Source organism: Lotus japonicus, chromosome 6, assembly GCF_012489685.1.
Source record: "Lotus japonicus ecotype B-129 chromosome 6, LjGifu_v1.2".
In the NCBI taxonomy this organism is placed as follows: domain Eukaryota; kingdom Viridiplantae; phylum Streptophyta; class Magnoliopsida; order Fabales; family Fabaceae; genus Lotus; species Lotus japonicus.
Window position 1 is genome coordinate 8625417 of NC_080046.1, and position 142080 is coordinate 8767496.

At 35.8% G+C, this 142080-nt stretch overlaps 15 protein-coding genes and 3 long non-coding RNA genes across 29 annotated transcripts in view; 10 read left to right on the forward strand and 8 right to left on the reverse strand.

Moving 5' to 3' along the window:
- Positions 1-442, forward strand: part of LOC130722373 (uncharacterized) — a 1791-nt gene extending 1349 nt beyond the window's left edge. The window contains exon 3 of the long non-coding RNA XR_009013900.1: positions 172-442. This is a non-coding gene — a long non-coding RNA (uncharacterized LOC130722373). The remainder of the gene's footprint in view (positions 1-171) is intronic.
- A 14361-nt stretch (positions 443-14803) lies between these two features.
- LOC130726198 (uncharacterized) lies at positions 14804-26231 on the forward strand. The gene is made up of 19 exons (XM_057577427.1): positions 14804-14982; positions 15322-15434; positions 15546-15621; positions 15729-15871; positions 16705-16875; positions 17578-17785; positions 18846-18931; positions 19138-19369; positions 19516-19639; positions 19960-20096; positions 21326-21434; positions 22432-22474; positions 22638-22797; positions 23023-23093; positions 23199-23292; positions 24256-24471; positions 24560-24769; positions 25353-25745; positions 25858-26231. The coding sequence occupies exons 1-19, from the start codon at positions 14956-14958 to the stop codon at positions 25981-25983; spliced, it is 2739 nt and encodes a 912-aa protein (XP_057433410.1). The 5' UTR covers positions 14804-14955; the 3' UTR covers positions 25984-26231.
- Positions 26232-27669: 1438 nt separating this feature from the next.
- LOC130723794 (calcium uniporter protein 6, mitochondrial-like) lies at positions 27670-31269 on the reverse strand. The gene is made up of 2 exons (XM_057574925.1): positions 30422-31269; positions 27670-29013 (listed from the first exon to the last, which is right to left on the reverse strand). Exons 1-2 carry the CDS (start codon positions 30932-30934, stop codon positions 28528-28530), a joined length of 999 nt encoding a protein of 332 aa, XP_057430908.1. The 5' UTR covers positions 30935-31269; the 3' UTR covers positions 27670-28527.
- On the reverse strand, positions 27721-28290 carry LOC130724839 (uncharacterized). Its single transcript, XM_057576110.1, has one exon. The coding sequence runs from the start codon at positions 28288-28290 to the stop codon at positions 27721-27723; it is 570 nt and encodes a 189-aa protein (XP_057432093.1).
- Positions 31270-36489: 5220 nt separating the features above from the next.
- LOC130723913 (uncharacterized) lies at positions 36490-42130 on the reverse strand. Of its 4 annotated transcripts, none has more exons than XM_057575059.1 (10): positions 41985-42069; positions 41825-41856; positions 41245-41405; positions 39673-39761; positions 39435-39573; positions 38184-38258; positions 37929-38050; positions 37777-37852; positions 37011-37070; positions 36490-36909 (listed from the first exon to the last, which is right to left on the reverse strand). In XM_057575059.1, the coding sequence occupies exons 3-10, from the start codon at positions 41365-41367 to the stop codon at positions 36772-36774; spliced, it is 822 nt and encodes a 273-aa protein (XP_057431042.1). In that variant the 5' UTR covers positions 41368-41405; positions 41825-41856; positions 41985-42069; the 3' UTR covers positions 36490-36771. The 4 variants fall into 4 exon arrangements, with proteins under 4 accessions (XP_057431042.1, XP_057431044.1, XP_057431043.1 ...); XM_057575061.1 differs by having other exon boundaries at positions 41825-41853; positions 41985-42003; XM_057575060.1 differs by lacking the exon at positions 41825-41856 and having other exon boundaries at positions 41985-42130.
- A 1056-nt stretch (positions 42131-43186) lies between these two features.
- On the forward strand, positions 43187-43944 carry LOC130723464 (deoxyuridine 5'-triphosphate nucleotidohydrolase-like). Its single transcript, XM_057574536.1, has 2 exons — positions 43187-43427; positions 43499-43944. The coding sequence occupies exons 1-2, from the start codon at positions 43220-43222 to the stop codon at positions 43741-43743; spliced, it is 453 nt and encodes a 150-aa protein (XP_057430519.1). The 5' UTR covers positions 43187-43219; the 3' UTR covers positions 43744-43944.
- Positions 43945-45038: 1094 nt separating this feature from the next.
- On the reverse strand, positions 45039-46690 carry LOC130724575 (putative F-box/LRR-repeat protein 23). The gene is made up of 2 exons (XM_057575843.1): positions 46285-46690; positions 45039-45779 (listed from the first exon to the last, which is right to left on the reverse strand). The coding sequence occupies exons 1-2, from the start codon at positions 46662-46664 to the stop codon at positions 45266-45268; spliced, it is 894 nt and encodes a 297-aa protein (XP_057431826.1). The 5' UTR covers positions 46665-46690; the 3' UTR covers positions 45039-45265.
- A 7441-nt stretch (positions 46691-54131) lies between these two features.
- Positions 54132-57711, forward strand: LOC130726160 (uncharacterized). 2 transcript variants are annotated; one of them, XR_009014723.1, is made up of 3 exons: positions 54132-55986; positions 56074-56124; positions 57338-57711. It is a non-coding gene; the product is annotated as an uncharacterized LOC130726160 (long non-coding RNA). The 2 variants fall into 2 exon arrangements; XR_009014724.1 differs by having other exon boundaries at positions 54132-56124.
- Positions 57712-60695: 2984 nt separating this feature from the next.
- Positions 60696-63116, forward strand: LOC130724840 (uncharacterized). The gene is made up of 4 exons (XM_057576111.1): positions 60696-60938; positions 61200-61861; positions 61942-62364; positions 62455-63116. Exons 1-4 carry the CDS (start codon positions 60832-60834, stop codon positions 63114-63116), a joined length of 1854 nt encoding a protein of 617 aa, XP_057432094.1. The 5' UTR covers positions 60696-60831.
- Positions 63117-67231: 4115 nt separating this feature from the next.
- On the reverse strand, positions 67232-70656 carry LOC130726890 (uncharacterized). The gene is made up of 5 exons (XM_057578216.1): positions 70414-70656; positions 69491-70152; positions 68988-69410; positions 68220-68897; positions 67232-68142 (listed from the first exon to the last, which is right to left on the reverse strand). Exons 1-5 carry the CDS (start codon positions 70518-70520, stop codon positions 67358-67360), a joined length of 2655 nt encoding a protein of 884 aa, XP_057434199.1. The 5' UTR covers positions 70521-70656; the 3' UTR covers positions 67232-67357.
- Positions 70657-73640: 2984 nt separating this feature from the next.
- On the reverse strand, positions 73641-81120 carry LOC130722621 (jasmonate-induced oxygenase 4). 7 transcript variants are annotated; one of them, XR_009014032.1, is made up of 7 exons: positions 80157-81120; positions 79702-79950; positions 78345-78375; positions 77782-77994; positions 77337-77520; positions 75228-75278; positions 73641-74014 (listed from the first exon to the last, which is right to left on the reverse strand). XR_009014032.1 is itself a non-coding variant. In XM_057573418.1 (3 exons), exons 1-2 carry the CDS (start codon positions 80991-80993, stop codon positions 79702-79704), a joined length of 1086 nt encoding a protein of 361 aa, XP_057429401.1. In that variant the 5' UTR covers positions 80994-81120; the 3' UTR covers positions 73641-74014. The 7 variants fall into 7 exon arrangements, 4 of the variants coding, with proteins under 4 accessions (XP_057429401.1, XP_057429400.1, XP_057429403.1 ...); XR_009014031.1 differs by lacking the exon at positions 78345-78375; XR_009014033.1 differs by lacking the exons at positions 77782-77994; positions 78345-78375.
- A 1962-nt stretch (positions 81121-83082) lies between these two features.
- LOC130723064 (protein TIC 40, chloroplastic) lies at positions 83083-91009 on the forward strand. Its single transcript, XM_057573986.1, has 14 exons — positions 83083-83514; positions 84148-84259; positions 84438-84495; positions 84586-84603; positions 84932-85223; positions 85487-85593; positions 85684-85747; positions 86818-86890; positions 87734-87774; positions 88139-88184; positions 88791-88885; positions 89762-89865; positions 89936-89983; positions 90581-91009. Exons 1-14 carry the CDS (start codon positions 83322-83324, stop codon positions 90632-90634), a joined length of 1305 nt encoding a protein of 434 aa, XP_057429969.1. The 5' UTR covers positions 83083-83321; the 3' UTR covers positions 90635-91009.
- A 1202-nt stretch (positions 91010-92211) lies between these two features.
- Positions 92212-94913, forward strand: LOC130722648 (uncharacterized protein At1g65710-like). Its single transcript, XM_057573455.1, has 2 exons — positions 92212-93700; positions 93912-94913. The coding sequence occupies exons 1-2, from the start codon at positions 92516-92518 to the stop codon at positions 94836-94838; spliced, it is 2112 nt and encodes a 703-aa protein (XP_057429438.1). The 5' UTR covers positions 92212-92515; the 3' UTR covers positions 94839-94913.
- A 224-nt stretch (positions 94914-95137) lies between these two features.
- LOC130722650 (WAT1-related protein At3g02690, chloroplastic) lies at positions 95138-98422 on the reverse strand. Its single transcript, XM_057573456.1, has 7 exons — positions 97756-98422; positions 97609-97656; positions 97246-97368; positions 96816-96965; positions 96320-96488; positions 95992-96052; positions 95138-95621 (listed from the first exon to the last, which is right to left on the reverse strand). The coding sequence occupies exons 1-7, from the start codon at positions 98323-98325 to the stop codon at positions 95519-95521; spliced, it is 1224 nt and encodes a 407-aa protein (XP_057429439.1). The 5' UTR covers positions 98326-98422; the 3' UTR covers positions 95138-95518.
- A 7206-nt stretch (positions 98423-105628) lies between these two features.
- Positions 105629-106803, forward strand: LOC130724114 (uncharacterized). The gene is made up of 2 exons (XR_009014435.1): positions 105629-105999; positions 106507-106803. It is a non-coding gene; the product is annotated as an uncharacterized LOC130724114 (long non-coding RNA).
- Positions 106804-132316: 25513 nt separating this feature from the next.
- LOC130726150 (NDR1/HIN1-like protein 6) lies at positions 132317-133620 on the forward strand. The gene has a single exon (XM_057577380.1). It carries the CDS (start codon positions 132461-132463, stop codon positions 133211-133213), a length of 753 nt encoding a protein of 250 aa, XP_057433363.1. The 5' UTR covers positions 132317-132460; the 3' UTR covers positions 133214-133620.
- Positions 133621-135433: 1813 nt separating this feature from the next.
- On the forward strand, positions 135434-138096 carry LOC130723357 (protein ROOT PRIMORDIUM DEFECTIVE 1). 2 transcript variants are annotated; one of them, XM_057574363.1, is made up of 3 exons: positions 135434-136226; positions 136414-136552; positions 136625-138096. In XM_057574363.1, exons 1-3 carry the CDS (start codon positions 135847-135849, stop codon positions 137282-137284), a joined length of 1179 nt encoding a protein of 392 aa, XP_057430346.1. In that variant the 5' UTR covers positions 135434-135846; the 3' UTR covers positions 137285-138096. The 2 variants fall into 2 exon arrangements, with proteins under 2 accessions (XP_057430346.1, XP_057430345.1); XM_057574362.1 differs by having other exon boundaries at positions 136414-138096.
- Positions 138097-140037: 1941 nt separating this feature from the next.
- LOC130723358 (uncharacterized) lies at positions 140038-141225 on the reverse strand. Its single transcript, XM_057574364.1, has 2 exons — positions 140446-141225; positions 140038-140358 (listed from the first exon to the last, which is right to left on the reverse strand). Exons 1-2 carry the CDS (start codon positions 140678-140680, stop codon positions 140105-140107), a joined length of 489 nt encoding a protein of 162 aa, XP_057430347.1. The 5' UTR covers positions 140681-141225; the 3' UTR covers positions 140038-140104.
- Between the last annotated feature and the right edge of the window lie 855 nt (positions 141226-142080).

The window sequence follows — 142080 nt, forward strand, 5'->3', positions numbered from 1 at the left end:
ATCTCTTATTTGAAATGATGCTTACTAATTTTATTAATAATATATATTTGATCCACTCTGAACTGATAGTGAAAAACTCGTGCTTCATATGTTTCCCCTTTCCTGTTCATGGTGGTTGTTAAATCCTCACTAAGTCTTTGTGACTTACCCCCTTTATTATTTTATCCACAGATTCTTCAGCAGCTGAGTAGCAAGCTGTTCCTGGATTCAGATTGTCAGTTGTCTTGCTGGTAGGCCTCCATTGGCTGGTGGCCTCATTGCTATTTTATTTTCTTTTGACTCTAGTTATCTGCAGCTATAGGGAGTCATAGGTGATTTTAGTTTGGGGTTGACGACATTGTTTTATTTTAAAAGTTGACGTTGAGCGTTGAATTTTGGTTTTGTACCTTTCCTTGAAATTATGGATTTGAAGGATATTATTTAGCAGGTTATGTTATTTTGAGATTACAGAAATACAGAGGAGACTCTGTCATTTTTTTTTTATAAATTTATGCGGACGTATTTATCATGGTGAATTGGTTATAAATGGGTTATGTGTAAAAGGGTTGTCGGACTTGGGGTGATAGTCCGTGCGCCGGTCACGGCTTCGGATTTTTGGGTCGTGACAAAGTTGGTATCAGAGCCTTGGCTTTAGGTCCTATTAGCTGCAGACATGAGGTGGTAATAGAATCTTGCTAGTAAATTGTGAACCGCGGCACAACTTACTTCCAAGATGCTATTAACTCCTCATGATAGTCTTTGTGTCTCTTTCAATTGTTTGCTTCGAGTCTATTCCTTCATTTGAATCAATGTCTTGTCTTACATTCTATGTCTACTCATTCTTAGGTGAGGATGCCACCAAAGACTAGGGGTGCTACTAGAGCGACGACTTCTCGCAATGCTATTCCCCAACCTGATGACCCTCCTCTGAGGGATCTTGTTGGAAGTCGTGGTGGGGGCAGGCGAGGGGGAACCAGGGCTGGTGAGCGCAGGTTTGTTGCTAATGTATTCAATGTTCAAGTTCCTAGACGAAGAAGAGGAACTCTAGGAGCGATAGATCTTTCAGACAATGAGCCAATAACAAATGAGGCTGAGCAAACACTTGGTGATGGATAACAACTTCAGATGGTTACTGGGCAACAGACAGAGGTTGGAGTGAGAGGGCAGCAATTGGTGGGGGCTACTCAGGGGATTGCAGTCACACTGATTGATTTTATGAAGCTGAAACCCCCTACTTTTAGTGGATCTGGAACAAGCGATGAGCCACAACGATTCATTGATGCTTTGGAGAGGCTATGGAGGGCATTGGGATGCTCAGATACACGGGCAGTGGAGTTGGCATCATTTCAGCTAGAGGGTGTAGCACGTGATTGGTACAATGTCTTGACTCGTGCGAAACCAGTGGGATCACCTCCATGGACATGGGCTGATTTTTCGGCGGAATTCATGAACCGCTTCCTTCCACAGAGTGTTAGAGATGGCTTTGTTCGTGATTTTGAGAGGCTAGAACAAGCTGAGGGCATGACAGTTTCTGAGTACAGTGCTCATTTTACCCATCTTTCTAGATATGTTCCCTATCCTCTTCTAGAGGAGGAGCGTGTCAAGAGGTTCGTCAGAGGACTCAAAGAGTATTTGTTTAAATCTGTAGTTGGGTCTAAATCTTCCACTTTATCTGAGGTATTGAGTTTGGCACTTCTGGTTGAGCAGCGACAGAAGGAGAAGGGGAGTGCTACACAGAATTCACAGAAGAGGCCGCGCTTTGAGGGATCTCATGGTACTCATTCGAGTCAAGGCAGTGGTTTTACACCTCGTCACCAGGGGCATTCAAGGACAGTGGTATCTGGGAGTGCTTCTAGTGGCCATTCTTCAGGCTTCGTGCAGAATCGCAGATCTGATTTTGGTGGGTCTTCACGGTCTGTTACCCCTCAGAGACATTCTGGTGCTAGAGCTACATCATGCCCTACTTGTGGCAAGTTCCACTCTGGAACTTGCTTTGGAGATAATAGGGTGTGCTATCAGTGCGGTCGTTCAGGTCATGTTAGGAGGGATTGTCCTGCTTTGGCTCCAGCAGGAGCGAATGTAGCATCTTCTCAGGCTCTCACAGCACCTGTGAGGCAGGCTGACTCTTCTTTTGGTCGTGGTCATGGGGGGTCTCAGCAGAGTGGAAGAGGACCCGGTGGCAGAGGTCAGGGACAGGCAGGGAGAGGTCAAGCTCGAGTCTTTGCTTTGACTCATCAGGATGCTCAGGCATTCAATGCAGTGGTTACAGGTACAATTTCTATATGTTCACGAGCTGCTCATGTTTTGTTTGATCCTGGAGCAACACACTCTTTTGTGTCATTGTTGTTTTCTTCTCAACTTAACAAATGTTCTTCTTTTTTGGAGGAGAAGTTGATTGTCTCTACCCCTCTTGGAGAGTCTATGTTAGCTAATTTTGTGTACCGTTCTTGCGAGATAATTATTGGGGGTAGGAAGCTATCGGTAGACCTGATAGCATTAGACATGGTTGATTTTGATGTAATTTTGGGTATGGATTGGTTAGCCTCACATCATGCTACTGTAGACTGTCATAACAAAATAGTGAGATTTGAGATACCCGGAGAGTCACCTTTCTCGTTTCAAGGAGAGCAAAGTTGGGCACCATATAATCTCATTTCAGCACTTAGAGCTAGCAAGTTACTTAGGAAGGGTTGTCATGGATACCTGGCTTTGGTGAAGGATACTCAAGCAACTAAGTTAAATCTAGAAGCTGTTCCCGTAGTGTGTGAATTTCCAGATGTTTTCCCTGAAGATCTTCCTGGAGTACCACCTGATAGAGAGATAGAGTTCTCCATAGACTTACCTCCTGACACTCAGCCAATATCCATACCTCCTTATCGTATGGCTCCAGCTGAGCTTAAGGAATTAAAAGAACAACTGCAGGATCTCATTGACAAAGACTTTATTCGCCCTAGTACTTCTCCATGGGGAGCACCTGTTCTGTTTGTGAAAAAGAAGGATGGGACAATGCGGTTGTGTGTTGACTACAGGCAATTAAATAAGGTGACAATAAAGAATAAATATCCTTTACCTCGCATTGATGAACTATTTGATCAGCTGCAAGGAGCTCAATGCTTCTCAAAGATTGACTTGCGTTCCGGATATCACCAGTTGAAGATAAGGAATGAAGATATTCCGAAGACAGCTTTCCGAACGCGTTATGGCCATTATGAGTTTTTGGTCATGTCGTTTGGACTCACAAATGCTCCTGCTGCTTTTATGGACTTGATGAATCGAGTCTTTAAACCGTTTTTGGATCACTTTGTGATTGTATTTATTGATGACATTCTTATTTATTCGAAGAATAAAGAGGAGCATGAACAACACCTCAGGTTGGTTTTGCAGACACTAAAAGAGAAGCAGTTGTATGCCAAATACTCCAAATGTGAATTTTGGCTTGATAGTGTGGCTTTCTTGGGGCATGTGGTGTCAAAATATGGGATCAGTGTTGATCCGAGCAAGATAGAAGCAGTACAGAAGTGGCCGAGACCTACTACAGTGAAGGAGATTCGGAGTTTTCTTGGTTTGGCCGGATATTATCGTCGCTTTGTAAAAGATTTCTCTAAACTTGCATCCCCGTTGACTAGGCTGACCCAGAAGAAAGTTGAGTTTAAATGGTCTGATGCATGTGAGGAGAGCTTTCAGAAGTTGAAAGAACGTCTGACTTCAGCGCCTATCTTAGTTCTACCCTCAGGCGATGGAGGTTATACAGTTTATTGTGATGCTTCTAGAGTGGGACTTGGGTGCGTACTTATGCAACATGGCAAGGTCATTGCATACGCTTCTAGGCAACTCAAAAGGCATGAACAGAACTACCCTACACATGATTTGAAAATGGCAGCAGTGGTGTTTGCTCTTAAAATATGGAGGCATTATCTTTATGGTGAGACTTGTGAGATTTTTACAGATCATAAAAGTCTTAAGTACATTTTTGAGCAGCGAGACTTGAATTTAAGGCAGAGGAGGTGGATGGAGCTTCTGAAGGACTATGATTGCACAATCTTGTATCATCCAGGCAAGGCAAATGTGGTTGCTGATGCCTTAAGCAGAAAATCCATGGGTAGTCTTAGTCACTTAGCTGTAGTGAAAAGACCCATAGTTAAAGAGTTCCAAGAACTTGTTGATAGTGGCGTACAATTTGAGGTTGAGAATTCTAATTCATTGTTGGCTCACGTGCAACTTCACTCCACTTTGATTGATGATGTTAAACAAGCTCAAGGCCAAGATCCGGAGGTGGTGAAGATTGTGGGAGATGTTGCAGGTGGCAAAGTTTCACAATTTTCAGTTGGCTCTAATGGTGTTTTGCGATTTGGAACTCGCTTGTGTGTGCCTAATGTAGATAGTTTGAGAATGAGAATCTTGGAGGAGGCTCATCATTCGTCTTACACTATACACCCAGGTTCTAATAAAATGTATCAAGACTTAAAAGAGTTTTATTGGTGGGAAGAGATGAAGAAAGACGTAGCAGAATTTGTTTCTAAATGCTTGGTGTGTCAGCAAGTGAAGGCGGAGCACCAAAAGCCAGCTGGGTTACTTCAGTCTATTCAGATACCAGAATGGAAGTGGGAGGGTATTGCTATGGACTTTGTAACAGGTTTGCCTAGAACCTCTAAGGGTCATGATTCTGTTTGGGTGATTATAGATCGGTTGACTAAATCTGCCCATTTCTTGCCGGTGGAGACTATTTATACTGCGTCTCAATATGCTAAGATTTACCTGGATGAGATTGTTTCCTTGCATGGTGTACCTGTGTCTATAATTTCAGATCGAGGAGCTCAATTCACATCACAATTTTGGAGGTCTTTTCAAACTGCTTTGGGAACTCGATTAAAAATGAGTACCGCTTTCCATCCTCAAACTGATGGTCAATCCGAGAGGACTATTCATATCTTAGAGGATATGCTTCGTGCTTGTGTATTAGACCTCAAAGGGAACTGGGATCAATATTTGTCTTTGATGGAATTCGCTTATAATAATAACTATCAGTCTAGCATTCAGATGGCTCCATTTGAAGCCTTATATGGTAGGAGATGCAGATCACCTATAGGTTGGTTCGAGGTTGGAGAAGCCAAACTAGTAGGTCCAGAACTTATTCATGATGCAATAGAGAAGATTAAGTTGATTCGAGATCGCTTGGTTACAGCTCAAAGTATGCAGAAGTCTTATGCGGATAAGAGGCGACGCCCTTTAGAGTTTGCGGTTGGCGACCATGTCTTTTTACGTGTTTCTCCAATGAAAGGAGTTCTACGGTTTGGTAAAAAGGGAAAACTAAGTCCAAGGTTCATTGGACCGTTTGAGGTGTTAGAGAGGGTTGGCTCTGTATCTTATCGTTTGGCACTTCCGCCAGATCTATCTGCAGTTCATCCAGTTTTTCATGTTTCTATGCTGCGGAAATACCTATATGATCCTTCTCACGTTATTCGTCATGAGGATGTACAGCTAGATGAACACTTATCCTACACAGAGCATCCGGTAGCTATAGTCGATAGACAAGTGAAGCGTCTACGTTCTAAAGATGTTGGTTCAGTTAAAGTTCTTTGGCGAGGACCATCGGGTGAAGAGGCGACTTGGGAGGCCGAGGATATCATGCGTGAAAAGTATCCTCACTTGTTCGAATCTCAAGGTTAGTATGACTTTAAAATTCGAGGACGAATTTTGTATAAGGGGGGAAGATTGAAACGCACCGTTTAATATTAATTTGGTTTGTTTTAATAAAAAGGAGATTAGAAAAAAAAAGAGAAAAAAAAAACAATTGTTTAATTAAAATTAGATTGCAACGTGCAGCCCCACACACCCCTTTTAGCAAACAGTGAAACCCAATTTCTTTCTCTCTGAATTCGCCGCCATCCTTCTCCTCATGTGCGCTACCTTGTGACAATCTCTTTCCCTTCAACTCCCATTCTTCTTCAAATAAAAGAACCCTACAGTACCCACGTGAGATAGGTGACAGTGAAGGAAGTGTTATTCCACCATATTAGATACACATTCATATTGGAAAGAATTCAAATTGGAAAGCTTTGGCATTCACGTGGGAGACCTTGGGAATAATATTTGGAAACCAGAGTTGCAGAGAGGAGTACTTGGTATATTTCAAGTTGCATAGTTTAATTTTCTTTAAGGTATATTTCTCAACCCACAAATTTGGAGATTAGCATTGTACTGTATGTTAGATAAAGGTATAAGTAATTAGGGCCTTGGGTATACTGTTGGGGTTTCCATAGTTGCTCTCGGTAATATGACATAAGATTTTGGTTGCTGAAGGTGAAATTTAATTGTGGTGTTCAGATTTACCGGGTGAAGATATGTTGGGTTGTCGCGCATTTGCTGAGGACAGTCCAATTGTTTCGTCATAGCTGTGAGTGATTTTTCAATCACTGTGGCTTATTTTTATAATTATATAATTGTTGATTTGATTATTTTATCATATCACTATTTATTTAAATTGGGGGAAACATGTTTTACAGTTCTTTAATTATCTGAAAGTTGGTTTTAGGAAGTTGATTTGGAATCTGATTATGAACTGATATGAAAACAATTTATATTGCTTTGATTTTTTGGAAATTATGTGAAACTGAGATTATGAACTTGGAAAGTTGATTTTAAGACTTTTGATGAGACTTGAACTGATTTGAGAAAACGGTTTTGGGGATCCTTGATAGAACCCCGTAGCCGTTAACGGAGGTAACGGCCTAGGTGCACCTAGTTAGATTGATTCCGGGAGGAGAGGGCTATCCGTTAGATGGAGCCGCCAGTGCACGGAGAGGGCTATCAACGTGATGTAGCTTCCCCCGGTAATACGTTTCGACATGTGATACGAGAGAGGAAAGGGCTATCCGTTAGATGGAGCCGCCCCTATCGGATAGGCCATCCCTTAGGAGGAGAGGGCTATCAACGAGATGGAGCCGTCTCACGGTTCTACATGTGTGACCTTATTAAATTATATTTCTGATTTTTAAATGCTTTCATATGACTGACATGATTTTTATTCAGTTTCATTGAAACAGTTATTTATAAACTTGACAGTTTGATCATCTCTTATTTGAAATGATGCTTACTAATTTTATTAATAATATATATTTGATCCACTCTGAACTGATAGTGAAAAACTCGTGCTTCATATGTTTCCCCTTTCCTGTTCATGGTGGTTGTTAAATCCTCACTAAGTCTTTGTGACTTACCCCCTTTATTATTTTATCCACAGATTCTTCAGCAGCTGAGTAGCAAGCTGTTCCTGGATTCAGATTGTCAGTTGTCTTGCTGGTAGGCCTCCATTGGCTGGTGGCCTCATTGCTATTTTATTTTCTTTTGACTCTAGTTATCTGCAGCTATAGGGAGTCATAGGTGATTTTAGTTTGGGGTTGACGACATTGTTTTATTTTAAAAGTTGACGTTGAGCGTTGAATTTTGGTTTTGTACCTTTCCTTGAAATTATGGATTTGAAGGATATTATTTAGCAGGTTATGTTATTTTGAGATTACAGAAATACAGAGGAGACTCTGTCGTTTTTTTTTTATAAATTTATGCGGACGTATTTATCATGGTGAATTGGTTATAAATGGGTTATGTGTAAAAGGGTTGTCGGACTTGGGGTGATAGTTCGTGCGCCGGTCACGGCTTCGGATTATTGGGTCGTGACAGTGAGCTCCGCCGGAAAAGACATATCTGGTGTTTATGGTTTTGGAGCTTCTTGACTTTTAAAAATAAATGGTTAGATGTTACCATTTTCATTAATATTTGACAAATCACTGATTTTGTCTTTGATTGTTCTCTCCAAAGAGATTTTCTTCTCATGTGTTCTTGCTTAAGAATAAGAGAACCCTTAGAGAAAATTCTAGCAGAGATAAGTAAGAAAATAGTAGTCGTCATGTAAAAAATGAAAAGATTTATTTTACAATGAATGACCTCCCCTTTTATAGTGGGGGTGCTCCAAAACCCTAATTCTAGCATAATTGGACTCTTGGATCTCATAAGTCCTCAACCAAAGAGACCTTAAAAGAGAACGTTCTAAGTCTAATACCTTTGGGGTGTGTCCTAACCTCAAGAATGAGAGTCGGGTCGCTCGACCCTGGCTATGCCTTCAGATGAAAGGGCTCAGACTCCCCGAAGATATGATAGCCACCCTCTTGAATCCTGGGGTGAAGGGCCTCGCCCAATTTTCGCGTGATCGTGCCAAGCTATGAATCTTGGCAGTCCCAGATCCTGCCCAGTCCACAATGTTGTGTTCTCTTCTCCCTAGGCTTACCTCTATCACTTTTTTTAACCAATATTCTCATTGAGACTAAGTACAATACAAGCAAGAAGGCTTACATGTATCTCTTTCTCAACACATTTTTCTACTGAGGCTCGATACAAATAAGACAAGAAGTACAAAGAAAATTGGATATTGTTATGAATATTTGGATGTCCATCAGAGTTAGGAGTCCATGGGCCAGACCCACATGTATACTTGTTCAACACTCTAAACCTAATAGTATAAATACAAGGGAGTCTGCACCTAGCAGAGCATCTCCATCACACTATTTCTCTATCTCTTGTTCCTCTCTTCTCCTATCTTGTTTACTCTTTATTCATAACACGTTATCAGCACGATAGTCTCTCAATAATCCCTAAGTTCTTCCACTTCTCTTTGAAGCGAGTAAGCTCTCCACAATTCCTAAGTTCCTCCACTTCTTTTTCAAGCGAGTAAGTTCAAGTTCATGTAAGAACAGCAACCTTCTCATCTCCAGAAACTGCCAATATCTATCAAGTGAGTAAGTATCAGATCTACATGAAAGACATGTAAGTATATCAACCTTGATAGTTCTCATCTCAAGAAACTATCAATACCCATCAAGTGAGTAAGTATCAGATCTACATGAAAAGTTACAATTTTATATAAAAAAAAAAAATTTCTTCTTCTTCCTTCTCCTTCTTCTTTGAATCATTTTTCTATGAGTCCATAAGTACCATAGTAATAAGCATGAATCCTGAAGATTCATAGTCTTACAGTCTAGAAGCAAGCACTGTAATTGAATTATTTTGCATGAATCAAGAAGATTCATAACCTTACAATCCAGAAGTATTGTAATTGAATTATTTTGAATGAATCCTGAAGATTCATAGCCTTACAGTCCAGAAGCAAGCACTGTAATTGAATTATTTTGCATGAATCAAGAAGATTCATAGCCTTACAATCCAGAAGTATTGTAATTGAATTATTTTGAATGAATCAAGAAGATTCATCTCCTTACAGTCCAGAAGCACTGTAATTGAATTATTTTGCATGAATCAAAAAGATTCATAACCTTACAATCCAGAAGTATTGTAATTGAATTATTTTGAATGAATCAAGAAGATTCATCTCCTTACAGTCCAGAAGCACTGTAGTTGAATTATTTTGAGAAAGAAAAAAATTTATGAATCCTGAAAATTCATAACCTACGAGTCAAACAGTACCGTAGTGAGATTTTAAGATGAATCATGAAGATTCATGGCCTACGAGTCCAAAAGTACCGTAGTGCAAGATTTGTGAAAAATGAATCCTGAAGATTCATAAGATATATTCATTTTGAGCTATGAGTCCAGGAGTACCATAGCATGAATACACAACGAACAGTTCATGAAGAACTAGAAACTTATATAGATTCTTGAATGTATGGTGTATTATTGAATCTTACCACTAGAAGTGGAAGATATAAAGAAATATCATGGGATATATCAGGAAGAGATCAACAAGAGAATCATAAAATATACTATATTTAAATTGAATTGATCTCTTTATTTTAGTAAAAGATCTCTTTATTGAATTGACTATTTTTTATATGATTTGTTACATGAATTCATTATCTTAAATATATTATTTTGGATACGGAAAAGAAATAAATTTTTAAATTAATTTGTATATCTCACGGTTGTTATTTTGATGATATGTCATGGTTGTTATTATTCTGATGAATCCTTTAAATGGCACAATGATTTCAAATTGATTATTCTGTTTGTTATTGCTCGTATAAAATAAAAAAAATAAAAACATAATGAGTTTTAAATATAGATATATGTACTAATGCAAATATGATAATAACTTATTACTTATTTATTCGTGATGATAAATATAATTTATTTTTTTCGGTTCTAAAATATATGATAGATAAATGTCCAACTTTTATGCATAATATCATGGGTGGCTAATAATTATTCAATTACTAATAGTTTATTTTTTCCCACATTTAATTTATAATATCTTCAAATATTTTTAGTTTATTCATGATAGTAAATATAATATAATTTTCATTTATAATTAGTGCTTGACTTTGTGGCTAATACTACGGGGTAAGAATTAATATGTTATCAATTGATTTTTGTAGCTTTTAATAAAAAATTATAATTGAAAGATAATAATTGATTTTGAATACATGTAACAATATTTTTACTATGTGTATATATTTATGAGATCATGAAGAGATTGTATTTAGGAATAATTCTATGAGTTTGTTATAAAATTATTTTCGTTATTTATGACAAACAATTTTATGTACATGTATTTGAACTTCCTTCTTGTATGATAAAAGAATATTTAAACAAACTTAGTTATTTGAAATAAACAAAAGAATAAGACCTTATGGTCTTTTGTCAATACATTATAGTTCCTGAAGAACTATATCGTTATCATTACAAATGATCAAGTTGATTGAAAGATATGTATCTATCATGTAAGCTACAGAAGTAGCTATATTAATGAAGGATTGAGATATTTCCTGAAGTGATTATCTCAACAAACATGACAAAATTTGTGATCATTTAAATCAACGCATGGTTAATTGTCCTTGAAGGACATCGAATGACATATTTGATACTGTTTCATGAAATGAAACTTTGTGTGGCTCTCTATAAGAAGCCTATGAAATTTCAAAGCAATATCTTCAAAGGGATCATTGACACTTTTGAAAAATCCATTGATCAATAATCTTATATTTTTTTGAAGAAACAACCCCAGATGCGGTTGCTATCCTAAATATGGTATTTTGAATCAATGGTTGATGTGACCATGATAATGACTTCTTATATCAAAAGTCTTATTGACACAATGTAGTGGTCAAGCACGTGTCCTATTGACACGGTGATGAAGCAAATTGTAAGGCAATTGCTAATAGCTTGTTGAGAAGGAGCATAATAATATGGTTGTGACTCACACTTAGGGGGGGAATGTTGTGAATTGAAGTGTGAGTTATAGTCTCACATTGGCGCATGATTTCATGCTTGCTGCTCCCTTTATCTTCCCTTAAATTGGTATCAAAGTATAGAAAGATAAGGAGCAATATAAAAACTGTTGTTAGATATTGCTTGGATCGGTAGTAATCCAGACATGTAAATATGTCAAACCTATTGCGTTTTTCATGCGATGAATATGAGTTAAAGGAAATTATGAGATGTGATACTCATCTTGTGACACAATTGTCATGTACACATATTCCTTATTAATTTGAAAGTCTTGAAGGACTTTATTTACATCTAATTGATGTAACGATAAACTATGTGTTGAAAATATCAAAATCCTTGAAGGATTTAAAATGCCAGAAAATTTTACTTCAAACATTGAAGTATTATTTTGAATGATAAAGTTCTATATATGGAACAAATTGAATGTGATTGGCATGCATGACCGGTTAGACCATCCCGAGTCTTATGATGCGAAAGTATATGAATTCATATGAGTACCCATCGAAGAACCTAAAGATTCTTCAATATAATTAATTCTTATATCTTGTTCTCATTACCAATTAATAATTGGTAAAATATATGGGTTTGAATCCCGCATACTCTTGAGTATATTTGATGCGATACATGTGAACGTATTCACTCTTTTTATGGGTCATTTAAGTATTTCATAAATTTATCGATGCATCGACTAAATGACCAAATATATGTCATCAACTCTCAATATTGATAGAGTGAAAATTCCAACCTTGATCAAGTTGGTAAATGACATGATTTTGAATATCTAGTTGCACATGTTCGTATTCAAATTATCTAACTGATTTGTTTAATTAAATGCCTCATATTTATAGCTAGACAATTACATATGAGAACAAATATCCTTATTTATGGACATGTGATATTGCAATTAGCAGCATTGACACGCATCAAGCCAACAATTCATTAGAATTCTCCCCATTGCAATCGGTTCATGGTCAGGAACCTAATATCTCTCATCTAAGAATTTTCAATGTGCGTTATATATTTTGAATCGCTCCACCACAACGCACTAAGGTGAGACCATATGGAAAGCTGAGATTATGTAATCAATTTGAGCCAGTACCGATATATATTTTATATCTTACTTGTTGTTTCTCAGCATTGGGGGAGAGGAAATTAAGCAGCTCTGAAAATTTGTAAAGAATGCATATGTATACTCGCACTATGAACCAGAAGTTCAAAAGATGCATTCTCTGACCTAAAAGGAATTATTAAATTCCTTATATGCTGCAAATACCCTTCTCTAACTTGATATCCCAGTTGGAAAATTTGTCATTATTATTAGGTTAAGGCATGCCTAAAACTTGGTTCAAAAATATATATCCTAGAGAAGGATGATGGTCTTGTTGAGGAGGCAAACTATCTTGAAAAGTGTAGAGACTACAAAAATGTTTATTCCTCCTGAAGAGGTTCAGGTACCTGTAATTATTTATTTAAGAGATCTCATATGATTATGTCTCTACAAGTTAACACAAGGAACCAAGAACATGAAGAATTGTCGACATGATGAAGTAGCGCTCAATATTAGAAATATGTGCGAGAATCTTGAACCCGAAAATGAATGGGTGTGATTGGCCATAAATAGAAAGAAGCAATTCATTTGCTGAATTTAAGGGTATTTGGACCTCATATCTATACCCTAAAGGTATAAAGACGATAAGGCTTAAAGAGTCTTTGTAGTAAAGTGAAATAATATTGTCATATTTAAGACAAACAAGTGACAATCATGGTGGATACTTGGAGTTACAACTTATTGGTATGGCTCACTTGAGATTGATATCTCTATAAAGCTCCTTGAAGATTGTAAGATGCCTAAAGCACACAATTCATGTTCTCAACAATGAACAAATTACTAGATTGAGGCAATCTAGATGATTATTTTCTTAAGGACGGTCACAAAATGACCCAACAAACTCATGCATATTTATGATGAGATATGAGATTGTTTATGTCATAATTAATGTTTATGACAATGATTTATTGAGACTCTAGAAGAGCTCACAAAACCTGTAGATTTGCTAAAGAAAGAATTTGAGATAAAAGAGTTGAGAATGAAACTTTTGTCTAGCCTTATCAATTGAGTATCTAAAGGATGAGGTATTTATGTACCAAAGGACTTATATTGCAAAGGTACTAAAAGGATTCTATATGGGCAAATCATGTCCACTGTGTACTCTATTGATTTTAAGGTCATTAAATGTAAATAAAGATCATTTTAGACCTTGAGAAAAGAATGAAGAATTACTTGATCCTGAAGTACCATATCTTAGTGCTATCAAAGCATTATTGTATCTTGCTAGTCATACTCGACTTGATATATCATTTGCTATTAACTTATTAGCAAGATATAGTTCTTCACCTACACAAAGACATTGGAATGGAAAACAAGTGTTTCGTTATCTTAAAGGCACATTAGATATGAGTTTATTTTTTCCCTTTATGTCCAAGCTTAATCTAATTGGTTATGCAGATGCTGGATATTTGTCTAAATATCTCAAACAGGTTACTTGTTTACATGTGGAGGAACAACCATTTCATGGAGATCTGTGAAAGAAACTATGATAGCCACCTCAGCTAACCTTGCAAGAATATTAGCATTACATGAGGCAAGACGAGAATACGTTTGGCTGAGATTCGTGATTCAATGCGTACTTGATATTGGTGATTTGTCCTCTTGAAAGATGCCGCCAACAACTATATATGAAGATAATACTACATGCACTACTCAATCAAAAGAAGGATACATCATGGGAGATGGACAAAGCAAATATCACCGGAGCTTTTCTTCACTCATGATCTACAAAATAATGGTGACATAGACATCCAACAAATTCGTTCAAGTGATAATTTGACAGACTTATTTACGAAGACTCTTCCAACTACAACATTTGAAAAGCTTGTGCAGAATGTGGGAGTTCGTCGGCTTAAAGATTTCAATTAAAATGCATTGTACTCTTTTTTCCTTAACCATGTTTTTTCCCATTGGGTTTTTCATGGTAGGGTTTTTAATGAGGCAATGTACAAAGACGAACTATAGAATGATGTACTCTTTTTCCTTCACTAGGTTTTTATCCCACACTGGGTTTTTCCTAGTAAGGTTTTAATAAGGCACATTCTTAAGGGATGGTCATCCAAGGGGGAGTGTTATGAATATTTGGATGCCCATCAGAGTTAGGAGTTCGTGGGCCAGGCCCACATGTATACTTGTTCAACACTCTAAACCTAATAGTATAAATACAAGGGAGTCTGCACCTAGCAGAGCATCTCTATCACACTATTTCTCTATCTCTTGTTCCTCTCTTCTCCTATCTTGCTTACTCTTTATTCATAACAGATATGAAGATGTTAATTTTGTTCTTTTGGTCTTCAAAAGTAACTGATGTACAAATTAATCTTTGAAAAAATTCATTATTTCCTAAAACCTTACTGAGTCATTACAAAAAGAAAATAGTTATTAAAAATTATTATCATAATAAAACAAACACATTCTCTCTTTTTTCCCCAGAAAAATATATTGTTCATTTGGTAAAGTAAAAAAAAAGTGGGGCCAGCCCAGGTGAAATTTGTGGTGTGGGCTCAGGCCCATGACTGTATGTGTTCCTGGTTGAAATGGCGGGAATGTCAGTGAACTCCGACAACCATATCATCACTTGCAGCTTCCAACGTTGATGCCCTTGCACTTCTCTTCCTCCTCTACCCACCACCATGGACGCCATGTCCTCTGTTCTCAAGGTAAGCATAATCAATCTCCTCTAACCTCTCAACTTCATTCTTGATTTTTTTGTTCCCTTCACAAATGATGAAGATGGTTGATTATTGTGTTAACTTCAGTTCCACCATTTCCTCTTATTTGTTGTAAGAAAACTCGGATACCCATTTTTCAGTTTTTGATTTAGTCAGTGGGGATGGAAAAAAGTTTTGTTTTTGTTAATTTTTTTTAGAAAAAAAAAGATGGGGTATGGAAATGAGGGTTTGCCTGCTTCATCAGTAGTTGCCAATGATGTGTTATCAATTTGGACTATTTGTGTGTTAATGATTTTTGAGTACTGATATTCTTGCATTTGGATTCAGAACTACTTTGGCTTTTCGGATTTTCGGCCTTACCAGAAAGACATTATTGAGAAAATTATTGAGAAAAGGGATTGTGTGGTGGTCATGGCCACTGGCAGTGGGAAGTCCTTGTGGTAAGGAGCATTATCACTCTCTTTGTTTTTGCCTCCCTTTGAAACTAATTGCCTAAATTGGAGAGTTGAGACTGTAAAGTTAAACTATATGTCTTTTAATTTTATGAACAGCTATCAGGTACCTCCATTGGTTGTTAAAAAGACTGGGATTGTTGTAAGCCCTCTCATATCATTGATGCAAGACCAGGTGAATGAATCCATCCTTTCGGATGAATGCATATTTTTTTTCCTAAATTAAATGTGGTTTCAATGCCTTTATATACCTTACATAATGTGGTAGAAATGGGGAAACAGGTAATGGCTTTGAAGGAGCGGGGTATCAAAGCTGAGTATCTTGGAAGTGCTCAGAAGGATTTCACTGTTCAGACTAAAGCTGAGCATGGTCAATTTGACATTCTTTTCATGACTCCTGAGAAGGCATGCACAATTTCAACCAGGTATGAGAATAAACCTATGCATAATCGTCATTTGTGAAGTTTCCAACCTTATTTTGAGTGCATAAGTATCCATTGAATAACACATTAATAGATCAAAGTGTTATTGGATGACTTTAGAACTGATATGAGTATCACACTTTGTTAGTAAATTAATTATCTCTTCAATATATTATATAAGAGGAAGAGCTTCAAGCATTTTTCCTTTCATATACCCCTTACCTCAGGATAAACATTTTAGCCATATGACTTCGTAGAAAATAGACCAGATTTGTATGACGAGTCTCATATGTCATAGTTAAAAATATTTAATGCACAACCTCTCAAACTAGTTTTTGTACTTTTAGTGGCCAGGGAACTTGTATTCTGTTCTAAAACAGGATATAGGTTACTTGACTTACTTCATAATCCTAGTCAGATAAAACTGAAGTATTTATCATTACTTTATCAAGAAATGTTTTGTAGGGGCTGGAGAGTTCATAATTCTTGTAGTTTATTAGTTGTTCGACCTGAAATTGTTTGAGCAGGAGGTTTATCTTGCATGAGCATCCCTTCAATATTTCCTGTTTCTATTTTTGGCTATCCCCTTGTTGCCATGCATGTACATGTGTGTATTCTATAATGACACAATGACAATTGAATTCAATCATGAATCCAATGCTTCTGGTGTGGCATTGTTCTCTTAAGGTTGAGATGGTAATGCTCGTATATGTTCATGATTAACAACTAAATACTAATTTCCAGTTGGGTGTAGCTTTTCATAATTAGATCATTAATACTAGTCCAAACTATGCCTTGTCTAATTGTGATCTACTGTTTTCATCTTATTTATGCAGTTTTTGGTCCAATTTGCTAAAGGCAGGCATTAGTCTTTTTGCTGTTGATGAAGCACATTGCATATCAGAATGGGGGCATGATTTTAGGGTGGAGTACAAGAACTTAGACAAATTACGCAGTGTTTTGGTAGAAGTTCCTTTTGTTGGTCTAACTGCCACTGCTACTGAAAAGTAAGCATCTTTTCCCGTGGCTCTTAGTGAAGCATATCATTGCTGTTTTTTATAGTGATTCTAATACGTATTTTGCGCCTCCTTTCTCTTGAATATTGTTGGAAATATAACTTTAAGATGATTCTATTATGTAGGTAAACTCAATGTAGTCATCATACCATCTACATATTTGTCACATAACCAATTTTATAATCAGCTTGTTACACGTGACATTTGATGGCATTGATACACCTCCTTATGTAGAGAGTAATAGTGGACTCAGATTGGAGAACCATGTACACCATTGCCGCTCTGAGAAATGCTTGTGGCATCAATATACCTCTAAAAACTTCATTGTTTTTATTTAAATAAATAAGACAATCATTCAAATAACTCATGATACAATGTATACTAATAAGACCAGTGAACAATTTGCCTCTAGAGCATACAGTAGTAGCTTTATTTTTCTTCATCTCTTACAACATCTTCTCATTAGAGGAAAGGATTTTAGTTATTTGCGTTAAACACTATTCTGAGAATGGCTACGAGAATGGATCAGAATTTATTCATTGTTCTACTTTCCAAAATATTTTCAATGAACTTATGTTTTTCTTCATGTTAATTGTTGCATTTCGTGATTTTTCATTAATATTGTATTTTAACTTTATTTAGTAAAGTTAGATAAACATTGTATTTGTGTTCCTTTCTGTGCTGTGCTGGCAGGGTTCGATTTGACATCATCAAATCTCTGAAGATGAATAATCCTTATGTTTTAGTTGGTTCATTTGATCGCGCAAATCTTTTCTATGGTGTAAAGCCATTTAGCCGTGGACAATCTTTTATTGATGAGCTTGTGCGAGAAATTTCAAAAGAAGTTGATAGTGGTACTTCAACTATAATTTACTGCACAACAATCAAGGATGTAGAGCAGGTAATGTGTTAGACATGATGTCGTATACTACTGTCCACTTGAGCACTAATTTCTTGTTCTTGTATGGAGTTCTACTTTCAGTAAAAGGACCATGGAAGATTGTCATGAGACTCAATGCACATTTAATGAATGATAGAACTCAGCCAAATCTGATATTATTCAATGGTAAAACCCTAATTCCCAAATAGGAACTGGGGGAAAGATACAAGGAAAGGGATCCCAAACACCCTCCCTAGAACCAGAGAGACCCAACGCTCTCTAAACCCTAATTCTAAAGTGAATACAGAGATACCCAATAGTCTCTCTAACTCACTTATTTATAGACTCTCTCTCTCTAATTAACTCCCACCCCCAATTAACTATCTATTAACCCTAACTAGCCACTAACCGTGATTACCTATCAATGAACTATGATGAAGCTCAAGAGGTCTTGGTTTTAGGCACATTAAAACTATACCACATTAATATGGTATATTTTTTATCATCCAAGACAAATATGAGAAGATTCAATACATTTTGATAACAAAAAATGTGCAAAATCCTACTAATATTGAATGCTTTGTTAAATATGAAAAGGGGAACCTAGTGCTAGGGTTAAGAGAAGGATCGAGTCCATTGAGGGTCTTTTGCTGGCAGCTTTACTTAGCATCTTTTAAGAGCTTAATTCTTTGACTCAAACTTATGACCTCATAGTAACACAGCAGAATCTCCATCCATTGCACTCTGGCTCCCTTTCGTCCTTGTTAGATACAATATAAATAAAATAAAGGAAAAAGACCAAGGAACTTTGTTCCGTGTTTACTTTAGATATGGAAAAGAAAAAGTCATTGTTGAACTGAAACATCCGCCGAGTAAATTTGTTCCTGAACTTTCACAATATATTAATATCAATACACACTTTGTTTTGTTCAATTGCTCCTGTCTATATTTTCTGCAATTTATCCCTGTTCTGTCTGACCTCTGGAACTATTGTTTGTATTTTTCATTGTCTGAGTTCTGTGACAATGAGTTGACTTCATCCTTTTCTTTTCTTTTAATTTCTTATTGATATTTTTTATAGATATCCAAGTCACTTACGGAAGCAGGTATTAAGGCTGGAATGTACCATGGACAAATGAATGGAAAATCTCGAGAGGAATCTCACAGGTAACTAACTCTCATATTTTTTTAGAATATGAAATGAATTTTTGCCTCTGATCGTGGAGTGTGTATTGTAAATGTGTAGCATATTACTTCCTCTCATCTCATCTCATCTTCTCTCTCTCTCTCTCTCTCTCCCTGGGTGTGTGTGTAATGCTGAAGATGCTTAATGATTTTTAAGCCTAACTGAACTGTATTGCAAATTTCATCAGATTATTTGTTAGAGATGAAGTGCAAATCATGGTGGCTACAATTGCTTTTGGCATGGGCATAGATAAACCTAACATAAGAAAAGTGATTCACTATGGCTGCCCTAAGAGTATAGAATCCTACTACCAGGAAAGTGGACGATGTGGTAGAGATGGTATACCTTCTGTTTGTTGGCTTTACTACACAAGAGGTGACTTTGCAAAAGGCGAATTCTATTGTGGAGATATAAAATCAGTATGTATATTTGTATTTACCAGTAAAGGCTTGGTTTGTGATTTATGGTTTAGTGAGCATTGAAGTTGCTAACTACATGAATGTTTCCCCGTACAAGTTTTCCCTATTCTGTTACTAATAATATATGTGGGCCTCCAATGTACCAGGAAATCCAAAGAAGAGCTATTATGGAGTCATTGCGGGCTGCGGAACACTATTGTGTGCTGCCAACTTGCAGAAGAAAGTTCCTTCTTGAATACTTTGGGGAAAATTTTCCGGCTGATAGATGTGGTTTGCCTTTCACTTAGATCCTTTAATACAATTCTACTTTTGTAAAATAAGAACTCAAGTTTTTTTAATAACCTGCCATTGTTATTTCATTGACTTAATAGAATTAGGGAAATGTTTGTATTTGCTTCCATCAATCTCCCTAAATATAGAGCATTTATGTCACCAATTAAAGTCAACCAAGAACCCTCTAAGGGACTAATTAAATATATATCAGGTAACTTGTTGGATTGTCAAAACCTGTAATAACTCACCTGGGGAAAATGCTTTCCTAATATATTTCATTTTAGAAGTTTCAGTTTCTTTCATATCTTTCCCTGTAGGAAACTGTGATAACTGCTTAGTCGCAAAGAAGGAGCGTGACCTGTCGAGAGAAGTATTTCTTCTAATGGCTTGCATTCATTCATGCAAGGGCAATTGGGGCCTTAATATCCCCATTGACATTCTGCGTGGTTCTCGAGTAAGCTGTTCAAAATTAGAATTAGGAAATGTTTTAGTATCATTTAAAAGTAATTAGTTCAATTTCTGATTTCTTATCCGGTTGCATTGTTTCTTGTTCTTTTCATCATTCACTGTCCATTTTATTTATTAGTGTGACTATCATCTGGTTTTTTTTCGCAAATATAATTGTATTTGCTTATTGTCTCTTTCTCATCTTTGCAACAAGAACATTCTTAATTTCTTATTGTTCTATCTTCTTTGGGTTACTTTATTCCTATTAGCTCTTTACTTTTTTCAACTTACATGATAGTTGTGGTTTATTTTATTCAGGGAATATGCTTATATTTATCCATTTTCATCTAGTTCTGCATCATTTAGTGTTAATGAAAATGGATTGAGCTTCTAGATAGAAGTCAAAGCTGGGTGTGATATTTAAATAATGAAGCTGCAGAAGTCATTTTGATGCCTGTTAGAGTATCACTTTGTAACTGTTTATATGCTCATGCACGGTATGTACACAATGATTGACAATCGTAAACTTCACACTCAGAAGAAAGAAAGGAGAGATAAAGGACCGTGGAAATGTGCCTTCCACCCACTGATGGAAGTTTTATTTCAGTTTGTACAGGAAGATGATTTTCCAAAACTATGAACTATCAACTATCACGAAGTGAATTAAATTCATATGGTAACATGTCAATATAAAGTGCTTAAAAGTAATGGCATGACTTAATTTTGAAAAGGATCTGGAAAATATTAGAATATAATGAAAATTACAATTATTCCAGTTAACAAAAAGATGCTCTTAGCTTAAAATCACATGAAAACAAGGTAAAATTATGAAGGTTACAATTATTCCTATAGAGAAAAAGACACTCTTAGCTTGATATGACATGAATTTGTGTGTAAAAAACTATAGATCCATATATTTCCTGTTATCTGTATTATGTAGCAAGGATTATTGAAGCCATAGTGCTTACTGATTCATATGTAGCATGGTAGATGAGCATATTCAAATCCTTAAACACCAAAACAAATAGAACTTTTTTATAGCAATTCGGCCACTTTTTTCTGCCTCAGGTTACTGCATTGTTTTAAGGATTCCTTCTACTTAAAGTACTGCAAAATTACAAGTATTATTTGGGTCTTTTTTTTTAGGTATTTGTTCACACTTCATACTTGATTGTTGCCTTTAAATTTTATCATGACCTTCTAACTCTGATAGTTGTATTTGGTTGTGGCTTGTAGGCCAAGAAAATTATTGATGCTCAGTATGACAAGCTTCCACTTCATGGACTTGGGAAAACTTACCCAGCAAATTGGTGGAAAGCACTTGGACATCAATTGATTTGCCAAGGTATTTTAGGGGGAAATAATTTGTATTTTACCCTCTTACAATCATAACTTATGGTCGAACAGTTCTGTCAATTAATGTTCTTGCTTCGAGGTTAGTTTGAACTATGCTGAGCATTTTCATTTACTATTGCTCTGTCTAATTAACCTGTCTTTGCTTGAAAGTTTGAATTAGATGGTAGTTTTGAATTTGTTGACAATAGCATTATGCATGCTAGAAATGACTTTGTTAGGTTCAAACTTCAAATAATGAAATCATGTTTCCCACTTCCAATTTGATTCTATAGTTATAGCTTTCTTTCCTTGTTCACTATTCTTTATAGTTTCTTTTCAAATGCTGGAGCATGATTCATATGAGTTTAGACTCTAATGACTAGATTAAAACTTTGCACTCACGAGGTTCAAATTTGAAAAGGTACTTTATGGGTTTAATTTTTAAATGCCTCTTTAGTATGTTAGCAATGTCCAAGCCTTTTCTAAGGAGTATGTTAGACATTTTTTATTAATTTCGACTTTGCAAAAAGGTGTCTGATGTCGGACCATTTCCAAACCCCAGACACTTCAATGTGGAGAGCTGTCGGTGCTTCTCTTAGTTATAACCTCAGTGAACTTTTTACATAGAGGAAAGGCGAAAGGCCTCTTCATTTTCTTCTTTCCCCCCTTCATTTTCATTGAACCCATTGACGGAATTGGTTCCCTTGCTATTGCCAAGCAGAGTTTTGACTTAGTAGCAGTAACAAGTATCAACATGTAATCTATACTAAGAAACAGAAGTTTGAAAAGAAAAATTGGCATTTTCTTTTGGTTCCAAATGCAATCAATTCTTCATGAATTTCTTGTTCTTTATTTGGTACATTAACTCTATTCTTGCTGCAGTAGATTTTATGTATGACATACTTCACGATTTACGCAAAATATAATCATTTTTTTATTCTATACAATAAATTCAATTACAAGAAAACTGCTAGATGCAAATATGATTGTCTCGTAATGTTCTACAGGTTATTTGAAGGAGACTTTCATTGACATATACAGGGCTATAAGGTAGATTCATCTAGTGATTGGATAGGTTACAGCAATTATTTGAAGTATATGTACTATATTATTATTTTTCAAATGTCATAACCCATCGATTATCTGCCTTCATTTTCTTAGTATTTTATTATGTTTCAAAACCGAACATAAAATTTGTTCTCTCATGAACCAGTGTCAGTTCAAAAGGAGAGGAATTTTTGGCCTCGTGTAGACCAGACTATCAACCTCCTTTAATTTTGTCATTGACTACTGAAATGCTTGGAGAGGAGGAAAATGGAAGCACAGAAGATTTCAAAATTTTAGCTACTTCAGAATCAGGTGGTTTTTCAGAGGTTGGTAATGAGGTGGTGCAGTGTTTATTCAATTCCTTTTCTTTCTCATTTTCTCCTCAATGGAGCTTCTTGGATAAGTGATAGACAATTACGTATAGATGTAAGGTAGACAACAGTCTTCTTGTTTTCAATTTATTTTGTTTTTAAGAAACAACTTTATGTCTTTGTTTCACAAATACATTGGTATCTGTCAATTCTAAATCTGTGTTGTACTTCTCTGTTCAGGCTGAGGGTCAGCTCCTCCAAATGCTTTTAGAAGAAAGATTAAAGCTTGCAAGAAGTGTTGGAACTGCTCCGTAGGTTTTGTTATTTTAGAACAACACGTTCAAGACTATCAGTTCTTACTTACAGTTTATTTGATCTTTATTTTCTTCATAAAAACTATTATACCTTCTTTGTAGTTATGCTCTATGTGGTGATCAAACGATCAAGAAAATTGCTTTGACAAGACCATCTACAAAAGCAAGGCTAGCAAACATTGATGGTGTGAATCAGGTATCTCTTCAGTTTTCTGAAGATTTCTGCAAATTGAACCAGCCCTACTGGTTCATGACGGTTAATCAGAAAACAATGTTGTTGAGCTTAACTCCAGAAATCAGGAAACTCATCAAAATGACTTTAAGTAAACATATAAATCTGTTATTAGTTTCATAATTTGATTAGCATTATGTTATTTGAGTTCTTAGTTGATTTACTTTTGTTTTTTTAGCTTAAAGTTCTTGATTTATTCCATTTTCAATGCTGATGTATGTTTTAACTTATTTTCTTTTTAATTTTCATTTAACAAAATCTAATATTTTATAGACTCCCTTTCCCTGGTGCATTTTACTATCTTTAAAAAAAAAATTAGTAGTCTGATCAATTCAAATTAAAGACCTTATTTGAAGGTTATTTGGTTCTGGGTTCTGTTTCAAAATTGAAATATGGTTAGACTTCATTTGTGAACTATCAATATGACTTATTTTCTAATTCACTTCACATATTGGATGAATAGAATTTGTTGAAGGTCAATCATAATTAAGTAATGTCATATATTAGAGTTCCATGAATGTCTAAAACCATTGCTGGTTAAGTCTTAGTATAAATTTTATTTTGCTTTTCTCCCGTGAAAGTCATGTCCCTGCATCGAAGTCCTATTGTTTCTAACTGTATTTCTTACCAGCAATTACAGAATGGGGAAATTTTCAAATTGCAAGGGTTCATTGCAATATTATGATTTGGTATCTAGATTTCACAAAAAGGGAACAAGTTATATTAGAGTGCAGTATGAATATGAGTTAGACCTCAGATAAGCAATCTCTTGACAAGAGTTGACATTCTAATGATCACTAAGAACATCTCAGCACTCTGCACTGTGAAACAGATTTGACTTGGAAATATATCTTAAAGATAACTGAAGCCAAAAAAACTCTTGTTTTCTGTCATTTGAAATGCTAAACTCTGAATTATTTTTTACAGCACCTGCTAACCAGATATGGAGATCATTTTCTTGGAGTTATTCAGAAACTGTCACAAGGATTAAACCTATCATTGGATGGCGAAGCAAGTATGCAAACAAATGAAGTACGTAAAGTATCTCCAGTAAATATCAACAGATCAAGAAAATTGACACCGGCAAAGTTTGAAGCATGGAAAATGTGGCATGAGGATGGTCTTTCTATTGAGAAGATTGCTGTATGTCATGCTTGCTCCTGATAAAGATTTTTGCTTCAGATGTTTCACTATAACTTCATCCTTTCCCCTCCCCTCTTTGTTATCTCAGAACTTTCCAGGTAGATCAGCTCCTATAAAAGAACAAACCGTTGCTGAATATCTGCTGGAAGCTGCCCAAGAAGGATTGCCTTTTGATTGGACTAGATTCTGTGAGATGATAGGATTGACACAAGAGATCATGTCAGAAATTCAGGGCGCTATTTTAAAGGTTGGATCTGAAGATAAGCTGAAGCCTATAAAGAATGAATTGCCAGAAGATGTGAGTTTAAATCTCTGTCCTATTTGATTCGAGTACATCTCTTGATCATTGATGCATATACATGGTCCAATGTTTGAGTTTTGCTTCATGAAACAGGAGATAGTGAACAAGGAAAAATATTATCTAGAAGCATATGAGTAGATTGATCTTAAAACAACAATGATTTGTACATATCTAGTCCTTTTGTTCTTCAGATCATTGTCTCATACTTAATATATTATATATTATCCATTGACCCTTCAGAGGGGATAATCAATAGAGATGGTTAGCAACAGCTTAGGAGCTTTAGAAAGAATTTGTAATTAGTGGCTACATTAGGGTCCCCATTTTTCAGAATATTTTTGAATTAAAATGCTATTTTTACCTTTTTACATAGCTCTTATTACTCATTAACAGCTGAAATGTTAGTGTCCAAAAATGCTGATAACATTGGAAGGTAATTTTCCAGGAAAAAAATGGAGCTTAAGTAGTTAACTGAAAAAAGGAGTTTAAGCATCATATGATTATGTAGCTTCTGGCTGATAAACTGCTCAGTGCTAATCACTTCGATGACCTTGGCATTGAATACATATCTGTGATGCAGATAACTTATCAGCACATTAAGGCTTATTTGACAATGCGAAGCTGTGGAGGTCCCCAGTCTGGGAAAGATGGTGAAGCTGCAAATAATGCATCAAATGGTGAAGCTGTAAATAATGCAGCAAATTTGTCAGAGCCTCATTTAGAAACATGCTACAAGGAAAGGCCTCTTGAAGCTGACATCACTGGCAAAAGTTTGAAGGAAAATTTTGACCTTGAAATTGATGAAGTTGTACTTTCTGGACCTGTCAATGGTTCCACAGTACAGAAGCTTCCATTAGCCTGTGAGGGGGAATTCACAGCCAAACGACAAAAAGTAGCAGAGGAAGTGAAGTCAGTTAAATTGAAGGCTACAGAGAGTTCTGTTGTAGAGTGGCTGAAGAACCTTGATGAAGGGGTTAGTGAGAACTTAATTATGTTTCTATAGAAAGCATTCTGATATATGTTGTATATATGCTTTGTTTTATGATTATCATTGTAACAAGTTGTGGTTTTTCATTGGTTTTCAGGCTACTTTGATTGATGTTTTGGAGCACTTCAATGGATCCGATGAAGATTCTGTGGTTGAAGTGCTAAATTGCCTTGAGTGTGACTTTGCAATATATAAGAAAGGTAACATGTATAGGGCTATGTAAAAAAGTTGGTGTATCAGGATTTTATAGACTTAACCCTTGTAGAAAATAGTTTTTCAATGGCATGTTGCATTGTTACTGAAATGTTAACTGCCATTGCTGAATTAGGCTATTGCATGATCAGGGTCTAGAAGGAAAACCATTTTGATCCTCTATTTCTTGAGTGATATTTTCATGTAGTCCCACGCGAGTCATTTGTAGACGGAGGATCTCAATATGTGAAAGAATGACAAGTTGCTTTGTTTCTCTTCCGTGCACAAGTGTTCCATATTTATAAACTATCCATTTTCAAGTAAAACGTTATTTTCATTCTTAAAATAAAAGAGGTCAACCACTTTATAGAAATTACAAAATGAATCCATGATAGACGAGTATTTTGTTCAATTTAATTCTTACAAATATTTAGGTATTCTTTTTATCAACTGAATACAAATCAGTGACTAATTTAATAGATTCTTTTCAATTAGCTATATCATAGTTTTCATTGTTTGAATTTTACCTTTTTAAGGAATAAATTGACTATTCCCTCGTGCATTTACATGTTTTGTCCTAGAACTTAACTTCAAAGTGAGGGGTGTACCATAGATTTAACAAGCAAGAGTCATATGTATATGTAATAAATTATAGAGTTGTTTATACCAACGAATTTTCCAAATTTCAAAATTTTCAAAAAAGAAAAAAAACCAACGAATTTTCCAATCAATGGTTCCTTTCAAACAAACAAAAAATCCAATCAATGACTATATCTCCTTGATCTCTTAAAATGACTCCCCTTAGATTCTATAATATTCATTACATTATTTTTTTCTCCTTATCTTTTTAATTAATCTATCACAGTAATCATTGATCATTGCATATGTTCTTAACTAACCGCTTTTAAACTTTCAATACAGTGTAATATGTATCAGCAATAAGATTTGACATTATCAAAATTCACTCTAATGTACAAATTGGTTGGTAATAGCACGCTATAGCGCCATAGTAGTGAATAGTGGCATGTGGGCACTCTAGGCTATCATGTTAGCCTCACAATTCAAAGTAGCGATCATTGCGACCACTATAGCGGCATGAAGGACAATCATCGAAACTATTTGGTTGCTATTGAAAATGATGGGAGAAAAAACCCCAAAAATGCTCGCGGATTGATAGTGAGGCATTTTTTGAGAGATATTTTAGGGTTTGGGTTCAAAAACATAATGACAAGGTTTTGATTGTAGTAAAAAGCTCGCCCCACGCCTTTTATTCCTTCTTTGTCCTAGATTGAAAGACCGCGGGTAAGCCACCTCATAACCTTGTAGAGGGCTCCCTTGCCATAACCATCTCTGTTTTCTCAATTTTGAAATCTAGAAGCTTTGGGAATGCTGTCTCTTCTGTTTTTTTCCACCTATACTTTTTTGTTTTGCTAGTTCTTTTGTGATTTATTTTGTTTATCTGGTTAGACACAAAAAATACTATCTTCTAGTTCTTCATTTCCTCTTTTTCTTGGTTTGTTGGATCAATTTTTTGTATGCTTTGTTCAATTGTTCTAGACACTTCAACCTTTAATTGTTAATTATGGATGTCATGAATCTTAAATATTTTTTACCATTCATATATGCATATAGTATAAATTGTATAAAAAACATCATAGCAGCCATACCGCTATGACTGGCCAAAAAACCTTCATGCACGACTGATGGAAGAACAATGTACAAATGGAAGGGAACTTTTTTTTTTGAAGTTCAATACGGCTGACTTTCATTAGTGAGTTGAATAAGCGTCTACAAGCATAGCCTCTGCTACAATCTGAGGTGGACTATCCCACCAGGTAGCGGAAGGAAAATCATTTGCTAAAGATGCTAGCACATGAGCTGCATTATTTGCTGTCCTATTAACATGACTGAAAGATATAAAACTAAAAGACTTAGCCAGCTCCTTGCAATCATGGATAAGGGGATCAATATCAGGTCTGCATCTGAGTGAGTGCATAGCTCGAATTACCAATGCAGAGTCGGATTCCACGATGACAGCCTCCATGCCCATGTCTCTGATCGTAGCTAGGCACCACCGCATAGCCTTAGCTTCTGCCACAGTAGCCTCTGATCTAAACTCATCCATAAGGGTGGCTGCAACTAACAAACATGAGTTGTGGTCTCGCGCTACTAGGCCAAAGCCAGTTGAAGAGCTTCCTGTCCACCCCGCATCGAGGTTAACTTTGATTCTATCCTCAGGTGGCGGTTTCCAAATCCTCTCCGACTGATTCTCTGGGGTTGCTTCCCTTGTACCTTGAGCTTCCTGCCATTCATGCAAGCAACCCGTGCCTCTGGACATAGCAGTTGCCGGATCTATATTGGTGTTGTTAAACAGCTTATCATTTCTTGCCTTCCAAACTACCCAAATGGAAGGGAACTTAATGTTGTCATTAATATGAAGGAAACGTGTGTAAACCAAGAAGCTAAAACTATAGTTAGCTTAAACTTCTCCCCATCAACGTTAAAATAGGGGGAACAAGGTTAACTCTAATATGTTCATTATGCTGAGAGAAAATTGTAAACCCTTATGAAAATGTTAATCTCTATGTAAAGCATCTTCAAGATCCAGATCCTCCCCAATGCGGTTCTTCAAAACAGTTCTAGAATGTAAAGGTGTTTTGCACTTGCACTGGAGCTCGTTGAACCTCCCAACATCAAACTTCTGCCTCTTGCAAAGCTTCCTCTGCCTTGAAAGAAAGAGCCTCTTCATGAAATCTTGGTAAGTAGGGTCTCTTCTAGTGAACAAAAAGTAGGCATAGCCTATGACTATCCCAGAGGTTGTCGTGAAAAATGCAATAGGTTCCATTACATCCCATGAAAATTCCCAGAATGTTAGCCGGAAGAAGAGTCCAACAGTAATTATGCTACATCCTAGACCGAACCAGAGGATGCGCCGCATCTGCTTATGTGCTAACACATCAATTTCCTCTTTCTTCTCTTGCAGTTTCTTTAACTCCTCCCTTATAGGGTCATTCTCAGAAGTCAATGCCAGAGGAACAGCTTTTCGAATCAGATCCACCACCTAAACATAGAGAATTGCCATTTAGAAAGGTACCCCGATCAAAACAGACAATTGAATTTCATAGTACTTTCTTTAACTAATAAAAATGCATATCTTTTTTTAGACTGTTACATAAAGATGTTTATATCAGCAGCAAAATGCTGATCAGGCAGATAATATTCTATCCTAACAAACATACTGCAATGACTCGACAGACAGTTTGTGCTAGACCTTGCAAACAGATGTTAGGCTATGAAACAAAACATAGAGAATTGAATGTAGTTCTGAAACTTGAAGCAGTCTAAAAGTGCAAGTTGAGGCATGTATGTCATGTGCAATGGTGCACCTTTACTTAATGACATACATTACTTCCGGATTCCAATTATGTCCCATAAGTGCATGCTTCATTCTCAAACCAGTAAAGTTGTAATCTAGACAGACTTGGGTAAATAGCCTTTGAAATTTTTAACAAAGTGCAAGAGAAGCGCAGACTAATATATATAACCAAGTCTTGAAGCCTTTTTGCATAACTAGCACATTAAAGATTGAGAATTGAGATAGTGAAGAAAAGCTGAGGTTAATGAGTGAAAAAAGCATGGAGAAATGAGTGAATGGCAAGAAAGTTTTTACATGTATAATAGTTCCATTCTCATCAATGACAATCAAATATATTTTTAGTGGGAAGCGTATAGATGAAAAGAGAGATTGCGACTAAAACTTTGATGTTAGACATTGGGAAAATACAACGAAATACTTTGGAGCTACAGAGGCCTTGAAACCTAAAGTTTATAAATTGACTTTGTTCTCCTTTCTAGTAAAGAAAAAAATCTGCACCTGCATCAAAACTTGATCAGCTCTACTACAGTACTACTTATAATTACCATGAAAGAGATATAAGCATGCAAAGTGTGAAACTACAACTGCAATTGAAATTCCATATGAAAATTCAAATCTACAATATTAATTGATGGATAAAAAAGGAAAGTGAGAATAGAATGAATCCTATATCCTCTCTCATAAGTTAAGCCAAAAAATGATTTATGGAATTATCACAGGTTGTTTTTGCAGGATAAACTAAAGACTCACGAATCACAAGTCACAGCCTATGAGTCACCTAAGGGACCATTATTCAAAAGGGTTATGCTATACAAACAACAAGTGAACTTTTTTTGTGCACAAATTCAGACATAATCCAACCATATAATATGTCCCTCTTCGAAAAGGAATGTGTAAAAGAGACATAAGGGCCAGAGAGGACCCTCACACTAAAAAGAAGTAAAGGAGGCAACAAGTGACATCTCTTGCAGCTATTGGGACAATCTGTTCATGCTTTTCATTAGCCCCACAAGAACAACTTCTCATCTTATGCTAGGCACAAACAAAAAGAAGCAATAAGCAAAAAATAGCCATTAAAACACCAAAACCTCACCTTATCAGGATGCAGATACACCTTGTCTCGGAAGAGGAGAACAACCCCAGCCTCATCAAGAACCTTGGCGAATGATGCAGCCTCCTCTTGGTTCCTGGCAATACCAGCACTCTCACAGGCTTGAAGAAGCTCAGAATAGGAAACAACCTCCTTCCCTTCCACACCAAGCTTCATCCTAAGGGATTCCACATTCACCAATCTCATAAGCCTCTTAGCTTCAGAAAATGATATAGAATCTTCTTCTGTTCCCTTACCACTGCTAACACCACCATCCCCAGAGGAAGATGAAATACCCCTCTTGATCTGGTTTAACACAACAGATAAAGATGTCACCCCTCTTCCTCTTCCTCTTCCACCACACATCTCTGTACCAAAACCCCTCAAACCAAGCAAAGGAGGCTCCAAAGGATGAAACTTTTCCCCATAACCAAGACTAACATCAACAACTGCAGATACCCTTTTGCTCAAAGATCCAAAACCGCCACCAGCACCACACCGCCACCTACCCCACATGTTTCCTCTCCCAAAAAAGCAACCACACAGTGAAAAAATTGAAACTTTTTTTTCTTTTGAAAAAATTGAAACTTTATGTTGAAAAGCTCAATATGACGAAAAATGAAGACTACCCATTATTGTTATCGCCATGAAAATCCTATATATCGAGAACCAGAACGTTTTCTCTCATCTAAGACATTGGTAACTGAAATTAATTAACGCTTAAAGGTAGAAAGTGCGAAAAGAGAAAAGGAAGAAGAAGAAGCATTGTGTGCATTTATGAGAGTGAGAGAGGAGAGAGAGAATGAGGAAAGAGTGAGGAAGCGGTGAAGAAGAAGAGTTGAAACGAGAAAGACCATTCGATACGCGGCGAAAGCACTAGTAGGATAGGAGGTGGAGGTTGACGGCGTTACCGCACACCAGTGGGCCGTTACTTTGTTAACAACGTCGGTTAACGGTTTGTAACGGTGGTACGTGTGATGGACGTGGGTGGGTCCTACTGGGATTTCATGACACGGTTTGTGATTGGACGGATTGGAATGAAATGAAAGGCATGGTGATACTAATTAGTCTAATTACGACATCAACTTTTTTTTGGGTTAAATATTCTTTCCATCCTTAAACTATAGCAAATTTTTTGTTTCCGTCCCTGAAGTAAAATTGCGATGGTTTCCATCCCTGTACTTAGTAAACCGTTTGTTTTTTACCCTTTGACCATGTTGACTGCGCATATGTGATTCTAGCGTGTAGGTCATGGCTGATGTGGCGGTAATTATGCCGGTTTTCAATTTTTTAAAATAAAAATTAAGAAGTCAATTTTTATTTTTTTAATCAATTTTATCTTTTTAATTTGGCTTAATACATCAGAAGGCCCCTGTAATTGTAAAGGGAATCAGTTCCAGGGCCTGAAAATTTTTCGCATCAAATTGGGTCCCTAAGAATTTTTTTTTAATTCAATTAAGGCAAAATCTCAATTTTATCCCAGTCATCAATTCCATGTGGCTTTTATAATTATTTTTAATTAAAAAAATTATTTTTAATTCCAACTCAATAATTTAATCAGAATAAAAATTTAAAAACTTAATAAATTAGGGTTACTTATCTAATCCATAAATTAAACCCTTCACCCAAAAACAACAAACTCAACCCAGAAATTATCAACAACAAACCCAACCAGTATCAAACTGAGGATGAATTCAGAATTTTAGGAGAGGAAGAAGAATTCAAATTATCAAACTCTAAACAAGCAACAACAACACTTATCAAACACAAGATGACAAAGTTCGATCTTGTCCAGATCCACCAAGTTCGATCTCAGATTCAACCCTAAAATTGATAAACTTGATCCACTTGGTAAATTGCTTCCAAACCCCATAACCACCATGTGCCACAACTCTGTTTCTTCCAATTTCAACTCCACCGGCATCTATCATCAAAATTTCCATTACCCCCAAACAGAACCTATATCTAAACCACCACAGCACATTCAAACCCAGTAGAATCAAATCAAAACAAAAAAAGAATTGAACCCACAACCAGAACTTGCAGAGAGGAAGAAGGGAGAGCAGAGTAGAGCATGAGAGGAAGAAGGAAGAACCACCACATAAGGGATAAGGGGTTCGCAGAGAGAGATATGGAGGTGTGGGTTTTGATGGGGTAACCCAGAACCGAAAATCCCAAAATCCCAAAATCCCCACCCCACCCCCAAAACCAAATATCCCAAAATCCAACAAAGGGGAAGAAGAAATGGAGAACGAAAAATCAGATCTGTACAGGAAAAGTGAAAAGATTCAAGCTTTAAGGAGAATGGTGAGTGGGGGTGAAGAGAAAACCCAGCAAACCGGAAATGAAGATGCACCCAAGTCAAGATCTGGAGTCGGCCTCCCTCTCTCATTCCCATTCTGGATCCCTCCGTAACCAATTTGGCCACTGAAACCATCGGAAAGAAGAGAGCGAGTTACAACAGGAGGAAAGAGTAGTGGGTTGTTGAAGATGAGAGTGGGAATGAAGAAGGTGTTGAGGAAGGTGGTTGGGAGGTTGGGGATGAATTCATAATTTTAGGGTTTTTAATTTTGTGTTGTGTTTAATTAGATCAGATTAGTAAATTAGTAAATTTTTAAAAAATAAGTTTTCTGGTTAAATAATAGAGTTGGAATTAAAAATATTTTTTAATTATTTTTTAAATTAAAAAATAATAATAAAAGCCACGTGGAAATGATGACTGGGATAAAATTGAGAGCTGGCACACTTTGGCCTTAATTGAATTAAAAAAAAATTTATAGGGACCCAATTTGATGCAAAAATTTTCTAGGCCCTAGATTTGATTCCCTTTACAATTACAGGGGCCTTCTGATGTATTAAGCCTTTTAATTTTTATTTAAAAAATTGAAAAACCGGCATAATTACCGCCACATCAGCCATGACCTACACGTTGGAATCACACATGAGCAGTCAACATGGTCAAAGGGTAAAAAACAAATGGTTTACTAAGTACAGGGATGGAAACCATCGCAATTTTAGTTCAGGGATGAAAACCAAAAATTCGCTATAGTTTAGGGACGGAAATAATATTTAACCCTTTTTTTTTTTAAATCATACGACATCGTCTTGGACCCTCTTTGATTTAATATGAATTGTCTCATAGAAAGATTTTGCTCAAAAAGTTCATTGAGTGTTTCTTATTTTGATTTCTTAAATATTATTCATGTAGACTTCTTCCATTGTCACATAAGCATCTATAAAAAACAAAGTAAAGTAAAGTTGATTGATTATTGAGCTAAAAATGTAAAGTAATTTTTGTTCATATATATTTATGAAAAGTGATTTTTGTTTAATATTGGTGTGGGATTGAGTGTAAAATCTCACATTCAACTCATAAGTTATTACACTATTTATTTTTGTCTAAGAATAAAGAGAAAATTTCAGCACACAAGTAGGTAAGAGAAATAGAAGTTCACTCTCTTTATGTCGGGACCAGTGTTATAAAACTCGGACCGGACCGGCCGGTTCGACCGGTTGAACCGGGAACCGAACCCCTGACCGGTCCGAGCCATTAAATGGATCGGCCATGCAATTCAACCGGCATGAACCGGTTTGGACCGGCCGGTTCAGGAAATAAACCGGTGACTCGACCGGTATTTTATGGACCGGTCATTTTTTTTTTTTTTTTTTTTTTTTTTTTTCTGATTTTGTCTTTTTTTTGTCAAAACTGTTTTTAATGGTCAAACTGTAATTAATTTACATTTAATGTTAATTATTTGGTCAAATGATATTCAATTGAGAGTTATTTAAAAAAATTGTCATAGCTAGGACTTGAACACAGGACCTTGAGGGAAGAAAGCTAATCCAAATTTCCACTACACCACTTTGCTTCTTGTTAGGAAGAATGCATATTATTTTATATATATGATATACTAAATATTTTAAATTATTATATTTTTTTAATATAAACCGAGTCAAGCAATCGAACCAATGACCCAGTGGTTGAATCATTGACTCATTGACCCAGTGTCTCGATCGAGTCAATCACCGGTCCGAGTCTGATAACACTGGTCAGGACGCCTTAACCTAACTAAAGATATGACCATCGCCATAAGGAGATCTTGCCTAGCCTTCTTGTAGTCATGTAAAGCTCTGAAGCTGGGTGGATCCTATCATGGAAGGTCCCGCCCAGCCCACTCTCTTTAGTTTCTATCCAAATTGAGTGTATATTTGGTTTAGCATTAGTGCAAACGCGTACGTGGTTTTATATATCATAAAGTATCAACGGTTAACTCAAAATTTGCCACATTGAGTTTTACGGTGTCCTGAAATTTTGCCACACTGAGTTCAACGCGAATTTACTTTGAGTTTAACAGAATTCTAAACATATAGATTTGCATTCGAAATTATTTCACTAAAATGACTCTCAAACAATAATTTTTTCGTCTAAATTGATTTTGTTCTACAATAATTATTTTGGGTTTCCCAAGGCAAATCAAACACACTCTAAATAGTGTTTCATTGCAATCTTCTTTATATATTAGTTAGAATTTTCAAACTTGCGGGTTAGAGATATAAGTAGGACGAGTCAAACCGACTCATTTTTGGCAAATAGAAAAAGCACAACCGTACTCAACTCACCGGGTTGGTGGGCTTGTTTTCCTAATTTTAAGAAAACAAAAATATTAATAAAATAAAAAAATGACTAATTCGTTCTTTGAAAATAAATAAGAAAATTATGAAATTCACTACTAAAATAAACTGTTAATCACAAAAAGTTGTAAAAATTATTAACTAAGGGGGCGTTTGTTTCACGGCTTGGAAAAAGATTCCCGGGAATGTTTCGGACGGAATGCACATTCCAGCGTTTGGTAGCAGATTTGAAAAAAATATACCTGGGTATCTTTTATTCCTGGATAAGTTATATACCCATCCAGAGGCATTTGTGATTCCCACTATAGAGAGGTGGGGAAGCTGAATCCTAATGAGAAGGGAATGATATTTTTTATGTGAAATTCCTCAATTGCCACTATCCACTACCCACGTTTTTTGCTACCTGTTTTACCACTACACAGGAGGAATCCCACCAAGTTTCTAACTGAATCCTCAGTCCCATTGTATATGTTAGTACTTGTTTCATTCCCATCATAACATTCCTAAGAACAAGATTCCCAGGTATCCTTTTTCAATCCGTGAAACAAACACGTCCTAAGTAGTGGTAGATTATAAATCCAAATCGAGTCATGCAACTTGTTTCAAGTATATCAAAATCAAATTTTAATTTAGACCGAAGCCCCTTGCAATTGTTGTCGTTCAGTTTAGTTTCAGGTACTTGCTTATAAAAAAAAAGTTTCAGGTACTTTTCTTTAAAAAATCATTGTAATATCTTATTTTAGTACCTAATAAATACATAAATTGTTAATTGTTTTATCCAACATATATATCTTCCATGGGAGCAATTTTGTTCAAACTTTGCACGTCCAAATTCTAGTGGGGTTAGATCTTGCGGTGGATTTGACAACATTGATCAATCTTTACCAATTTACCAAAATTCAATGCACCTTAATGACCACCAAAACATTCATCTTAGAAGTTACTTTTCAATGAAGAAAAATGGAATATTGCCCCGACAGGTTAATAAACGTTACTCAGAACATATTCCTAAACTGATTTGACAAATTGTACGTTATTTAATCTTTTAATACTTAGAACTCACCAGTTAAAATTAACACCATCAGTTATAAATAAATGGAAGGAGAAAATATTTGAGAAACACATGAGCAGGATATGTACCCAGAATATTTCAAAAAGTGGAGTGGCTGGTTGAACCAGGCCAACTTTGAATTAAGTATTCAATTCCATCAGTGTATAGAAAAATTATTCGGTTACCTATAAATTCTCGCTTATTTAAATTAGCCACAGCTTATTCTTTCATGACAACAGCAGACAAAGAAATGTGGACAAAATAATAGAATCTAGTCAACCTGTATTCATTAGACATCCCAAATTGATGGTTGAAGCTATCCAAGATATACTTGTCTTATTTATTTACTTATTTGCACGAGGAAATTGAACCTTCGATATAAATAGAATATGTGAAAGTGGGATCCAACTTCTATTTTCTATCTTATCCAGACACTTGCAATATACACTCTTCCAAACACAGCCTTAGTCACTGTAAAGAAAAATATTCGATTTGGTAATACCAAATGTACAAGATTCAACTGTACGTCTGTACCGAATCTTACAAGTATTGTTGTAAGTGAATGAAAAGATGTAGATTACAACTGTCCCTAAATCAATTCAATGACCATTTTGTGCACCAAAAAAAGATGGACTCGCACATAAGAGGAGCAGAAGGAAATGTAATGGGTTCACTTGCTGTGTTTTGCTTTTGAAAGAGTTTTAATCATACCCTTGGCAATCTTCCAGAACCATAACACATTCATAATTGCTATCACAGGAGGTACCATAAGAACGCTGTAGAAACCCAATGGGTAGATCTCTTCCACCTGAAATGGGGGAGAAAAAAGTGTGGATATATTCGTTAGATGATGAAGAAAGGGGAGCTGTGAAGATATGTTTGATGGGGAATCACAGTGAAAAGGTTCACCTCATCAAAATGGATCCACATGTGGATGAAAAAGAAAATGAACAGGAAAATCCTTGCAACCTGCAGCACAAAAAAATATAAAAGGGTCAAGCACTCTATACTTTGGTTACAACCATTGGGACCAAGACATTCAATTGTTATGACTCATGACAAAGTTTAAACTTTAAAGTCCTATCTTACATCAACAGACTAAATTTCTCTATTTGTCATTTAGAAACATTAACATTTAGCATTTAAAGCATGTTAGAGGGCAGCAATGATAGAACTCCAAATTATTTGACCGAAACTTTGATACCACTCGAGAATAAACTATCCAAAAGCTTAAGATATTAGGCGAAGGCATCTTAGTGGTTTTATATGAACCCTATGTTTACTAGTGGATGATATAGGAGCATATGTCAACCATGATCATCATCAATTTTACGCTTTCATATTTAGACAGCATAATGAACCTACCAAATTTAGTGAAGTTAGTTCTTTCAAACCCCTCTTCTAAAGCTCATGTGAGCCAACCAAATTATTTGTGAATGTAATTTAAAAAAAAAAAAAAGAATAGAGTAAAAATATCTACATAATGCTTCCTATTCAAGCATTCAATATGCACTATGCAGTATTCAATTTGTCAGAATTTATTTTAATTATCCTTTCATCCAAAACTCATAAATGAGGAGAAAGGCACCAAAATAAAACCATACTCGTCCATAGTCAATTCCTTCAGGTACTAAAATGAATTTTGAATTGAGACCAAGAGAATATTAAACATTACCAACCACCCGAAGAACAACGCAACGCCATTCCAGATGTATAGTTTAGAGTTCTTAAGACCAGCAGCGTCCAAGTACCTGTATGTGTAATTAAAATAATCAGTCAATGTTGACAAAAGTACAAGAAAGCAAATGGATGCATGAACAGAATTACCATCTTAGATTTACAAAAGGTGTTGTACTCTCGGTGAAGAGGACCATTAGTATGTAAATCTGTGCTTGACCACTTAGCAAAGATTGGATCATTGCAAACATGGACAGTCCATGGTGTAGAACCTTAAATGAAAATGAACAAGTTAGTTTGCCACTTCCGAATCACATAACTTGGATATTGAATTCAACGCATCATGAAAGTGTAAAGATATGTGCAACAGCCAAGACTGAAAAAAAAAAGTATTTTTCAACTTACATATTCCAAACCCCCTAAAGCTGGAAAACGCCAAAGAATCATCGCAAGATCTGTTATAAAATAACCTATAGAAATCTGTATAAAGAGGAGGGGGAAGATAAGTAAAAAATAACAAATAAGCCAAGTGAACAATCATTGTTTTAATAATGCTGGTTGAGATCACACAACGACTAGAGATGCGACCAAAGTAGTTCTCATAAGGCTTGGGACCGTTTGGACTAGCTTCTGGGATTGACCTGGGCCTATCCCAAAATCTAATACGGTATTAGATAAGAGATTTAAAAAAAACAAGAATATAAGTAAAACATGACTTCATGAATGCACCTCCACAGCATGCAGATCGGACCAATGGGGAAACTAACAGTTGGCTTGAAATTTTTCAGCCTGGGTCCCAACATGCAATATTTGTTAAAATAACTCCTATTTCCTATCACTCATTGTGGACATCATCAGTATGCATGAATCTTTCCTCTGTCCAACAGCATAAGATGCTATTGCTATTGTGCCTCTTGCATTTTTCATAATAGCTATACAGATCTAAAAATTGATGACCCCATAGAGGAAGGTTCATTTTAAAAAGAAGTACAGCCTAAACAAATCCACGCTTCTTCAAGATTTAAACTGTCCTGGGTACTTAAAGAAGCTTAAGATAAAAGTCCGTAAAAATTGAATCATAAACAGCTAAGCCACAAACTTATCCCTAATACTACAACTAATCAGTAGTACTAGTAACATATTTCACCTTCCACTGAACTGTAATAATTTTTCAGTATTCAACATTGTGTATCCCCAACTTTTATCAACTTGAACTGCCCCTCAAATTCTCACATGCAAAGCGAGTCTTAATTCCATCTCTACTGTCGGTTTCATCTATTCTACTCAGCTTTCCAACTTTCTGATTGTACAAGTTCCAAACTGCCTCATAAGAATTTCCATTCCAAATAATGTGCCATGTTTATTTTTAAAGTCAGAGGGTGTTGTAAATCTCTTCTTCCATTAATGGAAAACATATCACAAGGACTGATTTAAAATTCTCACCCCAAACTCTTTCTTTTCTGATTTCTGAGAAAAAGATATAGCAAATGATGTCAATGTCAATTGTAAAATACAAACACCTTTTAAGTTTACATGTTTTATCAATCCCCTCACATGCATCATTTTTGTGTAAATCCAGTTAAATTGGTAAATAATATAAAATCAGCTCCTGTCAAGTCAAACAAATCAAATTGTGCTTATATCTTCATAACATACCCCCAATACTGCATTTGAGAAAGTAGATGATCTACTAACAACCAATGTTTCTTGTGAATCGTCATTGAAGAAATCTGATAACATCAAGAGGTAAAATGACATAAATGCTCCAAAAAGAGCATGAAACGTTGAGATTCCCCTGCATTACAAAATTTGTAACCATTAAATTCAATGTAAAAAAGTCAATTCTGGATAAATCAATACAAACAAAAGTAGTGATACAAAGAAGACATTTTACCGGTTATTCCATTCAATTTTCTGTGCACTGTTCAATTTGCTGTATCCCGTGAACAATAGAGAACTAAAGATAGCAGTCAATCTGTAAGCCTTCAAGAAAAAAATTAAAAAGGATCAAATTTTCAAATTATTAAATAAAGTAATCTTGATAAGACTAAATTTTAAGCATTTCCCCATTCAAATAAAAGGGAAAAGGGAATGAAAGAACACTATGTGCCTCTATTTAAACCTGACAGTTCAAACTAAGACTCTGTTCCTAATTTACTGTCTCAAATAAACAAAAGAGTAAAGATTTTGGGATTTGAAGCTACAAAACAAAGGTAGGAGCTCATTTCTACCTAGACCACATATTTGTAAAGAACTACTTTCAGATATACTTTCCTGGCTGCTATTAAGTTCCAATTCAATTGGATAAGAGAGCAAAAGGAATATAAACTCACTCATCAGGAAGTTCAAAATGTGAAGTGCTTAGAAAAAATTACATGAGGCGGTAGAAGGCATTAAACACTAATTCCAAATATCACTTTTAATTGTTAGGTTGACAAGACAACATATTTATGGATAAGATCGTTTGCCTACAAGTAAAGCAGTCAAGTTCTCTTTGGACTTATTGTTAAAGGATGGTGTCATCATCCATGAAAAACTATTCTGTGAGTAATATAAACTAAATAATAAGCCACCATGTTTCTCTAACTGAAGAGGTCAGCAGAGAACTTAAAAGAGAAATATTTCTTTCCTCGACGTAAGTAAGCACAATTGCAATTTAAGTCCAAGGATATCCTGTGAAACAACCCATTTAAACATCCATCCCCTTAAAAGTCTGCACCAATATTTCATCATAATAATGCACAGGAATACAAGCTCTTCTCCATGGCATTTTTTCTTTTCTTTTTTACCATAAACCCCGTGAAACCAAGTTATACTTATCTAAATTCTTAAGTCATTATGAAGAATCCCTACTCTCTAAGTTTCATTCAAACCTGAATAGACCTTCTTAAAACTCAGGCTTGAGCCTAACTCTACCTCAGAGACTAGCTTAGGGAGTGAGAATTACCCTACCCTTTATAAGGATTACTCCGAGTCTCCAACTGAACTTCTAGTCAATCTAGGACCTTAATACACCCTCCTCATGCAACATTTGGAATGTGGACTTTGCAAGATTGAACATTTGTTGGTGGTCCAATAACGGATCTATATTAGGCACTGAACTAATACAACAACTAATGTCAAAAGACAGATAATGATTCCTACAGAATGAATTTCCCATTGCGTAACTGATCACGCTTATATGCATGATTGACAAATTCTAATTCCCTTACATAGTTACATGTTTTATGCTCAATCCTTCATCTGGATTATCACTCTTTTCAGTTCAATTCATAGAAAGGCATATCAAATATCTCCCTGATTACCCCCCATTTCTCCTATTCCTTGTGATGTTTATAGAATCATATTCTGCATTTCAGCAACCATAAATACTTATTTGGCTTACTTAGACATAGCTTCCCGATCCTTAAGAACGATTAGCAACAAAGAAGTCACTGATAAACAGATGAAAGCTCATTTCACTTACAATAACGCAGAAGACGATACCGGTGAATACAGACACCAGCCATTGAATTTCTTTGCTTGGAGAAACAAAGCCATCAGAGGAAAGCAAACCAGCCAAGACACCAAAAGGAAGAGTAATTCCCATTCACTCTCCCAGTTGAAAAATCACAAAGTCAAACCAAACTGCATCAAATACACCAAAAAAAAAAAAAGCATTAGAGCCAAGGCATAAAGACACAGTATTTTGAATTTGAAGCATACAGTAAAGGAAAGTGGTGGAAAGTGGAAACCCACATAAACAAAGAACTGGGATAGAGACTTTTTATTTAATAGGGAAAAAAAAACTTCCATGGATGTGAAACGTGTCTGGAAAAAATAGCATTTATTTATTTGGGCCGTTTCAGTTTGAGTCAGCACAAGATGACATAGGCCAACCATACATTAGCATACACGTGAAGACTAGAAAGACCCAGATGAGCAAAAATATTGGAAAACAAAGACACCCCATGAGCAGAAAAAGGTAAATTAATAGGACAAAAGGACATGTCGACATGAACAAACAATAATAATAAGTTGAAAGTTGCACAAGCATACATACATACCAAGAAGAAAAGAAGGGAAGAAGTAAGAGCTGCTGAACAAGAAGAAGAAGGAAAAAATCAGGTAGCTGGGGTGACCCATAATAATTGAATTGAAGCTATTATTTTCAGTAGAAAAATCAGAGTGAGAGAGAGAGAGAGAGAGAGAGAGAGAGAAGCTGACCTGAAGTGAAAGAAAATGAGAGAGAGGCCAAAGAGACAATGAAGAATGGGAGCGTGTGATTGATTGTTTGTTAAGGAGTTTCAATATTGGACGCCATAAAGTATCGCGATATTCGCTATTAATATTAATTCACTGATATTCGCTATTAATATTAATTCACTGACCCTGTACTGTGTATGCACTATCAGTGTATGTACTCAACTACATTATTTATATTATTATTAGTCATCATATTAATATTATTATTAGTATTATTTATACTAACAAATCAATAAAAAAAAAGTTTGATAAATGGTGTGATGACTTATTTTACTATGAGTTGTTGGATCCTATGAATGTTTGTAATTTTTAGAAAAAATGAATATAGATAGGATTTAATTTACATGTACTTGTACTACACCTAACGCACTTAATGTTCTACGTAGGGTGTAATCGGACTGGATTAATTCGAATTTAGGGTGATAAAATGTTCGAACCTATTAAACATGTTCGGCTTGGGTTGGTTCGGATTTCATGATTTTTATTTCTAAATCCGAATCAAACCAATCCGATGATCGGATTGGTTCGGTTCAGATGGTCGAATTTAAAATAAAAAAAAAATATTATTTGAAAATATGCACTAAAATTATTTTAAAAATGTGAAAAATTATAAATAATATAGAAGAATTTAATATTTTTAAAGAAAGAAACATTTGATAATAACATAATCCATACAATATAAATAAAACTAACATCTCTAATACAAATATAAATACGTAATGTAATAGGCTGAAATTGTTTGAGCTTAGTGTAAACAAATTCCCAATTCATTGAGTTGGTTCGGATTGATCGGTTTTTCTATCCCTAAATCTGATACCCGAACCGATAGTGATCAGATTCAGTAAAAAAAATCCGAACCGAACCAATAATCCACTAACCCACCATAATGTGTTCGGTTGGGATTGGATTCGCAGATCGGATCATACCCGTTTACACCCCTAGTTCTACGGCAGCATTAGCTTGCCACTCAACACGAGCTCTACCGTTCAACAAGGACCAAAACCAAAACGTGTATAATCATAGGGATGAAACCACACTTTGTTTTCCGATAAAGGACTAAAAATCCAATTTACTTGCAAACACGATAGCGGGAAAACTTGGCGCCATGAAAGCTTGCAATTTCGTCTTCCATTTCCTATATAAACCCAACCCAACCCTAACTCCCTTCATTTCCTCTCTTCTCCGACCTTCCCACAATGGCAACCACAAACGGCGTCGTCTCAGCCCATCTTCTCCGAGTCAAGAAGCTCTCCGAAAACGCCGTTTTACCTTCCAGAGCTTCACCTCTCTCCGCCGGCTACGACCTCTCCAGCGCCGCCGAGACCAAGGTCCCGGCGCGAGGAAAAGCCCTCGTCCCCACCGATCTCTCAATCGCCATTCCCGAAGGAACCTACGCCCGTATAGGTAATTTCCCCCTGTTAGGGTTTTTACTGGGATTTCATTTTTGAATTTTTGTTGGGTTTTGATTTTTGCAGCGCCGAGATCGGGGTTGGCTTGGAAGCATTCGATTGATGTTGGTGCGGGAGTGATCGATGCTGATTACAGGGGTCCGGTGGGGGTGATATTGTTCAATTTCTCGGATGTTGATTTTGAAGTGAAAAAGGGGGATAGGGTTGCTCAGATGATTCTGGAGAAGATTGTGACACCTGAGGTTGCTGAAGTTGAGGATTTGGATTCCACTGTCAGAGGTGAAGGTGGTTTTGGATCTACTGGGGTTTAATTCTCTAACTATGATTTGTTGCTTTTTAGGATTAGATTACTGGCATGTACCAGAAGAATGAATGGCTTTTGGTGATTTTGTATGATAGTTTGTGGGCTTGTCTCTCCTTTTTTCTTTGTAGTAATCTTGGGTTTTCTACGATTTCTATGTATAATAGTTTGGTAGTAAAAGACAGATGGAAACTGAGGATTGCTTTTTACACATCTTACATTTTTATTAATCTCACATTGGAGTAGGGTTAAGGTAGAAATCAATACCCTAAAATTTTCAATTCCTTTGGAAACCAATAATCATACTTCCAAAAGATTCAGCTTCCAAAATGCTTCAGCATTTATGCTATGATGATCCACTTAAAAATGAACGGGATAGGATACAGAAAGCAATAGAGCAAACTTCGTAGGAAGTACAATAATAAACTTCAAGGGATCGAAGTTCAATTTCAGCAAACACACAAGGCTCTGGATACCACATCTCCAGCCTTATAGATCCTCAGCATTTGGGCCAGCCGCTGCCTCAACTCTCCCCATCTTGCAGTAACATTCCTGCAGCAACTCATCATCCATCTTCTCATCGCGTGTGAATGCCATCAGTTAATCAGATGTGGCTTCAATGAACAAATCACGATTACGCACCAGTAGCAGCGTGCGCTAAGCGCCATAGATTACCGTATAAGAGACTCCATAGATTACCGTTTAAGAGACTTTGCCATGGCTTATCACCTCAAGAAGGCCATGTGAAGTGAAATGTCTTTGTTCTGTGTTGATTTAGGGCATGCTTTAATACCACCACGAATGTTCTCTGTGCATATTTGTCCTAACACCATGCTATTGTTGACTTTGTTATTTATCTTATCTTTAGTTTACAGTTTAGCTAATTCAGATTACATTCTGATAAGTTCCTGTTATCTTTAGTTAGCTTTAGTTATCTTCTAGTTTGTCTTATCTTTCTGTTATCATTACTGATAAATACCTATATGAAAGACTTATAGTGTAGTGGTGAAGTGTCTTGGCGTGTCAAACAAATTAATGAGGTGTGTCCATTAGCCACGTCAACCTTTTTTAATGCCTGCAGGGATTAAGACATGACCTTACTTCAAAAATGAGTGTTTAAATGAGAAGTTTTGAAATGCAGTTGCTAAAAACCAAAACTCACTATGTTTGTTTATTATAGATACTAAAAAGCAAAAACATTTAAACCTTAGAACACACGCTATCATAATTTAGTCCATATAATATAGACAAGATGAAGTAATTTGTAAGTGAGAGGAATTCAATTGATTCAATTAGTTAAATTTCCTTCCTTACAAAAAAAATTAATAATTAAACTTCCTTACATTTCAAAATCTCTAAAATTCAGAAGTTCTTCATCGAATCAATCAGACACATCCAATCATCAACCAATGTCTTAACCAAAAACAGCAAACCTAACAGTTGAGTCTCTTGAAAAGAGTTATGCCGTTCAAAAAGTACTCCAAATAGAAGAACATGTGAGATCTGAAAACCATAATAATCATTTGATTAATCTAGAAAAGGGTGACCAGAGAGCTGCGTGTGTCAGTCAGAGGATAATCGTCCGAAATTGTATCTTCAATGTCAGTTGGAAGCCGTAAATATTTGATCTGCTCATGACACCTCTTTTCCAAACTACCACTCAAATCAACAAAAGGACAACCTCGTAGGTCAAGATATTCAAGAAGAGGGCAACCATCAAGAATAGCAAGCAAGCCATCATTACTGAGACTGTTTCCCATAATCTGTAGGTGACGCAGCTCAGGCATTGTTTCTGCTATAACAAACGCTTTATCATCGCTGCAATTTACATGCACGTACCTCGGAATAACGACTAAAGACGTGTTCATTTTTAATGATTTCAAAAGAGGACAACACCTGCCAATAGCTTCAAGGAAATACTTAGGTTGTATGGTAAATGAAATGTCGAGCTCCTCTAAGAGTGGAAGCCTCTTCACAACTTCAATCAATGCTTTCTCTGAAATACTCCAGCAATATGAAAGCCGCAAGCGACGTAGATGGCTTGTGCTGTAAAATTTAAAGAAAACCTCATAGAAAGATAGATAATACTTGTTAAGAAAAATCAAAGCCACCACCAGAAAATATAAACATTAAACTAATTTTCCATTGCTATAGTTGCACCAAAAGCAGAAGAAAAAACTAGGTAATAAGCACAAAATAAAGACATTTCAAAACACGCCAAATGTCTTAAAAAAAAAACTAACACATCGCATCAGCATGTGGAACAATAGATTGGTGGGTTTACACTATATATATGCATCATTGTTAAAAGACAAGTTTCAGCTTGGTGGGTTTACACCTATAATCATAGTATATACGTGAGTTAGTACAAGTTTAAGGATCCAACCACACTCACTTAGCCCATCACTCACGCCCACCTATAGGTACATTTTTTTCCAAGTTCATCTGGGCATCAAGCAAAAGGACAGAACATCGATCTTAAGAACCTTAATAACTAATCGTGCATATATAACACAATACAGATGCAGACAAATAGAAAATAAAACTATACCTAGAAACAATGTCTTTGAGGAGATTATCAGTGGCAACATAAGACTCAATACCAATGTCTTCCAAATGACCCCCACTTCGTTTAATAGCCCAGCGACAAATCTTCTCCAATTTATAGGTTGAATAGTCAGGGTGGTGGGTCATGTCAAAAGGTGAAGTACGGCGACCAGCAGTGAGCGGCAGGAGGTTGGTCATGTCAATGATGTGCCACATGAGAGGGTCCTTGCATATGTTCCACCACAAAGAACACACTTGACTTGCACTCATCACAATTTCTACAACACCAAGCCTTAGAAGTATGTTTGTTGTTACGTCTCTTGGAAGTTCAAGCCAGTTTGGCCCATTTGTGTTCACGCCTTCCACCTCCTTTGATGCCATCATCCAATGCAAACAATACCATAAGCACTTGGTTTGTACATTTATAAGTGGCGCCTACTGGCTTTTCCAAGGAGAATATCAAACGGTTTCTTATGGATTTTTGCTGCCCCATGATATATGGTGATGTAAAACCATTGGGCTACCCAAATGGCGGCTTTAAAAATATGCAAGTTTCTCGAGGTAGTTTTAGCCTTTGGATTGATAGGTAAACTAGAGCTTTTACCCGTGCGCTGCACGGCGAAAAAGATTATGAACTTTGTACATGAACAAATTAAAAAGACAACAATCCATTGAAATCCAAATATGAATACGAATTTCATTAAACTTACGAATAATTTGAACTCAAATTGAATATCTTTTGAATAGAATCTCTTCTAAATTCAATAAAGGCACAAAAAATACATAGATATCACTATTAGTTAATTCATCTTGGACTGCCATCTCTTACTTTCTATAATTGAACTTGAAGGGACCTGCAAAAGTAGGAGAATGAGTTATTAATGATTTTCTATTTTTCTTATTCAACGTCTTTTAAAGACTTTATTTATAACCTTCAAGCATAATGAAAACATTTGAAAATAATTCATAATGTTCAAGGGTAAATAGTTTATAACTAACCAATCATATGTTTTGGAATACTTCTTCATATATCACATTTTGAGTGCTATTTGAAACTACTCCTTTGTCATCAACAATGAGAATCTTCAACCCTTTTCTGGATTTAACTCTTGATACTGCTACATATAATTGACCATGCGTGAACACCGGCCGTGGAAGATATAATCCAACATGCGACAAAGATTGTCCTTGACTCTTATTGATAGTCATGGCAAAACAAACAGTTATTGGGAATTGCCGTCGTTGGAATTTAAAAGGGAGGCCAGTGTCGGAAGGAGTCAAGCTCATTCTAGGAATATAAACAGGTTTTCCTGATTATAGTCCTGATAGTGCGGTAGCTACAATAATATAAGGTTTTCCTGATTTTACCCGTGCCCTGCACGGTGAAAAACGATTATGAATTTCTTACATTGATGTTGAGAATGAAAATGAAATCTTAAGACTTGAAATTGAACAGATTTGTTGTGATGAACATAAAATACAATTGAACCAAAATTGAAAACATATCCACAACAATAAAATCTCAATTGAATCCAACAAAAGCACAATATTACAGCAATACAATTCAGCAACAATAAGAGCTTCCTTATGCATTAGAGTTGTTGCTTGTTCTCCCACGTTGAGTTCAAATCTGTTGTATATGCAACAATTTGGAAAATGATTAAAATAAGACAGAAAAAAATACAACATGTTAATTACAATGCGCATGATACAAAGAATTATAAAATATAACATAACAATTCTAACCATTCATATGTTCTGGACTACTTCGTACACGACATTCCGAGGGCAATTAGATACTACCCATTTGTCATCCACAATAAGTATCTTCAACCCTTTTCTAGATTTAACTCTCGATAAGGCTACATATAGCTGGTCGTACGTGAACATATTTTTCATTCAAAATGTTCCTCCTCATGGGAGCTATTAACCTTATAATTTAAATATAAATAATAAATATTAATATATGCATTAATTTATTCTAATCTCAGTTTAAAAAAAATGTCTTCTAATTCGCGCTGCACGGCGAAGTTTGATATTATAATTTAGACATAATCAATATTTTGATTATGAAAAAGTTGAGATATTAAAAATGAAAACAATCATAAGAATGATGATATTTTATAAATATAAATTGTGAAACTCAATTACAGTGTTTTGTATAAATACACTCATTTAACAAATATAAAGATTTAAAAATAAATAAATGAATCAATTGGTAAAAATCTTCATTTACGCACATGAGAGGTATAAAAAAAATTTACTTACAAAGATGAAAATCACCATTGTTTCTTGACGAAGTTTACTACTGTGTTGATTATATCAGTCAATTCATTACTTATAAATAAAACAAAAAAATTGAACAAAATTTCAATCATAATAACGATGAAGTCCTTAAAAAACTTAGATTTACACAATTAAAGAAAAATACTTCTACTCATCATTGCACGGTGAGTTCTCCTATTGTATTTAAGACATCAATCATATACCTTAGTTCCATTGCCGTTTTGATGTCTCATTTTACCCATGCAGTGTAAGAAGATTTATTCTTAAAATTGATAAAGAAAACAATCTACTTAAAAAGTTAATAAATACTTTTTTTCCTTAGTTATTCTATTAGGATTGCAGATATTTCAAAAATATAAGTTGAGACACTCAAGTATAGAATTGTGTACTTTGTTATTCTCTATAAGTTGATTCTATTCGCTAATTTCATTAAAAGAGATTCATGTATAGACAACACTGATTACATTGGTATTTTTTTACACATCGGAAAATGATTACATTGGTTCTTATAACAATGGGTGATCTACCTCCTACCATCTAATAACTACTCTAAACCAAATATTAATTTCAAATACTTCAAGTCTTTCCAACATTTGTCATGAAAGTCCATAGTCTTGAAGTCATTCTCTGGTTCATCAAGCCACATAATTGCTTATATGTTTAAGCATTCATCATTGCAGCAAACCTAAAAAAACAATGAAAAGCAGCATGGACATAAATTAGGAAAAATCCATCTTTGCAAGCCATATTAAACCTCAAAATAGGGGAAGTGAAAAACACTCTATATACAAAGCATAAAGGAATTAAACAAAAGGTATGGGGAAGTGAAAAAAGTGTAGTTAATGGGAAGGGGAAAACGTTTAAGAATAAATGTGGTTCGAAAAACTGTAGAGTTAATGGGTGTTCTGGGAATGAACATTGAAGAGAGGTATAGTACCTAGAGGTAGAGGGATTGTGCTAAGAGAGAATGAGAGTGAGAGAGAGTGCTGAATTTCGAGTGTTATTTCATCCAATGAGCCAAAAGTCCCTTACAATTGGTATCTGCTGCCTATTTATAGAGGTAGTGTTGGGCCCCCATATGCTAGGGTCCTTAATGGGCCGTGTGGGCCTGGCTGAACGAGGCCCAACCCTACTGGCTTGGGGCGCCACCGGGCGGTGTGAACCCTGGGCGTTGCCCCTCTAGGGGCTCGCCCAGTCCACAAGTCCACAAGACACCGAGCTCGAAGCATGAGAGCTAAGTGTGTCTTTAAGAAAACTATAACATAACTGCCTAATGCTTATCCATCGTGTATGCAAAAATCCAAGTCGCCAACATGGCGTGAAAAGATGAAGGGCGAGCGCCCTTGGTCCGCAAGTCCACAAGCTCGAAGCAGGAGAGCGAAGTGTGTCTCCAAAATGTGACCGTCAATCTCTGTCCCCTTGTGATCCCCCTAGCAGGTCGCCCGTTGCCACTTTCCACTTGGTACGACGTTCCTCGGCTGGCGGTTTCGACCAACGCGCAGGAACTATTCCCAAGCTTCTAGTTGCAATAGCTTCCCCGCCTAGAAGATCACCTAGCCACGCTACTTGGCGGGATCAACAAAGAATGTATAAAGCGTGTAGGTCGCCGACATGGCGCAAATGAAACACAAACCGCCAATAGCGCAAGGAAATACGCAAATACATGAATCTCCGATTGACGCGGGACCTAGAAAGATGGTGTACAAACGCCTACAAGATTAAGGAGTCGTGGTGGCCCGCCTCATATGACGTGACTCGCTGAATAGAAGCTGGCTCGCCTGGTGACATGGTCTCCCGCCAATCTCTCCCGCATCCGCCCCTCGTAGCATCTTCATGGATCAAGTTGCTTCCTGGGCGAGTCCCCTAATATGGTGAAGGGACTCAACCAGTCCACAAGACACCGAGCTCGAAGCATGAGAGCACAATGTGTCTTCAAGCTGAAGTCGCCGCCGCATCGTCCCTAGGAGAAGATCCGCCCAGCACGCATGCTCCTTCACTCGCCATAGTCTACAAGTCCACCAGACTCTGTGTCCAAGTCATGAGGAGTAGGAGTGTCCTCACTTGCCGCATCGCCATCACCATTTTGCTTTAGCCTTATAAGAAATTAGTTTGACTTGCTCGCCACTCTCAGCGTAAGGCCGCCACCATTTTGCGGTAGGTCGCTACCCTCATTTTTGGCGGTAGGTCGCGACCCTCTTGCGGTAGGTCGCGACCCTCTTGCGGTAGGTCGCCACCATTTTGCGGTAGGTCGCTACCCTCATTTTTGGCGGTAGGTCGCGACCCTTTAGCGGTAGGTCGCCATCCTCTTGCGGTAGGTCGCGACCCTCTTGCGGTAGGTCGCCACCCCTAGCGTGAGGTCGCCACCCTTTTGGCGACTTTTGTGTGTCTAAAAACTGAGTCTTACAGGTCGCCACCCATAGCGTTTGGTCGCCACCCTTTGGCATGAGGTCACCACCCTAGCGGTAGGTCGCCACCCTTGGTGTGATCGTCCCATTTAGGGACTCAAAGTGCTTTGGGTTCCAATGGCCAATTGGATTACCAAAGCGGTGCTCAGTAGAATGGGCAATTTGTACCCCACACATCGCCAATGAATCCGGTTGTTACGTGGGCTTTTCCGGGGCTAATTTAGTTCATCGTGAAACTTGTTTCACTTTGTAACTAAATCGCGCCATCAGGAGCTTGTCCCACCCAATAACAAACCGCTTATGGAAGAGTCTTCCAAGTTTCACAAAACTTTAATGGTGTGCCTCAATTCACCCACTCTTTCTCTTTGATCCGATTTGCTCCTCTCTGTCTGAATCAAAACCAGTGAAGACAATATAACTTCTAATACCAACTTCAAAATAAGAAAATTAGGAAATACAACAACTGAGAAGGGAATCAAATGAAAGATGGAGGAAAAGTTTGAAGGAATTGGAAAATTTGTTGGCCAGCGATCTTAACCATAGCAACGCTTTACTCGCCAAACTTCCATGGCCAAAACAAAACGTGCCCACCAGAATTCCGCCGCCGGAGTAAAACGTGCTTGCTAGATTCCCACGCCAACGACATTCTCTCGCCGTCGAACTCCATCGCCAACAACACTAGCTCGCCGCCTACCTTCAAAACGTGCTCGCCAAAGCCAACACGTGCTCGCCAAAGCAAACGTGCCCGCCAGAATTCCAACGTCTCGGGATTGGCTCTGCTCCTCATGTATTGTGCTCTGGACAGATTCCTCGCCTTTGTTCTTTTCTTCGTCATTACCGATCTGCTCTCCCTTGCCTACATGCTTCCTCGATCTGAAGCTTCACCTCTGTTGACGTTCTTCATTGTCGGTCTGAACCGTGTTGCTCCGATCTGCCATCGCTGGATGCGCCTTCACGCTGAATCTCGATCTGTCATTCTCTCGTGAACGCACCTTGTTCTTTCCCCTCCGCCTTGCCACCGATCTGAAACTCCTCCTTTTATCGCTGCTTGGGCGACGTGTCGCCCTTTTCCAACTTCGCGCGCTTTCTTTTGAAAGCGTCGTCCTCCTCATCAAGAATATAAGTGCTGGCGCGAGCACGCATCTCCTCCATCGAACGCGCCGGCTTACGTGTCAATTTGCTGTTCAACCCTCCCGGTAGCAAACCGTTTTTAAATGCTAAAGCACAAGCTCGAGGCTCCTCGTCCTCAACCTTGACCGACGCTGCGCTGTACCTTGCCATGTACTCTTTCAGTGATTCTCCTTCTTGCTGGCGAATATTATATAGGTCGTTGATCGTCACCGGCTGATTCTTATTCGCCGAGAATTGCACTAGAAACTTGGATGAGAAGTCTCTGAAATTTGAAATCGATCCGCGCGGCAAAGTTGTGAACCACGCCATCGCCGTCGATTTGAACGTCGATGGAAACATCCTGCACTTCACCGCATCTGACGCCGCAATTATCACCATCTTCGTATTAAAATACAGAAGATGATCCTTCGGATCGGAATCTCTGCTGTAAGAATCCAGAACTAACGTTTTCATGTTATCCGGAATCGCCACACTCTCGACATCTTCCGAGAACGGACGGAACTCAGCCACGGAATCTGCTTCTCTGCTTCCATCATCTCGCTGCTCGCGACGGTAGAAATCTAACTGAGCCTGTAGATGCTCATTCCGCTGCTGGATGTTGCCAATGCTGCACATCAAATGGCGCCATTGCTCCTGTGTCACCGCCGGTTGTTGTTCCGGAGCAGGTGAATTCTCTGGTGAGCGCTCCAGAGATCCCACCTGTGAAGGCGATGGAGGAGGTGGTGGTACAGGAGGTGATGGAGGAGGAGAAGGCGATTGTACTCCTGTCGTTCGTACCGGAGAATCCAGGACCACACGATGAGGCCGCCGAGGCGGCGAAATCCGCTGTCGCATTGGTGAATGATGTTGCCTCCTGCGTCGAGTCTCCATCCAAACCAGAAACGATGCAAACTCGATCGGAAAACCAATCACTAGTTCCAGAGAATTCACCTGTGAAGGCGATGGAGGAGGTGGTGGTACAGGAGGTGATGGAGGAGGAGAAGGCGATTGTACTCCTGTCGTTCGTACCGGAGAATCCAGGACCACACGATAAGGCCGCCGAGGCGGCGAAATCCGCTGTCGCATTGGTGAATGATGTTGCCTCCTGCGTCGAGTCTCCATCCAAACCAGAAACGATGCAAACTCGATCGGAAAACCAATCACTAGTCACAGAATCAAAATCAGAAAACCAGAGAACTGCCTAATCACAATCAGAGGTAACTTCATGCACAATCAATCCACGTGAATGGGAGTAGAAAGTTTACAGTCCCCACAGACGGCGCCAAATGTTCTGGGAATGAACATTGAAGAGAGGTATAGTACCTAGAGGTAGAGGGATTGTGCTAAGAGAGAATGAGAGTGAGAGAGAGTGCTGAATTTCGAGTGTTATTTCATCCAATGAGCCAAAAGTCCCTTACAATTGGTATCTGCTACCTATTTATAGAGGTAGTGTTGGGCCCCCATATGCTAGGGTCCTTAATGGGCCGTGTGGGCCTGGCTGAACGAGGCCCAACCCTACTGGCTTGGGGCGCCACCGGGCGGTGTGAACCCTGGGCGTTGCCCCTCTAGGGGCTCGCCCAGTCCAATGGGGAAACGAACAGGCTTTTAATCACAACCGTTGGTGAACACACAATCAATGCTATATAAAACAAACAATTTATAAGCAAAACAAAAAAAATCTGGGTAAATAAAACAGGTTTGATAATGTTAAGTTAATAAAATAGGAATACATAGCATAATAAAGAAAGAAAAATTAAAGGAAGAGATAGAAACAAAGTTAAAACCATTTATTGTTAATGCATACATTCAACAACAGAGAAAAGGAAGAGATAGAAACATTCAATTAATAATATCGGGGCCCCAAACGGGGCAGTCCCCACGGGGATCCCCATATGCAGGTAGAAATTGTCATCCCTAATCAAAATACACTAAAGGTCTTCTTCTCTTAATCTTATCCAATGATATGGGAGAACTACTAATTATATGTACATAGCAGTAATCACATCATAAGAAGGACTTCAAAGACCAATACATCAAAGCTTTAGCAAATACCTGCAAGTATAACGAATTCAATTAATAATATTTCAGCGAAAACATTTCTAATCTGGTCAATCAATCAAAGCAATCTACAATGAAAAACAATGTCCAAATTCAATCTTTATATGATAGATATAAGATTTATACCATAATGAGAAGGATTAAAAGAAAAATACGCACATATCAATGATCATATCAGAAAAATCTCAATGATATCTATTATTGATTTCATAAGTTGACATCTGGATCTAAAAAATCAAACCACTAAAGGGACAATGAGTTGATATCTATATTTCTGTTGGAAGACTCCTTGTTCATATTATTGTGGAAACAATTTGCATAACAATATTAGCAATGACAAAGGAAGAACATGGAGATTAGTATTAGATCTAGATGCACATATATCCCAAATTCCAGCAAAATTTAATCATTTTGCTGCCATGTGTAGTGAGTGCCCTTTACCCTTTCTAAAGGGTGCTAAATCCAGTTCTCTTGTGACAATCTTACCATTTTTCTTATGTTGAATTGTGGATTGGAAAAACGTCTACAAATAACAGCCAATGAAAGCATGAAATAATTATAGATAAAACAAAACAATCAATAAAAGAAGATGAGATCGAATATTAAGAATTAGGACCCAAAATCCAAAATAATCAACAACTGAAATAGTCAATGTTTCAAAGGATAGTATTTCACAATTTACATTCTACTAAAAAATGAAACATGAAGAAGCAGAGAACTGAGGTCAATTACATCAGCCAGACAAAAGTGACAAATCTAGAGTATTACCAAATTTAAGAGTTCAACCAGAATCCCTCTCACTCGTGACCAATGCCTGAATAAAACTTTGTGCAGCATGAGTTTGCTCTGGTTCCAGAAATTACAATTTTAGTTTCCACTTTCCACAGCTACAGGCTTTGGATCAGTAATCAAAATCTTCACATTGGAGATATGGAGTATTACAACCTAATCAGATCAGAATACACAAAAAAATCAAAACCCAAAAAAATAAAGATGATAACTCTGGAAAACTTCAATGTCAAACTCCCATCGAGCCACTACGCAAAGATTTCCATGTAAATAGTTCCACAGCAAAACCCTGTCAACCGAAATTCGATATCAATTATGAGAATATTGGAATCAAAGAAACACAACTGCTTCCCCCACTCATTATTTTATTATATTTTATTCAATCCATCCTCACTAATCTCTCCCTCCCACTATCTCATTAATGCTTTTTCTTTCTCCCACTACTTCCCTCATTAATTTCGAATATGAATGACTTCACTCACTATCCATTATCAATGTGACTAATCAATGACTTTCTCCTCAACAAACTCTCATCACTACATAACTCAACCCAATATGTTTTATCATTTTTCCTCATTCCAATTAATCTCTTCCATCTATTCCCTTAATCAATAACCCTTTTGAAAATTTAAATTTAAACTTGCTCTTCCCAATCAAGCTGTAATCCAACCGTACACCATCCACTGCTTTGGAAACACGCACCACATTCAATCTTCTTCCAAGCTCCCACACAAGCTTTTAAATCTTCTTCCATCCCAAATCACCACACAAGCTTTTTCTCTAGCATTTTTTGGATTCAATTTCTCTGATTCAATTTCACGCCAACAAGAAAGAGAGTGCATCATAGAAATTGAACCAAAACACCCTAATCCCAAATCACCATGCCATAGAAGCAGAATTTCCCTTCTCCTCTCGAAGATCCACCCACCGCGTCTTCCTCCTCCGGTTCAAATGAAGAACATCAACCTCTGTCTCAAGAAAAACACGTAGAAGAAGAAGGAAAAAAAAAAAAGCTTCGTCTTCTCTGCAACCCGATTCCAAAACCCCTCGCGATTTCAGTTGCGCGTTACTATAATTTTACTCATCATTGTCTGCTTCTTTTTCTTTTTCTTTGTGTTTTGGTTACATATTTCCCCTGTTTGCAGGGATTGTTAGAAATGATTCCCAGGGTTTGTTAGACCAGCTTCCATTTTAAGGTATATTTATCCCAAATTGTGAGCAAGTGATTTTTTCCATGAGCCCATTGGTGATGCATCTCATAAATATGAAATTTCAGTTCTTTTCCAGAAGTTTAAAACATTATATGACCAAGTGTTTTGTTCATCATTTGCAGACCATGGATAACAGTTTTGAGAAATTTCTTTTCAATTGGCTCTAACAATTATGAAGGCATTTTTTTCATGGAATTTGATTAGCAATTTTTGGCAGAAGAACTTAATTTTTTAAGCTTTTCCATATTAACTTGAGTTTATAACATAACGGTTTAATGTTTCTAACATCTCTCATGTTATGCAAATTTCAATTTGTTTGAATTAAATGGTCTGAAAATATATGTATATTTGTTCAAGAGGCAATTTTGGTTTGCAAGTACTCAAAAGCTAGAGAGGTTTCAAAGAAGATTCTACTTATTCTTTTTACCATCTTTAATTTATGTTACCCCTATATTGAACTCATACTGAATAGTAGAACTGTTTACTAATGCTTGCTGCTTAGTTAATATTCTATCTGTCGATTAAACTGGCTTCAAAGGTAGTATTTTTGATGAATACAGGATGTTATCTTTGATGTATACCGGATATTTGAATCCACAACCTCTACTAAGTAAAAATTTCATCAAGGGCTCCTAAATAGGAAGCAAAGTCAAGGGGGAACAATGTAATATCTTAAATTAATTGTATTCAGAGTAAAAATCTTGCATAATTGGCTTCATTCACTTCCTCTTTAATGTACTGTAGAGGGTAAGTTATTAATTCAGTTTGGCTTGCCGGAATAAAAAAAATCACGTCGGCAATGGCATGATATTACCTATGATGGCTATGGGAGATTTATATGACTTTAGTAGAGATTATAGTGTTTGAGTCTAAAAGACTATTTCCCCATATTGGTTAATCTTTGGAACTTGGATTCATGCTTCAATTAGGAAGTGAAAACTGAACTCCATTCAAGGTAGTATCTTTCATGGCTTTTCTTTGTAGCAACCTTTACCTGTCACGGCTCTTATCTGATTGATGTCTACGACACACTTAGCAAGCCTTTGTCAATAGGGATTTATTAAGTATTAATATTTCAATGTGAATATTCAACATTAATGAAGCTTCATTTCAGTAGTGATACACAGGCTTCATCTTTCCCTATTTTCTTTTACTTTTTGGATTTGAAATCTAGCATTTTTTCGTTTTTTGGCTTCAGCCCTTGCAGACATAGTTAGATGGAGAAAGGAAGACGAATAGAGGAATGACAAGAGTTTGCTGCCATGATGAATGCTTTAACATAGAAGCACTTACGTGGCTTGATGAATGAACCAGAGAATGACTTCAAGACTATGGACTTTCATGGCAAATGTTGGAAAGACTTGAAGTATTTGAAATATTAGATTTTGAGTAGTTATTAAATTGCAGGAGGTCGATCTTCCATTGTTGTATTTTGGTTTTCTTTTTTCTTTTTTTTTGACAATGAAAAGCTAGGATCATTTAAACTCAATTATTTCTTTAAGAACCAATGTATAGTTTGGGCTATACATGAACCCTTTTCAATGAAATTAGCCGTGCAGGGTCTTTGCTCCATGTGTTATGCCTCAGCTTCATTAATTTCACAGTGACGAGTTCTAGCTAAGAATCATAAATGCTTATTAACATAGGATACTATATCACGAAGTAATTAACTTTTGTTTCAAAAATGTAATTAACTTTCATCATTTGAGATTCTACTCTGTTGTAGCACATTAAAGCAAATTGAATGGTTAAAGGATACTATAAATTTTCTTTAATTAAATTATTATTTAACAAAAAAAATTTAATTATAAATATATAAACACTATAATCTACTTTCATTTTTTGTTTCAAATTACACGGTAAATATCGTATGGAGATTATAAAATATTTGTTTAAATTATAGGATTTCAAGCTCCTACAAGGAGGAACGATCATGAAAATACTTTCATGTAATAATTAATAGAAAAATTTGTTTTGATAAAATTTATGTACTTTACAATTTGATGTCATGTTAAAAGACTATATATAAAAGTTTAGTCTACTTTCAATTTTTTTAGAATTTTCAAGGTAGTAAACTTCCACGGGAAATAACATTTTACATGAAAATACTTTTAAGTTAAAATAAATAGAAAAATACTTTCATATGAGTTTTTTGCTTTCTTTAAGTACATTATTAAGTTATATTTATTAAGTCCCAGTCCCTCTTCTCTTCTCTCACCCACTATCTCACCCTCTTCGTTTTCTTTCTCCCACTATCTTCCTCATTAAATTCACATCAATCTATTCTTTTGTCTTCTCCCGTTAGAAATTTTGAAATATTTTATGTTTACCATATCCAGACCATTAATGCTTCCTCTATACATAACATTCATTGGGAAACTACACCACCTTGAAGTTTCAATCTTTTCAATAAGCTTTTATCGGATTCAAATTCTAAGTTGAAACTCCTCACGGTGCAAAACCCTCCCTTCTCCGCATCACTTTCCCTTGAACCCTCTCTCACTCTCTAAATTCATCAGTAAAGCGATTTAAAAAAGTTATAAGAGTGAAAACATATTCTATAGATATTAAAATTTTTAAAATGATTATATCTTACTTGGACTGCAAAATTACGTAATAAAAATACAAAGCACGAGAATGAACATTTTACAATTAAATATATTAAGATTTTTATTACTAGAAGAAATCGGCACTTCAAAGTTATTATTTTTTAATAATAACTAATTATCTAAAAATTAAAAACAATTTTATGATAAATTCCAGTAACAGTGTATTATTATTTTTATTGATAGTTTAAAATATATTATTGGCATTAATGCATATATAATATATATTATTTATATTTAAATTACAAGAGTAATGACTCCCACGGGTAGCAACATTTTGAATGAAAATACTTTCACATAAAATTTAATATACAAATAAATTTTAATAAGTTATCACTGGTTTACAATATACTTTTAATGCTAAATTTGTACAACATAATAATACAGTCCACTTTCATTTTCACTACAAATTGGAAGGGTAAAATTCTCCTACGAGGATGAACATTTGAACAATAAAATACTATCATGTTAAATCTTCCTATAAAAAAACTATTATGTTAAACCTAAAAACCAAATTTTCATAATTTTTAAAATTATTTTAGGAGTACATATATATAAAAGTTGTGTAAAATTTTTCAGTTTGGATGATTTTCTTTGTGGTTTTGTTTTGTTGGTTGGTCATTTTTTTCTAAACTTTTCATTCTAGCAGGTAAAAAATCGACAAATATTGATTTTAGTATTTCAATTTTGTTTTGAATCATTGTATTGATACATGCCTAAATAATAACAACAAAATCCATCGTGCACGGGTAATAACATTCTACATGAAAATACTTTAATGTTAAAGCTAAGAGAAAAATTCATTTTGAAATTATTTAAGTGCACTGTTCATAATTTTTTAATAAATTTAGGAGTAGTTATATACCTATGTGTATTGGTATCACTTTATAAGTTCCCAACTTTATAGATCCAAATATATTTATTTTCATCTTTAAGGCAAAAATCATTTATACACCACATGTGCATAATTGAAGATTTTGGCTGATTAATTTAGTTTTTTCCAAAAATTTTATATTGGTTAAATCGTGCATGATCGAGTACAAAACACTATAATTGAGTGTCCGAATTTATTTTTGAATATCTAAATCTTTATTATGATTATTCTTTCATTTTTGGTAACTTAAATTGTTTATAATTAAAATATTTATTGATGTATCAAATATAATAGTAGTAAATTTCGCCGTGCAGCGCACGGGTAAAAATACTAGTAAATCACATTTTTGAATGGCACAAACACCTATTCAGAAGTGTGTTTCAATGATATTTCTCCCTTTTACTTGCTATTCGTCCCACAAACGATTTAGAGAATCGCTAATTATATTCTTTCCATGGTTTCTATTAAATCTTCCATTCAACTTTTCTTGGTGTCTTCATTTCTAGGACTTAGGCCCCGTTTGGAAAAACAGCTTAATTAAGCACTTATGGTCATAAGCGCTTATGACATAAGCGCTTATTCATAAGCTATTTTTGAAAATTTATTGAAATAAATTAAAAATAAGCTGTATATAAGCATAAGCTGTTTTTCATAAGCTATCCTGAGTAGCTTATGAAAATAAGCTGAAAATAGCTTATGACCTGTCATAAGCTATTTGCATAAGCCCTCCCAAACACTGGCATAAGAGCTTATGCTGTCAGATAAGCTCAAATAAGCTCTTCCAAACTGGGCCTTAATTTGTGACCGTTCATGAAGACTTGGTCATTTCGTTCACGTGGCCGTCTTAAGGATAGGCATCATGCAAATCAGTGCATATAGAGTATAGGCTTGGACTTTCGATTTTTTTTTTCTAAATAATGCAAAAAAGATTTTTAATTAGCAAAAAGGGGCACACAAAAAAATATTTAGCAAGATGGGGTACTTTTGGACACGTTGGCGCTGAGGTGGATGGGGTAGTTGGGTTCCGCAAGAAAACTTGCGAATTGCAAGTATTATTTCTGAAAAAGTAACTGATTGAGAAATGATGGTTGAATGATGGGTTGCAGGTGATTGAAAAATCATTACGTGATGATGGTTGGAAGCTAGTTGGATTCGCAAGAAAGGTTGCGAGTTGCATGTTTTCTGAAAAGTTGATTGGCAAATGATGGGTGAATGATGGTGGCAGGTTGGCAGGGGACAAGACAAGCAAACCGCAAACAATGTTGCGAATCCCATTATTATGGCATGGGGAATGAGCGCGTGGCAGTCAATGATAGCAGGTTGGAGTCGCAAGTTTTGTTGCGAATCCAGGATACACAAAATGACAAAATAACTGAGATTGACTGGATTCTCAATTTTTTTTGCGAATTCTAAACACTATAAGTACAAAACTTCAATCTCCTGCATCTCATAACTTTCTTCTACGAAAACTACCTTTGCATATTTTCAAAACTTCAATCTCTTGCATTTCCTAACGTTTCTGTAAGGAAAAATACATTTGCAATGGATCAAGTTATTACTTTTGTGTATTACGATGGTAGGGTTGTCCATGGCGACCAAGGTGCCATATTCGAAGGTCGGAGAAGGTCCATGCATCTGAAGCGCAACATTACCTTCGACCGTTTGAAGAAGAAAATCCACGAAAGGTTGAAGCTGCAAAGGAACCAGATGATTTCTAGAGTCAGCTCTAGATTTATGACGACACCGAATCCCATTTTTTTTACGCATTTTGAGATAGTTGATAATGTCGATGTGCAAGTCATGATGGATGCATTTAGTCAGCAGTCATATATGGTTCAGCTGGAGCTGTATGTTGAAGTTACTGAAGCTGGAAGTTCATCAATGCCAGTACCGACACCCACTGAAGACGGTGGTAGACATGTTGTTGATGAGGAGGTTCTTGCAGAACCATATACTGTGCCTTTTAGCGTCATGAGTATTGAAGATACCAATATCGTCGCTCCTTCGGATGTCGCAGTTAATTTGGGCGATGATTATGACTACCGCCTTGACAATGATAATGTGGACGGTGAAGTCATTCCTTCAGACGATGACCACAATGAAGATGAAAGAATGCAAGAAGGAGGTGACGAGTCTGACACAGACGAAGAGGGAGACCGACACGCTAATCCTCAGCCTCAGATGGCACCTCATCCTGCTGATCAACCGGCGGCACCAGTGAATGTCAATGTTGAAACCCAAGGTATGTACAATCAACATATCTCATCAAGCGTTGTTTTTTTATAAATATATGGTACTTGATATATTTCTATAATTTTTCAGGCCACCCAAACACGGTCCCATTCTGGAGTGCTTCTTCGCATTACACATATATTAACTGGGGTCACCCAGATGAAGAAAGTGATTTTTATTCTGAAACGGATGTGAATGGATCATGGAAGATTGGTGATGACTTATGTAAAGGTTTGATTTTTGAAAACAAGCGTGCTGTACAGGATGCCCTGTTACACTATTGTCTTAGACTAAATCAAACTTATAAGATGAGCGAATCCAAGCCAGACTACTTTACTGCAAAGTGTCAGAAATCCGTAGATGGCTGCCCGTGGAGGATAAGGGCACATCTATCCAAGAAAACTGGTAAATGGACCATATCCAAATGGGGGGGTTCGCATACGTGCTTAAATGCGATGACTTCTCAAGACCACAAGAAGATGACGTCAACCTTCATGTCCAACTACATTCTTGGTATAATGCTTACATATGATTACTATGTCGTTACACAATTACAAATTGAAAATTGCTATTAACTTACATTATTTTTCTTTTATGTCTCAGGCATGGTAAGTGCCCAACCAACTATCCCTATTTCTCTCATACAAGAGAGGATCAGTGGTCAGCTCAATTACAAGGTGTCATACTTTAAAGCTTTGAAGGCGAAGCAAAAAGCACTTGCTCGCGTGTTCGGTGATTGGGAGGAGTCTTACGACCTGCTCCCTAGGTGGTTGGAATATATGTTGAGGTTTTCCCCTGGATCCCATTACGAGTTTGTCACGACTGACTATGAGGACCAGTATGACAATGTTGTTCCTGATTTCAAGAAATTTGGTCGAGTGTTTTGGACGTACAAACAATGTTGTGACGCATTCAACTATTGCAAGCCAATGATACAAATTGATGGCACATTCCTGTACGGAAAGTATAGTGGAACTTTGCTTATTGCCACAACACAGGACGGGAACAATAATGTTTTGCCTTTAGCTTTTGCAATTGTGGAGGGAGAAACACTCGGTGCTTGGACGTGGTTTCTTCGTCTGATGCGTGTGCATGTCACCAGGAAACAAGGGATATGTCTAATATCAGACAGACACGCCAACATTCTCTCAGCAGTGGGGAATCCATCTAACGGGTGGCAGCCACCAAACGCTTATCATGTGTATTGCATTCGCCACGTTGCCAGCAATTTCAACACCAGGTTTCACAACACAGCAGAAAAATGAACTGATAAATATGGGTAAGTTTGCGTCTGTTAATTAGTTCAAATTTTTATTTTTTAAATGTGGAATATTGAATTTAGTTTGAAATGTGCAGCTTACGAGCCTTGCCCATATCTTTTCGAGCAACGTTTAGCGGCTTTTCGAGGCCACAACACAGCTGTCCGGCAATGGATAAATGACATAAGCAATGAGAAATGGAGCCGATCTTGTGATGTGGAAGGTCGTAGATACGGCCACATGACCACGAACTTATCTGAGGCGGTGAACAAAGTGTTCAGGGGTTCTAGAAACTTGCCTATAACTGTACTTGTTAAATGCACATATTGCAGGCTTGTGGAATATTTTGTGCAGCGAGGTTCTGCAGCAGCAGCACAACAAGCAGTCGGCGACGTATATTGTAACAAGGTCATGGAGGCGATGACAAAAAATGCGACGATTGCTCAGTCTCACATTGTGCGCACATATAGCATAGATAGGTCCAGGTTCGAAGTAGAGGAAGGATTCAACCAGCAGAACCATCGCAGTGGTTATACGTGGCGCCTGAACTTAGATGAAAGAACTTGCGAATGTGGACGCTTCCAGGCTTTCAAATATCCTTGTTCACATGTGATCGCGGCATGAGCCAACCAGAGTTTAGACTATCTTCAATATGTGGACCCTGTTTATACGATCCAGAACATTGTGGATGCGTATTCAGGGCAGTGGTACCCCATTGAGAATGATCTGAACATGCCGCCAAGAGCTGGGCCTAGAATTACTCCAGATCCTGCCAAAATACGGAAGAAGGGTCGTCCAAGGTCTACCCATATAAGAAATGAGATGGACTTGAGGGAGACTCAATCTCAGCCGAGTCGGAGATCGGTGTCACTACAAAGATAAATATGTTGCTTTAATTGTGCAAGCTCTTAAATTAATCACCATGTGTAAGCTTGAAGTGTAGTCCAAATGCATGTCAGAAATAATTATGTTAGAGCTTAAACATTGGCTCATTGCTATTGTTTCTAACTTAATATGAATTGAATGCTAGTACATATCAAAACAAGAAGTAAAGAACATAACTTTCTCCCAACTCTCGACCAAGTTTCTCTCAACTCTCAAAGTGTCAATTTCTTTGAACTCTCCCCCCTCAAAATAAAGGTATTTTCTCTACTCTTTCAACCTTTACTTTGAAATATTTTTTTCATGGTTTTGTTAATAATGATATAAGTAAATGACTAGTTTTCATATGTGACTTGATTATTATTACTAACTATATTGTACAACTTTTATTAATTATTAGCATGAAGTTTTGTCACTTAAATTATTTTAGAATTATTATCATTAAGTTTTATTAACTATCATCTTTTATTCATTATGTTCAATAGGTATTGTAAATGGCCGACCAAGAAGTGGTCAAATTGGGTCCGAGGAATGATAGTGTGTTGTATTTGCAAAAAGATGGTAAACACGTGTCTATTGGTGCGTGGAACCAAATAAATAGAATTCTGAAAGTGAGAAAATATCGGGATTTTCGAGATTTTATTCCCGCTGAAATTGTAGGCCACCTTCGTCAAGCCGGATTTTACGAAGCCGCCTTAGCTGGGTCTCTGAAACTTGACAAAGTTTTAATATCAGCTATGGTGGAGCGATGGAGGCCTGAGACACACACGTTCCATATGTCGTTCGGAGAGTGTACTATCACTCTGCAAGATGTTGTTGTTCATCTTGGCATACCCATTGATGGGAATCCTGTCACCGGGGTTACTTGGTGTGATTGGTCTGAGCTTGTAGAGGACTTGCTCGGAGTGGTGCCACCCGCCAGTGCTATCAAAGGAGGTGGCTTGAAGTTGGTTTGGCTAGCTGAGCAATTTAATTTTCATAATCTAGCCGGTGCCGACCCGATACAAATTATGTATGCTGCAAGAGCATACATCTTGCGACTAATTGATACTTTCTTACTTTGTGACCACACCGGTTCACATGTCCCTCTTAGATATCTCATTCTCTTACGAGACTTTGAGGAGACCGCAAAGTATAGTTGGGGTTCAATCGTACTATCACTTCTCTATCATGAGTTGTGCTATGCAACCGGTGCTTCACGTACAGAGATTGGCGGCTGTGCTTATTTGATACAAGTGTGGGCATGGCTAAGGATTCCAGGAATCGGCCCGGATCCACCGAGGTTGCACCGTGGCCTCCCACTCGCGGCAAGGTATGCACATAATTTAAATAATAAATTTCGTTGCTAATTTCATTTCCTTAAATTCAAACTTTACGGTTCATTCATTTTTTATATATTAAACAGATGGAGGGACCCGGACCCGGACCCGGAAAAACCAATAAAGTGGGCAAAGAAACAAATCGAGTGGTGGCGCACCAAATTAGACGATTTGAGTTCTAATGACGTGAGTAGCTTGTGTGGATGTCGTACTTTGCTTATCTTTATTTTCATTTAAATTCTTATCCTTCTTGTGTATGTAGTTTGTGTGGAAGCCGTACTCTGATCGTGTTCTCAATGGGCTTCCGGAACGTTGTCGAGAAAACATGCATTTATGGAGAACTGTGGTGCCAATGGTACTCTATCACGTTTTAGAGTGGCATCAACCGAATCGAGTTATGCAACAATTCGGGATGTTTCAACCTGTACCGGATGCACCGTCTCAACTTAATGAAATGCATGATATTTCTCTGAAAGGGAAGGAAAAGCAGGATTGGGTGCATAACATGCGTGGTTTTATACAGCTGTGGTCGGAGAGGCACCAGAGGTTGGCTAACCAACCCGAGACTAATACTCTTGTTGGACCAAATGATGACTACATGATTTGGTACGACAAGTATTTCGTTCGTTGGTTGACGCGTGCGGCTGCAACAAGAGGGCAAATGGTTATTATATTTAAGTTGTTGTGATATTTTTACTTCTTTATTCATATATGCACGTAACATCCTCACTCTGTTATTAATAATGTAGGCTATGCGCGTTCAGCATGTATGGTATGGACTGACACCTGAAGGTCGCCCACTATACACGGATCATGACCTTCAGAACCAAGCTGCTCGTTGCCTTACACTTTGCCATGCAAGTGACAGGATATCTCATCCCGCTGCATCGGTTCCTAGCTTTCCTATGGAGTTTACACACGCAACCACAAATGACATACCGCCGACTGGAAAAGAAGAAGGGGAAGGTCTTGGAAGACGGCGAGAATCTCAGATTCCCCAAGATGTTATTATTCAGGGGGGAACACTACCACCTCCACATGGACAGTACTCATTGTAACCCTTTGATCTGAATGAGACATACCGACCATACTATTATGGGGCGGGGTCCTCTGGGGTTCCTGATGATCAGGAAGAGACACCGATGCAGATGCCCGAGACTCAAACAATGTATGGATCTCAGCCATATACTCCCTCAACACAATTTGATGGATCCATGTCTCAGCCATATATACCGACACCGCATTTTGACAGTTCACAGTCTCAGCCATATGTGCCGGCACCGCATTTTGATGGATCACATTCTCAACAATTTGTGTCATCAACAAATTTTGTTGGTGAACAGTCATTTGTTGGGTCACAACATGGCTATGACAACTTTCAAACACCGCCAGTGCATATGCAAGACGTTAATCCAGATACTTGGAATCCAATGGGTGACTGGGATGGTGTTGCAATTCGTGAATTGCTGGAGCCTCCTTGACCGCAATTCTGGGAAGATATAGACCCTTCCCAGCTCCAGCAGACACAGGCTAACTTCCAACTGGACTTGAACCGTGCAGCTGCAGGGGGAGACCCAGATAGGCCATACCGGGATGCAAGAGACCGTCCTTATCCTAATTGTCGAAATTGTTGATTTGCTGTATCATTTACTTATAATTAGTGAATTTAAAGTTGGTGTGTAATATATTTTAGATTTTAAAGTTGGTGTGTAATATATTAGTGTGTAATATATTAGTGTTTAATATTTATGTTTTTACGTAAATTATAGTTTACATATATTTGGGTTTATATATATATATATATATATAATTATATACTCGTATATAATAAAAATTATATATATATATATATATATAGATATAGAGTTTATGTTCTTTACTTCTTGTTTTGATATGTACTAGCATCCAATTCATATTAAGTTAGAAACAATAGCAATGAGTCAATGTTTAAGCTCTAACATAATTATTTCTTACATGCATTTGGACTACACTTCAAGCTTACACATGGTGATTAATTTAAGAGCTTGCACAATTAAAGCAACATATTTATCTTTGTAGTGACACCGATCTCCGACTCGGCTGAGATTGAGTCTCCCTCAAGCCCATCTCATTTCTTATATGGGTAGACCTTGGATGACCCTTCTTCCGTATTTTGGCAGGATCTGGAGTAATTCTAGGCCCAGCTCTTGGCGGCATGTTCAGATCATTCCCAATGGGGTACCACTGCCCTGAATACGCATCCACAATGTTCTGGATCGTATAAACAGGGTCCACATATTGAAGATAATCTAAACTCTGGTTGGCGCATGCCGCGATCACATGTGAACAAGGATATTTGAAAGCCTGGAAGCGTCCACATTCGCAAGTTCTTTCATCTAAGTTCAGGCGCCACGTATAACCACTGCGATGGTTCTGCTGGTTGAATCCTTCCTCTACTTCGAACCTGGACCTATCTATGCTATATGTGCGCACAATGTGAGACTGGGCAATCGTCGCATTTTTTGTCATCGCCTCCATGACCTTGTTACAATATACGTCGCCGACTGCTTGTTGTGCTGCTGCTGCAGAACCTCGCTGCACAAAATATTCCACAAGCCTGCAATATGTGCATTTAACAAGTGCAGTTATAGGCAAGTTTCTAGCACCCCTGAACACTTTGTTCACCGCCTCAGATAAGTTCGTGGTCATGTGGTCGTATCTACGACCTTCCACATCACAAGATCGGCTCCATTTCTCATTGCTTATGTCATTTATCCATTGCCGGACAGCTGTGTTGTGCCCTCGAAAAGCCGCTAAGCGTTGCTCGAAAAGATATGGGCAAGGCTCGTAAGCTGCACATTTCAAACTAAATTCAATATTCCACATTAAAAAAATAAAAATTTGAACTAATTAACAGACGCAAACTTACCCATATTTATCAGTTCATTTTTCTGCTGTGTGTTGTGAAACCTGGTGTTGAAATTGCTGGCAACGTGGCGAATGCAATACACATGATAAGCGTTTGGTGGCTGCCACCCGTTAGATGGATTCCCCACTGCTGAGAGAATGTTGGCGTGTCTGTCTGATATTAGACATATCCCTTGTTTCCTGGTGACATGCACACGCATCAGACGAAGAAACCACGTCCAAGCACCGAGTGTTTCTCCCTCCACAATTGCAAAAGCTAAAGGCAAAACATTATTGTTCCCGTCCTGTGTTGTGGCAATAAGCAAAGTTCCACTATACTTTCCGTACAGGAATGTGCCATCAATTTGTATCATTGGCTTGCAATAGTTGAATGCGTCACAACATTGTTTGTACGTCCAAAACACTCGACCAAATTTCTTGAAATCAGGAACAACATTGTCATACTGGTCCTCATAGTCAGTCGTGACAAACTCGTAATGGGATCCAGGGGAAAACCTCAACATATATTCCAACCACCTAGGGAGCAGGTCGTAAGACTCCTCCCAATCACCGAACACGCGAGCAAGTGCTTTTTGCTTCGCCTTCAAAGCTTTAAAGTATGACACCTTGTAATTGAGCTGACCACTGATCCTCTCTTGTATGAGAGAAATAGGGATAGTTGGTTGGGCACTTACCATGCCTGAGACATAAAAGAAAAATAATGTAAGTTAATAGCAATTTTCAATTTGTAATTGTGTAACGACATAGTAATCATATGTAAGCATTATACCAAGAATGTAGTTGGACATGAAGGTTGACGTCATCTTCTTGTGGTCTTGAGAAGTCATCGCATTTAAGCACGTATGCGAACCCCCCCATTTGGATATGGTCCATTTACCAGTTTTCTTGGATAGATGTGCCCTTATCCTCCACGGGCAGCCATCTACGGATTTCTGACACTTTGCAGTAAAGTAGTCTGGCTTGGATTCGCTCATCTTATAAGTTTGATTTAGTCTAAGACAATAGTGTAACAGGGCATCCTGTACAGCACGCTTGTTTTCAAAAATCAAACCTTTACATAAGTCATCACCAATCTTCCATGATCCATTCACATCCGTTTCAGAATAAAAATCACTTTCTTCATCTGGGTGACCCCAGTTAATATATGTGTAATGCGAAGAAGCACTCCAGAATGGGACCGTGTTTGGGTGGCCTGAAAAATTATAGAAATATATCAAGTACCATATATTTATAAAAAAACAACGCTTGATGAGATATGTTGATTGTACATACCTTGGGTTTCAACATTGACATTCACTGGTGCCGCCGGTTGATCAGCAGGATGAGGTGCCATCTGAGGCTGAGGATTAGCGTGTCGGTCTCCCTCTTCGTCTGTGTCAGACTCGTCACCTCCTTCTTGCATTCTTTCATCTTCATTGTGGTCATCGTCTGAAGGAATGACTTCACCGTCCACATTATCATTGTCAAGGCGGTAGTCATAATCATCGCCCAAATTAACTGCGACATCCGAAGGAGCGACGATATTGGTATCTTCAATACTCATGACGCTAAAAGGCACAGTATATGGTTCTGCAAGAACCTCCTCATCAACAACATGTCTACCACCGTCTTCAGTGGGTGTCGGTACTGGCATTGATGAACTTCCAGCTTCAGTAACTTCAACATACAGCTCCAGCTGAACCATATATGACTGCTGACTAAATGCATCCATCATGACTTGCACATCGACATTATCAACTATCTCAAAATGCGTAAAAAAAATGGGATTCGGTGTCGTCATAAATCTAGAGCTGACTCTAGAAATCATCTGGTTCCTTTGCAGCTTCAACCTTTCGTGGATTTTCTTCTTCAAACGGTCGAAGGTAATGTTGCGCTTCAGATGCATGGACCTTCTCCGACCTTCGAATATGGCACCTTGGTCGCCATGGACAACCCTACCATCGTAATACACAAAAGTAATAACTTGATCCATTGCAAATGTATTTTTCCTTACAGAAACGTTAGGAAATGCAAGAGATTGAAGTTTTGAAAATATGCAAAGGTAGTTTTCGTAGAAGAAAGTTATGAGATGCAGGAGATTGAAGTTTTGTACTTATAGTGTTTAGAATTCGCAAAAAAAATTGAGAATCCAGTCAATCTCAGTTATTTTGTCATTTTGTGTATCCTGGATTCGCAACAAAACTTGCGACTCCAACCTGCTATCATTGACTGCCACGCGCTCATTCCCCATGCCATAATAATGGGATTCGCAACATTGTTTGCGGTTTGCTTGTCTTGTCCCCTGCCAACCTGCCACCATCATTCACCCATCATTTGCCAATCAACTTTTCAGAAAACATGCAACTCGCAACCTTTCTTGCGAATCCAACTAGCTTCCAACCATCATCACGTAATGATTTTTCAATCACCTGCAACCCATCATTCAACCATCATTTCTCAATCAGTTACTTTTTCAGAAATAATACTTGCAATTCGCAAGTTTTCTTGCGGAACCCAACTACCCCATCCACCTCAGCGCCAACGTGTCCAAAAGTACCCCATCTTGCTAAATATTTTTTTGTGTGCCCCTTTTTGCTAATTAAAAATCTTTTTTGCATTATTTAGAAAAAAAAAATCGAAAGTCCAAGCCTATACTCTATATGCACTGATTTGCATGATGCCTATCCTTAAGACGGCCACGTGAACGAAATGACCAAGTCTTCATGAACGGTCACAAATTAAGGCCCAGTTTGGAAGAGCTTATTTGAGCTTATCTGACAGCATAAGCTCTTATGCCAGTGTTTGGGAGGGCTTATGCAAATAGCTTATGACAGGTCATAAGCTATTTTCAGCTTATTTTCATAAGCTACTCAGGATAGCTTATGAAAAACAGCTTATGCTTATATACAGCTTATTTTTAATTTATTTCAATAAATTTTCAAAAATAGCTTATGAATAAGCGCTTATGTCATAAGCGCTTATGACCATAAGTGCTTAATTAAGCTGTTTTTCCAAACGGGGCCTAAGTCCTAGAAATGAAGACACCAAGAAAAGTTGAATGGAAGATTTAATAGAAACCATGGAAAGAATATAATTAGCGATTCTCTAAATCGTTTGTGGGACGAATAGCAAGTAAAAGGGAGAAATATCATTGAAACACACTTCTGAATAGGTGTTTGTGCCATTCAAAAATGTGATTTACTAGTATTTTTACCCGTGCGCTGCACGGCGAAATTTACTACTATTATATTTGATACATCAATAAATATTTTAATTATAAACAATTTAAGTTACCAAAAATGAAAGAATAATCATAATAAAGATTTAGATATTCAAAAATAAATTCGGACACTCAATTATAGTGTTTTGTACTCGATCATGCACGATTTAACCAATATAAAATTTTTGGAAAAAACTAAATTAATCAGCCAAAATCTTCAATTATGCACATGTGGTGTATAAATGATTTTTGCCTTAAAGATGAAAATAAATATATTTGGATCTATAAAGTTGGGAACTTATAAAGTGATACCAATACACATAGGTATATAACTACTCCTAAATTTATTAAAAAATTATGAACAGTGCACTTAAATAATTTCAAAATGAATTTTTCTCTTAGCTTTAACATTAAAGTATTTTCATGTAGAATGTTATTACCCGTGCACGATGGATTTTGTTGTTATTATTTAGGCATGTATCAATACAATGATTCAAAACAAAATTGAAATACTAAAATCAATATTTGTCGATTTTTTACCTGCTAGAATGAAAAGTTTAGAAAAAAATGACCAACCAACAAAACAAAACCACAAAGAAAATCATCCAAACTGAAAAATTTTACACAACTTTTATATATATGTACTCCTAAAATAATTTTAAAAATTATGAAAATTTGGTTTTTAGGTTTAACATAATAGTTTTTTTATAGGAAGATTTAACATGATAGTATTTTATTGTTCAAATGTTCATCCTCGTAGGAGAATTTTACCCTTCCAATTTGTAGTGAAAATGAAAGTGGACTGTATTATTATGTTGTACAAATTTAGCATTAAAAGTATATTGTAAACCAGTGATAACTTATTAAAATTTATTTGTATATTAAATTTTATGTGAAAGTATTTTCATTCAAAATGTTGCTACCCGTGGGAGTCATTACTCTTGTAATTTAAATATAAATAATATATATTATATATGCATTAATGCCAATAATATATTTTAAACTATCAATAAAAATAATAATACACTGTTACTGGAATTTATCATAAAATTGTTTTTAATTTTTAGATAATTAGTTATTATTAAAAAATAATAACTTTGAAGTGCCGATTTCTTCTAGTAATAAAAATCTTAATATATTTAATTGTAAAATGTTCATTCTCGTGCTTTGTATTTTTATTACGTAATTTTGCAGTCCAAGTAAGATATAATCATTTTAAAAATTTTAATATCTATAGAATATGTTTTCACTCTTATAACTTTTTTAAATCGCTTTACTGATGAATTTAGAGAGTGAGAGAGGGTTCAAGGGAAAGTGATGCGGAGAAGGGAGGGTTTTGCACCGTGAGGAGTTTCAACTTAGAATTTGAATCCGATAAAAGCTTATTGAAAAGATTGAAACTTCAAGGTGGTGTAGTTTCCCAATGAATGTTATGTATAGAGGAAGCATTAATGGTCTGGATATGGTAAACATAAAATATTTCAAAATTTCTAACGGGAGAAGACAAAAGAATAGATTGATGTGAATTTAATGAGGAAGATAGTGGGAGAAAGAAAACGAAGAGGGTGAGATAGTGGGTGAGAGAAGAGAAGAGGGACTGGGACTTAATAAATATAACTTAATAATGTACTTAAAGAAAGCAAAAAACTCATATGAAAGTATTTTTCTATTTATTTTAACTTAAAAGTATTTTCATGTAAAATGTTATTTCCCGTGGAAGTTTACTACCTTGAAAATTCTAAAAAAATTGAAAGTAGACTAAACTTTTATATATAGTCTTTTAACATGACATCAAATTGTAAAGTACATAAATTTTATCAAAACAAATTTTTCTATTAATTATTACATGAAAGTATTTTCATGATCGTTCCTCCTTGTAGGAGCTTGAAATCCTATAATTTAAACAAATATTTTATAATCTCCATACGATATTTACCGTGTAATTTGAAACAAAAAATGAAAGTAGATTATAGTGTTTATATATTTATAATTAAATTTTTTTTGTTAAATAATAATTTAATTAAAGAAAATTTATAGTATCCTTTAACCATTCAATTTGCTTTAATGTGCTACAACAGAGTAGAATCTCAAATGATGAAAGTTAATTACATTTTTGAAACAAAAGTTAATTACTTCGTGATATAGTATCCTATGTTAATAAGCATTTATGATTCTTAGCTAGAACTCGTCACTGTGAAATTAATGAAGCTGAGGCATAACACATGGAGCAAAGACCCTGCACGGCTAATTTCATTGAAAAGGGTTCATGTATAGCCCAAACTATACATTGGTTCTTAAAGAAATAATTGAGTTTAAATGATCCTAGCTTTTCATTGTCAAAAAAAAAGAAAAAAGAAAACCAAAATACAACAATGGAAGATCGACCTCCTGCAATTTAATAACTACTCAAAATCTAATATTTCAAATACTTCAAGTCTTTCCAACATTTGCCATGAAAGTCCATAGTCTTGAAGTCATTCTCTGGTTCATTCATCAAGCCACGTAAGTGCTTCTATGTTAAAGCATTCATCATGGCAGCAAACTCTTGTCATTCCTCTATTCGTCTTCCTTTCTCCATCTAACTATGTCTGCAAGGGCTGAAGCCAAAAAACGAAAAAATGCTAGATTTCAAATCCAAAAAGTAAAAGAAAATAGGGAAAGATGAAGCCTGTGTATCACTACTGAAATGAAGCTTCATTAATGTTGAATATTCACATTGAAATATTAATACTTAATAAATCCCTATTGACAAAGGCTTGCTAAGTGTGTCGTAGACATCAATCAGATAAGAGCCGTGACAGGTAAAGGTTGCTACAAAGAAAAGCCATGAAAGATACTACCTTGAATGGAGTTCAGTTTTCACTTCCTAATTGAAGCATGAATCCAAGTTCCAAAGATTAACCAATATGGGGAAATAGTCTTTTAGACTCAAACACTATAATCTCTACTAAAGTCATATAAATCTCCCATAGCCATCATAGGTAATATCATGCCATTGCCGACGTGATTTTTTTTATTCCGGCAAGCCAAACTGAATTAATAACTTACCCTCTACAGTACATTAAAGAGGAAGTGAATGAAGCCAATTATGCAAGATTTTTACTCTGAATACAATTAATTTAAGATATTACATTGTTCCCCCTTGACTTTGCTTCCTATTTAGGAGCCCTTGATGAAATTTTTACTTAGTAGAGGTTGTGGATTCAAATATCCGGTATACATCAAAGATAACATCCTGTATTCATCAAAAATACTACCTTTGAAGCCAGTTTAATCGACAGATAGAATATTAACTAAGCAGCAAGCATTAGTAAACAGTTCTACTATTCAGTATGAGTTCAATATAGGGGTAACATAAATTAAAGATGGTAAAAAGAATAAGTAGAATCTTCTTTGAAACCTCTCTAGCTTTTGAGTACTTGCAAACCAAAATTGCCTCTTGAACAAATATACATATATTTTCAGACCATTTAATTCAAACAAATTGAAATTTGCATAACATGAGAGATGTTAGAAACATTAAACCGTTATGTTATAAACTCAAGTTAATATGGAAAAGCTTAAAAAATTAAGTTCTTCTGCCAAAAATTGCTAATCAAATTCCATGAAAAAAATGCCTTCATAATTGTTAGAGCCAATTGAAAAGAAATTTCTCAAAACTGTTATCCATGGTCTGCAAATGATGAACAAAACACTTGGTCATATAATGTTTTAAACTTCTGGAAAAGAACTGAAATTTCATATTTATGAGATGCATCACCAATGGGCTCATGGAAAAAATCACTTGCTCACAATTTGGGATAAATATACCTTAAAATGGAAGCTGGTCTAACAAACCCTGGGAATCATTTCTAACAATCCCTGCAAACAGGGGAAATATGTAACCAAAACACAAAGAAAAAGAAAAAGAAGCAGACAATGATGAGTAAAATTATAGTAACGCGCAACTGAAATCGCGAGGGGTTTTGGAATCGGGTTGCAGAGAAGACGAAGCTTTTTTTTTTTTCCTTCTTCTTCTACGTGTTTTTCTTGAGACAGAGGTTGATGTTCTTCATTTGAACCGGAGGAGGAAGACGCGGTGGGTGGATCTTCGAGAGGAGAAGGGAAATTCTGCTTCTATGGCATGGTGATTTGGGATTAGGGTGTTTTGGTTCAATTTCTATGATGCACTCTCTTTCTTGTTGGCGTGAAATTGAATCAGAGAAATTGAATCCAAAAAATGCTAGAGAAAAAGCTTGTGTGGTGATTTGGGATGGAAGAAGATTTAAAAGCTTGTGTGGGAGCTTGGAAGAAGATTGAATGTGGTGCGTGTTTCCAAAGCAGTGGATGGTGTACGGTTGGATTACAGCTTGATTGGGAAGAGCAAGTTTAAATTTAAATTTTCAAAAGGGTTATTGATTAAGGGAATAGATGGAAGAGATTAATTGGAATGAGGAAAAATGATAAAACATATTGGGTTGAGTTATGTAGTGATGAGAGTTTGTTGAGGAGAAAGTCATTGATTAGTCACATTGATAATGGATAGTGAGTGAAGTCATTCATATTCGAAATTAATGAGGGAAGTAGTGGGAGAAAGAAAAAGCATTAATGAGATAGTGGGAGGGAGAGATTAGTGAGGATGGATTGAATAAAATATAATAAAATAATGAGTGGGGGAAGCAGTTGTGTTTCTTTGATTCCAATATTCTCATAATTGATATCGAATTTCGGTTGACAGGGTTTTGCTGTGGAACTATTTACATGGAAATCTTTGCGTAGTGGCTCGATGGGAGTTTGACATTGAAGTTTTCCAGAGTTATCATCTTTATTTTTTTGGGTTTTGATTTTTTTGTGTATTCTGATCTGATTAGGTTGTAATACTCCATATCTCCAATGTGAAGATTTTGATTACTGATCCAAAGCCTGTAGCTGTGGAAAGTGGAAACTAAAATTGTAATTTCTGGAACCAGAGCAAACTCATGCTGCACAAAGTTTTATTCAGGCATTGGTCACGAGTGAGAGGGATTCTGGTTGAACTCTTAAATTTGGTAATACTCTAGATTTGTCACTTTTGTCTGGCTGATGTAATTGACCTCAGTTCTCTGCTTCTTCATGTTTCATTTTTTAGTAGAATGTAAATTGTGAAATACTATCCTTTGAAACATTGACTATTTCAGTTGTTGATTATTTTGGATTTTGGGTCCTAATTCTTAATATTCGATCTCATCTTCTTTTATTGATTGTTTTGTTTTATCTATAATTATTTCATGCTTTCATTGGCTGTTATTTGTAGACGTTTTTCCAATCCACAATTCAACATAAGAAAAATGGTAAGATTGTCACAAGAGAACTGGATTTAGCACCCTTTAGAAAGGGTAAAGGGCACTCACTACACATGGCAGCAAAATGATTAAATTTTGCTGGAATTTGGGATATATGTGCATCTAGATCTAATACTAATCTCCATGTTCTTCCTTTGTCATTGCTAATATTGTTATGCAAATTGTTTCCACAATAATATGAACAAGGAGTCTTCCAACAGAAATATAGATATCAACTCATTGTCCCTTTAGTGGTTTGATTTTTTAGATCCAGATGTCAACTTATGAAATCAATAATAGATATCATTGAGATTTTTCTGATATGATCATTGATATGTGCGTATTTTTCTTTTAATCCTTCTCATTATGGTATAAATCTTATATCTATCATATAAAGATTGAATTTGGACATTGTTTTTCATTGTAGATTGCTTTGATTGATTGACCAGATTAGAAATGTTTTCGCTGAAATATTATTAATTGAATTCGTTATACTTGCAGGTATTTGCTAAAGCTTTGATGTATTGGTCTTTGAAGTCCTTCTTATGATGTGATTACTGCTATGTACATATAATTAGTAGTTCTCCCATATCATTGGATAAGATTAAGAGAAGAAGACCTTTAGTGTATTTTGATTCGGTGTCGTCATAAATCTAGAGCTGACTCTAGAAATCATCTGGTTCCTTTGCAGCTTCAACCTTTCGTGGATTTTCTTCTTCAAACGGTCGAAGGTAATGTTGCGCTTCAGATGCATGGACCTTCTCCGACCTTCGAATATGGCACCTTGGTCGCCATGGACAACCCTACCATCGTAATACACAAAAGTAATAACTTGATCCATTGCAAATGTATTTTTCCTTACAGAAACGTTAGGAAATGCAAGAGATTGAAGTTTTGAAAATATGCAAAGGTAGTTTTCGTAGAAGAAAGTTATGAGATGCAGGAGATTGAAGTTTTGTACTTATAGTGTTTAGAATTCGCAAAAAAAATTGAGAATCCAGTCAATCTCAGTTATTTTGTCATTTTGTGTATCCTGGATTCGCAACAAAACTTGCGACTCCAACCTGCTATCATTGACTGCCACGCGCTCATTCCCCATGCCATAATAATGGGATTCGCAACATTGTTTGCGGTTTGCTTGTCTTGTCCCCTGCCAACCTGCCACCATCATTCACCCATCATTTGCCAATCAACTTTTCAGAAAACATGCAACTCGCAACCTTTCTTGCGAATCCAACTAGCTTCCAACCATCATCACGTAATGATTTTTCAATCACCTGCAACCCATCATTCAACCATCATTTCTCAATCAGTTAATTTTTCAGAAATAATACTTGCAATTCGCAAGTTTTCTTGCGGAACCCAACTACCCCATCCACCTCAGCGCCAACGTGTCCAAAAGTACCTCATCTTGCTAAATATTTTTTTTTGTGCCCCTTTTTGCTAATTAAAAATCTTTTTTGCATTATTTAGAAAAAAAAATCGACAACTTTTAGGACATAGATGTTAGTACTAGTTATAGAACATGAAATATTTTCCACGTGAGCTTGTTGCAATAAGTTTGTTTGTTCACACAAATTGTGTGATGTGGAAAGATTTACTCCACAAAGAAGCTAGAGCTAGTCACCTTTTCATTAAATAGGCATGATAGTCTTCAACTGCAAGAAAAAACAAATAGTGTACAAATCTAGTCAAAATTGTATAAGCCATCCAATTCGTGATGTAATGGTCCATCGAATTCATTGTAAAACAATTCAGCAAAGTTTGTTCATACAACATGGTTAGAGTAGTCAAAAGAGTGTCAACCATCTTATTCATACCACATAGCAACATTACTCTACAACTCTGCATAATGCATGTCTGATAAGTGTGTTCACTTCATTAAATTCAAATCAGAGAATTTGATATGGCTAGGAATGTCCCAATTAGTCTTTCTATAATAGCTGATGAAATGGGACAGAGTAAAATGAAATTCAAGAGCATTTTCGAGAGCTAAACTTCCTCTCCTTTTGAGAAGTGCTAAATAAAGGATATTGGAAGGAGAGAAGCACATTTGTGCTAGCAAGAAATGCATAGAGGAGCAATATTAACCGACCTTTTAGGATATGGGAGACTCATTGGAAACACATTTTCAGAATTGCAACTGCAGCATTGAAGCTGGATTTTGGGCATCATAAGACTACTAAAATTATATCTAGTTTTAAGACTCTTTTAAAAGTAAGGGTAGCTAAAATATTTGTTTTAAAATTCCTCCCCTCCCCTCATGAACCAAACAAGAAAGGGATTACTTCCCCTCACCTCCCCTCTTCTTAACCAAACATGATAAGAATTAAAATCTCTCCCCTCCATTAAAATCCCTTCCTCCTCTCCCCTCCGCAGTACCTACAAGCCATTGTTTACCTATGAATCCAACCCAAAAAGATCAGTACAATGAAATTGCAACTTGCAAGTACCAAAAAAATAAATTACGCGTGCAGCTGCTTAGGTGATCTTTAAGCTTAGGTTTTCATTTACCCTTAATTGTCAATGACAATGGTAGATTTCATATGACCTTCCATGTCTTTTGTATCCAATTTTTTTTTTATCTTGATGCTCAATTGTACATGTCTATAACTATATGGCCTTCTTAAAATTTTAACCATCAAATTGGTGGAAAGTGATAAGGTCCCACATAAAATAGAGATATGGCCAAATATGTCCTTACAAATGGTTGAGCAATCATCACTAGCTTTTGGGGTTGATTTAGGTCAAGCCTGGATTCGAAGAGAGAGCACTTGCCGTCTTACACCAACTAATTTCTAACATGCTTTGAATGAATTATTTATTTTTCAAATTGGCAAATTCAAGTTATCTTGAGTTTGATTGGATTCCAAAGATCCATATAAAAAGCATGTTGATATCTGCATGATAATGTAATCAACTTCCTTTCAAAAGACAAAATTAAACAAGGTTGAGCTATTAGGCGAGGAGAAAGTCACACTAACCTAAGATTCCAGCACAAGTGCATCGATATTTCTTTTTCCTTCAGGACCTTTGGTATACCATGATGTTACATAGTCTCCGTAAACAACATCCCGGTACTTAGCTGGTGATGACTCATCGATCAGTTCCGAAGCAGGGGATATTCTAACTGTCTTAGCTGGGTCATGAAATGTTGCCACAGAGAGTCGTGGTCTATCAGGATTAGTAATTGCTCTATGCACACAGCTCCTGTACCTTCCATTTGTAATAATCTGGTGCCAAATTAAAACAACTCTGTTAACAACTATAATTTCATGTGTGAATTCATTGAATTGCTTATCAGGAAAACATAAAGAAGACACAAATCATCATAATCCACGGTTAAGCTGTCGCAATCCGGTAACATGAAAATCATGCATATCACCATAAACTACAGATTTTCCAGAGCTTGTAATTAAGGGAGTGTTTTTTTGTTTACCTCAGTTTGATCAGCTAAGAGAACAAGAATAGCATCTGACAAGGGCTGCACAGTGATCCAACTGTCACCACCACCATCACCATTCTTGAGAACTTGAAGACCACCCACATCATCTTGGATCAAAAGGGTAATGGCACCAAAATCAGAATGTGATTGGAGACCAAGTGTAAGGTCCGGTTGTGGACACGGAGGGTAATAGCTAATGGTGATGTTCTGATAGAACTCCCCAACAACATCTTCAATGCACGAGGGTCGCAACCCAAGACTCTCCGAGATCAAACTTAGCAACTTCTGCGCCAAAGCCTTCATCTCATCACTGTACCTCGCCACCAATTCCCTGTAACCGGAGGAGAATTCGGGCCACCGATTAGGGTTCCGGCGAGAAAGGGGAAGAGTGTGGTGGTCGAAGTAGTCTCTCCAATCGAGGACCTGCGCGCCGTCGTTGTTTTCGTCGCTCACCAACATCCGGCTGCCGTACCCCTCCGACGCGGCGGATCCCGCGGCGCAGGCGTAGTGGAGCTTCTCCGGCATGGGGCACTCGTTGAAGAAGGCGAGGCCCGAGCGCCGAAGGGAGTCGAGGAGGGTCGTCGGAACGCCGTGGTTGGTGACGTGGAAGGCGCCCCATTCGCGGCAGGCTCGCCGGATGGATTCCCGGGTCGAGTCGCGGTGATTCGGGTCGAACCCGGAGAGGTTGATGGTGGGAATATTGGTGCTGGGATCGGGTTGGTTGTGGTGGACGGGTCGGTTTTGAGGGGGTTGGATGTATTCGGGTGGGACCCGGGATAGACCTGAATGGGCTAGGGATTGTACCCGGATGGGTTCGCCGGAAACTTCCATGGGATGAGGATCAGAAGGTAAGTAGGTAACAGAGTATGAGAAGAGAGGAACAGAACAGAAGATGGCAGCTTTGTGAGAACATAAGGTGACAAATAAGTACGATTACATAAAATGTTAATCTTTGTGAGAAATGGTGAGAAAGTAAGTCATCACAATTATTAATAGAGATTAACCATTTTTAAAAAAGTTAATAAAACAACTTGATTAATGGTTGTGACTTGCTACATACTTCACAATCTAAATACTAGCAAGATAATCAGCTGTCTCATTAGCATTTCTAAATATGTGAGGAAGTTTAACATTTCAATCGCAAGACAAAACATGGTGAAGCTTGAGAAATTCAGTTTCTAGCACATGAAACTTTAACCAGTTACCCGTCAAGGTTTTCACAATTTCCAAGTAGTCTGTCTCAAAAATAACTTAATGAATATTATTTTTTTATAGTTTATAGGGTCAAAGTCGAGAACAACTAGATCAATCTAAGGGAGGAGATCTTAGTTACATCATTCCTCGGAAGGGGAATAGAAAAGTGAGGAACATTCCCACAGTCAAAAACAAAATCTTCAACTCCATGACCAAACTTAGCAACTGCATTTCCACTTGCATTAGCTTCCCTACAAATCAGGATAAATGAGACAATCCAGTTGAGGGAAGTCATTTTGAATATCTCACTGACTAACTCAATATTTGGGTGGTCTAGAGGATAAGATATCGTGATTAGTTCAAAAGCCTCTTTGGAATCCTTCCACTTTGGTGTTGCTGAGGTTTAACTTCTTTGTTAGAATGATACCCTTTTAATATTCCCCACAATTATGCGAAGAGAGGGTTGCCTACACTGATACTCTTAATTTGTTGGAGCTCTTCCTCATATGGGGCATAAGCTTCGTTTGTATAACTTCTGTAAATAACACCTCTTGCATCTTTGAACTTCCCCCCTAAGGTAGCTTTAGACTCCTCTAGTACATCATTGTCTGATTTACTTCCTCCCAACATATTGGTCCTTACAAGGGTACCCTCTCTAGCTGAACTCCCTTCTTAGATTCAGACTTATGAGGAATATTTTCCTTATTTTTGGTTCGAGGTTTATTTCCTTTTGAGGTCTTTCATGATCTCATAGTTCTTGGCTAATTAGATTTTCTCAAAGGCTTATTGCCCTTCATCAAATTTCCTTGGGTTTGTTTGTCATTCCCCTCTAAATAGTTGACAAAATTCTCATGAACTTAAGGAGTAGAAGCATGCACATTTACTTCAAAATCAGTATTATAGCCATTGAACCTAGATCCAGAGTCTTGGGGGAGATTTTCTTGCACATTGGTTTTTGACGATTTCCTCCTAGTCATTTTTTTTTGTCATCATCCGTGGCTCAAATCCTCAAGAATTACTTCCCCCCTTGGCAATTTGGTCATCTTGAAACATAGACTCATCTCAAGCAACAACTAGTGATGTAACCATCATTAGTATATTTTTCTTAGTCCAAAATCACACTCTCAAGACAATTCTCACTCTTGTGGTCATACCTTTCGCAAGCAAAGTAGATGAAATGCAAACCGTCATATTCTAGATTAAATTCTTCACCAAGAACCATGTAGGTAGGTCAATCAACACAAATTGTAGCCAATTTTTTTTAAGGAGTGAATGGAAGTGTGAGTATCCACCTTCATCAGAGTGTCTAGTAGGGAATTAAGTCTCCATAGGAATGTGTGTTTATAAAGCCCCATAAGCAATTAAGGAAGCCTAATCCAAACATCCACTTTGTGTACCTAACTGTTCTCAGCTTTGAACACGAGTCTCTACCGTTGAACCATAAGGTAGTGGTTAGCGATCATCCATGGCCCATAAAATAAGGTCAACTGATAGTCTTTTTTCAGTAACAAACCTACCATAAAATAGTCATCGGTGAGATCAATCACTTTGACATGAACTTCCCGAGCCCATACACTAATATTTTATTTTGAATCAAATAAAAAAAAATTGATATTTTAATTTTTTTACTCTCTCGTTTTATTTTTCAAAGCATAAAAAAAAGAATTTTGATTATTTTGTCTTTTCTATAAAAAGTAAATTTTATATTTTCTCCTCTCTTCAATTCCTATGCTTGCGACCACATTGAAGGACAACAAAAGCAGGGTTTTTCACTTATCCCTACGACCCTACCACAACACCACCTTCACTCTCTTGAAATTCACAGACACTGAATCGTCTCAAAGTTCAAAACTTTCTCTACATTTTTCAATCCCTTTGCTTCAAAAAATTCACTGCTACAACCACTGATTGATTCGTTTCAATTTCTCTATTTTCTGGGTTCCATAGCTTGGAAACCAGAAGAAGATGGAGAACCTTAACTTAGCCCTTGTTTCTTCCCCAAAACCTTTGCTTTTGGGACATTTTTCTGCAAGAGATGCTTCTGCTAGGGACGTATTCAGAAGAAATCACTTCTCTTTTGGGAGGGTCAACGTTTCTGCTCTCTCTCGCTCTCATGTTACCAGGGCTGCAGCTAAATCCCACCAAAACCCACAATCTGGTATTAACTGTCTCTTCTTTGTTTGATTGTTTCTTCTATGTTGTGTTTTGTTTTTTTTTTTTGGGATTTTTTTTTGGTTAGAATTTGTGCTTAGCTGAAAAGGGTAGCTGGATTATGAAGTTAAGGTGGAGTGCAATGAAATGTGTATTGTTGTTGTTGGATATAGTTCTAGTGATGCAATTGCTGTGTTTTGAATTGAATTAGTATGTTGCTGGATCTGTTTATTGAATTGGAATTCAGACTAAGTAGTGAAAATGGACCCGCAATCATATACACCGTTAGGATTTTCAAGGGTTTAAGTTTTCATGAATCACAAAAACATTTTTGCTGCTAGTTCTACAACTAGTATTCAGTGTTAATGTTTTGTGGAAAGAGGTGTATTGTGAACTTTGGAATGAGGTTGTGCTAATGATTGATTGAAGTTGATAGCATTTTGAATCCGTGGTTTATAATGTGTTGCTTGTCCGTGTATCCCCTCTTTCTTTCCCAATTTTGTTTATTTGTCATGTACATCGTTTCCCCTTCTCCTATTTGTGATTAATGGATACATGTCATACAAATTGAATATCTATTAGATATTTAGATTTTCCACTGATCTCTAAGAGGCTCACATAAGACATACTGGGGATACAGTGCAGGAAAAGCTGATAGTGAAGCATTTTGCCAGCATTTCTTCTTCAAATAGTCAAGATACAACATCAATTGGAGTTAACCCACAATTATCACCATCTCCGCCTTCAACAATGTAATCATACTTTTTTTACTTTTGCATTTTAAAGTTTTTTATTGTTTTATTGTATGTTATATGACGGTCAAGTGCTCACAGGAGGGGAGTTGTGAATAAATACTTTATTTATTTGAATTTGTTGATATCCCTTGCTTATATGTTCACATTTTTATTTTGATGTTCACCATTTTTCTAGAGGGTCACCTCTCTTTTGGATTGGCGTTGGTGTTGGGCTTTCTGCACTATTTTCATGGGTGAGAATCATAGACAAAACTCTGCTTTACATTTAATGAGGATGAGGTTTTCTTTTGCTGTATTTTAATAAATTGATATTTTTTTTGCAGGCAGCTACAAGATTAAAGGTGAGTTCCACTTTATTGCAAGGCATGGGTCTAAACTGGGGCGTCTTTTGGTTTCTACCCTAAGATATAGGGAGCATATGAAGCGATACGAGTGACTTACAGTGGGAGTGAGATGTGGAAATCTTTAGTGTTAATTTTACATGAATGTTCAGTTGTATGGGTATTGTTTGTGAATGCATCTTTTGCTATTTGTATTTCTGTATCAGTTGTAATAGGTACTCTGTCTAACCTTATTTTTCGTGGATTTGACTTGATTCTTTTTCGAACAACAAGGACTACCCTTGAACTTTTTCTACGATTTCAACATTTGCCTTTAACCTTCTTTCAGAAATATGCAATGCAACAAGCTTTCAAGACTATGATGGGCGGGATGAATTCACAAAGTAACCAATTCAACAGTGCTGCCTTTTCTCCTGGATCTCCTTTTCCCTTTCCTATGCCTTCGCCACCAGGGCCTACTGCACCGGCTAATTCTTTCGGTACTCAATCTCGTGCACCATCCACACCAAGTGCTTCTCAATCTACTATTACAGTAGATATACCTCCGACAAAAGTAGAAGCAGCCCCAGCCACCAATATTAAAGAAGAAGTGGAAGTGAAGAACGAGCCCAAAAAAATTGGTAATCTACAATTTCTGCTTCGTTCTCCCATTTCTTTCTTGTTGGATGAGACATACTTGTGAAATTTATATATGGTGAATTTATGTGTCCACTATAACATGCAAGTGTTTTAAAAACTTGGGGATAAAATGTGAAGATGTAAAACTTTCAGGGAGTTATCTTTATAGGAAGCCAATATGATATGATATCTGATGTTGTCAACTTTTATATGTGTAAAATAGAAACTTTAACTGTTAAAGTTTCTAATAATTTTTTTGTTACAGGTTTTGTAGATGTTTCTCCAGAAGAAACTGTGCAGAAGAGTCCTTTTGAAAGCTTTAAAGATGTTGATGACTCAAGTTCAGTCAAGGAAAGCTGGGTTCCAAAGGAAGTGAGTTTTTTTATGATATAGGTTTTTGCTGAACAAGTTTAGTGACTTGTGTTGTTCTTATCATGTAATAATGATGGGCATTTATTGAAGGCTTTCCAAAATGGAACTCCCTCAAACCAAGGTGTTGGTGATTCACCGGGTTCTCAATCTGCACGTAAGTAAGGAGTTAGTCAAAATTGAAAGTATTTACATTTCTACTTTATTGCTCGAGCATTCCGTGCACTGTAATACACCTATTCGTGGCTCAATTTCAAGGAAATGCTTTGTCATGGTTTGGGGCCGCTAAATAAATGAGTTGTTCTTGGTTTTATTATGGTTGTAAATATAGATTTGGTCTTGTTAAAATTGATGAGTTATGATGGATCGTGTGTACTTCTAGTGTCTCTACTTTTGATCTTTACTATGAAGTCTTGTCAATTATCATTTACTTTTTGACTCTGATTAAGTTTGTCAGTCCTTGGGTTGATAAAATGCCATTAATCAAACATGAATAGTTCCAAGAAACTTTGTGTTGCAACCGCATTGATACTATGGGCTGGAATTAATTAAACTGTTGTGTTAATTTGTGCCCTTGTAGAACTAGTTAGGGAATCAAGAAATAAAAATTACTCATTGGTAACTGAAAAAGCACTACTTTTCATAAATTTTACTATTTTTGAAACATTAACTAGTGCCTCCTTAGGGAGTTGTTTAACATTTGTCTTAATTTAAACCTTGTCTGTGTTAACAACCCACAAGGGGACCAAACATCAACAACCCAAGCAGCTAGTGGGCATAGACCTAAATTTGGCTAAATATATGTATGAGATGTTAAATGGGTTTGGCTGAAAGCATAGGAGTAGAACATGGGAGATGAGGGTGTGTGTTACATGTGGAAGATAATTAAGGGGAAGGAATATGGGAGGGAAATCTGTTAGGGTAGGGTATGATGGAGTTCTGCTAGTTTTTTTCAGTAGAGGAGTGCCTTTGTGTGAACTTAGGCTTAAGGGGGAAATTCTTTTCTCTGGAGTCTGGACGATCTTCCGTTTCCTGCTTTCCCCATCGTACTTGAATAGTACATACGCTTTTTTAAATCAATTTTCAGATTTTCTCTGAGTAGAAGTAAAGGAATGCACCAGTGTGAAACACACTTTTATAACTATTGTTATTTCAGTATTGCCTGTAATAAGCTGCTATCTGGATTAAGCAAATGTCCTAAATGTGCCCTTGTTTATTTTTGGATAGGAAAATCAGTCCTATCTGTGGATGCTTTGGAGAAAATGATGGATGACCCAACGGTGCAGAAGATGGTTTTTCCGTAATATTAATTCCTTTCATCTTAATAATGATTATAATTTTGTATTTCTAGTAAATATTTGTTTTGGATTGTCAGTATGAAATGGATGAAGATATGTTATAAGCTCTTTTTGCTACATCGGAAAATATTGAAAAAGGTTCCTTAAACAGTGGAAGTCTTTAGTATTTCAGTCTGAACTTAGAAATGCTGATGACATTTAGTACTAACACCCTTGATACTTTGAATTGGACTTTTCTTCACTCCTATTGAATGTGTCTAAACTCTAAAGTTCTACTAGAGCTCTTAATTGTCGCAATGTGTCTAAAGTTCTATGAGAGCTCTTGATTGTTTCTTTTCCACACCTCTTGGTGCTTTGTCTCAGGTGTTTTGGAGGGAAACCTCTGCTCCTGTACAATTTTTTCCTGTCTAATGAACTTCATTTATTCCCAAAAGAAAGTGTAATTGTTCTGGTGCTACCCTTTTAATTGTTGATCTTTGAGTGGAACTACTTTTATTCTCTTTCTGATTCTGACTTTCTCTTACTAATTTGCTTTCTATTGGAGTGTATCGAACAGTGTATACCCCTGACTTGTAGCGTCCTAGCCTAGCCTCAGTTAGTATTCAGCTAGACTGTCACTGTTGTAACCTGAATATCACTGTATCTGTAATACTGATTACACAATCAATATCAGAAATCATTTTTCTCTCAAACCCTCTTCTAATAATAATTTCCAATGTCTTTCATGTTGTGATTACTTGAATGACAATTTACAGATATCATTTAAATGCTTGTTTAGATTATTTGAAAACATTTTTTCCTTGTTATCCAAATGAAAAATTGATTACTTTTGGGTAATATTGCAGCTATTTACCTGAGGAGATGAGGAACCCTACTACCTTCAAATGTAACTCTCTACTCTAAACAATTTTCTGGTTCTATTCAGTGCTTGTCAGTGTTTAAGATTCATTATTTTCTGCAGACTGTAATTTTGATTGTTTAGTACCTTCCTTGAAGTATATCATGTTTAACCAAGATGTTGTATGCTTATCATTACTTTTTATTTACATGTACAATTATTTTTTTATACACAACCGTTTAATACGGATGGCCTTTTTCATTTATTACCAATGAAAGCACTTATTTAAGCTGTGTGTAAAAATAGTCTGAGGGTCAAAAGTCATGTTTGCTTCTTCCAATTGGTAGATATTAATTTCTACATGACATTTTAATATGATTGGCCTATGGATAATAGTTGCTGCTTTTTATAGGGATGTTGCAGAATCCTCAGTATCGTCAACAACTTGAAGAAATGCTGTAAGTTCTTCACTTTGTTTTTTCAGGGCCTTTTTAGTTCTCCAGATATTCTCATAACCCATGGAGGCAATTGTTATTTGAAAAATAAGCCCCTGGGGAAATGTTTATCTGCACTAGCTTGTTTGACACTTTTCATGAAAAACTAGTCTTCTGGTGAATGGAAAAATTCTCCAAAGGAGAATAAAGATTTCCTCTCTTAAAAGCCTTCATTTCCTGGCATTTAGCTCAGACTTCCTGTTCATTTGTTTCTGAAGTACAACTAGTTGTTAGCCTCTGTCTCTGGGCCATCATGCATTGCTTAACACTAGCAATCCAGTTTTTACCCTCTCATTTGGTGAATTTGTTTTACTGAAAATTAAAATTTCTTTGTTTACCCTTTAGTCCTTTACCCATCAGAACCTCCAGTCTGGAATTAGGAGAAATGGTGGTCTTAAAGGAGAGACTGTCCTACTTTTGTACAGTAACCATTCTTATTGGTTATTTCCCTCATGCTTCTTTGTGCTCCAGCACAGTTAGATAAATCTATGCATATTTAATGGTGTGCAATCTTCTCTGGTATGTAATGATTCATATATCCTTTCTCTTTCTGTTACTTGTTTATGTCAGAAACAACATGGGTGGAAGCACTGAATGGGACGGCCAAATGATGGACACCTTAAAAAACTTTGACCTTAATAGTCCTGAAGTTAAGCAACAATTTGGTAAGTTTTTATAATTATGCCTCACAATTTATTAAGACATGTCTGTCTTTGAGAGTTGGATCAATTAAGTAGTTGATTGGTTTATATAGTTCAATTTTTGCTTGCTACACTTCTTGTTTGACTTGAAAATGTTCTAGCTCTCGGTTCCATCCTATGGGAAATTTGTCTTACTTTATTGGTCATCTTGAAGATAAACACTAATTGATCATTTGTTTTTTTCGTGAGTTGCATCAAATATGAGCCAATTACGTTTTATTTATTTATAATTCGTTAAGTTGATTCCATTTTATTTGTTTTCTACTCGACCTTTTATTATCATCTTAAATCGAAGCATTGCTTCTATTTATTCTTTCTGGTGTGAAAAACTGATATTTTTTGCAGGGAACTGATATATTCCTTGTCAACTCTCTACAGAGAAAGGAGAGACTTGATTTTGATTCACTTTTTTCTTCTCCTAGTGGATGATAAGTGTTCTAATATCATTATGTCTTCACATGATCACACCTACACACTTCGATGAATGTTCTAACTTGTTAGCCCTGTTCTCATTAGAAACACATTACAGTTCATACTAATTTTATTAAGGAGTAAAGGTTAGTATTTGGTGTATGACTATGAATCAGCATTCTTTTTGACTCATTGATATGGTTTGTTAGTTTCTCTGACTGATTTATCTTTATATGCTAGTAGGCATAATTAGTTTTCTTGTCACTAGGTTTAGTTTATTGAAATTTTAGAAGCTATGATGATTTAAGTCTTTGATAATATCATTGTGTGTATCTACCCTTCATACATTGTTAATGCTTAAGGATGAATGTTTCTTCCCAGTTTCTCCTTTCGTGTTCTGAATAATTTACATCTTTTCACTTTCATCAGATCAAATTGGGCTTTCTCCAGAAGAAGTTATTTCAAAGATTATGGCCAATCCTGATGTTGCAATGGCATTTCAAAATCCAAGAGTACAAGCAGCCATCATGGATGTAAGTTCTAGTTTAATTACTTTGTTGGTATTTCAGTATCGAAACTGAGTGTATCTTGTTGTGCTTGCAGTGTTCACAGAATCCACTGAATATTGCCAAATATCAAAATGATAAGGAGGTAAGCTAACCAATTCTGTTTTTCTTGGATGCATTTACTTTTTTGGATTTAGTTCTCTCTCTCTCTCTCTCTCTCTCTCTCTCTCTCTCTCTGTTTCCTGCCGGGTGTTAGGTGTGTATAAAGTTCTCTATTCCACACACTACCTTGAGTTCATGATTTTTGGTCTAGTTTGTAGTTGGTTTTAGGTTCACATTAGGTGAAAAGCTTTTGTTGATTTTCAAGAAGGCTGCAGAAGGTGGTAATTATCTTGCTTGTCATTGGGTGTGGAACTGTTGATGGATTGCCGTTTGGTTTAGATCTTATTCATCCAATCATTAGTCTTGGCTTATCTAAAGATTAGTAGTCATATTTTACTTCCTAGTTTTGTTAAAATCAAAACCTCACCTATTGTCGGGATGTGATGTAATACAGATCCCTGTTTGAAAATTTCCTAAATTCAATAAAAAAGTTCCCTTTGTCCTTAGGAATTTATGGAAAGAGAGTGAGTTTCTAGTTAGTGAACATTTCTTATGAATATAAGTAGTCTCTATTTTTAAATATTTGGTTCTTGTAACTTGTATTGTATCTAATAACCGCTTTTTCCTCTTAACATTTCAGGTTATGGATGTCTTCAACAAAATATCAGAACTCTTCCCTGGAGTGTCAGGCTGACCATGATTTGGTCATCTTATTCATGTCTTCCCTGATGAGCATTGGGATTTAGCTGTCTAACCACAAGGAACTGTGCAAAACTCTTCTGCTGATGGCTCAAGGTTGCAGCTCCACTGTGACATACAGACAATAACTGTGTCTGCCCTTGGATAATTTGTTGCCATAGCAGTTGGGTTTTTTGTTTTGCTAAAATGGTTGAGATTGTAATAACATTGATGTTTTCAATATGCTATTTTTGAGGCCTAGCATTTGCAGTGTAGTTTTCTTATCTACTTGTGATGAGTTCTTAGAATGTAAACGTTCACATGATCTTTTCACAAACAGAAGCTGCATGAGATTGAAGTACTATATAATAAGTGATGAAATACGTGTCAATTGTCAAGTGTTCAATAATTCACCCAATGAAATGGGTAGTCAAAGTCAAGGATGATTTTTTTTGTTGTTCTATAACTTAGAAGTTTGACTGTCCTTTCGTGCGTTGCTGTACTAAACGCATTGTGGTTGGTTGGTAAAGGCAATTTACTAGACGTGAAGAATACGCCATTGAACCAAAAACCATGTTACATGTAATGTCAGTAGATCATCATATGTGCATTTTGAATAGGCATCAAGGTTCATCACAAAAATTTGAACGTGTATGTAGCCGTTGCTGAATTCTTAAATGTGTTAAAAGAATGAGGTAGATTTTGATTTTGGGATAAGTTATTCAGGAAGAAACTATTAGTAGTTTTTTGAGAAGTGATTATGAGGTGTTTATCTGAATTTATACACGTTGTGTTTAATAAAGCACTCAATGTACGTTAATGTGGAAGTAATGAGAAAAGCTTCTTTGTTTGCATGTATTTAATGCTTGCAAAGTGCAAACCAAATATCTACAAGGTTTGGTGTAGAGATTAGCTCACTTTGTCTCATAATCATGGGGTTGAGAGTCCGATCATTGCCCATGATATTAAATCGCATATTGTGACCAACTACTTATCACTTAATGTGAGCACTCGTGACGAAGAAATTAATCACTGTTGTTGGCAGTGCATACCATGTGCTCAACAAAATAAGTGCAAACAAAATTTACATAACACTTTGTGGTACCGCATTGCAAATCTGAATGCTGACAAAATTAGGAGGGCTAACAAAAAATGTTGATATATGCACATGTGAGGATTCGACTTTCCTGCTAAATTGATTGCAGTCAAAACTGTCTAATCAAAATTGTGTTGATTGGATTTAAAGTTAGGTTTCTATGTCTCATCAATCAGTTTCAAATTAAACCATCTAATCTTGATTAAACAATTCTAAAGCAATGAAAATTCAACTGCAACAAATCCAAATTTGCATATGTAGTCAAAATGAAATGCTAACAACACTCACTTTAATACTCGATTTTCAACGCTATCGCATTGATTGATTGAAATTTATGAGACCCATTAAAATTTTGAAACGCATGGATGTAAGTCAAATAATGAAACAATGTTAAAAAAGTGTTAAAATGATATGACTCCTCAAATGTCTAATAGTGTATATTTTTTGTTCATGAGAAGGGTTTTGTTTTTTGTTTGGTGGAATCTTGAGAAGGGGTTTTGAAATTTATGTCAGTGACTTGGTGGGATCAGACAATATACCATGACCTGTCAACGGATCTATGTGACAGAATTACAGCCCGCCCTATCTATCAAAATTTGAATGTTTTCTCTCCCTCTCTCTCTCTCTCATGGTCAATAACCACAAAGCTAGAATCTTTTTCCAAAAATGCTTCTTGGGCATTGTTCCAAACACCCCCTTCCCCTTTATCAAATCCAATCCCCTACCATGAACCTTCCTTTTTTCTTCAACCATCTCTTTCTCTAGCTCCATTCACTAGGCCAATTCAAATCACAAATTTCCATGGGTACATGTTTGAGTAAAAAGAAAGAGTCTTCTCCCTCCACCCCAATTGCTGAACCCAACTCAGCTACCCCACCATCTAAGAATTCTTCTGGAAATGGTGACCCTTTATCCAAACCCAAAATGGGAACTGAGCCACAAGCTAATCTGAAGAAGGAGAAAGAAGTTAAAGGGCATGTGAAAAAGGAGATATTCATCATCAAACACAGGAAGAGCCATGATGATGGTGGAGAAAGAAATTCCAGGTCACAGCAAAATGCCCACCAACCATTTGAAGAAATGCATGACAGGATTGCACAATCACCAGCAGGAGCAGCAAACATGGGTGTGGTTGTGAGGACTTCAAGCTGCACCAAAGAAGAGGTGGATGCAATTCTTATACAGTGTGGGAGACTAAGCAGAAACTCTTCAGGAAAACAAGCTACTTCTTCTTCTGGTGGTTTTGGGAGAAGGCACTCAGGTTCAAAGAGAAGAAGTCATGATTTTGACCACTGTGATGATAATGATACCATTTCCACTGAGGAGGATCAAAAGGAAGCAAATACCAATGTCAACAGAAGTGATTTGTGTGAGGATGATGGGATAGCTGCTGCTGAGAAACGGCAGCGGCACCGCCAATCTTCAAGGTCTTCTTCTCTGGAAAGAAGTAGGAGAAGAACACCAAGCAGAGAAAGAGAGCAGCAGCAACGTTCAAGCAGCAGAGAGAGAAGAGTTAGTAGATCCCCTGGAAGAAGATCATCAGAGACCACTACACCTGTTGCCAATGCAAGAAACAGTAACAATAATACCAGTTCTACTAGGCCTGGAAAGATGGTTTCTGTTCCTGCTACTGTTTCATCCCTTGTGATGGATAAGAGTAACAATGGTGGTGGAGAATTTGCAACAAGCACAGGCGTCAAGAGGATCATGGTTAAGAGAAATGTAGGTGGAGCCTCTCCACGTTCTCAGTCCCCTGCAAGAGCAAATGGGAATGCAGCAAATGCTAATAAAGCATTGAGTGAGAATCAGCAGCATCCATCTCTTAGCCGGAACTCCTCAAAGAAAGCAGAACATTCACCTTATAGGAGAATCCCTCTTAGTGAGGTTGAACCTAACAACCTTGCTTTTCCACATTCAACAGCTAATAATAACAGCAGCATGGTGCAAAACAGACCCAAAAAGGAAATTGAAACAGAAGCTAATCAGGTATTAACTGATTTATACCTTTCTTGTTTATAGCATGCTTGAAATCTTTCTAGAATTGATTTTAAAGCCTTCTGCTGAGAAGATTTTGTGAGTAACTTTTGAGTGTCAGAATTGATTTCGAACATGATCCAGACATGCTATTACTAATTTGTCCTATTGATGTTATTTGATTGATGTAATAATGTAATATTGTTTTCCCCCCCTACTGCAGAAACCAAATGCTTGCAGAGCTGCAATGGACAAGGGACTTGATGTAAATTGCAAGATAAAAGTGCAACAAGAGGAAGATGTTAAAGTGCAGTCTTCCATGACTGATAATGTTGTTGTGAAGACAGTGATAACATCTGCGGTTGACAACCTAAAACCCCCGATATTAACAAGAAGCAGATCTTCTAGGCGATCCAGAGACTTAGACCTCAATCCTGAAGCTTTGTTGAATCCTCCACCACAGTCCTATACCTCACTACTGCTTGAAGATATCCATAACTTCCATCAAAAGAACACACCACCTGTTTCTCTCCCAGCTTGTGTCACCAAGGCTTGTGCCATCCTTGAAGCTGTTGCTGATCTTAACTCCAATACCAGCTCAAACTGCAGTCGACATGGCTACCAGTCTAGTAAGAGTGAATACAATGTTCTATTTGGTACTACCAATGATCATGGGAAGAGGGTGCCAGAGCCAGATACCAAGGATCCACTTGCAGAATATGAGTCATTTGTCAATGATGATGTGATGGAACCGAGTTTACATAACTATGTAACAGTGAATAGGGATGGTTCACTTGGTGGGGTAGACATGGAGGACCAAGAGTCTTCAGGAAGCAACAGCTTCACTCAACAACAGCACTACATTCAGGGCATTTCTTCTTCTTCATGGGAACCTAGTTCTGGTGATTCAAAATATCTTTGCACTTCAAGATTGAACAACTCCAGAGAGCAGGGTCAGAAACTTCCATTAGGCTTGGAAGGGAGGGTGTCACGTGAGGCAGCACGTGATGTGGATGGAGCCAGGAATCAATTGAATAGCAAAAAGAATGTGTGTGATCATCAGCATGGGAGCAGAATAGGGCGTGGCAGGGTTGGTGGCAATAAAGTTCTTCACACGAGACCTGTTGTCACAGCAGCTGAATCCACATAGATGTGATAAATGAATTCACCTTCATCTTGTATCTTAAATACTCCATGAGTTCAAGTTTCTTCTGTTTGGAGTTGCACACTTTGCAATAAGTTTTTATTTAATTAAGGTTTATATGAAAGCTTTTTGTTGTTCCTCTCACTTGTAGCTTTAGGAATTAGGATAAGTGGCTGCGTTGACCCCACATTGAAGATACTAAGTTCTGAGTATTAAAACATTGTTTTCTGGATTCCAATAAATCCATTACATATCACAATTAGCAGCACTTACACACAATGGGTATTTCTCACCAAATCACAATGTACAAATAATCTATACATTCTTATTCTTTCATTATACTTATACAACACTAAGTCATTTTATACAACAAAGATAACCTTCACAGAAACAATGTATTCCTGATAAGGCTCTTATTCAACCCAAGTAACTTACAAGATTCTGCTATATGATGCCTGTGAATGCTCGAACCTAAGTTAACAAGTAACAACTAATCAAAATTGTATTTACATTATAAAGCGTGACCACAAGTTCTCAAGATTGTATACCACTCAAATTTCTCTTCATGTCCAAACTTGCTAAAAGCACTCCCAATTTGAGTTCTTGACAAGCTTCTAGTCACCCGAGCAACTGTTTTCCCCTGGGTTAATATGTTGAAAGAACCGGTAAAAAAGTGGCTATATAATTTACTCTGAACTGTTTTTGGAGTTAACCATGTATATTGCAGCTACCGTAACAGTGGCCCCAACTAGTTGTATTGGTGAGAAGGTCTCACCAAGATATAGAAACCTGAAACACGAAAGCAAATTATGTCATATATAGGCACTCAGCAAGATACACAAACCTAAACTTTGAAAGAAAACATAAGAATTTCTAGACGAAATGCCGGTGGTTGAAGCCTTAAAGATACAAAGAAAATTATGATCCTGATGAGTGACGAAACATTACTGCAAAAAATTATGAAGGATGCTTCTCGGTTGTAATTCTCTTCCAAAATTTCGTTATAAAAGATTGTCACTTTTTTCTCCTTAATGGCCTTACAGGTAAAGAGCTATATCACCCATCAATTGTTATTTCTAATCTTTATTCTCTTTGCTATATAATTCCAAATATCTAAAAGTACTTGAAAATCCTTTGACTCTTTCCCATTGTTACTTACCCAAAAATTGAAGCGAACATTGGTGTCAAAAATGTCAGTGAACTGAGCTTAGTCAAGCTACCTGCAGTGCATCACAATGGAATGTCAATATCGTGAACTTTTTACGGGTCTGCGTGGATTTAAGGGGGAAAAGAACAAAAAAGGAAATTTCCTAGATGAGTGTACAAATTATAGCTAAAGACGTGTCAGTAACACAGTGATTACAATATGGGAGAAGAAATTAACCATTTTCAATTTAACACGGATATATTTAAGTGATCATAGAAGGAATCTCATTGGTGAAGATAAAAAGACGAGAAAAAGATCATGACAGGAGAGATATGCAGACCTTTTGTTGCACTGTAAAAGAACACACCATAGCTAACAGCGCTTCCAAAAATGGACGTGTAGAGGAGTGCCAATATATCACTTGAGCTGTACTCAAGAGTCCCACTTACAGCAGGATCATTGTTAAAAATTGCTAATGCCACAAGAGGGAGACCACCAATAACCATATGCTGCAACAAAATGGATTGCAAAGTTTTGAGTTTGCTTTGACAGAGTTCTTAAACAATGACATCATATGTGCTATATGGCTTCCTCCCTTCACCTGTCCCTTTTCTCTTCTCTTAAACAATTAGAAATCTTTTTTTGTGACAAAAGAATCAATATGAAATGCAGTGTCATTTCCCTACTTTCAAAGATTTAAATAAATTCAAATTGACTTCTAGTTCTAGATTGAAAAAAAAAGGAACATTAACCATTCAGTTAAGTTTCATAGGGTATTGAACAATGGTAATTCACATATAACAAACACTAGAGTCAAAATGAGATTTGAAGCGCACCCATCCAGTAGCCATGATAGGATCAGAGTACTTAGAGACCCACCGAACCATGACCGTACCAACTGCCATACTCTGAGCTGCAAGAAGCATCCACCACTCCCCACTTCCCCACAATGAGAAGTTGCTTTCATCAAATGATAGGGCGGGTAACTGCAACAAAAACAGTAGTAATGCTCGTGTTACCAAATAATATATGGAAGTCATTTGATAGGCTAGAGAAATTGTATATTTCAAAAAAAAAGAAACTAAGCTTGGGAATAGTATACTCTGGAGTGCTAGCTGCTACTAATGCAAAACATATCCTTTATATTCTTCTTACATTAGATATATAAGAATTTGACTGCTAATTCTGGGCCGTTCTTAACGGGTATGATGGTTAATTCACTTTTTTTTGGTTGAAATTAAAATGAAAGGAACAATCAAAGTTTACCTCGAGCAGCACAAGTCCTACGACACCAAGAACAAGCCCAGCAGCTCCAATAACTCCAATTGACTCACCAAATAACAAAACTGCAAGTACAGCCACTGTCAAAGGCTGTGAATCAATTATAACCTGCAATATATCAACCACACACAGTCAAAGTCAGCAACATATCTTGCCATCAGAATTGTAATGTAGAATTTGAATCAAAACAAAGTTCATCACAATCAAAGTAAATTTCTCTTCTAATTCTATCCTATCACCATGACACAGACAGCATTTCATAGAGTAATTTAACCAGTTTCAGCATAATACTAAAGCCACCCAAATGTACACCAAATAATTTGATAAAGAAATTAACTGCTAACATACGCTGCCCAAACCAGCTGAAGTCTTCTGCAACCCTTCTGCTAGAAAACCCTGTCACATTGATTACAGCAAACAAACCAATCAATCAGCATTAAATTCATTCACGATTCACCAAACTGAGATCCATGCAGTGAGTGACAGAAGAGAAACCTGAAAGCAAGTAGCATCAACGAGAGCGAAGAGCGAGATGGAAACCCAAGCATTGAAACCAGAGGGTAAAGGCCTGCCTCTAGAAGCTGCAAAGCCAACAAGAAGGAACCCTGCAGGGATGAGACGAAACGCCGAAACGAAGAACGGGCCGCACTTCGGAAGCACCTCCTTCATGGCCACCATGGCGGTACCCCAGAAGAAGAACGGCGACACCAGCACCGCCAATTCCCAAAGCCCTTCCGCGAGACACAGCATCGTCGCCGGCGATGACTCATCTTCTTGCTTTGCGCTTCCGTCTTGTTGTTCCAAGTTGACGGTGCACTCCGCGTTTTGCCCTGTTCCGACGCAATCCACGTCGGTGCCGGAGGGGGGTGGTTTGCTGGCTTTTACGGTGGATTTGTTGGAGCATGGAAGCCTGAATCGGAGCGAGGATGGGGGAGAAGGTGGGAATGGGTTGGTGTGGAATTGGGAAGTGTGAGAGATTAGAGGATAGCGGCGGGTGGTGGTGGTGGCGGTGGTTGTTGTGACGGAGACGGTGGCGGAGAGGGAGGAGCACCACCACGACGCCATGGCTAGAACAGGGTGTTGAGTTGCGTATTGCCACAAGTGTTAACATGCACCTGCTGACTGAGCTAATCTCCACGAAGCAACGGTATCCATGTGACACGTGTCCACGTTATTATTTTCTTATTCTTAATCTTTTTATACCACATCACTAGAGGATATATATCTTATGAGAATAATCATTTTATATGAGAACATAGGTATAAATCATGAACATTAGATCCATTTAGGAACAATTAAAATTAAAACATTAAGTAACATGACATCTTTAAGTGGTCACCTAACAACTACATGACTATTAAATTATTTTAGATCATTCACGATTTGATCAAATGGTCATGATTTATTCTTATGTTCTTATATAAACGATTGTTCTCTCGATAAAGATTCGTGTACAACTCTTTTTTGGTATAGGCACCAAAATATATGACGAGAAGTGATAAAAGTAATATATATGATATGCGATGAGATGTGACATGAAGAGATAAATATGGAGAAGAGAATGTGTATATAGTGTAATTATTGTTTTGTGGTATACAATACGCGCAAAAAACTGAGTTTTTTATATGAATCATTTGATTATGCTGAAATCAAATACATAAATATGAATGAAAGAAAAATTGATTTCCCAACAACAACAAATGTATTTGGTATTCTTAGCGTTAGGAGGGACATGCTTCATTTGCCAATTAACAAGAAGAGAAAAGTTGCTTCATTTTCCCAATTGTTATCCCAAAGATGGAGATAGAGATGATGATTATCCCAATTTTGTTATGTTTTTTTTGCGGATGGGCTTGCCCGTTTTTCAGTGAAGTACAATATAAATATAGGATGACGATGAAGGTTAATCTGGATCTTCATGAGATAAATTTATTTTCATTCTCTGTACATTGAATCATTCGTATATCCCTTTTATTACCTTAGGATGTAAAAGGAACAACAAGGTAAAGATGAAAAGGAAAGCACAAACGAGAAACAACAATAATGATTCACACTTATTTGGAATATATGAGAAACATGGTATAGTAAGTGGTAAGGAAGGAAAAAAATACCTCAGTGAAAGCTACAAACAGACAAATCAAAAAGCTTTTTTGTTCTCCCTTTTCAGACAAGTTTCAAACTTTTCTAATAACGTTTCACTGCCTCAATCCTTGGTCCTTGAAGAAAGTAAAAAACTTTCTACTTATAAGAGGACCACTTACCTAAGAAGAGTCAGGATGCATAGACCCCACTTGCTGATTTTTCCCTTCTAACTTTTTCTTCTCATGAGTGAATGCTAAAAATGGGCCTGAAGCCCACTTGACCAGACCCACATTTTTAGCCTGAAGAGCCATTCTATTATCATTGTCATCTTTCTTACACATTCAAAGAATTTTAATTAAATTATCTCACTTGATCCTTAGTACTAAAGGGTTCACCCTAATTTTGTATCTTTAAATAAGTTATTAATATTTTTCTTAATTCAAACGATTGAGCCCGAACTTAAAGTAGTATCCACAACTATTTTGCTTGTTTTGAACTCTCATTGTATTTGGGTTGGAGTATCCTTGTACACCTTTTTATTTCAATTTTGCTTGCCAGAAAAAATGTATGATATATGATTATGGTTTGTATGATGATATGATATGATGTGATGTAATAGGATTATGTTGCTTTCATTAATTTGGAGTCATGACTATTAAGAAATTCATTTTGTTTTTCATCATGATCATTCATGAGTAGCTTGTAAAACTTATGACACAACAATCTATTCTTAGGCAAAAATTGTGGGAAACATAGAAGAACTGTAGCCGTAGTTAGTTTTTGCTTAATATAATATAGTTTGTTGTTTTCTGAATTGTTCATATGTTCTTCATATCTATATGATTATATATGTACCATGATGATTGAGATGATTTGCATTGTTGATATGTTCTTCATTATATCTATATTACTAGGTACCATGATGTGTACCATGATGATTGAGATGATTTGCATTGTTGATATGTTCTTCATTAAACTCTTACCACAATAAATTGACTATATGTGTACCATGATGATTCAGAGATGATCCGACCTAAACTCTTACCATATGCAATTTGTAGGTATTTTGGCCAATTTATATAAGCAAAAATTTACTTTTTTATTTGTTTGTGTTGTAGGTGGTTGATGTTGTTTATCATGAGAGAAGAGAAGGGCAAATGTTTCCAAGATGGCAAATAGCCATGGTTGCATTGTTGGGGCGTGCTGTGTTGAAATTGTTTGTAGTCAAGTGGTTGTTGTGTTGTAAGTCATAATAGATATATTAAACGTATCTTCTTATCTCCTTTGTTATTGTTATTGAACTTGACATTTGACATTATGTTCTTATTGTGTATGGCAGTATGGGCTGGTGTCTGGAAATTTAAATTCATTCATATATATTGTCTATTCTATCTATTATTTGTCTGTTGTTTGTAGCTCATTGCAAATTGGAGATAACATGAAAAATAATACCACATAAAATAAAATAAATGTATGTTATTTCCACTGCAATTTGAATTTGAGAACATATAAAACAAATATATGAAATATATGACATGAAGTTTAAGGTATAAAGTAATTAAATTAAGGATATGGTCAAATAATCAAACATTTTATTATTGATTTGACATGTGATGTTTATGAATAAAACTACGCTTCCAAAGCAAATTCATGAGCAATGACCAATAAAATTAGAATTGGGCTACGCTTTGACCCCAATTTAGCCTATTCACCACTCAGCTCATCGACGTACAATGGTTGAGGAGCACAAAGCAGGTGACAGAAGCTTTATTCCCTCTCGCATTTTCTGTATTCCGTGTATTCTCTGTGTTCTGATTAGAGTTGAGCATCCCCTACTCCTAGGATAGGCTAGTCTGCTATGAGCGACCCTATCATTTTAAAAATTGATTTCCCAACAAGAACAAATGTATTTGATATTTTTAGCGTTATGAGGGACATGCTTTGTTTGTCAATTAACAAGAAGAGAAAAACTGCTTCCTTTTATAATTATTATCCCAAGATGGAGATAAAGATGATAATTATCTCAGTTATTATACCAATTTTGTTCTTTTTTTTGCTGATGGGCTTGCCCGTTTTTCAGTCCAGTGCAATATAAATATAGGATGATGAATGTAAGGTGCTTAACTTTAAGTGTGCATTTCCTGTTTGTTGTGTGTATTTTTTGTTTCACTTTTGTTTGTTGTTTTGCTTAGTTTGAACTCTTATTGTATATGGGTTGGAATGTCCTAATACTCTTTTTTATCTCTGTTTTTTGCTTACAAAAAAATGTATGTGATATGGTTATGGTTTGTATGATAATATGATATGATATGATTTGATAGGATTATGTTGCCTTTCTCAATTTGGAGTCATGTCAATTAAGAAATTCATTCTATTTTTCATCATGATAATTCATTAGTAGCTTGTAGAACTTATGACACAACAATCTATTCTTAGGCAAAAATTGTGGAAACCATAGAATAACTGTAGCCATAATCAGTTTTTGATTAATATAATATAGTTTGTTGTTTTTTGAATTGTTCATATATTCATCATATCTATATGACTATATGTGTATCATGAAGATTGAGATGATTTGAATTTTTCATATGTTCTTCATTATATCTATATGACTACATGGGTATCATGATGATTTGACCTAAACTCCCACTGTATGCATTTTGTAGGTATTTTGGCAAATTTATATAAGGGAAAATTTACTTTTTTGTTTGTTTGTGTTGTAGATGATTGATGTTGTCCATCATGGGAGAATAGAAGGGCAAATATTTCCAAGATGGCAAGCGGTCATAGTTGCATTGTTGGGGCGTGTTGCGTTTAAATTGTTTGTAGTCAAGTGACTGTTTTGGCTTTTGTATCCAAGTGGTATAGTTTATTTTGGAAATTACAGCTTAGGGGTACTTTTTTTTATTTATTTACCAAACTAGTATAAATCGCCACTCTCAGTGGCGATTCTACTTTTTTTTACTTTTTAAAGAATCGCCAATACTATTGGCGTTTTTATTTTTTTCGTTTTTTAAATAAATCGCCAACCATGTTGGCGTTTTCTTTTTTTTTTTAATTTTTTTTCTTAAAATCGCCAACACAGTTGGCGTTTTCTTTTTTTTCTTTCTTAAAATCGCCAACACAGTTGACTTTTTCTACTTTTTGTTTTTTTTTTAATTTTGTTTTAAAATAGTAATTAAAATGGTATTTAATCAATTGATATTCACACACAATTTTGTGCCATTACTCACTTTTGCAACACTTTGATCATAAATATTTGAACCGATATTTAAAGATAAACATATGCATTACATAATTTAGTTCAAGAGAAAATTATTTTTTATTGTGGAGTCGAGCAGCAATGGATTTTTTTCCGCACTCGTTGGTGTCGTTGCCTTCGATGTTCTTCCAGCACTTGATTTTCATTTCCTTCATTTCCGATTGGAAGCACAGAACGATAAACATCATTATTTTGTTGTGGAAATGTTGTGGTAGCTGGGTGCTGATACGATGGTGTCAGAATATTATGGCGACTGATACGATGGCGTCGGGTGTGATGACTGCGGGTATGATGACATTGGATAAGATGGCTGCTGATATGCAGACTGTGGAGTGATGAATGATGTCGCAAACATTAAGGATCTTGGGTCAAACTGTGAAGGCACTTGATGCTGTAAACTAGAACTTTCTCCTCCATACTAAACTCCATGTATAGGCGAATCATGTTGTGTTTGAGTGGGAGATGATGGTGGTGAGTAGTGTTGTGTTTGAGTGGCATGTGTTGGTGGTGATCCGACTTGCTCATCATTTGCTGCATAGGGTGATGGACTCATCAGTTGTAAAGTTCTTGAAAAGGAGAGGGCTTATTCCCTAATGTCTTGGATTGTTTGAGCGGGAAAGTTGAAGGGATTGGATGATCCAGTGGAATTTATGATTGAACGCGCAAATTTATGCTGAATATAAACACTAAACACTCAAAAATAAAGTCAAGTGATATAAGACATTAACATTTATAAAATGACCAATATAAACATACCGTAAATGTAGAAAGTGCTGAAATGGCCCCCTCACGAGACATGTACCGACAGGTGTGTGCTATATACCACTCCATATATTCCGAGTTTTCATGTTCCAACCCGGTATATGGCTGCCCGTAAATCATTGTATTATTCCAATTGTTTCATTCTGAAATAAAAGTGCGATGATAGTCACCCCAATCAAATTCACTTTGTCCACGAAAATCCATGTTGTGGAATTTGCCTAAATCCATGCAGAAGAATATTTCAACTTCCAACAACCCTTACCAAGCCAGTAAATATATATATTTTCTCATAAAAAGTAGATATCTTTTTCATGTCTATCCATGCGAGTATAAGGTGATTAGACATTAGGTTCTTCTTCTACCATTGACAGCCACCTAACTTAGATTCCAACAACTTAAAGTTAACATTGAAAACCAAAAAAATACTCTATCCACATATAATGCATTGTACTACCACTTATCAATGATACTTTGCTTTTAGTCTCATTGTTCCCTATATATGACTGGTTTAATTTAACTCATGCACCCACACAATCAAACTCTTGGATCATCCACACCATTTGCACCATGCAGCCAACACACCTTGCCTCCCTTCCTATTGATGCAGAATCCTTCCACATGCTACTACATGCGAATCGTGTATGCTTTTCTTTCATGAATACAGTTGTATTATTTTCATTATTCAGTAACCCCATTATGAATTTAATTGGTTGATGATTTTCTTTTGTTAGAATTTCATGGACCTACCTAGGTAGTTTACATAAACGCATACAGATGTTCTGCAAAGTGAAATGGCGGTTTTATTTGACCCGGTTGAGAGTGTTTTCCATTGCTTGGTTACAAGTTGTGGAACATGAGTTCAGTTTGAGGAATTATTTGATATAATCTACCACAAGCACAACTTGGAAGGAACAGCTATAATTCACCTCCGCCATATTCATGATAATCATTATGACATACGAATATTTGGTGATGATGAGATAGAGATAAATTATGTTGACCATAATCATGGAGAGCCTGTTGGTCGTGACCTCATATGGACAACAGATCTAACACGTGAACTTTGCATGGGTGATAAACGATTGGTATGTTCTTCATTCTTCCATCTTAATCCTAAAATTGTTTTAACCTTCAGTATTGTTAGTTTTAATTTTCCCTTAATAGCCTATCCCAACTGGAGTACTTGAAGATCATTTTGCACACCGCCCTACCTTGATTAACATGGTGTTGCCAAACGGCTATGTTATTGAGTGGTTTTTGAATTGGGACGAAACGAGCTACCCTAAATGCATGATAGGCATCGGGTGGTATGAGTATTGCAGGGCAAGCGGGTTCAATTCCACTGATCAGTTGAGATTTTTCAAGCTGCAAGCGCCTGATACTTTTCAAATTGTAGTTATTCGAAACCCTTGAGTGTGTGGTGGTTTAATAGTTTCAATTGAAGTATGTAATAACTTTGATTCTATGTTTCTTAGCGTATTGTACGTGTTGATGTTTCCTGTTTGTGTACTTAGTTATGACATTGTGAAAAAATAATTAATGTGAATATGTGAGTAGTTGGGATCTCATAAATGATAATAAAATAATGAACCGTTGTTGGATTAAATTAATCACAAATGTTTCAACGAAATTAATGATTTAGAGTTCGTGCATCGCACGAGTATAATAACTAGTATGAAAGAATACCATATAAAATAAAATAAATGTATGTTATTTAATTGTAAGAAAAGTATTGACAGACTGTCAAAAAAACATCCAATGATAGATACTTACTTGAAAACAGAAAAAAGTGTGGAGTGATGATGATAAAGAAAAAAATCACAGGTTGACAAAAAAAGTAAATCAAAGGAAAAGAAAATTCTTTATTTAATTACTTTATGTAGCCCAAAACACACAAGGGAACACAAATTATTGGGTATGGAAAAGTAAAACTATTGTATATAACTAGGATAGAGCCCGTGTTATGCACGAACACTTTATTTTTTATGTGTTATTCTTGGTCTCAATTAATTACATATCTTAGGATGTGCTTGCTTGAGTTTCTTTATTTTTGTACATCAATCTCATACTTCCTTTATGTAACAAACTCGTGAGTGTGACACTGATTTATGAATTGCCACTATGAAAAAATATCTCCATTACAGTCTTAGTTTATAGTAAATAAACTCAAAATACATTTATTTTTAATCTGTCATTGTTGCTGAACTGACTTGTTACTATCCAACTGTTCATTTGGTTTATCGATTAAATCAGTATGTATTCTTTCCCCTTTTCCCTAGTTCTCATTCTCATTTTCCTTGAATTACTCTTGAGCATGCAGCTAAGTTGTTTGCTGTTTCTGTTTGCATATGGCCTTTGCAAAATTTCTTTTTTTTTTCAAACTTCAATCCTTTTCATTTGACTATTTGATTTATGTATGCAGATATGGCAAAAAAAAGCGATTCAGGAATCCACTTAAATTAATTAGTGGGAGCTCCTCACATGCTCCCAAACCTTGTGTACCCGAACCTTCAGTACCGGAACCTTCAGAACCTATTATACCAGATCCATCAGTACCAGAACCTACAAAAGTAGAGACTCAACCTTCTGAAGTTGATGAAGATTCCCCCCACTTTTGGTCTGTAAGGCTATTGGTATGCTTTCTAATCTAGCATCACTTATGTTTTTTTTTTTTTTGAACATTTCAGACTAGCTGTTGCCTTGGCTACTTCAAATCCTCAAAGGTCATTTATCTTTGTGGCTTTAATTTCCATTTTTGGCAATATCTGTCATTGGAAGTTTTGAAACTTAGAATGATGGTTGAAGTCTCGAAGATTCAGAGTTATTTTCTCTTTTGTTTCACTTTATATGCATTCTTTCTTTTTCATGAGCATGATACTACATTTGACACCTTTCTATGCTGGCATTTAAGTCCTAAGCTAGCAGCTGAATGTAATAAATTGTGTCTTTCTGATTTGAGATATTCTACATAACATGGTGGTTTATTGTTCATTTCGTGGATGAATTTTTTTCAATCAGCTGAGCATAGTGTTGCTCTCATTTTGGTGCTATTTTGTTGTTGTTTTTGCTTCAGCTTTTTGGATGCTGTCATTTAGCTCGGGCTTCTATTAACATAGTACTTGTTTCTTCATTTCTTGTAGGCACCATATGGAGGTAGTGGGGCACCAAATGAAAGCAACATAAATTCAGAAGATGCTTAGACCAAGCATAGTTTATTATAGTTTTATTATTGTAATTAACAGAGCTAGACTAAACCACAAATGCTCCTTGTTATTTAGAGTTCCATTAGTCTTTTATGATGAATTTAAGTTCCATTAGAAATTTGTGAGTTTTATTAATTGTCATAGCTTCTAGTTATTATTGTGATGAACATAGAGCTAGACTAGACCACAAATGCTCCTTGTTGAGATTTATAATGTGTTTAAATTTTATTAGAACTTTGTGAGTTTTATAATGACTAGCTGATTTATCTCTTTGTTTGTTCGTAAAATGATTGCAGGAGTAGTTGGATCTGACATAAAGTACAACTTTTTTACAAATTAAAATTTAATCAAAGTAATTGTTTCACACAACTCCAAGTTTCGGGTAAATTTTTTTGCAACTAAATAAATTGTTGGAGTTAGCATGAAACTTCTCAATAGTTGCATAGTAAAGTTATCTTACCTATTAATTTAAACCATTATTTTCTTTAAAAATAATAAAATAAAATGAAAGATGATTATGCCGTACAAGTACAAGTGAGCACCTACTCACGTTAATGGAAGTTTCTTGTTTGAAATAAAATAACCCTCTAGATAAAATTGGTGACAAATTGAGTAAGACAAAGACTATACTCTAAAATACTTTTCTAATTGGCCTAATTCATCAAACTCTTTTTCCCATTTCTATAATTTTAGTTTACAATCATTCTCAATGGACACCTTGTCAAATTTTCTTTATGATTCTTAATAGATACCTAATCAAGTTTTCAGTCTTCTCTTTCAAGCTGCGCGTGCAAAGTGTTGTATAATTTCCTTAACTTGTTTTCAACATATTAAATTGGTAATTCATGAGGATATATAATCAAGTTTTATAACCTTTTTTGTCAAGTTCAAGACACAATGACAAGGTACGCATTGAGAGCACTTTGTGAATAGTACCTATATATGGTTCCTGTTTATAAAGTAGTATGGACACATTAATTTGGTTTGTGGTACACGTGCAAGAGGAAGCTAGTAGGGCGGTTGTGTCTTGTCTTTAATTTTCAGATTGCTCTTATGTGAGGATTTCACACCCAACATATATTGCAAGAACAAGATTCACATTCTACCAATTATATATCAACATAGATAATTTACTGTTATTTATTATGGGTCCATCAAAATCCACCCGGTAATACCAATATTTTTTTCTTTTTATAAAATAATTTTTTTAACAAGGGTAAAATGGATAATTGGTATAGTGGTGCAAGGTTGCACCACTAAAAAGTGGTGCATATTAGGTGGCACCATTTATTATTATCAATATTATTATTAATTTTTCCATATGGATTAATATTCCATATTATTAAAAGTTAATATGGATTAATTTTCCATATGTCCATATATTGATAATTTATTAATATCAATATTATTAATAATTAATTAATATAAAAACTGAAAATTGAGAAAATTTAAAAAAATTTAATGTCTTATTTTACGTCGGCTTTGACCGACACTATTTAAAAGCTGAAAATTAATATGAGTATATTGTGGCGACTACAACCGTCGTTTATTGCTAAATCTGCCTGCCATTCTATATTTTGCATAAAACGTTGGTCATTTTATACCGAACGTTGGAAGCTATTACGTCGGTTGCCTGAACAGACGTTTGTGTTGATTACGTCTAACACAACTTGACCGACATAATTAACACTTTTTTTTTGTAGTGGAACCCCATCATTTAAGAAATTGATTTCCCAACAACAACAAATGTATATGGTATTCTTAGCGTTAGGAAGAACATGCTTCATTTGCCAATTAACAAGAAGAGAAAAACTGCTTTATTTCCCAATTATTAACCCAGAGATGGAGATACAGAAGACAGAGATGATGATTATCCTAATTATTATCACAATTTTCTTCTGTTTTTTTGTTGATGGACTTGCTCGTTTTTCAGTGAAGTACAATATCAATATAGGGTGATGATGAACGTTATGTGTTGATCTTCAGGTGTTCATTTTCTGTTTGTTGTGTGTATTTTTTTGTTTCACTTTTGTTTGATGTCTTGGTTATTTGGACTCTTATTGTATTTGAGTTGGAGTATCCTTGTACTCCTTTTTGTCTTAGTTTTTTGCTTACCAAAAGAAATGTATGTGATATGGTAATGATTTGTATGATGATATGATTTGATATGACGTGATAGGGTTATGTTCCTTTCCTCAATTTAGAGCCATGACTATTAAGAAATTCATTATGTTTTTCATCATGATCATTCGTGAGTAGCTTGTAGAACTTATGGCATAATTCTCTATTCTTAGCCAAAAATTTTGAGAAACATAGAAGAACTGTAGCCATAGCCAATTTTTGGTTAATATAATATAGCTTTTGTTTTCTGAATTGTTCATATGTTCATTATATCTATATGACTATATGAGTACCATGATGATTGAAATGATTTGTATTGTTGATATGTTCTTCATTATATCTATATGACTGTATGGATATCATGATGATCTATATTCACTTATATATATTATTCTATAAAGAAATTATATTTTAATTCAAAAAGTAGATTTAAAAAAAAAAAATTGTTACAAAAATGAGAGGCAAAGCCCCAAAGAAAGACAAGCTAAGGGGGAAAAGTCCCGACAGGGGAAGGCGATGAAAGATCCAAGTCCCGCTACACAAGAGAATGACACTCGCCATAAGGAGACGCAAAGGTATGTGACCTGTAAGGTAGAGATAATCCCACCTTAGCCAAATAGTCTACCAAGCAATTCGAGCCTCTTGGTGCATGACGAATAACAATAGTCCCATGAACTGATTTCAACTGAAGGATGGACTGAGCAATCTGCCCATTCTGATGAGAAGATGTATCCTGGTTGTTCAACATATCCACCACATATCCACCACCTCTTGAGAATCACTTTCAATTATGACTTGTGGGAAGTCCAAGCCGATTACCAGGTCCATTGCAGTCTGCACTGCAAAAAGCTCAACTAGGAACGCATTGGATATATTCATGTCACCAAGATTGCGATTGAAACCCATCTTCCACACACCATCTTCATTACGAAGCACTCCGCCACAGCTAGCTAGACGATCCGCTGCCAAAGCTCCATCCACATTGAACTTAGACCAACCCTCCGGTGGCTTAACCCAGCGCTGCACACTTACTTGAACCCTGACCCCAGCAAACATGTTAGCACTCTGACCTTGCACTTTAATTCAAAAATTAGACTTTAAAATATTTTAAATATAAACAATTTAACAATTGAAACCATATTTTTATCAAATACTATAACATGATTATTATATCGGGGCAGGTTTGTGTGTTAAGTCTAAAAATCTCTTAATTATTTTTTATAATAACAAGATTGAAGTTATAAATATTTTGTTAAGTACGTGTATGTAGGTAAGGCGTGTCAACCACATTAATTTTTTGAGTTGTTTATTTTTTCTTCTTCTTAGTTTCTAACAAGAAACTCTCACTTAAGAAAGAGAAGTACCCACCTAATGAAAGCAGAAAGCCCCCTAATTATGCTAGAGAAGCTCCCACAACTAAGCTCTTACATAGTATTTGGTTGGAATGGATTGGGGGGGGGGAGAAGGTTTTTATAAGGACAATGTTTGGGCCGAAGAAAGGACCAAACAAAGGAGATTGTTTTAAAATCGGGGGATAAAACTCCACATTTGGCTAAAGAGGAAACCATAAGTGGACTAGACACCATATCTTTCACCTAAAACCTTAAGGCAATGAGCGTATGGGTCCTCACACTTATAAATCACTCAAACTTATCTTTATCTTTCAATGTGGGATTTACTCACACTTGATACACAACATTCTCCCTTTCAAGTGTGAGTCCATCTTAAACGAAAGTTGAGCTTGTACTCATCCAGAACCTCAAAGGCCGTCATTCTGGGCTTGTGCTCCTGAGTCTCAGAGGACCAGGCCCATGGTCAAACAACCATCGGCTCTGATACCACTGTTAGGCCAAAGAAAGGGCCAAAGAAAGGAGATGGTTTAAAACTGAGGGATAAAACTTCACATTGGGCTAAAGGGCAAACCATAAGTGGATCAGACACCGCATCTTTCACCAAAAATCTTAAGGCAATGAGTGTATGGATCCTCAAACTTATAAACCACTCAAACTTATCATTATCTTCCAATGTGAGACTTACTCACACTTGATACATAACAGAGAAAACTTAGGTACAATTTTATGTGTGTAATCTTTACTGTTAACTAATTAAAAAAGAAAAAGAGGTGGTTAAAAAATTATCACAATCAAGTTAGCGTGTAGTTGATTTTTTTTACTGGGCAACAAGTCAACAACATAAACAACACCCAAAATAGTACCCAACTTTTATCATTTTTAAAAGGCTTAAAGGGTCCAAAGGCCCCTGAGATTACAAAGGGAATCAAATCCAGGACCTAGAAAATTTTTGCATCAAATTGGGTCCCTAGAATTTTTTTTTTAATTCCATTAAGGCCAAAGTGTGCCAGAGCTCAATTTTGTCCTAGTCACCTTTACCACGTGGCTTTTTATTTTTTTTTAATTAGAAAAATTAATTAAAAATAAACTTTTAATTCCAAGTCAGTTACATAAGCAGAAAAAAAAAAAAAAACTTAATAAAATCCTAATCTAAACATAAATCTCTAATCTAAACAATGACCTAAACTAAACAAAATCAAACACTAGATTGCAAATTTAGAGAAGCTTGCAAATTTAGTTCATCTGTCAAACGAACCCAGATGAAGAAAACCTAGAAACCCAAATGAAGAAACTAGCAAACTCATAAACCAAAGAACTACCAAAACCCAACTTAGAAAACCCAGATCGGAACCAGAAAACCCAAATCGATGGTGTCTACCCTCCTCAGAAGAGGAAAGAAGAGCACATAAGAGGAAGAAGAACACGATGGGATTGATGGTGTTGGGAGAGATCTGAGAAGAGGTACCGCTCATTTTCATCTTCATCTCTACCTGCATCTTCTTCAACCTTGATATAGCAATATCAATTTCTCCACCTTCATTTTCTTGTCGATCTGAGTTGAGAAGAGACACTCTCTCCCTCTTCATCTTCAAATCTCTCATATCTCTTCCTCTTTCCCTTCCTCTTCCCCTTCCTCTTCTCTCGATCTCGTCTCTGATGCCTGAAGATCCTCGTTTAGACAACACACCAGATCTGTTGGGTTTGCTTCTTGGTGATTTGATACTATGAGTATGAGGACTTTGATTTAGCAACTCAGGGGTTACGGTTGTGCAGAGGGAAGAAGAGGGATGTTGGGTCTAAGAGGAGAGGTTTGTGGGTTCCATGGTTGGCGCAGGTTTATGGGTTCCTGGGTTATGATGGTAGATATGTTTAAAGATGAGGAATAAGGGTGGTTCTAGGCATGGTTTCTTCAATTTGGATTTTTCTGGGTTGTTGGATGAGGATGAGAGTTTTTGGGTAAGAGATTAGTTAATTAGGGCTGAGATTAGTTAATTAGAATTTAATGAGGGATTAATTTTGATTTTCAATTAATCATATGAGTTGGAATTAGTTGGTATTAAAAAAAAAAAGTCACGTGGTAAAGGTGATTAGGACAAAATTGAGCTCTGACACACTTTGGCCTTAATTGAATTAAAAAAAAATTCTAAGGACCCAATTTGACGCAAAAATTTTCTAGGTCCTGGATTTGATTCCCTTTGTAATCTCAGGGGCCTTTGGACCCTTTAAGCCTTTTTAAAACTTATTTGTTTATCTCAAATTTTAGGAGATTAGGGGAATGGAAGACCCCTCCTAACTCAATTTTGTACCCCACCAAAATTGAGGGAATGAAGGGATATATTTTGTTGGACGAAAATATTATCCTTTATATTTAGAGTAAAATACACTCACCCCCCTCAAGATTTGCAAGAATGACACTCCACCCCATTCTTTTTTTAAATCTACACTCCACCCCATTTTTTATAAAGGAAAAATTTAGTGACGAAAACAAATTCGTCACTAATAAAAAATAATTACTAATTAGTTAAAATTTAAATAAGTTTAATGCATATACACTATCATACATTAATTTATGAAAATAATTTTACTGAATTAAATTTAAAAAAATAATCCACTCTGTCTGTTAAGTCCACGTCCCATCTGTCTCCAAATTATATTTCTCACCACAAACGGTCACCACCAAGCCTTTGCTCCCTTTAACACGACGGCCACTGTCCCAGAATGTGAAACCCCATGACACCACCATGCATCAAAGTTTTGTTGCGACCTGAACCACAGAACGTGAATCGCACATTCCCAAAGCTACCTGTTCAACTACTTCTTGTGAACTTCACCCCCTTTAAGTTGCGAGCGAACGCTCTGTTGGTTTAAGATGTCGTTGGATTTTGTTAAAAACGGTGCTCCACCGCATCGTTGGGTTCTAATAACCTCTGATCCACTTCATATTTCTTAATTTTGTTTCTCTATTTTCTTCACCCATTTGTCTTGCTTTTTGGGTCTACAATCCAATTTTCAAAATTTGAGGTATAAAGAGATTATTTTTATTAAAATTGAATTATTACCAAATATGAAAACACAAGCATGTTTCCCTATGTTCGAGATATGGTTTGTAAACCGGTCGGGTGTGCTATTGCAGAATTTGCATTGTGAATTTACAGAGGAAGACCGCGATTGAGAGAATGAGGAGGACTGTGATGTTTTCATTTTTAAATTTATTGGATTATATTGAAAATATTTTTTGAAATTATTGATTAACAATTTAAATAATAACTAATTATTAATGAAGAATATTTTTCGTCACTAAATTTGCATCTATATAAAATGAGGTGAGGTGTAGATTTTAGACAAGAATGAGGTAGAGTGTAATTCTAACAAACCTTGAGAGGGGTGAGTGTACTTTACTCTTATATTTACTTTCTCAAAAAATAAAGGCAAGAGAAAGGATATTTAATTTCTCCTCCCTTCTTGACCAAACATGATCAAAATTTATTTCCTCTGTTGGCCTTCCTTCTCCTCACCTCCATTAAATTCACTTCCTCATTCAAACCAAACGCATCCTTAGAGATGTAAGGGGATCCCGGTGCAACGTAGGGATGGTGGTCTCTTTCGGTTGTATTATATTCCCGTTTGGTCTGGTCTTTTGGGCTTTTCAATAAGATGGCTCTACAGATTATACTTAAAATAATTTTAATTAAGTTTCGTTTTTTTAATTATACCAATAAAAAAAGTTCTAATATTTTTTGTTATTATCTTTTTGAAACGCTTTTTGTTATTATGTTAACATACATTAAATTTGAATTATTCAATCGTAAGAATTGCTCAAACATACTAGTGTACTTAGTTTAATTTCCATTGTTGAGCCACTTGGCTTATACAATGAAGCAAACAAAGAAGTAAAGAGCATGCAGACGATGTCAAGAGGCAACTAATTAACTTAAACCTACTTGTCCTGTCTCTATATGAAGATAAGATTTTAGTTCTTTAGGTCTGGGTAGCATGAGCATCCTTGAGATCACTAGGCCCCATTGGATTAGGTAAGTCAAAACTCCAAACCACTCTTTAATAAAACTAAATTTAATACACGCGTTCTTTAGTTAATTTCGTTTTCCTTAACGTCAGATCTATGACTTTGGCGTTACATATTATTTTTAGTATATGGAGCTGAAAAAGCATCCATGGGGAATCTTCTAAAATCTTTGTGTGCATAAAATATATGAAAATTAAGTTTATGAATATGAAAAAAGAGTATAGGGGATACCAGGTCGTCTATAAATATCAATTGCGTGTTTGATAAAATATGTTTTCACGTCACCTTCAAAAGCTCCAAAATCACATCTCACTTGAAGCTTCAATGTGTAACTGAACAATTTGTGTCCCAACGTCTTCATTGAAATTTTCCAAACACACTCAATGTAGAGAATAAAGGACAAAATGAAGGGTGAAGACATTAAATTTCAATGGACATAGCTTCGCCGCAGTTGAAAATTGAAATCGCGTTACTTACACATATGCAATATATACTTGATCCATTTTCAAATTTGGGATTAATTTGTCAATCATTTTCTAGTGACCAGTTTGAACTTTGAAACACCAAAACAATTTTGTGAGCACGGCTACTAATTTTCAATGGTGTACATGCTAGGAAACATCCTCCGGATCGGATCTCATTTTTCTCAGATATCCATTAAAAATGAGATGATATGATACCCTTATGAAGAAATATATTATGGAGAAATATGGAAAATTAAAGCCAAAAGAAATGAAAAAGAAATACTAGAGAAATCACCTAAACCCCATTTTTCTATGATGGGAAAGGAATACTATTTGAGGGGAAGACAAAAGAGAAGCAAAGACCTATGGGAAAAGAAATGTATATCAATGTAAAAGAAAAAAAAAAGAAAAAGATTTTGATAACTTTGTGGTGTTCCCAATTTCTGGTATCACAACTTCTAATGGATCATCCAATCTGTGTGTTTATTTCTAATCCGAGATATAGATGTTCTTGTGCTGTATTATTATCTTGTGCCTTTTTCTAACTCTTTTTGTGTTGAGTTGTGCCTAGAGTTGGACAAAATTCAAATTAGAATTAAGAAGTTTAATGGTGGTTAAATGATGCTTGTGACATGTATGAAGAGTATGATATCATTGTGCGGAGAAGAAATTCTACAAGGCACGAAGAGTATGATATCATTGTGCAGCCTCTTTTTATTAGTCATGAATGATGGCTGCTAATTTTAAACCATAATAACTATAGGTAATATAGGGTGAAAAAGCTTCCCACTAATTTTCCTTGGAACTTTCTACATCAATTCAAGGTCAAATTATACTGTGTGTGTGAGAAGGCATATGAACTTCTAGATTTTGTAGTATGTGTCTGTCTATAGTAGGATTTCATAATTCTGAAGTAACATGTATGAATTTTTCATCCATCAAAAGAAAAAACATAATTGTTTTTTATTTTGGTAATAGCTACTAGCTAGCTATTATGGATAGTTTATCTCTAAATATTATTGTAGTACTGTACCAGAGTGCAGTGGACATAGAGATTAAATTAACCCATAAGTTTATAATGGCATTATGGATTCAGTGTGGTACTGTGGTTCGATTTAAGTTATGGAGAATCTTCAAGTAGGGGGTGGCTTGCAGGCGAAGTGATTGCTTCACTTCATTGTCTGAATGTAAAATTAATTCTTGAACATTTCTTAAATGCTTAGTGTATTGACTATATAGATTTAATGCTTATTTTAAGTAATGTCTAATTTTCACATATTAATTGTTGAACTGTTTGTTGTATGGTGCTTAGTTCTGCTACATTTAGCTGACAAAGGCATGATACATGAGAGGTGATGACATGATATATGGTCTATTGTTGTGATATGAGAATTTGTGGTTTTTTGTTGCTGAGACAAAAATGATCTATTGAAAATGGGAAAAGTGTTATAATTTTTGAGAATATGTGGTTTTCTGTTCCTGTAAAAGGAGTAAAAGACCATGTAAAGAGACCTGAATTTAAGTCTTACACAACAATTGATTAATACAATAACAAGACTCTTAATTTATTTAGTTAACTTTTTCTCTAATAAAAAGTCTAACCTTATTAAAACTTGCACTAATTGTTTTGAAACGGATAGCCTCCAGTTATTTCACCGTTGGACAAAGCCTCCGGATGGGAGGTCTTATCTTGCAGTTCTTGTTTGTGAATGTGTTATTCTTTGTCGTTTTTTTGATGTTGTTCGTTTTTCTTTTGTTCGTCGTTCTAGCAATACTGTTGTGGATTTTTTCGCCCCCTCATTCGTCGGTTTAGTGTGGATTGAGGAAGTCCCTCCGGCGGCTAGCCCGTTTGTAGTTTCTGACATTTTAACTTCGGTGCCTACCCGTTCTTAATGTTATTTGATATGTTTCAAAAATATATATATAATAATTTGAAGATTACTTTCATGTCTTTTATTAGATCATATATGTCACTTCAAATCTTACATACTTTCATTACTACTATATATCTAAATCACTATCATAAATTTAATTGAATTTGTCCCCGCATGAGAAGTGGCAAGAGCTGGAGACACCCTAGATCATATATGATATGTTTTAAGTTGCTGGTGTTGTGAATTTGAACCGATGCTTATTATATAATGTATATCTCTTACGTAAAACACTTAATTAAGCCAACAAATTTCGAAACTAAACCTCCGTGCATCGCACGGGTATAATCCTAGTACATTAAATTTCAATGGACATAGCTTCGCCGCAGTTGAAAATTGAAATCGCGTTACTTACACATATGCAATATATACTTGATCCATTTTCAAATTTGGGATTAATTTGTCAATCATTTTCTAGTGACCAGTTTGAACTTTGAAACACCAAAACAATTTTGTGAGCACGGCTACTAATTTTCAATGGTGTACATGCTAGGAAACATCCTCCGGATCGGATCTCATTTTTCTCAGATATCCATTAAAAATGAGATGATATGATACCCTTATGAAGAAATATATTATGGAGAAATATGGAAAATTAAAGCCAAAAGAAATGAAAAAGAAATACTAGAGAAATCACCTAAACCCCATTTTTCTATGATGGGAAAGGAATACTATTTGAGGGGAAGACAAAAGAGAAGCAAAGACCTATGGGAAAAGAAATGTATATCAATGTAAAAGAAAAAAAAAAAGAAAAAGATTTTGATAACTTTGAGTTTATAGATATAGAAAATTATATAAGTTATCCCAATTTGAGGAGCATATTTGCGTATGTTTTTAATTTAACATTTAATTCGACTTCTATATATACAATTTTTATAATACTACAAACTAGCGCTTTTACTCCGTGCGTTGCACGGCGAATATTGTTCTTTGAATAAGTAAAGAACATTGAGTGTACCCATCTTGGTCAAGTTCAATAGTTATCATTTTCTGCTTTGTACAATCTTTCTCAAACTCTTGTTCTCCACTTGCTCCAGTGAAAATTCTAATTACATCTGGTCAAAGACAAATAAAAATGTAAGGAAAAAATTAAGAACTATTGTTCAAAAAATCAAAAGGCTACAGAAGGGTTTATACCTTAAAGGAATGACGTATCAATGTCCTTATACATTATGTCACAAAGTGGAACGAAAGAGTATGGGGTTAAGTTGATAGTCTTGTTAGGAACCAATCGTTCAGAAGTATGAATATCAAAGTTGATATTGAATGGATGCGAGGTTGGACGAAAATCACGACCGCTTTCACCAATACCAAAGAATGCAATCTAATATACACGTCATTTACTTAGTAAAGACTAAAATCGATAAATCGGAGTCTTCCTAATTGAAGCTTGAATCTTAATACCTTGGAATTTTAAAAGTAAAAAAGATAAGAGATTTACCAACCATAAAAATGATATTAAAACAGGGTGAGTAATTAAAAAAATGTTATACCTTGTCATCCATTAGAACCATGCCCGGAGAAAAGGGGAGCTTCGAACCATATAAGCTCGGACTTAGCCATAAACGATTGACTTTTACAACAATAGTCCAGTTCTCATTGGAGGCATCGATTTTGGCGAGATCGTCGATTCTGGCAGCCATCAGAACAACGGTTAATTTCAAAGATATCAAGTGCTGGAAAATGGATGAAATGATATGTCATATTTGATGTTCCATTTGGCTAAAAATTATCTATAGACATATGATTTGTCATATTTGATGTTTGATTGTTTCCAAGTTCAAATAATTTTGAAAAACTCGCTTAAAATTTTGCTAAATATTTGACTGGAAAATACGAAATAATTCCTGCATTAAAATGTAATTAATTGTTTTAAATGGGGTTTTTAAAAAGAAAACGAATTTCACTTTTATTCCATATAGCATTTATTAGATCTTTTATGAGTAGACTACAAATTACTATAATTAAGTTGTTTATGTAAGGAAATTGAAGGAAATTAAAAATTAATTTCGAATAATAATTTCCTTAAATAGATAGCTAATGAATTTGATAAGTAATTATTTATTTAAAACTTTTTTTTTCATTTCAAAAAAGGAAATTATTTCAAAACATTTTTGCACCGATTCACGTCATTTATTAATTTATATAAGGAAATTGAAAGAATTAATGAATTAATTTCGAATATAATTTCCTAAAATAAATAATCAATGAATTAAAATTTAATTAATTATTTTACCTGGGGTTTTTAAAAAAACGATTGTAGCAATAATTGACTGGAAAAACGAAATATATACTGTATTAAAATGTAATTAATTGTTTTAAATGAGGTTTTTAAAAATAAAACGAATACAGCTTTTATTCCATATAACATTTATTAGATCTTTTATGAGTTGACTACAAATTACTATAGTTAAGTTGTTTATGTAAGGAAATTGAAGGAAATTAAAAATTAATTTCGAATAGTAATTTCCTTAAATAGATAGCTTTTGAATTTAATAAGTAATTCATTTTTTAAAATTTTCTTTCCATTCTAAAAATAGAAATTATTTCAAATCAAAGAAAACACAATTCATGTCATTAATTTATTTACATAAGGAATTTGAAGGAATTGATCAATGAATTTCGAATAATAATTTCCTTAAACAAATTTTTAATGCACTAAAATGTAATAAATTATTTCAAATGGGGTTTAAAAAAACGAATATAGCATTTAATGTCTTTTATGAGTGCAAATACAAATTAATATAATTAAGTGGTTTATATAAGGAATTTGAGGGAAATAAATAATTAATTTCAAATAGTAATTTCCTTAAATAGATAGCTAATGAATTTAATAAGTAATTAATTATTTAAAACGTTTTTTTTTATTTTAAAAAAGGAAGTTATTTCAAAACATATTTGCACTTATTAACGTCATTAAATAATTTATATAAGGAAATTGAAGGAATTAATGAATTAATTTTGAATATTAATTTCCTAAAATAAATAATCAATGAATTAAAATTTAATTAATTATTTTACATGAGGTTTAAAAAAAACGATTATAGCAATAATTGATTGGAAAAACAAAATAATTACTGCATTAAAATGTAATTAATTGTTTTAAATGAGGTTTTTAAAAAGAAAACGAATATAGCTTTTATTACATATATCATTTATTAGATCTTTTATGAGTTGACTACAAATTACTATAGTTAAGTTGTTTATGTAAGGATATTGAAGAAAATTAAAAATTAATTTCAATTAGTAATTTCCTTAAATAGATAGCTTTTGAATTTAATAAGTAATTAATTTTTTAAAATGTTTTTTTCCATTCTGAAAATGAAAATTAATTTAAATCAAAGAAATGATGCAAAACCATCAGCTTTATTCATCGATTTTCCACACAGGCAAATTATGTATTTTAAGAATATATGTCGCTGATGCCCTGAAATGATGGAAATTAATAAAAAATGTTTGTAAGTATATAAAATTACACAACCTCAATGTATAACTTGCATTTCAAAACAGAGACTCGTTCATTATTGGAAAAAATTGTAAACACATGTAGAATGAAAGATTTGAATCCATCTAAAATATTAACATATAATCGTAAAAGAAGCAATTGAAATATAAACCGTAATTTATTAATAAACCTTGAAAACTAATATGCAAAACATAAATCCAAACACTTTCCATTTCTTGGTATTGAAAACAAAAATAAATGTCAAAACTAACTTGAAATGTAAAAAGCAGTAGCAAAAGAGAGATGGTTTATCATCAATCTTTATTCTTGTTCTACTTGGATAACAAATATGAGAACCATGAACGGAAAGCTTATTTCTCCTCCTTAACAAATCTTTATTATTGTTCTACTTGGATAACAAATTTATCATCACTTTCTATTCATCATATCTTCTCCTTCTTGACAACTTTCAAAAGCTTATTTCTCCTCCTTCACAACTTTCAATACATTTTGTTGGCAATCATCAAGTACAATTGAGAAAGACAACAACTCAGTATTAGTTAACGGAACCAAATCAGATGTAATAGGTCAATTGAATAGAAAGTGCGAAAAAATACGTTTTGATATGAAAACGTTGAAACTTCATACTTGCAGAAAGGGATGGCAAAAACACATTTTGAACATGTGATGAAATCAGCAATAAGAATGTTGATTTATAGGAAATGATTTTGAAAATCACATTTAATGGGGGACAACCAAACCAAATTATAGGGAAATCAATGCAATTAATAAATTTGTGAGAATTGTTGTGGCTGTGACACTTGTCAGCCAGTGAGGGGGGTGAGATGAGAGTGCATCTTGGAAAGCCATGTGTCTAATTCTTTTGGATAACGCTGTTCTTTTATAAAATACTAGTCATTTTCACCCGTGTGTTGCACGGCGATTAAGTTTATTTTGTAGATATATTTGTAGAATACCAAATAACATAGAGTAGGTTTAATCATGTATGTGAATAGACCAACGTAAAAATTTTAAATAGACTTCGTTGTATGACCTACCGATGTCAACACATGAACAATTTTTTTTTTTTGAAAGCGAAATGAATATTAGTAAGAAAATGCTTCAGGCAAAATAACTTAAGGCAAGAGTAACGTACAATCTGAAACAGAATGATTCCTGACAAAACCAAGTGCTTAACAGTGCACCAAACCCACCACCAACCCGCATGATGGCTTCTAACATGTTCCCAAGAAGGAGCTGAGCCTCGTTAAAACCTTACTGAGAAAAACCCATTGGGAAAAAAACCCAGCAAGAAAAAAGAGTACCACCAACTTGGGAAAGCCACCATGCAACTATAAAACATGAGAAATAGCCCAAAAAGCAACTGGAAATTCGTGTACAGTAAAAACAGCAATATTCCAATCTATATAGCATCAAAACAGCTAATAGAAACAACAACCATACGAAACAGCAACAACTGCAATCAGCAAAACAGCATCCAACAAACCCAAACAGCAACCAACAGACAGCAAAACAGCAAACCGGACCAGAGGAACAGCAACAACAGCTTCAGCAACAAAAAGCAGAAATCTACAACAGCAACAACAATCGCAGAAAACAACAAACGGCTAACAGGAAAACAACAATATTATAAATCCATGTTTTTACAGAATGCGTTGCAAAATCCAACAAATTAACAAATGACAAAAATGTCAATAGCATGATCGCTTAATAGAACTTGCTGACCATGTTCAGTGATAATGACTTCGTCCTAGATGTTCCATTTTGCTACCAATTCAATATTTGAACAACATAACCTACAATGGAAAAAGTAGATATACCAATAATAATTAGTAAGCAATACAAAGATGAACTTGATATATCATTTGAAAATTAAAAACAAACCTTGTAGCAAATGAATTATCCTTCAAGTTAGATGGTCAATAAGCTGCTTTACTTTTATTTTTACTGTCAACAATTAAAATAAAGACACTATCAGATTTGGTATTTAAAAAAATATAAACCCAACAAAATTATAGTAAAAAACAGCACTTACATATCAAATATTTTCAAAGACTTCTTGGTAGACAACGTTATGGGTAGTGTTAGAAACTACTCCTTGGTCATCAAGGATTAGTATCTTCAAACCTTTTCTAGATTTAACCCTTGATAGTGCAACATATAATTGTCCATGAGTAAAGACATGCCTTGGCAAATACAGTCCAACATGAGATAAAGACTGTCCTTGACTTTTATTTATAGTCATTGCAAAACATAAAGTAACAGGGAATTGTCTACGCTGGAATTTGAATGGAATATCAGAATTAGATGGAGTTAAGCTCATCCTTGGAATAAAGGCTGTTTCTCCCATCGTGTTTCCGTTTAGAACAGTAGCAACAATTATATATTTAGTCAAAGCGTTGACTATCATTCGAGTGCCATTACACAACCCTGTAGCTTGGTCAATGTTTCGAATGAGAACACCGACTTTTAGTTTAATCTGATGGTTTGGGATTCCGGAGCATTTGTAATCATTTAAGAATTCAGATGTAAACCATTTCGCATTGATACCCGAATCTTCATTGGACTTGCATGGAGTATCACAACTCAAGTACTCTGTTTCCTCCCCAAGAATCATAGCTAACATAAAGTTGTTTATTTCCTTTACATTTTCAAGTGTTGGTGCAAGGATTGCTCTTTCTTGGAAGAATGAATTTTTTTCCAAATTCATCAAAAGTTTCGGATATGAAAAATTTACTATTTCAAGTAATGGATCCTTACACGGTTCAATAAGAAGATCTTGAGGAATCTCAATGAGTGATTCAGCTTCATCAATGGTTGTAACTGTTCCATCTCCCACTTGAAGCAACCAATCAGCAAACTCTTTAATTTATGCTGCTGAAGAAGATGAGTTAGCATTCTGCAATCTCATATTAATAGTCAACTTCATTACCTTGCAATGCTTCCATAGATATGAAGAATTGATAGCAGAACCCACAATTTCCGAACGGCTTCCTTTGGAAATAACTGGGAGTATTTGTCTAAAGTCGCCTCCTAGTACCACAACTTTCCCTCCGAATGGAATGTCATGACCATAAGTAGATCTAGTTTTCATAATGTCATTTAGAGATCTGTCCAAAGCTTCAAAGCAATGTTTGTTCAACATAGGTGCCTCATCCCAAATAATTAGGCTTGCTTTTTTCAATAATTCAGCTTTTGGGGAACCTTGACGGAGATTACATGTTGATATCTCATTTATTGAAATAGGAATAGAGAACCTAGAATGAGCAGTTCTACCTCCGAGTAACAACAGCGATGCAATTCCGCTGGATGCGACATTTAACACAATAAGGCCCCTTGAACGCAAAGCAGCAGATAAGGTGTTCCAAACATATGTTTTCCCAGTTCCTCCAAAACCATATAGAAAAAAGAATCCCCCATTATCAGATAATACAACATTCAAAACATTTTTATAAACTCCCTCTTGCTCTGAAGTAAGGCAACAAACCAATTCTTCATGAATCTTAAGCATTTCATCTTTATTGTAATTCAACTCATCTGCAACGAATCTATTTTCAAAATTATGAGCTTCAGTAAATTTAGGATATGGCAAACATGGAAATTTCTTCCGTGACCTTCCATTTCCTTGAAGAATTTTTTCAATCTCTATCAAACATAGGTTCTTTAATTCTTCATCATCTATATGCAGATCTGAATGAAAGCACAAATATAATAGTTAATTTCAATTTCATTACCAAGACATATTGGTAAAGTTTATTAAGTCGTTTCATTACCAAGACATATTGATTAATTTAATTATGGAATATTTACTATTCGTGTATTAGTATTAATTTACCGAAGCATGTTAGAATCAATTATGATTGTTTTAAAAAAAATAGAATAAACATAAATGTAAACATTGAGCAGTGTCTTAAGTAAATTAAAAAGGATTGAATACCTGGAATGTTGAGAGTTTTCCTTCTGTCATATAAAATGCCATCACATAAAAGAGACCAAGACTTTCTCCAAACTTCTTGTGGCCTAGAAATCAGGTTTGTCATCAGCATTTAAGAAAAAAGTTTCCTTAGCTGAGTTCCAGATCCAAGTTCGCTTGAAATTGAAATTCCATCAACATACTCGCGGTCATCCTCCAACAATCACATTGCTTCGCATGCATCATGGAAAGTGGGATAAACCAAACCCTTAACAGTTCTTATGCTTTTAAAACTGTCACAACCTTTTTGCCGTGTTAGTAAAACACGCATATAGTAATTTTCTCCCATTCCTGGAGCAATAAACTGCAACCGATTTTTGAGAAGAATAATATATTAGGCCAAAAAAAGGCCAAATCTAAATATAATAATAAAAAGCTTGCAAAACTTTGATATTGAAATTTCGTAATATTTATTGGTAAAATCAAAATAATGTTAAGAATCTAATAATATATAATACAATACTAAATTATGAAATGAAAATTACCTGCAATCGTAATACTGTTTGATTTCATCATGTTGTTCAGATTTGTTAGTTTTGGTGCCATCATTGGATATCTGAATGTTGACTCTATCCGGTCCTTTGTTAATATACTTGAATAGATATTTGATAGCATTTGACTTATTGCAGTACTCAACATTGATGTGTCCTTGATATCGCATAAGCAGGCGGGGATTATAAGGCACAACAAATCCATTATCAAGAGGACTCCTTTTTTGTAAACTGTTATCCCAATTCTTCTTCTTTTATAAATGGGATATCCATCATCATCAACTGTGGTGCAATTCTGGAATTTTTTTGGAAAGTGTTTAGAACATTTTCCATCAGCCATGCAAACAGACTTCGGATCAACTACCCCACATGGACCATGCATCATATATGATGAAACCGCCTTGTATAAACTAGGATAAACATCAGGATAAGGAAGCTCTGCAGCAACATGTTTGTCTATATCATCACTTGTTCTAATTTTATGCTGCGGTTGAAGCCACAAAAGTATGTGTGCGTGAGGTAAGCCTCGCTTTTGAAATTCTACCGTATACATTCCTGCCATAAAAGAATAAAGTTGAACTATCAACTTTCAAATAAATGAATAAAAGAAGTTGATTAATAAATTCTAAATAAGTAATAATTGATACTACCTGCATCAACCTTTCCAAATATCTTTCCTTTTCTTAAATCGGACATAAGGTTGTCAAGCTTCATCTTGAAAACATGGACACAAATATCTGGTCTATCTTCTGCCTTTAAATTTCTATGACGGACAAACCTCTGTATCTCACCCCATCCAGAATTTCAAGTAGCAGTTATAAATAAATTGGGTAACCGAACTTCTTGCAAATAGCCATTGCATCTTGACAATTATTGAAAATATAGCGGCGACCGCCAGTAAAAGAAGGCGGTAAGATAATTCGCTTACCAACTGATGAGGGATCAGTTTCTCCATTGTCTATTGCCTCTGCTACACCATTTAAATAATCAGCTCTGATTGTTCGTTGGTTATTCCTTATATAAGAAAGTCGGTTGGCTTCAATCATAGTATAAGTGTCCACCACAAATTGTTGAAACAATCTTCTTGAATTCAAAAGTGAACCAAACTCATTATTTCTAGTTTGGAGGCGAAATGCGATGAATTGCCTCAAAGAAACAGTGTGTATTTTATAAGTACCCAGGTTTCTGAATAGATCACTAATAGGGATGTCCTCACGAAATCCATCTTCTCCATAAGGAAAAAGTAAAGGGTACTGCAGTGGGATGAATGCAGTATGCATCTCGTGGATTTTTGTCAAGAAACCATCTCTCAATTTAACAACAACATCCCTACCGAATTGCATGTCATCAAGGTCACCAACGATCAAAGCTGCAACCTCATCAGCAGTAGGCATATTATAGGTTCTCAGATCCTTTCCCCTTGCTCGAAAAAGACGCACAGAGAGTTGAGAAGTATCATCAGAAGATAGATGATCACGAACCTGCCAGAAAACTCTAGCAAGCACATTGGTTTGGTCAATCAAGTTTTTTAAATCCTCAACCAATGAATTATCAAGCCCTTTTCCAGCACCATTAGAGCTTCACAAAGTTTAAAAAAATACGATTAAATAATTACCAATAAAGATATACATGACATAATATATAATGACAATACTTATAAGCTTTAACTTTTGTCTTACCTTAGAATTTTCATCCGATTTGTTGTTTCGTTCTGTGTATCGTATATATACAATTGAGCAAATTTTGGCGGTTGACCTACTTGCGAAATTAAGCTTCCTATTCGATGATAGTTTTGACCGCATAGGAAAAATTGTGGAGGCCCACCTCCGTCATTAATAGAAGTTTGTACCTTACCACCCATAGAGGTAAATGCGAACATGTTGTATGTCCTTAAAATTCTTAACTCTTGGATCCTTGTCTGTTCATAAATCCAGTAATAAAGATGGCGGGTTGCGTAGGTAAGGAAGGGTAACTTTCCCTTTTAAACAACACAATAAAAATGCAGCTTGTCCGGAGGATTTTATTTTCCCAGTTTTCTCATCAGGCCACATTAGTGCATTACAATAGTTACAAATAGACGTAGGATCACCCAAGTCTAGTATTTCTGCAAATTATATTAAAAAGAGCTCTTAATAAATTATAAAGACAATAATATATTAAAACCATTTGCAAATAAATATCTTTAAAAAGATGAAATAGTTAACCTGTATCTTCAGCCTTTTTAAGCAAAACAATAATGTTTGGAGGTATATCTGGGATGGGCTCTTCTAATGGTTCATTGTCCTCATAATGAGCATTTTCTGCATCTACTTGTAATAATCCATTCAACCAAAGGTTAGATATAAGAGTTATAATGGTATCTATATAGCAAAATAATAACCATGGTAGATAGTAACTTAAAATATGGAATGCTAAAGGAAAAGATATTTAAAATAACCTGACATATCATCATCGCTGCTTAGTGTTCCGTCATGCATGTGTGAATTTACGGGGACGACATTATTTCTCATTTCAGTTACTTGACTTGTTTCAATTCCTGGACTATTCATCACAGTTACATTCTCTGACAATTTGGGAGCTCTCAACTGCTGCAATTTTAAACTTCTATCTAGTCTAGCTTGATAAAACTTATATTTTCTCTGAGCAAGGTAAGCCGATTGTTCACACTGTCCATTTGGAACACTCTCATTCAAAGTCAAATTTATAGCACTCGACGTACCCGTTTCAGCACCTTCAAGAGAAAACGACCTAATTGAAAATAGTCTAGTGCTAGTTTTGGCTTGCCTTGATTTCGTAACAACTTGTTTTCCCTTAGCACTTGTTCCTTTTGACTTTGAATGAGATGCAAGATTATTTGTAATTGTTGAAAGAGGACATCTACTTGAACCTACATCATTAAAATTTATATGAATGAAAGTGTAAGAAAATCATGTGTATTTGTAAATACTATAATACAATTAGTCAAACCTTGATGATTAGACAGATCCTCATTAATGTTGCCCTCGATCTGAATCAGCCTTGCAGATTTATTACCCATTTTCTGCTGCGAGAGTACATATTTTCTCTTTGATCTGGCTTCTTTTGAAGTAAAAGGGGTACTGTAGTTGGAATTTTCAACTAATAAGGGGGGCACTGCTATAGATAGATAATGGAGTTCTGTCAATAATGCTGGAACCTACAATAAAAAATTATAGAATTAGATGAGATGTTACCAACGATAGTGATTATAACCACTCTTAAAAACAAAACAAAAAAGCATATACATTACCAATGATTGGAGAATTTTCATCGTTTGAAAGGGGCTGTGCATTTGGAACACTCTCATTCAAAGTCAAATTTATAGCACTATGCAAACCAGTATCAGCACCTTCAAGAGAAAATGACGTAATTGAAAATAGTCTAGTGCTAGTTTTGGCTTGCCTTGATTTCGTGACGACTTGTTTTCCCTTAGCACTTACTTCTTTTGACTTTGAATGAGATCCAAGATTATTTGTAATTGTTGAAAGAGGGCATCTACTTGAACCTACATCATTCAAATTTATATGAATGAAAATGTAAGAAAATACTGTGTATTCATAAATAATGTACTTAAATTAGTGAAACCTTCATGATTAGACAACTCCTCATTAATCTTGCCCTCGGTCTGAATCAGCCTTGCTGATTTATTACCCCTTTTCTGTTGCGAGATAACATATTTTCTCTTTGTTCTGGCTTCTTTTGAATTAAATGGGGTACTGTAGTTGTAATTTTCCACTGATAAGGGGGGCACTGCTATAGATGAAAACGCTAATGGAGTTTTGTCAATAATGCTGGAACCTACAACAAAAAATTATAGAATTAAATGAAATGTATACCAACGATAGTGATTATAACCACTCTAAAAAATAAAACAAAAAACCATATACATTACCAATGAATGGAGAATTTTCATCGTTTGAAAGGGGCTGATGTGCTTTAGCAATGAAATTTTTCGCACCGCTATTGATTACTTGATGGGTATGAGTTTTGGAAGAGCTTGTTGATGGAGTTGAGAATGATTTTCTTGAAATTGTAGCAGGTGTGTGTAGAGCTTGGGTATTGATATCTAAGGTAGAAAAATTAGGCTTAGAATAACTTGATGAAGTACCACAATTTCTTCTGTTTGAAAATACTGCCTTTCTCTTTGCCCTGTCCTCACCAGAACCTCCATTCTTGCTTGGTACCATGGAGTATGTGAATACAGAATGCTAACCACTGTTCATTATATATATTTTTTGTTTCTGAAATGTGTAGGTGCTGACTTAATTTTTTTCTCAATTATTAATTTTTATTTGTTTGCATGATTACAAACCAATTTAACGAAAATTATGGCTCTGCTTTTGTCCATATAATTGTGAGGCATCTCATATTATGGCCGAAAGTTGCAAAAAAAAAATCAATTTAAAATTATTTCCGCAATAATGCTCAATATTCTGTTTGACGGAAGCTGATTTTCAAAATAAATGCAGTAAATCATTATTTCTAAGCACAATATTCTTAATTGATTCACTAATTATTAGCTTTTATTTATTTTCATAATTAAAAACTTGTCAAACGGTAAATTGCTACCCGAGCTTAATTGTCCATAAAATTAAAAAGTCAAATGCATTGATAAGTTTTTTACGGAAATAGCGTGGAGTTATGTTTGGACTAAATCAAGCATTTATGGTTGAAAGATTAATATATCATTTAACTTGAATTCATACAAAAGCATTTAACTTGAATTCATACATAGTTTCTTAAAAAGTCATACATAACTTCTGGCATTGAATGGGCCGAATGGAATTGTCCATTGAATGTTAGGCAAAAATTATGTCAATCAAGTGAATGGACCGAATGGAATTGTGAAGTCAAGAATTTATTACCAAAACAATAGTAACTTAAAAATGTCAAGCAGCAAAACAATAGTAACGTGCGTTGCTATTATTAAATGGGTATATTAATAGTAATTTTTTGAATTTGTTTTCTCTGGAAATTATTAAATGAGTATATTAATGTGTGAATTAAATGCGCGAAATGCTCTCTGACTGTGACACTTGTCAGCCAGAGAGATGGGTTTGAGGGGAGTAATTCTTAGAGTGACATGTGTTATAAAATAGTGGATAACGATTTTGTTTTATAAAGTATATAGATATAGATGTTGTTATAAAGCCAAAATAATTATTTTTATTATTATGCTATTAATTTTTATTAATATTCAATTATCTTAATTATTTTATATAATATTTTTTAAAGAAAAATGATAGGACTCGGAGAGACACATTTAAACTTACCGGACAAAGTGTCCATGATATACTCGGAATCTCCGATAAAAGAGGATTGCCTCCTCTATCACTCTAGTGGAAGGCAGTAGAGACCCACTTGAGATTCTCATATGCAAGGCCGGGATTGGAAATAACACCTTTGGGGTGAGACTCACTCATAAATAACACCTTTGTTTCCATTCTCTGTTTGTTTTTGTGATGCTCTGTTTGGTCTTCTTGGTGGTGAGCTTTAGGCTTTTAATTTATGTACTCTTTTTCCTTCACTAAATTTTTTCCAATGAGATTTTCCTAGTAAGGTTTTAATGAGACATACTTCTAAAAGTCTAGCTTCCAAGAGGGTCAACAAGTGCATTTGAGTTGTAATTTTATGTGTTGTTTTTTAGCTTTCCTTGCTACTTTCTCCTTGTATTAGGTTGAAGTACCCCTTCTACTTCTTATCAATATATTGTTTGGCTTATCAAAAAAAAAAAAAGAAACCAACTCATGTTACTCCCACAATAGATTAAAAATATTTTGTATTATTTTTTGGATAAGTAAAAAAATACTATGAAATAACTCATACCATTATTAAATAAAAGGATATCTACGCACAATGGGTAACTCAGTTGGCACCGTTGAATGAGTGTGCTGGAAGGGTTGAATTTCCGCACAATACATCCGAGCGGAGGAATAAAGAGTCTTAACTGTGATTAAATCCCGAATTTGAAATAGTCAACGTCGGTTGGTGAAACGATACCGAATGATTTATAAAAAATATATTTTCTATCACTCATATACATAAAAGGGGTATTTATACATTAAATTTTAAGGCAATTTCTCTAGTACCCCTCTAAAAATAAAAATGAAGAACTCGATACCTTTTGTTTTAATTTGTCATATTTTCTTGATTATAAACTTTTTAAATTTACAATATAGTCTTCTGTATTCTAAAAAGTGAACTAAGAGATAGGTACATACTCTTTCCTTTTAAATAGGTATACTCGAGCAACGCCCTAAATTTGATTATATTTACTTCAATATATAGCCTTTTTCATATTAATTTATTTGGTTTTTTACTTTTGTGTTTTCCGAGGGAAATAGGCCAATGATATAATATGTAAATAAAAATTAGTATAAACACTTTTTACGTTAAAAAAAGTATAAACACTTTTCATCATAGAAATTTTTTCAAAACCTTTGTATTTTTCATTCAAACAATTTCATTTGAATCGGGTAAAATTACTATGAGATACAAAACTCTCTCTACAATATGCTAGAATTTTATGGCTTGTTTGGTGGTCACAACAGGATAAAATATGACAGAATAGTAATCATATTTTGTTGTTATTTGTTGTTTGTTGCGCCAGCAAGATAGGATAGTACTATCTTGTCTCCTATTCTATCTTGTTCATCATGTGTAAAAGTTATGCTGAAGGAGGAGTTATGATAGAACTAATCATAATAGGATAGGGATACCAGTTATATATTTTCTTTCAGTATCCTAACTCCAAATTAATTTATTTTAATATTATATAATTTATAAAAATATTAATTAATAAATATAAAAATATTAATTTAACTAAAATAAAAAATTATTAAAATTATTAATTAAAAAACAATGTATTAAACTGACGCATCAAATACGTCAGACATATTCCCCGTGCAACGCACGGGTAAAAAAACACTAGTAAATAGTAAAATAGACTACTCACTTACAAATATTGATTTATTAATAGTAATAGACTAATTTAATATTTTCATCTCCTATTATTTAAAAATTATTTATCTACTTATATAATAATTTAAATATAAAGTACTTTTGAAAGAATAATATTTTTAATTTAGTTAGTTTTTATTGTTTATCATGTGTCACATCTAAGTGAAAATCAACTGGTTACAAATATTAATTTTTAATAGTAATGGACTAATTTTCTATTTTCATCTCGTATTATTTAAAATTATTTATCTACTTATATAATAATTTATATTTTAAATAGAAAGTACTTTTGAAATAATAATATTCTTAATTTAGTTAACTTCTATTGTTAATTATTAGAGTTTAATGGATATGCACGGTTAGTGTAAAACAGTTTTACACTGACAACCAATCACAACATGCCATATAAGTGAAATAATATCTTTCATCTTAAATTTTAATTAAAACAAGAATATATTTATTGATGTGGCGGAATTCAATTGGGCGACTGAAAGTTTACACTGACAGTGTATACCCATTAAATTCTAATTATTACGTGTCACAACTAAGTGAAAACCAATTGGTTAACTGCATAATTTTATTTAAAATATAAACTATCTTCAAAACAACAAAATAAGCTAATTAATAAAATAAAATTAATTATATTATCTTATTTTATTGCTATTCTGTTCACATATCATATCTATCGTATGATGTCTTGATGACCAAACTCGTCCTTAATTACTAGCTAAAAGTACTTAAATGCAAAGTTAGAAAGTTAGTTGGAAAGAACATTCTATGTTGCACTATAGCATTACGCAACCTTGAATACTTGGCACATGCGATTGATGATAAGACAGTTTATCAAACAAAATAAATTACATCCTGATGGTGACTCTTTCAAGTTTTAACCATTAAAGTCAAACATTGAAAACTTGATGCCATCTTATATATTCCACATAACCTGCTCCAAGACTAGTTCATGTTCCCACCCACTTTCTTGCTATACATAGCAGAGAAACACACAACAATAGAATTGAGGAATATCAATTAAGCATTTTGCAGTGATCACACATTCCACACATACTTTTTGTGCTTTTCTGATACCAAAAATGGCAGATCATCAGAGAATTCATCCAGCTCATGATGTGGAATCACCAAACACACCAACAGCTCCATTGGTGCCAGAAAATACTGCAAAATCTGATAGTGGTGATCCTACAACACCTCTTCCTCAACGCACTCATCCAGTGATGTATTCCAACCCACCAAAGAAAAGAAGAAGCTGCTGCTGCAGATTCTTCTGCTGCATTTTCAGCACTCTGCTGATTCTGATAATTGCAATTGCCATCACAGTTGGAGTACTCTACCTTGTGTTTAACCCAAAGCTACCCAAATACTCAGTGGACAAGCTGAGAGTGACCCAGTTCAATTACTCTGAGAGTAACAGCCTTTCTGTCACCTTTAATGTGGCAATCACTGCCAGAAATCCAAACAAGAAGATTGGGATATACTATGTGGGTGGAAGCCACATAAGTGCTTGGTATGAGGACACAAAACTATGTGAAGGGTCTTTGCCAAAATTCTACCAAGGTCATAAAAACACCACTGTGCTTGATCTGCCTCTGACAGGGGAAACTCAAGATGCCAGTGGTTTGCAAAGTTCACTGCAGCAACAGCTGCAACAGGTTGGGAATATTCCCCTGCATTTGAGGGTGAATCAGCCTGTGAGGATTAAGCTTGGTAAGTTGAAGCTCTTCAAAATCAAGTTCAGGGTTAGGTGCAAGCTTGTGGTGGATAGCCTTGGTGCTAATGATGATGTTAGAATTTCCAATAGTAGCTGCAAGTTCAGGCTTAGGCTGTGAATTATATTGCGATTGCTGCTGTTTCGCGGAATTAAGGACAAGTGCTGGTTGATGCCGGCCGGAGTTTGCAGTCCTGATGCCCATGTGGTGACTCCAAAATCCATTATGTTGCTGTTGCAATTGCATTTGGGGACCATGATCTGAATCCATATGACTTCTTTTGTGCATATATTTGTTAGTATTGATTAGTAGAGTATATGCCATTTTTATGCTACCATTTGTTTTTATTCTTTTATGTTTTTTGTCTGATTGAGATTTTTCATAAGTGATGGGGAGGATTAGATGTGGGCTTTTCCTCTCCATCTACACTTCTAGATACAGTTTCTGTACTTTGATTCTATTTCTTCAGCCTCTTTCTTGCTCAGCATATAATATTATATATCATATCATATATGTTCAATACCAAATTTTGTTAGCTTATTCTGCACTTCCTAACACAAACACAACAGACAGCAATTTATAGACAGTATATATCTTGTTTGTTCTTGTCCTATAGTTGGAATCTGGTTTTGATGAGTATGATTTTTTTTTTTGGTTCATGTGAATCACACACAATTTCTAATAGGAAAATATTATAAATATATGGCTTAAATAACCTTTTGGTCCTTGAAATTGTAAAGGGAATCAAATCTGGTCCTTGTAAAATTTTCGCATTAAATTGGGTCCCTAAAATTGTTTTTTAATCTAATTAACTCCTTTTGCTCAATTTTGACCGGTCAACAGTCCAGTGGCAAGCCTAGTCAGCTAAGGACGGCCACGTGGATTTTTTCACATCAATTTTAGTCCCTTAAAAAAATATTTTAATCAATTTTAGTTTCTGTTCTTCCACCTTCATGTTCTTCCACTTTCACCTTCTTCCTCTTTCTCCATAACTCAAATCACATAAATTCAAAAGGAAGAACAAGGTGAATGTGATAAACATATAGTTTTTTTTAGGGTTTTGAATTTCTAGGTTTAAGGATTTGAGTTATGGAGGAAGAGGAAGAAGGTGGAAGAGGAAGGTGGAAGAACAAGGACTAAAATTGATTAAAATATTTTTTAAGGGACTAAAATTGATGTGAAAAAAGTGCATGTGGCCATCCTTAGCTGACTAGGCTTTCCACTGGACCGTTGACTAGTCAAAATTGAGTAAAAGGACTTAATTAGATTAAAAAAACAATTTTAGGGACCCAATTTGATGCGAAAATTTTACAGGAATCAAATTTGATTCCCTTTACAATTTCAAGGACCAAAAAATTATTTAAGCCTAAATATATTTAACTGTTGAACTTTCTTCATTGGATATGTAATCAGATAGGTTGAAATGTTGAATAACTATCATTGTAAATAGTTTCATGAGAGTTTTTTTTTTTTTGAAATGTTCATGAGAGTTATTAAAGCAACAATTGTAATCAGTTTTTATAAAACTCTAAAGGCATTTAACGATTTTTACATTAAAAAGGAATAACAATTCTTATGAGAACAAGAGTCTCGTAAATAGAGCATGTTATGTCTTTTTTTATATAAAAAAAAATTGTTTAAATTTATCTTAAATTATATTATATTAGGATCTCACCCCACCACCCCCTTCCTTCCCGAACCTCCTCTCCACCACCCTCCCTCCCCTCAACCTCCTTCCCTCCGCCACAACCATCACTAGATTTTCTCCTCCCTCCCTCACCAGTCAGCATCCCTCCATTCCTCCACCTCCTCTCAATCACCCTCTCTCCCCTCAACCTCCCCCTTCCACCAAATGTGTTGGTGAACAATTCTCAGAGAAACAATCATCCGGTCGCCCATAAATAATACGAAAAAAAAAAGTGAAACACAAAGAAAAAGTGAGCAAAAATGTATCAAATTTGGTGATATTATTTAGAAAATGAACACATCACACAAAATTATCTATGTACACGTTTGGATACATTGTGAAAATCATGAAGAATCAAAATTACGCAATTTCTATTAGTTTTTTGGATTGTCCAATGTAATTTTACGGACATTGTAATTTTTCGTTGTACACCCTTCGATCACTATTATAAGTAAAAGTTAGTTTTTTAGATTCATTTAATAAATAATGTATATGACCATTTTAATGACCACATACATCATTTATTGAATGAATCTAAAAAGCTAACTTTTACTTATAATAGTGACCGGAGGGTGTATATCCAACCATGCACATTATATATAATTGATCAGCCATTTAAATACTTTTTAAGGTACCTTGAACTTCATTTTTGCTTTTGTAACAAAGAAAAACAAAAAAACCTATAAAAGAAGTCCCTCACATCTTATGGAAAATGGATTGAAAGGGAATTTGGCTCTTTCAGCAAAACCTGGGATGAGACACGGAAACAGTTAGATGGAATCCTAGTACATGTAAAAGAACAAAGCAACGGCTCTTGATTGGTACTAGGTGAAGATGGAATCTTGCCAAAAACCTTGATTCGCTGTGAATCCCCTCAGGGAACCATCTTCGAAATACTTGCACCATGGAATCATCAAAGCAAGTGAGTTCCTCTGCAATCAGGAAGTTCAGTACTCCAGTTCCTCTGCAAGGAGCACCATGAACTTGCGTTCCAAATCAACCTTTCTTCACTCTGAATACTCTGTTTAGGTTCTCTGAATAAACTGAGCCTCAACTGTTCGACGAAATGTCTAACCGAGTTTTCATGAAAAAGGGGCTGCTACCAGCATTGGGTGCCCACATTGTGAACTTGCTAAGCACAAGCAAACAACACTGCGGTGTTTCCATAGTGGTTCGATCGAAAACGACGTCTGCCCAGTACGTGGCTGCGAGAGCTCGAGATGCCACGTTTGAGAAGCTCATGGACAAGTACAAAAACCTTCTCAAAGTCATCGCGGTTCAAGACCTTATCCTCGCTAACCCCAAGAACCCATCAGTCTCTATTGATTTCCTCTCCAGGCTCTCCCAGAAGCTCCACCTCAACCGCGGAGCCACTGCCTTCCTCCGCAAGTATCCTCACATCTTCCACATTTACTATGAGCCCTCCAAGTTGCAACCCTATTGCAGGTTGAGTAGTTTTTATATAAACACAGTATCTGATAGGAACACGTAGTTATGAGTTGTTTTAAATTTTAGCATGAGTTTTGATGTTCTTTTAATAGGGGATGTCTTTTTATTTTATTTTAAGGTATATTGAGTTTTTAATTAGTTGTATCAATAGGCCCTGTGCTCATACAAAAAATTGCTCTTGCAGGTTGACTGATGCTGCTCTTGATGTATCGCGGAAGGAAGCGGAGGCCATTAATGCTTCTATGCCAGTTGTTGTTGACAGACTTGTTCGGATACTGTCCATGTCTGCATCCAAAATGGTTCCACTTCGAGCTATTTTCAAGGTTTGGAGAGAGCTTGGCCTACCTGATGATTTTGAGGATTCGGTTATATCTGCTAATTCTAGTGTTTTTCAGCTGTGTGATGGGCATGAACTAAATACTCATTTGTTGAAGTTGGTTGGTGATCTTCCCAGTGATGGTTTTAGAGCGACTGTTGAGGATTGGAGGCTGGTTGAGTGCTGTAAGGAGGACAGCAGTGTTGATAGGATGGAAATGCGGTTCAGTTTCAAACATGGGTATCCTCCAGGGATGAGGTTGACCAAGACTTTCAGGGCCAATGTGAAGGAATGGCAGAGTTTGCCTTATGTGGGGCCTTATGAGGTGGTGAGTGAGAAGAAGAAGTCTAAGGCTGGGATGATGGCAATGGAGAAACGAGCGGTGGCAATTGTTCATGAATTCTTGAGTTTGACAGTGGAGAAGATGGTGGAAGTTGAGAAGATCAGCCAGTTTAGGAATTGGTTTGGGATTGATTTAAATATAAGGGATCTGTTCCTGGATCACCCAGGGATCTTCTATTTGTCAACTAAGGGGAAACGCCACACTGTTTTCCTGAGGGAAGCTTATGAGCGGGGTTGTTTGATCCAACCAAATCCTGTTTATGATGCAAGGAGAAAACTACTTGATCTTGTTCTTCTTGAACGTAGGGGTCTGCCTGCTCTTAATTCCAACTTGCAGGATAGAAGCAGTAACAATGAGGAGGACAATCAGCAAACACATGACTCTTTATCATCTTGACTAAAGCATTACTGCTGCTTTGTTAAGGTGCCTTGTTTATTGCTTTTTCCGCGTCCGAGATTGGTTCATTTTCTTGTGTTGCTATTGGCACATAAGTACAAAGAAGAAAACTCCTTTGATTCTGACTTGGTCAAAAGTTCAGCATAGACCATTTTGATATATATGAAGACATCATAATTAATGAAAAGCTATCTTCTGTAGCAGAAGGACTGGATGGATGAAATCTGAGTGTAACTTAAATCCGTCATATTACATGTTTCAGCCTGTTATGAAAATATTCTGCTGCAGAAACTCTCCTGTAACTGGCTTTTCATCGCATTGAAGGATGCAAAATTATGGTTACCCCCTTACCACAGAAGCTCTACTACAGAGACCGTGGATTCAAATGCCTTGTTGCTTATTTTCCTATTCATTTTCAACATGTTGGCAACTAAATATCATATCAGGGGAGGGCATGGCAATCTAGGCTTCTCTTGAGGAGCTAGTTTGCAGATCATCTCTTGATGCTAGAGGTGTGCAGTGGGTGAACATGTATTCGGCCCTAGCGAAACCTTGTCATGATACTCTATAATGGCACAGTGGCAAGGTTTCCTACTTCAGAGGATGTTGGAGCCACTTTGCTAATATCAATTACAATGATAAACTTGTTCGTTCTGTTGCTACTATTTTAATAACTCACAAAACATATTTATTTCTTGTATTGTGGATGTATAAGTAGAGTTGATTATGTTGTGGCACACCACATTATATATCTGAAAAAAATGTAATATTGCTCTTTCCCGATAGGCAAACAAGATCATTCCTTTGTTCTATTGATTGCTATTTTATCCATTAACATCTGTGATGTGAAGCACCATGGTGAAATATTTACAATAATAATGAGCTCATGTACATGTGACCTAAGAGTGAAACATTCATTTCTTTACGGTAGAATTAACAAGTCCAAATAAACGTATCATATGATGGTAAAGTTCTTCCATTATGATCAGCCACTTATCATATTTCGCTACAAAAATTGTATATTCAGATAGTCAAATTTAAATTTTAAAAGTTGCCTCTTAGGCTGTAATCAGCTAATCTTGTATGACCTGAGCCACATTTTCTACATATTTATCTGTTGTTTTATGGTTTAGAATTAATGACCATGTCCCATTTTTTATAACTGAATGAGGATCAGGTTGAAAAAGCAGTTAACATTTGTCATCCCAGTTACTTTATCTGAATGGATCCAATTCTGTTATATCTTCTGCAGCCTTACTACCCAAGCAAATAACTGTTGAATCTCAGCTTTCATCTGCTGATGCTCATTGTGTATTGCCTCAGGTGGAAAACATGGGAACATCACAATCAAATGTGTCTGAGCTTGCTGCTTTGCCCCCATTTCCTGGAAGAGAACATTCTGCATACCAAAGAAGGTGTGATCCTCAGAGAAATCATTCATTACGGATTAATTTTGATCCCTCATCTCTTATGCTGCAAAATGACATGCAAACCCTTAGAAACATAGGGAATGTGAATGATTCACTGTCATTGCCGTTTTCTGCTTCAAACTGTGGTGTTACGTGCACTGATTTCCCCCTAAGTTCAAACACGATAACATCAAGTTGAGTGGACGAATCAGGCTTCTTGCAGTCTTCTGAAAATGTAGACCAAGCAAATACACCAACCGGAACCTTTGTCAAGGTTCACAAGTCAGTACCCTTTGGGAGGTCACTGGACATTTCTAAGTTCAGCAGCTATAATGAGCTGCGCAGTGAGCTCGCTCGTATATTTTGCCTTGAAGGCCAACTAGAGGGACCCCAAGACTCAGATCAGGCTGGCAGCTTGTATTTGTTGACAGGGAAAATGACATTCTTCTTCTTGGTGATGATCTCTGGAAGGAGTTTGTGAACAATGTGTCTTACATCAAGATACTATCTCCACTAGAAGTGCAAGAAATGAGCAGAAGCGTTGCTACTTTCTACTTCTTCCCTTGGTCACACAAACTTTCTAATGATGGCAACTCTTGTGATAATTGTGAGTCAACAAGAGTTGAGAAGTTTGATAAACGGCATGGCGCCAATAGGTTCTTTTCAGTACTTGGACTTTCTGCTTCTAAGTAATTTTAGTTGGAAAATTATGTTGGCAGAACAGAATCTTCATGACGTTTATGTATGGGTTGGTCCAGCATTTTTATACACATTAATGGTTGAGATGTAGTGATTGCAACTGAAAATGGGGAACTTCTGTGTAGCTCCATTTGTCTTGTATACTCACCAAAGTTATATCCATCATAATTAACAGAGATTGTACTGGGCCAAAAAACAAAATCAAAACATGCACTCATATATCTGCAAGTACTAATCCCTGTGCACCATGTTGGTTAAATTAGTGTAGAAAGCAATGCTATGTTTTAACCTGAAAATAACTTTATCATCATGCAAGCATTATAATATTGCAGGGTCAGCTGTTGAATACTTTATTGAAATGGCCTTTCTGGCTCTTCAATTCAAATTTGTCTTGCCAAAATGAGGGAAAAAGTAGTACTTGTTTTTTTTTTGTCTTGATATATTGTACTGCAATGTATAGATTGGGACCACAATTGCACATTTACCCCAGGGTTTTGAAAAAATTGACAGCTTTGCTTCCTGCCAAAAACAAAGGCCAATAATAGCTAGAAAGAGAATCTGAGCCATTTTGTGCTAATACCATATTTTGACAAAGCATAGGTGCTATCCTACCAACCGCATCATAATACAAGCAACACAGTTGAATTGAAACAAGATAAGAGTGCTGTTACATAATATCCACTTGCATATACATGGCTTTTACATCCAAATTTCATGAGGGAGATAATAAGGATGTCTTCAAATGTTGTAACTTTTTCAAACAGTTCTGTGCCCTCTCAAGAACCAAATCGACCCTATCTTTCCTCTTCTTCTTCCTGCTAGAGTTTTGCTCCTTTACAACAGCCTTGAGAGACTCAAGCTCAGAACTTTCATCAACCTTCCCCTGCATCACATCTCTGTCTGCTTCAAGCGCAAGTTCTGTGCCACCACAGTTACTCTTCTTCACTTGCTCCAAGCTGGTGGATTCTGCTTCAAATGAAACATTTCAACTCAAATCCATATCTGTTATCATAACAAAAAAGGGAAGAAAAGGCAAAGAGAAAGTAAAGCAACCTTCTGTATCAAGCAGAAGAGCAAGGGAAGTGTTGCAGTGATTGTTCTGAGGAAGAAGCTCAGAATCCTGGTGCTTGGAGTTCTGGAGTTCAAGGATGAAGGTCCTGAGTTCTTGCTTCAGAAACTCATATTGATTGGGATATTGGTCTTCAAGGATCTCCAACTCTTCCTTTGCTTGCTCCTCCATCATGTTATTTCTTTTCCCATTACTCCATTTGATGGTTGTTAACTCCATTGAAGCTCTCCCTTTACTGATAAAATATTGAAGACTCAAAAGAATGAAGTGACTGAAGTGGAAACAGAAGGCAGAAAAACAGGCAAATTAAACCATCATAGGGTATTGGCATGGGGTTTTTGGAAGGTGGAAAGTTATGTCGGGTTGTGCTGGGGTTTCCAAGGTTAATATTTTGTGTGTGTGTATGTATTTATTGGCCTATTTGGTGGGGAATTGAATTGTTTTTTAGTGTGAAAAAGGACTAGACATTAATTATAGGGAAGTGCTTCTGCTGAGCATTGGCATTTATGGCTACCAGAACACTACAGCACTTGCTCCTTCTTTCTTGGTTTGGCTATATTAACTTCTTCAATCCAATTTGACTCATCTAAGGTTAATAGGTTATGACAAATATTATAGGGTGTTAAGTGGAATCGTAAAAAGTGATTGTTTGAACTTTGAATTCTTGGGTTGGGTTGAGAGTTTGATTCCTATGAGCAGCAGTTTTTGGGAAATTTTAAGCATTCATCACACTCGAGTTGAAATTGTAAAATCAATTTAACACACACACAAAAACTATTAATAGTTATTACTCTGAAAAATCAATAAAACAACTTAATCAATATGACTTACTATACCTTTTAAATTGATTATCTCACTTTAGAAGTTGGAATCAACTTATTTACAAGCACTTAAAAACGCGTCCTTTCCTATCTTCACCAACGTTGGAACGCGTGTGGCATACCAGATTACCAGTAGGCCCGACAGTAAGGGCATTGAAGGTTCGTTCCCAGAGGAATGTTCCTAGACAAAATCTATATATTAATTTTGAATTTTTTAAATCATTCTTTTTTTTTTTAAAACAAATCATCCTTCATTCCTTCTTCATAGTAAAAGTATGGTTACTTTATGTATATGTTAAGACTTTTTTGACAAACTATTCCTCTTCATTTTAACATTTTAAAAACATAACTGCTAACAACATACACTTTAAGCACTCTTCTCAATAGACATTATGTTTGTTTTGAAAAATTCAACACATTTCAAGGTTTATGGTTAAATTAGTCTCTGATTTTGTAACCGAGTTTAATTTTAGTCCCTGAAAAAAAATCGTTTAGCGATGGTCAAAATTATGTTTCGTGGCTGTTTCGATGAAGGACTAAAACTAAACTAGCTTACAAAATTATAGACTAATTTGACCATTAACCTCATTTAGTCATTTTTATATAAGTGAGAAATATATATTGGTTGTGGCTATTGAAAAAATAGACTGATCATAAAGAGTGTTGTAAGTGACTCGGCGCAATAATTTCAAGAAATGCATATTTCTCAAATCATATACTCAACGAGTGTTAATCGCAATGGTTAAAATTAGTTCTTTGAATTTTTATATCAAAAGTTTGGTCCTTAGAAGCCGCATT

Coding starts and splice junctions, on each gene's coding strand:
- LOC130726198 (XM_057577427.1), top strand. CDS start 14,956: ATGGACGCCATGTCCTCTGTTCTCAAG. Junction 19,640..19,959: donor TTTTCCGGCTGATAGATGTG/GTTTGCCTTTCA, acceptor CTTTCCCTGTAG/GAAACTGTGATAACTGCTTA. Junction 25,746..25,857: donor TGAAGAACCTTGATGAAGGG/GTTAGTGAGAAC, acceptor ATTGGTTTTCAG/GCTACTTTGATTGATGTTTT.
- LOC130724839 (XM_057576110.1), bottom strand. CDS start 28,290: ATGTCCAGAGGCACGGGTTGCTTGCATGAATGGCAGGAAGCTCAAGGT.
- LOC130723794 (XM_057574925.1), bottom strand. CDS start 30,934: ATGTGGGGTAGGTGGCGGTGTGGTGCTGGTGGCGGTTTTGGATCTTTG. Junction 29,014..30,421: donor TGTATCTGCATCCTGATAAG/GTGAGGTTTTGG, acceptor CTCTATGTTTAG/GTGGTGGATCTGATTCGAAA.
- LOC130723913 (XM_057575060.1), bottom strand. CDS start 41,367: ATGGGAATTACTCTTCCTTTTGGTGTCTTGGCTGGTTTGCTTTCCTCT. Junction 39,762..41,244: donor GTATCGTCTTCTGCGTTATT/GTAAGTGAAATG, acceptor TTTTTCTTGAAG/GCTTACAGATTGACTGCTAT. Junction 37,071..37,776: donor CGTTGTTCTTCGGGTGGTTG/GTAATGTTTAAT, acceptor TTTGTGCTGCAG/GTTGCAAGGATTTTCCTGTT.
- LOC130723464 (XM_057574536.1), top strand. CDS start 43,220: ATGGCAACCACAAACGGCGTCGTCTCAGCCCATCTTCTCCGAGTCAAG. Junction 43,428..43,498: donor AGGAACCTACGCCCGTATAG/GTAATTTCCCCC, acceptor TGATTTTTGCAG/CGCCGAGATCGGGGTTGGCT.
- LOC130724575 (XM_057575843.1), bottom strand. CDS start 46,664: ATGATGGCATCAAAGGAGGTGGAAGGCGTGAACACAAATGGGCCAAAC. Junction 45,780..46,284: donor CTCAAAGACATTGTTTCTAG/GTATAGTTTTAT, acceptor TAAATTTTACAG/CACAAGCCATCTACGTCGCT.
- LOC130724840 (XM_057576111.1), top strand. CDS start 60,832: ATGATGGTGGCAGGTTGGCAGGGGACAAGACAAGCAAACCGCAAACAA. Junction 60,939..61,199: donor GTGGCAGTCAATGATAGCAG/GTTGGAGTCGCA, acceptor TTACGATGGTAG/GGTTGTCCATGGCGACCAAG. Junction 62,365..62,454: donor CATGTCCAACTACATTCTTG/GTATAATGCTTA, acceptor TTTATGTCTCAG/GCATGGTAAGTGCCCAACCA.
- LOC130726890 (XM_057578216.1), bottom strand. CDS start 70,520: ATGATGGTGGCAGGTTGGCAGGGGACAAGACAAGCAAACCGCAAACAA. Junction 70,153..70,413: donor GTGGCAGTCAATGATAGCAG/GTTGGAGTCGCA, acceptor TTACGATGGTAG/GGTTGTCCATGGCGACCAAG. Junction 68,143..68,219: donor AAATGAACTGATAAATATGG/GTAAGTTTGCGT, acceptor TGAAATGTGCAG/CTTACGAGCCTTGCCCATAT.
- LOC130722621 (XM_057573418.1), bottom strand. CDS start 80,993: ATGGAAGTTTCCGGCGAACCCATCCGGGTACAATCCCTAGCCCATTCA. Junction 79,951..80,156: donor TCTTAGCTGATCAAACTGAG/GTAAACAAAAAA, acceptor ATTTGGCACCAG/ATTATTACAAATGGAAGGTA.
- LOC130723064 (XM_057573986.1), top strand. CDS start 83,322: ATGGAGAACCTTAACTTAGCCCTTGTTTCTTCCCCAAAACCTTTGCTT. Junction 85,224..85,486: donor GAACGAGCCCAAAAAAATTG/GTAATCTACAAT, acceptor TTTTTGTTACAG/GTTTTGTAGATGTTTCTCCA. Junction 88,886..89,761: donor TGAAGTTAAGCAACAATTTG/GTAAGTTTTTAT, acceptor CACTTTCATCAG/ATCAAATTGGGCTTTCTCCA.
- LOC130722648 (XM_057573455.1), top strand. CDS start 92,516: ATGGGTACATGTTTGAGTAAAAAGAAAGAGTCTTCTCCCTCCACCCCA. Junction 93,701..93,911: donor TTGAAACAGAAGCTAATCAG/GTATTAACTGAT, acceptor CCCCTACTGCAG/AAACCAAATGCTTGCAGAGC.
- LOC130722650 (XM_057573456.1), bottom strand. CDS start 98,325: ATGGCGTCGTGGTGGTGCTCCTCCCTCTCCGCCACCGTCTCCGTCACA. Junction 96,489..96,815: donor CTATCATGGCTACTGGATGG/GTGCGCTTCAAA, acceptor ATTTTGTTGCAG/CATATGGTTATTGGTGGTCT. Junction 96,053..96,319: donor CTTTTACAGTGCAACAAAAG/GTCTGCATATCT, acceptor GATGCACTGCAG/GTAGCTTGACTAAGCTCAGT.
- LOC130726150 (XM_057577380.1), top strand. CDS start 132,461: ATGGCAGATCATCAGAGAATTCATCCAGCTCATGATGTGGAATCACCA.
- LOC130723357 (XM_057574362.1), top strand. CDS start 135,847: ATGTCTAACCGAGTTTTCATGAAAAAGGGGCTGCTACCAGCATTGGGT. Junction 136,227..136,413: donor AAGTTGCAACCCTATTGCAG/GTTGAGTAGTTT, acceptor TTGCTCTTGCAG/GTTGACTGATGCTGCTCTTG.
- LOC130723358 (XM_057574364.1), bottom strand. CDS start 140,680: ATGGAGTTAACAACCATCAAATGGAGTAATGGGAAAAGAAATAACATG. Junction 140,359..140,445: donor TCTTCTGCTTGATACAGAAG/GTTGCTTTACTT, acceptor CATTTGAAGCAG/AATCCACCAGCTTGGAGCAA.